The sequence below is a fragment of the Artemia sp. Qi Xiang Cuo genome, chromosome 7 (assembly GCF_049724085.1).
Source record: "Artemia sp. Qi Xiang Cuo chromosome 7, ASM4972408v1, whole genome shotgun sequence".
NCBI lineage: Eukaryota > Metazoa > Arthropoda > Branchiopoda > Anostraca > Artemiidae > Artemia > Artemia sp. Qi Xiang Cuo.
Window position 1 is genome coordinate 56583170 of NC_142800.1, and position 144179 is coordinate 56727348.

General features: G+C 36.7%; 2 protein-coding genes and 1 pseudogene across 2 annotated transcripts; 1 reads left to right on the forward strand and 2 right to left on the reverse strand.

Annotated features, from left to right (window-relative positions):
- Nucleotides 1-9742: 9742 nt before the first annotated feature.
- On the reverse strand, nt 9743-50137 carry LOC148950474 (fatty-acid amide hydrolase 1-like). The gene is made up of 6 exons (XM_089091875.1): nt 50006-50137; nt 44673-44903; nt 43329-43459; nt 33887-34196; nt 24777-24954; nt 9743-11457 (listed from the first exon to the last, which is right to left on the reverse strand). The coding sequence occupies exons 1-6, from the start codon at nt 50135-50137 to the stop codon at nt 9743-9745; spliced, it is 2697 nt and encodes an 898-aa protein (XP_088948001.1).
- Nucleotides 50138-51510: 1373 nt separating this feature from the next.
- LOC148950475 (uncharacterized) lies at nt 51511-68053 on the reverse strand. The gene is made up of 5 exons (XM_089092433.1): nt 68000-68053; nt 65084-65185; nt 60798-61599; nt 58650-59419; nt 51511-52195 (listed from the first exon to the last, which is right to left on the reverse strand). Exons 1-5 carry the CDS (start codon nt 68015-68017, stop codon nt 51620-51622), a joined length of 2268 nt encoding a protein of 755 aa, XP_088948559.1. The 5' UTR covers nt 68018-68053; the 3' UTR covers nt 51511-51619.
- Nucleotides 68054-129081: 61028 nt separating this feature from the next.
- On the forward strand, nt 129082-130255 carry LOC148950476 (uncharacterized; annotated as a pseudogene).
- The last annotated feature ends 13924 nt before the right edge of the window (nt 130256-144179 follow it).

Genomic DNA, 144179 nt, shown 5'->3' on the forward strand with positions numbered 1-144179 from the left:
TATATATATATATATATATATATATATATATATATATATATATATATATATATATTTAATATGCTTTATTTCGAAGCAAATAAGCACGTTTTCTAGAAGCATTATTTTACAAACGATATATTTTGATGAAAAGAGTATTATTCTCAAGGAATAATATTGTGAGACCGACTGCTCAAGCACAAGCATAATTGAATGGGATAACAAGTTTCAGAATTGGTTCGGAATTAAATTCTGGGTATTGTAGTGGGATAAAAAATGGGGCAATCGGTAAACAAAGACACTTACATTTTTCCGTTAGCTTTATTTTTTTTTACTCATTTATGCTTCCAGTACTGCACTATAAAACTTAAGGGTAAAGAGTGGGAGATTAGGAGGGAATAGTCCCCCTCAGTTATTCATGTACGTAATAAATTTTATTATTTTTAAGTTTTAGTGTCACTCTTTAATTTTATTTCTAAACTCGTTTTTTCATTAAGCCAGTGAAGCAGTCAAACAGTAAATATGCTGAAATTAGAGAGGTTATAACCGGTAAAATAGAAAAAAGAGATTGGGTGCACTGTAAATAAATAATCAAACGAACTGTATGAGCGACCCGGCTCAATAGTAACCGAAACTCTAAGAAACGGAAATTTGATACCAATAGATACATCAAGAGAATCAGATTTTTATGCTGATTTCAAATATATAAGTTTCATCAAGTTTAGTCAAAATTTACGCGCCTGAGAAAATTTGTCTTATTTTCAAAAAAAGGGGGAAGCACCCCCTAAAAGTCATAGAACGTTATTGAAAATCGCACTATGAGATTCAAGCTCCTCTCTGTAAAAATGTAGAATTTTGTATTTCTTGCCAGAAGAAAGATCACGGATGCGTGTTTATTTGCTTTTTTGTTGTTTTTTTCCCCAGGGGTCATCGTATCGAACCAATGGTCCTAGAATATCGCGGGAGGACTCATTCAAATGGAAAATAAAAGTTCTAGTGCCCTTTTTAAGTGACAAAAAGATGGAGGGCAACTAGACCCCTCCAGCGCTCATTTTTTCCCAAAGTCACCCAATAAAACTTTTGAGATAGACATTTTGACCAACATAGTCGAAAATCTAGTAAATTTGTCTTTGAGGATAACTCAATCCCCCACAGTTCCCGAACTTTGTCGACTGTTTACATTTAGTATTGGTTAATGGGGAGTATACAGAAGTTTTCAGGAGGGATTTTTTCTGGTGGGGGGGGATGTGGCTTGGAGGAGGGGTTTAAGGGGGAGGATCTTTCCGTGGAGGATGTTTCCTTGGGGAAAGGACATTTCTATGATGGGGGTGCCGGATTTCTAAGCATTATTTAGAAAATGATCAGAAATTAAATAAAAAAAACCAGTTTTTTCAACTGAATGTAAGGAGCAATATTAAAACTTAAAATGAACAGAAATTATTACGTATATGAGAGGGTTCTCCGCCTAGTCAATACCTCGCTCTTTATGCTACAGTTTCTTAGTACTTTCAAAAGAGCTATCTATTCTAATAAAGTGAACTTTGTGATTTAGGGGGTTTGTGATTTGAACAAAATTCGAATTTTAGCGTAAAGAGCGAGGTATTGACTAGGGGGCAAACTCCCTAATATACGTAATAAAAACATACGAATATAGAAGTTCGTTACGTAAGTTAATTCGTAAGTTACGTCAAAACAAAATTTCGAGAAAGCCATTTAGCCAAAAAAAAGTAAAATTAATATGCAAATTTCGTTTTAACTATTCATGTACGGTGATCCAAAATCAAAACTGTTTTAATTCAAAAATGTTCAGAAATTTAAAAAAAAACATAAAAAAAAATGAAAGTACGGAGCGACATTAAAACTTAAAACTAACAGATATTATTCCGTATATGAAAGGGACTGACCCCTCTTCAACGCCTCGCTCTTTACTTTAAATTTTGACTCTATCTCACAACTTTATTTTTAAAAACAATAAAAAAAACTTTGGCGTAGAGAGCGAGGCATTGAAGAGGGGAGAGCCCCTTTCATATGCGGATAATATCTGTTCGTTTTAAGTTTTAATGTCGCTCCTTACTTTCAGTTAAATTTTTTTTTTATTTAATCCAAATAAAGCGGGAAGAACTTCCCGTACTAATGGGAATGGTATTGATTAACGTACACTTAATCCAAAAGTGAGTCACATACAGTTTCATAATTCAATTTCATGACCTCTGGAAAATAACAGGGGAATGGAGACGACTGCCATAAACCAGCAATCAGCATCAGCGCTAACTTAAAGCTGGCAGGTATAAGAATTACTAAACTCATGTAAGGTCAATAAAAGGAATAGGAAGTGCAATGATCAACATATAATGTTCAAGGACAGAACTAATAGTCCTCTCGTTGCATAATAATTATCTTTGCGATTATAACGGGCATCCATCTAATAACACCTGTAAATAACTTTGAAAAAAAAAAAACTTTCAACAGCTCCACCCAAATTTGAATTACACCGACTGATATATTGCATCCATCATGACCTGCAACCTCTGTCTTGAGTATTTGCACAGATACATTTCTTGCATTTCTTTCTTAGCCTAATTAACACATTTTTAGAGTCTAATCGTGGTAAGAAGCTAGCTGTAGCTAGTTTACACTTTTGGGTTTTGGGAGTATGAGAATAAATGTTAAAAATGGAGTTTCCAAGCAAAACGTAAGGATGTACGAAGACAACCATTTTTTTCAAAGTACATTTGGAAAAAAAAACGTTTTACCTAATTAAACAGTTCGTGGTAATGAACTGTAAGTAAGGAGCGACACGGCTGAATAGTAACCGAAACTCTAAAAAAGGGAAGTTTAATCAATAAATATATTCTAAGAATTGGCTTATTATGCTGATTCCAAATAAACAAAATTCATTAAGATTAGTGCTACCTATGAGAGGCTAAGAGCCTGTGCAAATTTGTGTGATTTCTGAAAAAGGGGATAAAACCCCCTAAAAGACAAGGAATCTTAATGAAAATCAGACCATTAGATTTAACGTATAAGAAACCCCGATTGTAAAAGTTTCAAGCTCCTATCTGCAAAAATGTGGAAATTTGTATTTTTGTCAGAAGGAAGATCACGGATGCGCGTTATTTTATTATTTTTTTATTTTCCCCAGGGGTAATTGTATTGAACCAATAGTCCTAGAGTATCGGGGTCATTTGAACGGAAAATAAAAGTTCTAGTGCCCTTTTTTAGTGACCACCAAGATTGAAGAGGACTAGCCCCCCTCCCACGCCCCCTTTTCCCCAAATACGTCCGACCAAAATTTTGAGATAGCCATTTGGTTTAGTAGAGTTGAAAAGTCCGAAAAATTGTGCTTTTAGAGGTCACATGACCTCCCCTGCTCCTGGAGATAAGTCTTTAAGTTACCAAAGTTACCCATTCTTTACGTATAGTATTTGTTATTGGGCAGTATGCAGACATTTTTCAGGGGGAGTGGGGATTTTGTGCTTGGGATGGTTTTCCATGGTGATAATTTTCCACGTGGAGGGAAATTTCTGGGAGTGAACTTTTCAGGAGAAATTCCAGGGCCATATTCAGGATTTTTGTTTGGAGGGTGGGGGGGGGTGGGGGGGTTACCTGTTTTTTATTCGTAGACTTTGTCTAACAGCCTCGAGCAACATTAAGTTACCTCGAGACCGTTAGTTTACCCCTTGCGAGCGGGTACGCGTCCACTAGGCATACTTTCTTATCGTTGAGGGGCATTTTTTTTTTTTTTTTTTTTTTTTTTTTTTTTTTTTTTTAGTAACGCGAAAACAAGACAAGTATTTACATACAGTTGAAACTACAAACTATTTTTTTTTTTTGAGACAGCAAAAACAGTTAACGCAAAAAGCAGCCAAAGTATATAGAAGTAGTCTATATATTTTTTTTTTTTTTTTTTTTTAGCTAAAAGTAACGGTGAAGTGAACCAATAGTACAGCCAATATCTATAAAACCGACTCCATGCGACGATTTTTCTTCCCTGCAAAAATGCCGATGACCTTGTCAGGGCAGATGTCAACGTCCCTATGGACTGCAAGGTGGGCTAAGCCACTCAGTTGTTCTTCTCCTGCTGAATCTCTGAACCAGGTTTTGAGCCTTCTGAGCGTTGAGAAACTTCTTTCCGGAGTGGCAGTGCTAACAGGTAACGTCGCAAGAACAGCCAGAAGAAGAAAAACATTTGGAAAAAGGTGGCGTCGCATGTCTGAAGCGAAGACACAGCACAAGTAGGCCTCTCTGATACCGGAACATTCTCCCACTTGATGCGCCATAGCTCAATCTCTTGCTGCGGACAGTCTGGTTCGGGAAGAATATCGCCATACAATTCAACCAATGACTCCATGTTTAATGCCTTCAGATCGACAGAAACAATTTTGGCAGGAGAAAGGACGCTGAGATTTGACAGCAGTTTCTGGTGAAGCTCAAATCGTTGTTTCAACTTGGAAGTGAAAGGGTCCAGGGAAGGAATACAGAGCAAGGCTCTATAGTGGTTGAGAAGGTAAGGATCGTCTGCATGCATACTCCGGCCACCTCTCGTTCTTGTACGAGTCATCTCCAGTCCTAAGTTGTTGGCAAAACGCTAAGCTTCGTCGAAAATATACGGGAATGCAGTAACAGCAATTCCTCTTATTTCCTTTGTTTTTGAAAGGACAGTTTCCACGTGCCTGCATGCAGCTGCCAAGTCGAAGTGAACAGACTGAAGAGTCTTGCGCAGTGGAAGCGTAGGACAGAAAAGCTCTTTGACCACATGGAGACACACAACAAATTGCGACTGGTTCATCGTATCCAGCAACTGCACCGCTTTTGCAGACGTTTCTGCATTTTGTTCTCTTCAAGAGCTTCCAGGGATCGCAGGATCGGTCGGTACAGCTCAAGAAAACGCACGACTGAATTGTGGTACTCCAACCATCTTGTTTCGCAGAGTCCGGTTAAAGTGTGTTTCCTCGAATCCGGTAGTATATCGTTGATCTTCTCTTTTAAATTCTGTGGGTTAAGTGGGGAAGTATGGTAAAAACTGCAGACTTGTGACAAGACACCGAAGAAATGCTTAAACGCCGGAATACAGCATACAGAAGAGTTGAACAAGTTGAGACTCTGCGCACTACAATGAACGTAAAGCGCCTTCGGATGCTTTTCACGTATAACGGTCTGGAAAGCCATAAGATGCCCACTCATCGCTGCTTCACCATCATATCCCTGACCAACCATCTTGTTGAGATTAAGACCAAGGCAAGGTATGGCCAGTCTGATTTGACTGGCCATACCTTGCCCAGTCAAATCAGAAACTGGGGTAAAACCAAGGAAGCCCTCATGCAGGCTCCCTTTGAAAGTGTAGCGGACGCAAACAGACAGCTGCTCGGTATTCGAAACGTCTGTCGTTTCATCGGCAAGCACCGAAAAGCATGGACTTGCGTTTACTCTTTCCACAATAGACTGCTGAAGAAGCTCCCCGGATGCGGCAAAAATACCATTCTGGATGATGGAAGTAAATAAAGTGAATAAAGAGAGGACATCAGTGCTACAGGTGCAAAAAGTACTTTCATTTAAAAAAGACTTTATTCTCTATCCGTTTTTCCAATCACTGCATAAATCCCCTCTTCCGTGGGAATTAGTTTCTAAAAATCCAAACACGTAGAAAATTTCCCTGAAACAACTTCCGCGGATCATCTCCGCATGCAAAAGTGAATAGGAAAAGACAAAGTAAGACAAATAAAAAAATTTCGTAGATGAATTTTGTCAAATCTTCCCAGTGTAAAATTTCCCAGGGCCGTGCAGTTCAGTTCAATTTCGGACTTGGATAAGAGAAGAGCGATTTTCAACATGAAGAGGAAGTTTGATATTATGTCATTTTTAGCGCCCAAGTGGACCAGGGATGTTTCTGACAGTGGCGTTAGTGGGACATCTTCTTGATGCAGAGTTGTTACACTTTTTGGCTGGTCTTACTTCTTGTTGAAACCAATCCATACCACAACTCTCTATCAAGAAGATGCTATACCGGATGCTTCCATTGGGCTGTCTTCTGTGTGTGGTCAAACAAACTTCAGCCCCACCTTGTCCCAGTTTTGACCATGCTTCTGGAAACCCAACAGTATTTCCCCCAATTTGTTTGACTAGTTGAGAGTAAGTGTAAATATCAGGGCCTTTATTTTGTCTGGGGGGGGGGGGTGAAAACTGGTCACCCCCTTCGCTATTGATACGGCCTTACCTGTTGGTGTAACAGAAATATGTAAATGTCCAAAGTGAAACACATAAATTAAGTATTTAATAAATAGGGTTTAATTCTCACTAAAGATGGTATTGAATGGTTGAGGAGGTGGTTGATTACACATCCGAGGTTAATGTTGCAATACACAGGTCTAGTATAAAAACACGTTAGGTAGACAACTTATTTCACAAACAATGTTCAATTTTCGGCTAAGCTGAAGTTCAAAGATTTTTTTAGGCCGTTCGCGACAAATCTGAGGCTTCCGTTGTATTATAGAAGACCAAATTGAAAAAAACAACAAAAAACAACTGCATTTGTATATCTTTTCCAAGTTGGTGTTTCAGCATTTATGAGATTTTTGATAAAAAATTGAAGTAAGATCAAAACAAATTGACAATTCTTAATATTCTGCAAAGAGCGTTTGATTTTTGCCGTTTGATTTCAGCTTAGTATGCAAGGACCTCGGTGTTGGTAAGTTACACATTTGATAATGGGAAAATACTAAGTAGCCTACAAGTTTCAAATCCATTTTTTTTAGCAAGTGGCTATTTAAGGATTTCTGGACGTGTTGATTTTAAATCTGATGTCAATACTGCCATATTGAAGTTCTAAGCCAAAACAGGGCAATCATACTTCCAAGAATGATGGTAATTTTAGACGTGCAAAAATCCCCACAACTGTTCCTACCGTTTCTACCACTGTTGCTCCTGCCAAGATTACTTACACCATCTTTGCTCTCAATCCAACCCCTTACGATTCCACTGCTCTCAGCAACAGTTGTTCTAACCAGGAATATTCTTATCGCGACTGCACCTGGTATGAATGCTATTACAAAGTTTTCACCATTAACTAGTATTAAATGCCGTGCTAATAAAAGTTTTTGCCAAAATATATTAACATTATGTAAATTTAAAAACAAACATGAATTAAATTACAAGAATGAAATGTTCCACAAGTCTAGAATATAACTAAAATTTAATTAGAAAGAAATCAGTTTCAACAATAAGGTAAATAGAACAGAAATTAATCATGTAGGGAACATTTAACCAAACAAGAACTTTTCTTTGCATCTAAACTTACGCTAGTAATTACTATTTTCGGGACCCAAAGGCAACTAAAGTCAGGATAGAAGCTTGCTGATTCTGATCCATTTAAAAACCAATAAATAAACAGAATGACATTAAATCATATCATTGCGGAGCATTCACCGATAGTCTCAAGCTAAAAATATCATTTTTTCTTATGGCTTTATTTTTGTTTTTTGGGAAGGATTGCATAAAATTGATCACCGGATATTATCCCCTGTCTTCTCCTATCTTTATTATTGTTTATGTATGGTTATTATCATCTTTATTATTGATTTCTGTTTCCCTAGCGTAATTTCTTCAGCATGAACCCTGAAACAATCAATCAGCATCCGTGTTATCCGATGCCATTTTTAGGGATTTCAGGCTATATATTTCTTATATCTTTATATATTTCTATATATTTCTATATTTCTATCTTTATATATATCTTATATATTTCTTATATATTTCTATATATCCCTTAGATTTATTTTCAAAATAACTTTCTATTAGTATGACTAGCTGAGATAATAATTACGATTCCTGAATATGTTACACATGACAATTTTTAACATTGGGCAGTTTTAATTTAAACCATTTTTTTCACTTTTGTTTACTACGTGCCGTTGTTCATCCTTTACTGTGTTGCAGCTACCGTTGCAACCGCGATCCAGGTATTAAAATCTGGACCACAAGATAGCTTAGCAACCATTCTTATGCATGATCGAGCACTGTTCCTTTTTATGACCTTTTTCTATCAGTTTTGAATCTGGTTCAAACTCGGTACCCCCCCCCCTCGATGCAACTTTGATTATATTTATAATAATTTTCACCAATTTAAAACGGGCTACCCCCGGCCCCTTTGATACGACCATACTGAGTGGTCATATTTGGCCATTACCAAATGCAATTGGTTTTCACCAATTGCAACAAGTCAAATGTTAATTTGACTTGTACAGTTAACCTTTCATATTAGTACTGACGTCATTTTAAGCGAGGTCATCATATAGTCTTATTACAACATTGTTTAATGTTATAACATACGATTATGACGTCGTTGATAATCTTGTATGCGACGATGCAGTTTTTTTTTAAGAAAATGGACTTCATTTTTAAAATTATCTTTTGTAAATTACAAAACCATGTAGATGTAGCAATTTCCTTTAAAATGAGCCTTTAAACTCTGCGATGTTTCAGTGCCCCGCTAGTGGGGAAAAAAGTTAATAAAGAGAGGATATCAGCGCTATACTTGGAAAAAAGGGATTTTCCTTGTTTTTCAATTCAGGGGACTATAATTTTTTGGAATATGGTCTTAGGTCATGACGACTTGACGATTTTTGTTTCGATCCGAGGCCATTTTTGGGGGCTTCAAGCTATTTTTCTAATTTCCCTTAAATTTGATTTAAAATAACATTTTACTATTGAGACCAATTTAAATAATAGTTACCACTTCTGGATCAGCTACAAAAGACAAATTTTTTCACTATCCATAATTTATTAAGGCGTATTTTTTTAATTCTGGTTATTACGGGCCATGATTAGTCCTTTACTAGGTTGCAGCTACCGCTGCAAGTGCAATTAGTTCTGACTTACATTGCCTATTTACATTTACCCTTTACATGTGCCTATAATAGGGACATAACCACAAAAGGCGTAGTTTGCTTATGAATTTATACTTAGAGAGCAAAAGACCTAGTAACACCCTGGCCCCTGTCACAACCTCTAATAGATGCATATATTGCCTTTTGATATAGATCATCATCCTCTTTCACCGTGCCCTAAGAGTTTCAGCTTAATGTAATCAGCGCTTGGTGATATATTGTAGATACGCCGTTTAAACAACAAATAATACACTTAACGTCTTTTAATCTAGTTCAACATCCTTCTCAATATGTCCCAAAATTTTCAACTGAATACACACAACAGATTTTGAACTATTACATATACGCCTTTTGGACGTCCTTGAGAATACCCTAAGAGTTTCAACTTAATGCACTTAGAAGTTCCTGAGAAACTGCAGGTACGCCCTTTTGACAACTTGGAAGTGCGTAATATCTTCTGATTTAGGTCAGTATTCCCTAATGAACCCATGTTTATGGAATGACCCAAGTCATTCGTAGCAATAAAACCCGTATCTAACTAATCGACAAATTGCATAATTTCGAGCCCTGGCCTCAGGGGCTACTCGGGTCATTTCATTCTGGAGGTATAGTGATTAGGCTTTTTGACTATTGTGAAAAAATACCTATCTCAAAATTTAGATTAGATGTGCTTAGGGAGATGGGGCTGGGGGAGATAGTTAAAATGGAGTGGGAGGGGTATTGGATGCTGTTCGATCACTTTTGACTCTTAAAAAGGGCATCAGGACTTTCAATTTCAAAACATACAGCCTTTTTCGAGGTTTCTACGACTACTCTTTCCATATAAAGTGGCCCGGGCAAAAGAAAAAGAAATAATAATACGTTAAAGTTTTGGTATTTTGTTAGAGTTTTGGATTTTTAATATGATTTTCAATGTCTTTCATTCCTCGGAGCACTAGCTCTTCTTGCCAAGGTAGTCCAACTACCTGAACACACAACGGGAGTCCAAGGGCACTTTCTGTTGTGTTTGCGATGTCTTTTAGAAGCTTATCATCCCTGGGGTATTTTTTTAACTCCTCCTGATCTTCTAAAGATTCTTTGGAAACTGGCAAAATACCACTTGGGAAATTCAATATATTGTATATAACAGTGTAGCTAATGCATGGAGTAAAGCGACCTTCCAGTCCAATTTCCGGAGCTGGACAAGCAAAAGCTGGACAAATGAGAAGATCTAATTTTTCCTTTTTCCAAGCTTTTATGACTTTACTAAGATAGTCGTCCTTAAGTTGGACTGCAGCCCAGCGCTCTCTTGAAGTTCCTCCGGAAGCTTTAAACATTTTAGCAATGCGAGGGGAAATAAATGAAGTTATAAAACTAAAGATTGTTTTTAAACAATTTGGAATATGAACTGCAAGCTTAGTGAGTATCAAAATACTAGAAACTCTTTCACCAAACATAATTTCCTTGAAAGATTGTCCACCATCCCCCTGAAGCAGTTTAATGGCTAAGGCTGTCATTCTTTCGAAATCAAATTGCCTAAAAGGAACCAGTTCATGGCCAGCTTTTTGAAGAGCATCCATCGCTTCTTTGACGGCTCGCTTCATTCCAGGTGTTGCTGGAACAAAATCATCTTCCAGATAATACCCAACCTTCAGTTTTCTATGACCTGAGAACACTTTTTCATTCCAATCAATCAAGGGTATTTTTGGATCAAGTTCTGATTGAAGCAAGTTTCCAAACAGATGACGGGAAACGCCGACTAGTGCATTAACATTTTTTGCCATAATACCTGGAACTGAATCAACTCCTAAGATCCCTCTAATTGACTTTTTGAAACCAAGATAGCTTAATCTTTCGGCAGTAGGTTTAATTGATGTGATACCACAGAAGGCAGCAGGGATTCTTGAACTACCCCCAATATCACTGCCAATACCAATAATCGATCCCCCGGCTCCAATTAACGATCCTTCACCGCCTGATGAGCCACCTGGTGAGCGAGAAGTGTTATGGGGATTTCGTGTTTGACCCCATACAGGGTTATCACACCCAAAGCTTAGCATAGTTTGAGGTATATTTGTCTTGCAAAATGGCACAGCACCCAGAGACTTCAAAACTGAAACAATTACAGCATCAGCAAGGCAAGGACTGTCCAAAAATTTGGCAATCCCGATAGTTGCGTCATAGCCTTTGACACAAACGTTGTCTTTAAGACTAACAGGCAGCCCATGTAGTGGTTTACGATCCTCTTTTGGAACTGAATCGAGTTTATTGGCTAATTCATCTGCTTCTTCTATAAATTCAGTTACACAGTTCAGTTCGGTAGTTACTTCTAAAGCCTTGCTCCTATAAGCATTCAGTACTTGTATAGCTTTTAGTTCACCAATTTTCAGTTTGTATAGTAAATCCTCGAAAGATAATGATAGAATAACGGTATATTCCTCAGATTGGTCTGACAATTCAGATTTCAGATTTTTCTGAATTTTTTCTAACAATTTACGTTTCTGTTCACTGCCTCTGAAACGCTTTTTCTCAATCTTTCCATCATTTGCTGGGTTTCCAGTCCAATTGTTGATTATCCAATATCTGAAATAAATGAAAAGCAATGAGAGTGAGAGAACTACTAGATAAAATTGCAACATTTAATAAATAATATTGTAGAACAGACGTAAAGCGAAAACAAAGTTGTGTGACCGTTTGGAATCACAACTAGAATTTAATATTGGTTTGTATATAGGTCTCAGAACCCTGTAATATAAAAGTAACAAAAACTCGATAATCTTTTGCACTTTTCAAAATTGCATTACAAAGTTAAGTTTTTTTTTCGAACTGGATTGGTTTTGGGGAGTCATCTATAAGACATCATATTCCTGTGACGCTTCTTTGTTGAAGTTTAAAGAGAATATAATTTCCAGAATTGTGAAAATTATCTTTTAGGCAACTTAGCAACGAAAAATACTACCTTAAGGTTAGGATATTGCGACACTTGGAACACTGGAGACTATGCGTCATTAGCAATCTGAGGAAAGCAGTATTTTTTTCGAAATTTGGGTTCATGTTTGTTCATATACAGTAGACATACATTAAATATGATCCAAAACAATCCGGTTGAAATGTCTTCCGTTTTCTGGTATGCAAGTGTAAAGACTTGTAGTCTTCTGAACACCGGAGACTAGTGTTGAAAAACACAACGTGGAATAAGCTTTCAAAATTTTTTTAGCTGCTATTGTTTCTGTTTTCATTAAAGCAGTTTTAATCAATAGTATGCTTTAAGTCAGGTGAGACAAACCTTTGGTCCATAAGCTGCATTGAACATTTTTTCATTCCACCAGATTCATCATGTTTTTACGAAGTAGCACCAAACTAAGATTTTGTAACAAAGAGGACCGGGTCATCATTTAGGGGGGGGGGCTGGCTGGGGCTATAGCTCCACCCTTATTTTAAGAGGGGCCCCAAATTAGCTTTCACAATTTCTGTCAATTTGATTTGAACTGTGAAAAAACTAATTGTGTAAAAAAGTGTTCTCAATTAAAACAAATCCGTTTCTGATACAGCTGTACTTCACAACAATATACAGTGGGTGTCATTCCCAAACATATTTGTTCATTATTCCTATTTCGTATATTGCAACACATTTTTATTGCCTTGTTGCTACAGCCACGGAGACCAACTTTCATTTCAATCGAGTAATTCACCCAGGCTCCGTAATAAAATACTACATGTTGGTTACGTGACTCTGAAATAGTGGTCCCCTCTACAAGGCCGTATCCAGGGAGGGCAGGTGTTTTGAACTCCCCCCCCCCCCGAAATGTTTGTATAACTCGTAAAAACGTAACAAAAATGAATAAAAAAATTTTTTATGTTTTTTTTTAAGTATTTTTTTGTGTGTAGTCCCCCCCCCCCCCACCGAAAATAAATCCCTGTTTAAAACACCCTCCGAAAAAAGTCCTGGATACAACCCTGTCCCTCTATATATACATATTGTGTACTCTATATTTCTTTGAGTCTGTTTGGGAATCTGTTCGGACTCATTTCTGAGTCGTGTGTGAGTCAGGTCTTCTTTGTTCCTGGACTTTGTAAATAAAACACCATTTTGTACAATGGCAGACTTTTTGCGCTCCTAGCAGCCATAGACGTATTATTGTTAATAGACGCCAGACCATATGAGATTTTGCAAGTTATTAGTGCTTTTCTTCTTTGTCACCAGTCAACACGTTAAATATGAAATTTGATTTCATTCAAAATGGTTATTTTCGAAATTTTGTTTCTGCAATTGTCTGGAAATTTAGCATCTTGAATTTTGAAAAAAAAAATCAAAGTGGGAATTTCCAACCATTAATTTTTTTTAGATTTCAGGAAAGATAAGAAAGACAAAAAAAACATATTATAAAAAAGGGCAATTCAAAGAATCATTGCAAATCTTGAAAGACGGTACTTAATCTCACACACCACTTGAAAGTGGGTACTTAATATCACACACCAAAGATCATAACAAAACGAGAATATGAAAATGGGCAGGATTTGGTAATAAGAGAGTTAAAAAGAAATTTTACCAACAGTCAAATACCAAATATTTCGATTCCACAAACAAAAGGCTTTATCAAAAGGAGGGGGTTTAGCTTGAACCAACTTATAAAAATGGTTAAAAAACATAACAAATGAGAGCTATACAAGAAAAACCTGAGCAATGAAAGAAAACTCAGACCTATCAATTGATGTTAATTCAAAAAAATCTATGATGGGGGGAGGAGAATTTACTGTTCAACGTCCAGAAGGAGGTGAAAATTTGTTGATTTTCAATTTTTATGTGAAAATACTAGACCAGTGCCGTTAGCGGCCACTTTTCAGGCGGTTACGCCTGTACTATAGAAATTGCACCACATGCAATTTACATTAACTGCCATGCTCATACACTCAACCGTGCGTTGGGTGATTCCATCCAGAACTTAAGATGAATGGCATCTTTCTTCTCTACTTTTCAAGAGCAGAACTGTTTTATTGTGAATAGCAATACACGCTACCAACTGTTTGTTTATGCTTAAAAAGCCACCGGCATAACTGTTCTTCAGCTGGAGAAATCATCTACTACAGATGGGCATACCAAAATTGATTAATGAGCAAAGTACTGAATAGATACAACTGTATTTTGGCCGTTTTATCAATTACGAGAACATCTAGTGACGGGGAATTGGCAGCTCAGACCCACGAACTTGCAACCAGACTTCATACATTTGAATCTTTATTTATACCCCATCTAGCGGAAAAAAAAAATTTGACACAAACTTTGTCTGAGCAGCTGCGGAAGGTAGACCTAGTTTTGTCTAGAGCTACTGGTCTTATTGCAGGTATGCGGGATAAAAGTATAGACATGCGAACTGATCATGGTTTTAATGAAATCTTTCATAAAGCAAAATAATTTTCTTGTGAGTGCAGTCTTAATGAAGAATTGTAGCACAATTCTCAGAATTATGACTCGTCACCTAAAAGACCAAAGCATGCCCAGCTAAGAGCTTCCTGCTTATGCGATTTTGCAACAATGTGGACTTAGGGAAAAAGCAATTTTGCTGAAGTGAAAGAATCAACTAAAAATATTCTAAGAAGGGATCATTTTCTCGTGACAGATAGATTGTGCTCCAAGTTTGAAAGCTGCTTCATGAATGCTGTTCCACCGTTAGAGTCAACTTCTACGATAGATGTTGACTCACCGCACTTTATCAATACTAGCCGACTAGCTAGTGTAGCAGCATATTAAAAACAGTCTTTCATTGACACAACTCTGCTTGCCTTGAAAATGGATCTCGTTAGAAGATATATACTCATTAGCCAATAAGCCAAAAGATTTCTTTGAACTTCACGATTGTCTGAAAACAATATGCAAATCTTCATTAGTCTATCTATCACGACGACTAGTAATGAAATATTCTTTTCTGCGCTAAGTCTGATTAAAATCTATTTAAGATCAACAGCGACAGAAGGCTCAGTGGTCTGAAGTTGATATTTAGTAAGAATGCTTTCTTAAACATACTAAACTTTAATACTATGACTGGTATTTTTGGAAAAATGAGACATTGACCGCTCACAGTGTTGCAACAGAATTGTAAATTACTTTCCAACTTAAATTCTATCTTTATTTATTAGGCCCTTTTAAATTACTTCCTACTGTTATTATTCGATTTTGGGAGAGACCTGTGCTAACCACTGTGAAGAAATATTGATCTTCAACAACTGTGAGCTAGACAGTTTAGGGGCCCAGAGAGGTTGCTTAGCCCCCCTCCCTTAGCTCAGAATGAAATGATGCCACTGAAAGATGACCAACTTGCTATGAATCAAAAATTTTGATTAGCCAATCGACTGAAAATTATCAAGAAACTATGTTTTGAGATTCAAAGTTGCAGAGTAAATAATGCCACATGGTAGCTCATTTGTACTTGAAAAGTCACAAGACCGATGAAAGATAAATGTTTAGTGTAGACATTTATATTAATGCTTCATTTAACTAAGTTGATGCACTTTTTTTTTTTGCATGAAATTATATTAAGTAATATATAAAAGTGCATCAGCTAATATGATGGAGGGGTGGTGGGTAATTGTTTTGGTGGGGGGAGGGATGCCAAATACCAAAGAGAGCACATTTCAACGCCCAAATTAGTAGTAAGGCCATATAAGATTGAAAATATACATGCACTTTCACAAGCCTGAGGCATGGATGTGTGTGTATTTTCAAGTAATTGGGTTACCAGGGGCATTTACCTATTACTATGAACGATACATGGCTTGGCAGACAGGTTTTCTATTGTGACATCCATTTTTTGGAGGTCAAACTCATGGATACATGTTTATTTATCTTTTTTTTTCAAACTGGTATTTTTTGGATGAAGCCCATAACACTTTGCAGAAACCCGTGAATGTAGGACTGAAAGTCCATTCGTAGTATATCTGAATCCAATTACTAATCAAGTTAGTGTGACCGCCATTTTTTGATCTGGTTAGGTGGGTATAATCTGGTTTGGTTTGTTATTGCGAGAGGATTACTCAATTTACATCTTAGTGTTAACTGGGCAATGACTAAAGGAACATTTGAAGGTGGAGAAAAAAAAGGGGTAATTAGTAATTGGATAATTTTAACAAGAAATGACTGAAAAGTGTCTTGGAGGAGATGGAATGATTGTGAACTGTATAATACACAAGTGATGACTTGCACAGTGTTGTCAATTTTAAATAGTTTAGAAATAAAAAAAATTAACAAGAAATGGCTGAAAAGTGTTTTGAGGGAGTTGAGTTGCACAAGGGTTGACTTGCACGATGGGTTCAGTTACATGCGGATTCAGTTACACGGGGATTAGTTAAATGGGGTCGAGTTGCACGAGGATTCAGTAGCACGAAGGTTCAGTTGTACGGGGTTTCGGTTATACAGGGGTTCAGTTACATGGGGGGTTCAGTTGCACGTGGGGGGGGGGGGTATCTGCTATAAAAAACACTTCATTCTATTCAAATTGTAGGTACAAAAAGATTTATAGGCCCTTAATTTAGGTATCTGACTATAAGGCTTTATTATGTCTTTTCAGAACAAATTATTATTTTAGGGAATTATTTCGGTGAAACAGTTAGAGACATTTTAAAAGATGATTTTAGAAGAGGACTTGAGGGTGAAACTCTGTGGTCGTTATAGTACACAAGTTCCATTTGAACAGTGTTGTGAGGCCCCTTACCACAACCCCAAAGTGCTCCGATCCCCCCACCCCAGCCCCGAAGGAAGCCCCCATTCCTCAAAGGTTCTCTGGGCTCCCAAAGGGGCACCCGGCGCCCCAACGGCTCCTGAGTCCCCCATTATAATACTTTTTAAGGCTTTATTATATCTTTTGGTTTAGGGAATTATTTCGGTGAAACAGTTAGAGACATTTTAAGAGAAAATTTAAAAGATGATTTTAGAAGAGGACTTCAGGGTGAAACTCTGTGGTCGTTATAGTACACAAATTCCATTTGAACAGTGTTGTGAGGTCCCTTACCACAACCCCAAAGGGCTCCGATCCCCCCACCCCAACCCCGAAGGAAACCCCTGGTCCTCAAATGTTGTCTGGGCTCCCAAAGGGCCCCCGGCGCCCCAATGGCTCCTGAGTCCCCCATTATCATACCATTTAAGGCTTTATTATATCTTTTCAGAACAAATTATTATTTTAGGGAATTATTTTGTTGAAACAGTTAGAGACATTTTAAAAGATGATTTTAGAAGAGGATTTGAGGGTGAAACTCGGTGGTCGTTATAATACACAAGTTCCATTTGAACAGTGTTGTGAGGTCCCCTACCACAACCCCAAAGGGCTCCGATCCCCCACCCCAACCCAGAAGGAAGCCCCCCGTCCTCAAAGGTTCTCTGGGCTCCCAAAAGACCCCCGGCACCCCAATGGCTCCTGAGCCCCCATTATAATACTTTTTAAGGCTTTATTATATCTTTTCAGAACAAATTATTATTTTGGGGAATTATTTCGGTTAAACAGTTAGAGACTTTTTAAAAGATGATTTAAAAGATGATTTTAGAAGAGGACTTGAGGGTGAAACTCTGTGCTCGTTATAATACACAAGTCCCATTTGAACAGTGTTGTGAGGTCCCTTACCACAACCCCAAAGGGCTCCGATCCCCCCACCCCACCCCCCAAGGAAACCCCCCGTCCTCAAAGGTTCTCTGGGCTCCCAAAGGGCCCCCGGCCCCCCAATGGCTCCTGAGTCCCCCATTATAATACCTTTTAAGGCTTTATTATATCTTTTCAGAACAAATTATTATTTTAGGGAATTATTTCGGTGAAACAGTTAGAGACATTTTAAAAGAGGACTTGAGGGTGAAACTCTGTGGTCGTTATAATACACAATAGCACTTTTTCTGTTCGAACTAGCAAGTTTTCTATCAAATATAACCAATTTTTTTCTTAAAAGTAACATCTTTGTATTGTGATAACAGCTTAACTGTCAGTACTAGCAAGTTTTTCTTGACACTAACAAACCTTCTCATCAAAGTAAAAACATTTTACCCTAATACTAACATACTTTTACTGAACAAACAAAAATTTCTCTTAGAAATAATATTTTCCATCAATGATAACACTTTTTCTGTTTGAACTAGCAAGTTTTCTAGCAAAGATACCAAATTTTTTCATAGAAGTAAGATTTTTTGATTGTGATAACAACCTTTCTGTCAGAAGTAGCAAGTTTTGCTTAACACTAACAAACATTCTCATCAAAGTAACGATATTTTACTTTAATACTAACATACTTTTACTGAACACACACAACTTTTTCTTAGAAATAATATTTTTCGTCAATGATAACACTTTTTCTGTTCGAACTAGCAAGTTTTCTAGCAAAGATACCAAATTTTTTCTTAGAAGTAACATTTTTTGATTGTAATAACAACTTTTCTGTCAGAAGTAGCAAGTTTTGCTTAACACAAACAAACCATCTCATCAAAGTAATGATATTTTACCTTAATACTGACATACTTTTACTGAACAAACAAAAATTTCTCTAACTTGCTTAACACTAACAAACCTTCTCATCAAAGTAACAACATTTTCCCCTAATACTAACATACTTTTACTGAACAAACAAAACTTTCTCTTAGAAATAATATTTTTCATCACTGATAACACTTTTTGTTCGAACGAGCAAGTTTTCTAGCAAAGATACCAAATTTTTTCATAGAAGTAACATTTTTTTGATTGTGATAACAACTTTTCTGTCAGAAGTAGCAAGTTTTGCTTAACACTAACAAACATTCTCATCAAAGTAACGATATTTTAATTTAATACTAACATACTTTTACTAAAAACACACAAATTTCTCTTAGAAATAATATTTTTTTTTCAGTGATAACACTTTTTCTGTTCGAACTAGCAAGTTTTCTACCAAAGATACCAAATTTTTTCGTAGAAGTAACATTTTTTGATTGTGATAGCAACTTTTCTGTCAGAAGAAGCCAGTTTTGCTTAACCCTAACAATCCTTCTCATCAAAGTAACGACATTTTACCTTAATACTAACATACTTTTACTGAACAAACAAACATTTCTCTTAGAAATAATATGTTTCGTCAGTGATAACACTTTTTCTATTCGAACTAGCAAGTTTTCTACCAAAGATATCAAATTTGTTCTTAGAAGTAACATTTTTGATTGTAATAGCAACTTTTCTTTCAGAAGTAGCAATTTTTTCTTAACACTAACAAACATTCTCATTAAAGTAATGATATTTTACCTTAATACTAACATATTTTTACTGAACACACACAAATTTCTCTTAGAAATAATATTTTTCGTCAGTGATAACACTTTTTCTTTTCGAACTAGCAAATTTACTACCAAAGATACCAAACTTTTTCGTAGAAGTAGCATTTTTTTATTGTGATAACAACTTTTCTGTCAGAAGTAGAAAGTTTTGCTTAACACTAACAAACCTTCTCATCAAAGTAACGACATTTTACCTTAATACTAACATACTTTTACTGAACACGCTCACAAAGTTCTCTTAGAAATAATATTTTTCATTTCTATGTCTGAATCTATTTGCTTACATGTCTGGGTTGGTGTTTGGTTAGGTTAGGTTAGCTAAGTTAGGTTAGGTAAGTTAGGTTAGCTAGTAAAGTTAGGTTAGGTTAGGTTAGCTAAGTTAGGTTAGCTAGTTAGCCTACGTACGCGCGCGTACGTAGGCTAACCTAATCTAACCTAACTTAACCTAACCTAACTTGATCTAACCTAACCTAACCATACTCGCCGGAAAATCCACCCATGTCGACTGGGTATCATGCTTTATTGAGGCTAGGTTAGCTTATCATAAGCGCTCAAGATAAGTTAACCTAAACTAACTTAAACTTGGAGAAATGTTTACTAGCTAACCTAACCTAACTTAGCTAACCTAACCTAACTTAGCTAACCTAACCTAACCTAACCAATCACCAACCCAGACATGTAAGCAAATAGATTCAGACATAGAAATGAAAAAAATTATTTCTAAGAGAACTTTGTTTGCGTTTTCAGTAAAAGTATGTTAGTATTAAGGTAAAATTTTTTTAATTTGATGAGACTCTTTGTTAGTGTTAAGAAAAACTTGCTTCTTCTGACAGAAAATTTGATATCACAATAAAAAAATTTTACTTCTACAAAAAAATTTGGTATCTTTGGTAGAAAATTTGATAGTTCGAACAGAAAAAGTGTTATCACTGACGAAAAATATTATTTCTAAGAGAAATTTGTGTGTGTTCAGTAAAAGTATCTTAGTATTAAGGTAAAATATCATTACTTTGATGAGAATGTTTGTTAGTGTTAAGAAAAACTTGCTACTTCTGAAAGAAAAGTTGCTATTACAATCAAAAATGTTACTTCTAAGAAAAAATTTGATATCTTTGGTAGAAAACTTGCTAGTTCGAATAGTAAAAGTCTTATCACTGACGAAAAATATTATTTCTAAGAGAAATTTTTGTTTGTTCAGTAAAAGTCTGTTAGTATTAGTGTAGAATATCCTTACTTTGATGAGAAGGATTGTTAGTGTTAAGCAAAACTAGCTACTTCTGATAGAAAAGTTGTTATCACAATCAAAAAATGTTACTTCTACGAAAAAATTTGGTATCTTTGGTAGAAAACTTGCTAGTTCGAACAGATAAAGTGTTATCACTTACGAAAAATATTATTTCTAAGAAAAATTTGTGTGTTTTTAGTAAAAGTATGTTAGTATTAAAGTAAAATATCGCTACTTTGATGAGAATGTTTGTTAGTATTAAGCAAAACTTGCTACTTCTGACAGAAAAGTTGTTATCACAATAAAAAAAATTTTACTTCTATGAAAAAATTTGGTATCTTTGCTAGAAAACTTGCTAGTTTGAACAGAAAAAGTTTTATCAGTGATGAAAAATATTATTTCTAAGAGAAAGTTTTGTTTGTTCAGTAAAAGTATGTTAGTATTAGGGGAAAATGTTGTTACTTTGATGAGAAGGTTTGTTAGTGTTCAGCAAGTTAGAGAAATTTTTCTTTGTTCAGTAAAAGTATGTCAGTATTAAGGTAAAATATCATTACTTTGATGAGATGGTTTGTTTTTGTTAAGCAAAACTTGCTACTTCTGACAGAAAAGTTGTTATTACAATCAAAAAATGTTACTTCTAAGAAAAAATTTGGTATCTTTGCTAGAAAACTTGCAAGTTCAAACAGAAAAAGTGTTATCATTGTTGAAAAATATTATTTCTAAGAAAAATTTTCGTGTGTTCAGTAAAAGTATGTTAGTATTAAAGTAAAATATCGTTACTTTGATGAGAATGTTTGTTAGTGTTAGGCAAAACTTGCTACATCTGACAGAAAGGTTGTTATCACAATCAAAAAATGTTACTTCTATGAAAAAATTTGGTATCTTTGCTAGCAAACTTGCTAGTTCGAACAGAAAAAGTGTTATCATTGACGAAAAATATTATTTCTAAGAGAAATTTTTGTTTGTTCAGTAAAAGTATGTTAGTATTAGGGTAAAATGTTGTTACTTTGATGAAAAGGTTTGTTAGTGTTAAGCAAAACTTGCTACTTCTGACAGATAACTTGTTATCACAATCAAAAAATGTTACTTCTAAGAAAAAAATTTGGTATCTTTGCTAGAAAACTTGCTAGTTCGAACAGAAAAAGTGCTATTGTGTATTATAACGACCACAGAGTTTCACCCTCAAGTCCTCTTTTAAAATGTCTCTAACTGTTTCACCGAAATAATTCCCTAAAATAATAATTTGTTCTGAAAAGATATAATAAAGCCTTAAAAGTTATTATAATGGGGGACTCAGGAGCCATTGGGGGGCCGGGGGCCGTTTGGGAGCCCAGAGACCCTTTGCGGACGGGGGGGTGCGTGGGGGGTGGGGGGGGGGGGATGGAACCCCTTTGGAGCTGGGGTAGGGGACCTCACAACACCGTTCAAATGGAACTTGTGTATTATAACGACCACAGAGTTTCACCCTCAAGTCCTCTTCTAAAATCATCTTTTAAAATGTCTCTAACTGTTTCACCGAAATAATTCCCTAAAATAATAATTTGTTCTGAAAAGATATAATAAAGCCTTAAAAAGTATTATAATGGGGGACTCAGGAGCCATTGGGGCGCCGGGGGGCCCTTTGGGAGCCCAGAGAACCTTTGAGGACCGGGGGCTTCCTTCGGGGTTGGGGTGGGGGATCGGAGCCCTTTGGGGTTGTGGTAGGGGACCTCACAACACTGTTCAAATGGAATTTGTGTATTATAACGACCACAGAGTTTCACCCTCAAATCCTCTTCTAGAATCACCTTTTAAAATGTCTCTAGCTGTTTCACCAAAATAATTCCCTAAAATAATAATTTTTTCTGAAGATATAATAAAGCCTTAAAAGCTATTATAACGGGGGATTCAGGAGCCATGGGGGCGCTGGGGGCCCCTTTGGGAGTCCTGATACCCGTTGAGTACTAGGGGCTTCGTTTGGGGTTGGGGTGGGAGGATCAGAGTCCTTTGGGGTTGTGGTAGGGGACCTCACAAAACTGTTCAAATGAAACTTGTGTACTATAGCGACCACAGAGTTTCACCCTCAAGTCCTCATCTAAAATCATCTTTTGAATCATCTCTTAAAATGTCTCTAACTGTTTCACCGAAATAATTCCCTAAACGAAAATATATAATAAAGCCTTAAAATGTATTATTATGGGGGACTCAGGAGGCATTGGGGCGCCGGGGGCCCCTTTGGAAGTCCAGAGACCGATTGAGGACCGGGGGCGGCGTGCGGGGTTGGGGGGATCGGAGCCCTGTGGGATTTTGGCAGGGTACCTCACAACACTCTTTAAATTGAACTTGCGTATTATAACGACCATCGAGTTTCACCCTCAAGTCCTCTTCTAAAATCATCTTTTAAATCATCTCTTCAAATATCTCTAACTGTTTCACCGAAATAATTCCCTAAAATAATAATTTGTTCTGAAAAGATATAATAAAGCCTTAAAAAGTATTATAATGGGGGACTCAGGAGCCATTGGGGTGCCTGGGGTCCTTTGGGGGTCCAGAGAACCTTTGAGGACCGGGGACTTCCTTCGGGGTTGGGTGGGGGATCGGAGCCCTTTGGGGTTGTGGTAAGGGACCTCACAACACTGTTCAAATGGAACTTGTGTATTATAACGACCACAGACTTTCACCCTCAAGTCCTCTTCTAAAATCATCTTTTAAAATGTCTCTAACTGTTTCACTGAAATAATTCCCTAAAATAATAATTTGTTCTGAAAAGATATAATAAAGCCTTATAGTCAGATACCTAAATTAAGGGCCTATAAATCTTTTTGTACCTACAATTTGTATAGAATGAAGTGTTTTTTATAGCAGATACCCCCCCCCCCCCCGTGCAACTGAACCCGCCATGTAACTGAACCCCTGTATAACCGAAACCCCGTACAACTGAACCTCCGTGCTACTGAATCCTCGTGCAACTCGACCCCATTTAACTAATCCCCGTGTAACTGAATCCGCATGTAACTGAACCCATCGTGCAAGTCAACCCTCGTGCAACTCAACTCCCTCAAAACACTTTTCAGCCATTTCTTGTTAATTTTTTTTATTTCTAAACTATGTAAAATTGACAACACTGTGCAAATCATCACTTGTGTATTATACAGTACACATTCATTCCATCTCCTCCAAAACACTTTTCGGTCATTTCTTGTTAAAATTATCCAATCACTAATTACCCCTTTTTTTTCTCCACCTTCAAATGCTCCTTTAGTCATTGCCCAGTTAACACTAAGATGTAAATTGAGTAATCCTCTCGCAATAACAAACTAAACCAGATTATACCCACCTAACCAGATCAAAAAATGGCGGTCACACTAACTTGATTAGTAATTGGATTCAGATATACTACGAACGGACTTTCACTCCTACATTCACGGGTTTCTGCAAAGTGTTATGGGCTTCATTGAAAAAATACCAGTTTAAAAAAAAAACAAAAAAAAACATGTATCCATGAGTTTGACCTCCAAAAAATGGATGTCACAATAGAAAACCTGTCTGCCAAGCCATGTATCGTTCATAGTAATAGGTAAATGCCCCTGGTAACCCAATTACTTGAAAATACACACACATATCCATGCCTCAGGCTTGTGAAAGTGCATGTATATTTTCAATCTTATATGGCCTTACTACTCAAATTGTCTAATTTTGCACGAGCTTTCAGATAAATGCAATAAGGGCACAGGAGGAAGAGGGAGTGTAGGAAGTAGCACTCTGCTCTTCACTTAGACAAAGCCTGAATAAGGGTGCTGCGGGATCATATCTATCCCCTTATTGCAGAAAAATGATTCTGATATTTGTTTTAAAACTTTAATTAACTGAACTGAATTATTCCTTACTTAACAAAATTATATACAATGAAAAGTAAATGGGCATCAGCAATCATGAAGTAGGGGGGGGGGATATTTTTTTAGGCCGGGGGGAATGTAGGAATTAGGAAGGGACTGGAAGGCAACTAACACCCCTTCCACGCCCACCATTTCCCCCAACACATCCAATCAACAGTTTGAGATATCAATTTTGTTCAGCTTAGATATTAGTTATGTTTTTGAGGAGGACACTCCCCCACAGCCCTCAGGGCAAGGGTTGTAAGTTATGCCCTGGGGACATATAAGGTTTTTATAGAAAGCTTTTTCGTAGTAAAGTTATTTATACTTTGATCTACTTCTTCGTAAGTGGTTAAAAATATCAGAAAGACGCCTGGGGAACGGCCCAGGCAGAGATATTATTTCGCTTAATACTTTTTCTATTATCATTTCATCGAAGAGTGCGAAAAAGAGTGCAAAGAGCAGATGATGGGCAAAAAGAGTGCAAATCTGGTCCGTGGAGTGAAAGAGTGTAATGAAAAAGAAAGAGTGCATTTCACACGAAAAGTGTGCAAGTTGTAAACCCTGTTCGTGTTATTCAATACCTTTAAATTTCTTGGGTAGCGAAATGTCAAGCTGCCACCCCGAAATTAGATCCAAAGAGGCCCATTGATACCCGGTATCAATGAGGTGAATCATATTAGCACTGTGCCTGCCAATGGAAAAACCAGATGTTCCCCAAATTGCCAGCTCTGTCCGAGTGGATAAAATCACTGCTTTTCCCTAATAACCATAAAGAATAAATTAAACTTTTTTAACATCGTCTTTTAGCTTAATTTTGTTTTCAGAATCCTCTCTTTTATTCTCTATTATTTCAGCTCATAAAAAATAAAAAAAACTATCATTTCTGGTTAAACTATAGACTTAGTTTGGTGTGAAGCAAAAACTTGAATGTTGCGTCTGCTGTGCAAGAAATTAACTTAAAACTTCAACGCCTGAGAAATACTTTAGTGCCTTTTCTAAGATTATTAAATAAAAAAAAACAAGTTTTTAAAACTGATTTAAGGAGCGACATTAAAACTTAAAACGAACAGAAATTATTCCGTATATGAAAGGCCCTTTCATATACGGAATAATTAGAAAGGGGAGGTGACAGCCCCTTTCATATACGGAATAATTTCTGTTCGTTTTGAGTTTTAATGTCGCTCCTTACTTTCAGTTTAAAAAACTTGTTTTTTTTATTTAATTTCTGATCGTTTTTTAGTTAATGCAGCTTTTATTTTGGCTCAACGTCATTGAATAAGTAAACAAAATTTGCATAAAAATTTTACTTTTCTTTTGCTAAATGGATGTCTCTAAATATGGTTGTGACGTAATTTACAAATTAACTTTCGTAACGAACTTTTATATTCGTATATTTTTCTTCTGGCAAGAAATACAGAGTTGCAGATTTTTTCAGATAAGAGCTTGAAACCTATGTAATAGGGTTTCCTGATACGCTGAATTCTGACGGTGTGATTTCCATTAAAATTCTTTCACTTGTAGGGGATGTTTCCCCCCTCTTTAAAAAATCAGGTAAATATTCTCAGGCTCGTAGCCTTTGATGAGTAATACTAAACTTAATAAAATTTATATATTTAGAATCAGCATTATAAACCCATTCTTTTGATACATTTATTGACATCAAAATTCAGTTTTTAAAAGTTTCGATTACTATTGAGCCGTATCGCTTGTTTTTTTTATTGTTTTTTTTATTACGTATATGTTATCACGTATATGAGGGGGTTCTCCCCTTAGTCAATATCACGGTCTTTACGTTAAAAGTTAAAAAAAAAAAAAATTTAATTCACAAACCCCTGAATCACAAAGGCCGTTTAATTAGAATAGATAGCTCTTTTGAAAGCACTAAAAAAAACTGTAGCGTAAAGAGCGAGGTTTTGACTTGGGGGAGAACCCCCTCACATACGTTATAATTTCTGTTCGTTTTAAGTTCTAATATTGCTTCTTACTTTCAGTTGAAAAAAACTCTTTTTTTTTTATTTAATTTCTGATCGTTTTTTAAATAATGCTTGGAAATCCAGCGCCCCCTTCATGGCAATTTTCCTTCCCCCATGAAAACTTCCTTCATGGACAGATCCTCCAATATAACCCCCGACCCCCCCCCCCCCCACTACCAGAAAAAACTCTCCTGAAAACTTCTGTATACTTCCCAATAACCAATACTATATGTTAACATTGGGTAAAATTCATAACTTTTAGCCCTCCCCCTGGGGACTTCGGGGGATGAAGTCGTCCTAAAAGACATATTTATCATATTTTCGACCATGCTGAACAAAATGACTATCTCAAAATTTTGATCGGGTGACTTTTGGAAAAAAATAGGCGTGGGAGGGGGCCTAGTTGCCCTCCATTTTTTGGTCACTGAAAAAGGGCACTAGAACTTTTAATTCCTGATTCAGTGAGTCCTCCCACGATATTCTAGGCCTACTGGGTCAATACGATCACCCCTTGGGAAAAAAAACAAACAAAAAAAAGAACAAAAAACAAATAAACACGCATCCTTGATCTTTCTTCTAGCAAAAAGTGCAAAATTCCACATTTTTGCAGATAGGAGCTTGAAACCTCTACAGTAGGGTTCTCTGATACGCTGAATATGATGGTGTGATTTTCATCAAGGTTCTATAATTTTTAGGGGGTATTTCCCCCTTTTTTTGAAAATCAGCCAAATTTTCTCAGGCGCGTAACTTTAGATGGGTAGGACTAAACTTGATGAAAGATATATATTTGAAATCAGCATTGAAATCTGATTCTTTTGATGTAATTTTGATTCTTTCTGGTTCTTTAGATGTATCTATTGGTATCAAAAACCCGTTTTCTAGAGTTTCGGTTACCATTGAGCCGGGTCGCTCCTTACTTACATTTCGTTACCACGAACTGTTTTAAAGATTCTTCAACAAGTTTTGAACCACTCTTTGCTTTTTTGATTTGGGTCTTTCTTGGTTTCGGGATGGTTTTTTTTTTCAATTCGTTTCTAATTAATCGCAAATGCACAAACAATATATTGCACTCTCAAACATGTGATTGCTTTGTGTTGTATCCATCCACCGTGATTTTTCACCAGCTTCTCGGATTTCTTTTTTTTTTTTTGCACACACACACACACACACACACACACACACACACACACACACACACACACACACACACACACACACACACACACACACACACACACACACACACACACACACACACACACACACACACACACACACACACACACACACACACACACACACACACACACACACACACACACACACACACACACACACACACACACACACACACACACACACACACACACACACACACACACACACACACACACACACACACACACACACACACACACACACACACACACACACACACACACACACACACACACACACACACACACACACACACACACACACACACACACACACACACACACACACACACACACACACACACACACACACACACACACACACACACACACACACACACACACACACACACACACACACACACACACACACACACACACACACACACACACACACACACACACACACACACACACACACACACACACACACACACACACACACACACACACACACACACACACACACACACACACACACACACACACACACACACACACACACACACACACACACACACACACACACACACACACACACACACACACACACACACACACACACACACACACACACACACACACACACACACACACACACACACACACACACACACACACACACACACACACACACACACACACACACACACACACACACACACACACACACACACACACACACACACACACACACACACACACACACACACACACACACACACACACACACACACACACACACACACACACACACACACACACACACACACACACACACACACACACACACACACACACACACACACACACACACACACACACACACACACACACACACACACACACACACACACACACACACACACACACACACACACACACACACACACACACACACACACACACACACACACACACACACACACACACACACACACACACACACACACACACACACACACACACACACACACACACACACACACACACACACACACACACACACACACACACACACACACACACACACACACACACACACACACACACACACACACACACACACACACACACACACACACACACACACACACACACACACACACACACACACACACACACACACACACACACACACACACACACACACACACACACACACACACACACACACACACACACACACACACACACACACACACACACACACACACACACACACACACACACACACACACACACACACACACACACACACACACACACACACACACACACACACACACACACACACACACACACACACACACACACACACACACACACACACACACACACACACACACACACACACACACACACACACACACACACACACACACACACACACACACACACACACACACACACACACACACACACACACACACACACACACACACACACACACACACACACACACACACACACACACACACACACACACACACACACACACACACACACACACACACACACACACACACACACACACACACACACACACACACACACACACACACACACACACACACACACACACACACACACACACACACACACACACACACACACACACACACACACACACACACACACACACACACACACACACACACACACACACACACACACACACACACACACACACACACACACACACACACACACACACACACACACACACACACACACACACACACACACACACACACACACACACACACACACACACACACACACACACACACACACACACACACACACACACACACACACACACACACACACACACACACACACACACACACACACACACACACACACACACACACACACACACACACACACACACACACACACACACACACACACACACACACACACACACACACACACACACACACACACACACACACACACACACACACACACACACACACACACACACACACACACACACACACACACACACACACACACACACACACACACACACACACACACACACACACACACACACACACACACACACACACACACACACACACACACACACACACACACACACACACACACACACACACACACACACACACACACACACACACACACACACACACACACACACACACACACACACACACACACACACACACACACACACACACACACACACACACACACACACACACACACACACACACACACACACACACACACACACACACACACACACACACACACACACACACACACACACACACACACACACACACACACACACACACACACACACACACACACACACACACACACACACACACACACACACACACACACACACACACACACACACACACACACACACACACACACACACACACACACACACACACACACACACACACACACACACACACACACACACACACACACACACACACACACACACACACACACACACACACACACACACACACACACACACACACACACACACACACACACACACACACACACACACACACACACACACACACACACACACACACACACACACACACACACACACACACACACACACACACACACACACACACACACACACACACACACACACACACACACACACACACACACACACACACACACACACACACACACACACACACACACACACACACACACACACACACACACACACACACACACACACACACACACACACACACACACACACACACACACACACACACACACACACACACACACACACACACACACACACACACACACACACACACACACACACACACACACACACACACACACACACACACACACACACACACACACACACACACACACACACACACACACACACACACACACACACACACACACACACACACACACACATACACACACTAACAGATACACACACACACATATATATATATATATATATATATATATATATATATATATATATATATATATATATATATATATATATATATATATATATATATATATATATATATATATATATATATATATATATATATATATATATATATATATATATATATATATATATATATATATATATATATATATATATATATATATATGTATATATATATATAGTTTGGTTAATGCTAATGAAACAAAATAAAATAGGATAAACAAATAATAGTTTAGAAACAAATTGGGCTATATATTTGCACATTAGGGGGGGGGGGTCGTGGTGGCGAAGCATACCGTATATTAAATCATAACCTAACCTAGGTACCTCCCCCCCTAAACACCCCAAAACAGCAATTCCCAGAAGGCATTGTAAACCTGTTTTCATCAGGCGTCAGTAGTAAGTTATGTAAAGGTTTCACGAGCACAAGAATATACAGTGTAGTTTGACGAGCACTTTGCAAAAAGCGACCAAAACCTCCCATATTATAGACCTATAAAGTGATCAAACATGTTTTGAAAAAGGAACGAGATTGCAAAAAGCGAGCAATCCCTTTATATTATAGACCTATAAAGTGATCAAACACGTTTTGGAACTAGGAGTGAGATTGTATAATGCAACCAGACTGGTTTTAGAGGCAACAGCCATTCTTAGGGCCAATCAGAGAGAGCGGAGGCTACTCCATATACGGTAGCTTAATAAGTAATTGGATTCAAATAAAAGGAGTAATTTTCATTGTAGTTCATATTAGTAAGAGAATTGAATTCAGAGAATACTTTATTTGAGACGATATTAGTACAGAAAATAAGTAGAACATTTACACTATTGGAGCTTGATGGTGGAGCAGGTAGCAGCAGCAATGATACAAGAGTACCAAACGCGGCTGTGGAAATAACACGAGGATGTAGACTAAGCCTTGAATGGGACGATATGTATGGTAGATACATGATATCATTGAGCAAATTTAAAATGGAGGAGCAGTTATGTTTTGCCACGAAACTGAACATTGTGCATATAAATAGACTTCAGGCAGCAATAGATGCACTAGTGAAATATATTGATGAAAACAAATTGAATCAGTGATTATTATTGTTGTAATTATGCTCAATAAAACTGTTTCTAAATCGAAGATATTTTTCTTTCTATAGTAGGCTAGTGTCTATTTTTTTTTAGAGTACAAAAAAAGAATCCTGGTTAGTCTGAAGTTGGTTGTGAGAGTGTAAGGACTCTAAAAAATGGATAGATTTGAGAAAGAGCGAATCAGGGGGAATCTTGTGTTTATGGAAAAACGTTTGATTCTAGATGATGATTTTCTAGAGTTATCTATTAAAAGGAAGATATTTTCTCAGGGAATGCTTGTTGATATAATGAAAACTGATTCTCCATCATTAGACTATTGCATGAAGCTTTTACGTCGTGGACCAACGGCATTTACACAATTTATTGATATAATAATGACGACACAGCAAAATGATATTGTTGATATGCTTTTAAACACTAGTTTAGAAATTTAGGACTTTTTTCATGAGAAAGATGATGTTCAAGGATGATTTACTCCTCTCTCTCTCTCTATCCCACTCAATTTTTTTTTGGTAGCTAAGTTTAATTTTGGCGGTGAGAGTGTCAACACATGAAAAAATTTTCCATACATGTCCACTATGCATGTACACACTGGGCAGTTGGTCATCATGTGAGAATTGTACAATGATTGATGAGTATGATGAAAAGTGCAGATTATACAACCCGTGTGAATTGCATAGAGGATATGCTGTACAAATTAAAGGTTGTAATTCCTGTCTTGAAGTGGTGTGTGACTCTCATCCTAGAGGACACCTATGCTCGAATTGCCACTATGATAAATGTAATCAGTGGGAGAATACATATCCTGGTATGATTGGAAAGAATCCTAAGCGTTATTTTAGTTTATTGCTAAGAGATTGGTATCTTCGTGGTTTTAGATTGTTCTGGGAGGAGGAGGCGGGTCAGCGATTCAACTGTTGGAGCAACAAAAGAATTTGGTTTCGACGTCATCGTTGTGAAGACAATGATTACTATGATTATAAGCCCATTGATTTTTATTTGGCCGTGACGGAATGTGATTCGCCATTTGAGGACACTGTTTGTGACATTGCTTCAAATAAGCAAATTGAAAAATGCCAATTCTATAAAATGAATGAGAATAGTATCATTGATTATAAAAAGAGATATGACAAGAGTGAAGTTACACTCTACTGTAGAAAATGTGACCCCGACACTGCATGACATCAGGATCAGTATACGGAGAATTCAGATAATCTACCTGCATTAGTTGTTCTCGACAAATACCTATACGTAGTAGAAGATGAAATCTAAAGAGTAGAAAAGATGTTTTTATCATGTATATACATTATTTTTATTAATAAGCCATTTCACATACATTTTTAGAACATTCTATTCGTAGGGCACTAAAATCAATATTAAACACGCTTTTAAGTATATTTTCTACTAGAAAGTCGTTCAATGTAGGAACATTAACGTAGATGTTGAGAAAATGCTCGTAGGTATAGCCACGACATCTGAACATGAAAAAGAGTGAGCATGAAAGCCACATGTCTTAGTCGTTAAATCCTGTACTCTCCTTTGATTTTGAATAATAGTTTTCCCACAGCTCTCAATAAAGTTGCTGATGTGTGGAGTGTAGAATTTATATGATAGGCCAAGAGGATCAAAAAATTCAATATTCTTCGCTGTTTGAAAGATGCATAGCCAATGGCCTGTCTTCAAAGTCGATTGACTGCTATAAACAACGAGTAGGGTATCGTTAACACTTGGAATTTTTTCATTGAAGTCCGACGGTATGCAATAGGACTTGTACTGGGACATGTATGGATCCATACTAAATACGCTGATTATTTGGTTTGTGTTCATTGTGCTAGGTCTAGTAGAACACTGCCGTCGGGTGTGATTTCCCAATAGGTTAGAAATTGACTCAATGATATTAGCGTGATACTCTCAGTCAAAGCATCGGCAAATGTGCACTCTAAGCGTACATTCCCGGTTCATACTATGCTCATATCCTGGGTCCCCGACAGGTCCAAAACAGTTACACCATGATTTTTTGAAAACATCTAATCGGTTATTCCATTTTCAAATAGTTGGGAATCATGATCTAGGGATTGCATGGTCAACTCATATAGAGTTCTATAGGATTTTTTTTTCAAATGATAGAGTGTACAGTGGAATACCATTCACTTTGCACACAAGGCTAGATATACTGAAAAAATTAAAATCATGTGGGATGCAGTCCAGGATCCAACGGCACTGCCACTCTTCACAAGGGCCAAAGCGAGTTTTGATGGGATTTCTCCAATGATAAATAATGAATCGGTATAACTGCCAGAGCCAGTGGCAATCTGACGTTGATTGGTGATTGTATGGGGTACAAGAAGTTTTATGTTATTACAATTGGCTCTTAGCTTTTCCACTACCAATGCAACAGAGCTCATAACCTGTTGTTTTCGGACATGAAGAATGGCCGATGTGATAACGACATTTGCATCGGGTGCTGCAGGTAGTGTTTTTCTCAAGATGAAATTCGATGGGGCTAGTTGCAATTTTATGTCAATCATGACATTGGGGGGTAACCGTTGGGATATACTGAATATCTCATGATTTAATTTTCCAACTAAATGGCACTCCTGCGTCACTGTAGAAGCCAACTCAACTCCAGGATCAAATTCTGCTTGATAATCATAATCCCATGACGGTCCTTTCAACTCCTTGTAAGCTTTTGGTTTCATTATCATAAATAGTATGTAACTAGTATAGTTGAGTTAATTATTGCTAATGCTCATCCATTTTCTAATAATGAAAACATTATTTTTTCTGAACGTGTCATGTAGAATAGAATTTTCATAGGATAGGCCATTAACAACTGTAGGAATTTTATTGTCTGACTTTTTGTTCTCTGCAATATTTAAATCAATAAATGTTGATGACAAATCAATGAAATAGTCTTCATTGGAAAATATCTGAAAGTGTATTTTTTCCGAGAGGGGTTTCTGGGGGTGAAATTGTTCATAGTAGCCATACTTGACACTGACATCAACATTTTCAGCATTGAACAGATTCAATGAGGAACTGATTGATGGATGTGATTCCTTGTGGGGGAGATAAGTCATCTTAAGAGAAAAAATCCTTCTTTGATCTAACAATATTTTTCTTTTTCTTCTTATTGGTCTTCTTCGTTTTATTCTTCAAAGTCCTTGTTGATGTCCTTCGCTTCCCGCCTGGCTAGAGACTGATGAGTGAATGACGCGCACGCATCCTTTGGAATCCCTTCCCATTTTGCTGAGATTTTAATTGCTCACCAACGGCTCTTGCTGAAGATCTAATATTGTCCTTAACACTCTCCTTGAAATTTTTACCTGACCCCCAGTCCTGTAGTGCTCAGGCAGCAAAATTTGATGCAGCAGGTACAAGATATTTTCTGGCAAGGGGTGGTGCAGAACGAAATAGCCGAGTAAACAAGCTGCCAAGACCATAGCCAGACATTTTAGTAAGCCCCTTGTAGTAGTCCAATCCATGACCTATTTGACGTGGACTCAGAGCACCAACATAGCAATTGATATCAGGACAGACAAATGGAATTCTTCTATTGTTCATTTTAGGTGGTTCTGGTGGTATCGCCGATGATGAGTCGAAAAAGACATGTAATCACTGCTAAACCTTTTGTTATTACTAGAGGATCACCCAATTCACTTCTTAGTGTTAACTAACAGAGTTCCAAATATGAAGTGTTTACAGGAACATACTGAAGATGGTTAATATTATAGTGATGAACAAGTTCATGAGATGTTTTTCGTTCAAGAACACGTAGGAGAGGGACGTTTGAATTACCAACTCTCGATGTTTCCACAAGGGATGCGTTCAGAAATATGCAAGATTCCGAGGTGAAACCGGGTAAATAATCAGCAAAAATAACTTGATCCATCCCGTTAACAGTGCCTGCGTTTTCCCCATTGATCATATTCTGTTTAAAGCCAAGAACGTCTCTCAGATTATCATCTAGATGAATTATTTCAGTGTCAACAGGTGAGATAATGTAAATCCTATCGTGTTCCATTGAATAATTAAAATGGAATGTACTATTCCTACGATATGAGATTTTTCTATTGATTGTACGACACAAATCTGTCATACTATCATATTCTATATATTTCAATTTAACATGCGGATATTTACTAGATTTAAGTGCTTCAACCCATTGATACTCGACAAAGAGTGACCAATCGAATGGTATAACTTTTATATCATACACATGATCCTTTCTCAGGATATCGTAGGTATTTTTGAGAATACAGTCGATAAAGGCCACTTCATACTTTCCGTCATCGAATTTAATTGCAGGGGAGATTTTAGTCCAAAAATCACTAGTTTTATTCAAGTCATTGTAGAGAGGATCGGAAACGATGGACACCACTGTTACAGAGAAATCATTGGGCATTATCAATATCTTTAACACTGATCCAAGAATCAAAATCAGGGTTGTATCCTAGCCACCGAACAAGTAAGTGATTCTTGCCCCTGCGAGTACAAGTCTTTAATATATTTTCAATTTGACAGATCTAACTATTATTTTTAACTTATTGTAGTTTATGCTCATAAAAGCCGCCGAGAATCTCTTCATCTTTGGTATCACGCAAACGATAAGTTATGGGCTTAGTGTCTAGGATTTTTGCCAATTTAAAAAGTTCTGTGGACCACAAGTAATTACCCTTTTCAAAAACATTAGTTGCTCTATTAATTCGAACAGTATCACCAACATTGAATTTTTTCTTGACATTTGTTAAAATTGTAATATTGTTTAAGTAAATTATCAATTGTATTATGATCAGAATGATGAACTTCCGTTGGGGTTGAGTTGGACAATGATCGATGAGGTCCTTGACTATAAATCAACATGATTTTATCTAAATCATGAATAAAGGCAGATGTATTTCTCAATGAACAATATCTTGAAATTAAAATTCGAATATTTCTTATCAATCGTTCAGCCAATACCGCGTTTATAGGACTATGACCATGATAGAGCAGTGTATTATATTTCGCTAGTACTTTTACAACCTGGGGATTAACAAATTCACTACCCCGATCCGTTTGAATTTTTTTTATACGAATCCTGTCCGAGAATACTTTCTACGGCCAGAGTAACTTCAACACCTCTCTTTGACCGCAATGGATGGGCATATGCATAACGACTATAAACACTGATTGCAAGTAGAATGTACTTGTACGGTGTATGGTGACGTCTTTGAATCTTATCTAGGGTTAGGAGATCTGCTTGCATTATATGCAGGGGAAAAAGTCTTTAGTTTTTCGATAATGGTTAGCACGACCCCTATGATTTCTATGCAGAGTGTAACTTGTTTCATTTTGTAGATAGCCTTATACATTTTTAGTGTGAACACCAGTGACTTTGGAAAGAGTGGTGGGGGAACTTAAACTTCCCGCTTCACCAATATTTTCATAAACACGTTTCAGAACTTCCATCATTTTGAACGTTAACACGCAGTGTAACGTCCACTACCCTTTTGTATACTAGTGGTTGGTGGTGGTGGTGACGTTGACTTGTTTCACTTTTGTCTAGCTATCAGTGGTGTGCTCCTCCTCATTGTCAAATCAATGTTCCGACTAGGTGTGCTAGTATTTTCCAAGATTGATTTAAAATCTTCTTCTTCTTCTTCATGTTCATATTTTAATGATACTGAAGACGAGGGTGCATGTTCATTTAATTTTTTTTAGAATTTGCCTATAGGTAATAAGGCTTTTAGGGAAGTTTAATGTATTTAGAAGGGTGTATAGATGAGCGTCAAATGATAATAGTCCTTTACGATTTGTAACCATATCGTATATTAAATCAAGTATATTATAGCTTTTGCCTTGAATTATAATCCATTTCCCATTGCTATCAACTTGAATATGATCTTGACCACTTTCCAGGAGATATGTTATATGTCGTTTACTTTGTTCACGATATGAGTACGGCATTAGATTTCCAATGCTCGATACTATTAAATCCAACACCTCCTTCTTTAGTTGTGTTCCAGGAGCAGCGATAGCAGAAGAAGAATACTGAGGAGATGATTCTTTTTTGTGATCAATACCACTGGCCTTCGCACGATAGGGCTTATGCTTGTCCACTCGGCGAAGTGCATCTTGAAGTAAAAGCAGTTTTTTATCAGCCTCAATATTCTCGTTGTCAATGAATTTACTCAGATTGTTCTCAAATTTTTCCATGGGTGAGAGAGCGAATTCTATTGGAGTCGATTTATAGGGTTTAGCCATCTAGAGAAAACTGTTTACAAGTCCTGCAATTATTGGCAGTAAAAGTGTAAAAAAGCTACCGCCCGCCTGAAGAAGACGTTTCCTTTTAAAATTCTTTCCTTTCTTTTTAGAGGCCAATGTACGTACAATGGAACGATGTTGCTTTGCCTGTTACTTAACTACTTCTGGCAGTTGAACAATGCCCTCGGTTAAATTTAAGCCAAATTTATATATGCGATCGATAATATCGTTTTTATCACCATGTTTATATATTGCTTTTCTAATCTAAGGTATGGATAAGTTTGCAACCATTTATGAGGTCCTACCGACATGCGTCCTTCTTACGGCTTTCACTGTCTGTTATTGCCTTTTTTAATGCTAACGGGGAAAGCCGCTGCACTTATATTATCAAAAATATCTCTGACTACACGTAAATCCTCAGGCGTGATTTGATTAAGAACCAATCGGATATAGACGTAGGGTTTATTTGTTGCCTGATTGTGTGCTGAGAGGAGAAATTTACGTGCCCCGGGGTATATTTGTTTATTGAGAGTTATTAACGAGCTAGAATCACGAACAATTCTGTAGATGATATAGTTAATGCAGTTCAATGCAAGTGTTCATATACATATGCTCTGATGAAGGAGATTGTGTACAACTAGAGTAATGGAAATCTGTTCATGATGAGAGTAAAGGGTGAACAGTTGTAGCATTTCCTGGGAGCAGTGTTCAATAGATTCAACTAAATCGTCTATAATCAGCCAAGAGTTTGGTTCAATAATGCTGAAAACACGAAGTCCGTGTATGAATTGTATCTGCATCAACCCCGATATACCAATTGCTTTTATTTTATCGTATGACTCCTGGCAAATACTGTAACAATAGTATATTTTTTTGGCTTTTCCACAAACATTTTATCGCAATTTTTAATTATTTTAGTTAAGAGTGTTGTTTTGCCTGACATTGATGGCCCACACAGAAACTATCTAAATGGTGTTTTAAATTGATACATGTTCCCTTCAACAGTTCACCTACAACTAACTGTAGACTACAGATGTCTAATGACTAAATAATTTCCCTATTAGTACTAGTCCGTTCAAGAATAATGAGAAGAAGAACAAAATCAATAAAGAATCATATTTTATTTTATTATGCATAAAAGTAATAGCACTTTATAAATAATGCATTGAACATGAAAAAAAACATTAAACAAGAAAAATACACTTTATTTATTTATAATAAAAAATACTACATTTATTTTACATAAGCACTAGAAAAAACACTTTAATAAATACACTTTTTTTTCAATTTTCTTATAAAAAATACCACATTTATTAAAATATTCACACACACACTTAAAATAATATCACATTTTTATTTACAACATTTTAAATTTGAAATGGATTCCCCCCGGGGGGGGGGGGCGGTCGCTGCGGCGGCCAAAGGCCGATGGTGGCCGCTGCAGCAGCCGGGAAGAGCCGCGGGGTGGGAAGCACCGCGGGGCCCAATGCGGTGGGCCGGGGCGGAGGGGGGAATTAAATCATTTTATATAGTGGAATTTATGTGGAAGAAGAAATTGCTCTTCCTTGCACACACACATTGAAAATTGTTTGTGATAAAAAGAGAAAAACAATTTAAAACACCAACCACCCACCCACCCACCTTGTACTATTAACTCGGTCTGAGATTAGATAGTGACCGTGTGGTAGTACCTTTGCACCATCCTCAAGTACATAGACTTTGTCCGATATGGCCGACATGGCGTTTTTCTCAACTCTAACTGTGTAATTTTTAAATTTTAAACAATAAATTGACAAGACTTTTGCTCTTGGGAATAATTTATCTTCCACATAGTTTCTATACATTTTAATTTCGAAAATATTTTTTAAAAAAGACGTAGGTATCCCAAAGCAAACTTGTTTATATTCTTGTTGTGTGTTTCCTCCTAGTATGCTTTCGGCTCTGGAAACACACCACTGGATATCAGATTGCTACCCATTTCATATTTTAACATTAACAATTGATTTGGGGCCTGGCGTTTCACTAGCTCTGGGTAGAGGGATTCATCCTTGTTGGTGTAGTCCATTCGTGAGCTAATGTACTTGCCATTTTCCAAATCATTCAGTTTTTCAGTTTCAATTTTCAGTTTTCAGTTTTCAAGTTTTATTCAGTTTTAAATTTTCAGTTTTAACTTTTAACAGGAGTGAATCAGTGTCCCCGTAATACACTTGAACCTGTCCTTCAATCGGCCATTGTACCTTGCATACATTATAATAAAATGACAACTTGGGTTTTTTAGATATTTCAGTTATTGCACTCCCACCTGCAATATTTTTATTTAAAACAACGATTCTTTTTTTACGATGTAGGAGCACCATATCAGAGTCTATGATTGTAAACGATGTGAAGTTTGGATCAACAAAGATTCGAGCACAATCTTGGGAATTGATTACAATGTCACATCGAGTTCTGTTTCGTACGCTTTCGCACATTTTACCGAAAGCTGAGTTCAAAATGAGTTTATAGACTTCTTTTTCAACCTTCGTTTTCGCTTGTGAACGCTTTTTGACAAAGGTGTCAATAAATGTTTTCATGTAAGGCTTTTGATCAAATTGGAGGGCTCTATGAATCTTTGTGACCTTGAAACCATTGGACACCATCCATTTCAATAGCACGTGATGAACAACGATATTCTGTTTCGGGTTGAGGTCGGCAATTAGTTTTTGTTTTGAAGGTACCCAGTGCATACTCTCATCCTCTACTAAAGATAAATTGTTTAATTGCCACACGGCAAACAGTAGTGAGACATTGCCGATAGGTAAAGGGAATTCATATCCAAAAAACTGCGTCTGACTTTTCATCGGTGTGCTGTCCGGTTGGATCAGTTTTCATGATATAGTCCCCGTGAAAAACATACCCACCCTTCATTGATCTCTCTACAAACAGATGCTGATCCACATCGGCGATCAGACCTATTTCTTCTTTGCTGATTTTAAGTATCAAGTCCATCACCAGATGAGTAGTGGAAAAATAATACCCTAAACCCAACCCAAATTCCCCATAGATTTTAGCCGTATTTTTGCACACAATGTCCAGAAGAGTGAGTACGTCACTGGTCAAGTAAAGTTTACAATAATCCCACCCATTTTTACATCCCCCCTTTGCCGAAACCCTCTTAGCAAATTCATAGTCGTTAGTGGTGCAGTCACTCTCAATAAGAGAATTGTAAAAAGCTGCAATGGGCGGTAATGACACCTCATCTAGCCTCGAGGCAGAGTTGTAATAATCATATGCATATATGTCTTTACACGTTGATAAATCATACATTTCATCATTGGGGAAGCGCTGTTTAAGGAGGGGGAAGCTATCAAAATTGTCACTTTTCTCTATCTGAATCAATTGACTTAGGGTTTTCGGGAAGAAGCTGAAAGAGTCTTAAAATGGATTTTTTTTCAGGCACGTGTTACCCTTGTCAACTGTTTTCCACATGAATTCTAGCAGCAGTACCTTCTCCGATGATTCGGGTATGATATTATATGAAAAAAAAACCATCTATCCACGCGTTATCTACAACTCCACCCTTGGCAATGCAGGCGAACGCAGATAAAACAAACTTTAAGTCGTAATTGGAATTGTGTATAAAAACCGGTACGAAATATTGCTGTCTAACGTTTAAATTGCACGACTGATGTGCAACCCCTCTAAAGTTACTCTCTTCCGATGTAATTTCCTGCCACAAATGATCATTGTTGATCACCTTCCTCCTCCCTCTTTCCCTACACCATCATCAAATTCCCCCTTGCAAACCCAACATATTTTACGATTTTTAATGGCCCATCTGTCATCTGGTGATAGGAGCATAGGATAGTTTGTGTAACGAAGGCGCGAAATTGCACTGTTCGCTGTTTTGACTAGACTGACCAATACCGAGCACATGAAGTCTTTGCCACCCAACGACTCAACTACATCCAGCACTTGCATAGTATTATTGGAATCTCGTTGCGCATGAGTGTAAGAGACCCCTATGGCTTCATGTATTTTAACACGATTTGGATTTGACGAATTGTACACGTCTGTGAGTCTCGTCTTGCAGTCTAAAGCGATCTTATTGCTCTTCAGGAGCGTGTTTTGGAAATTCTTAAAACTTAAGATCGCTCTATCTCCGCTTACCGTTTCCACAGCCTGGTATCCATGACATTTACAGTGTTTCAAGTGATGCTTTAACTTTAAATCAGTCCAAAATCGGTAGAGGCATGTTGGACAGTAATAACGTACATTCCAATTTTTACCCTCCCCCAAAACCCTAATATTATCTGTAATTGGATTAAAATGTCCAATTGTATCAGGCTCTGTGGGTGGCGTGTATAGAAGCCATACCCAATGCTCCACTGATTCAATTGACAGAGCCCTCACTGGAAATAATACACCCTTCTTGTCGGAACGCTGACCCTACTCAAGTTCTGTTTAATACGGCAACACCGTGACACCAATCTTTAGCTCTGCATTAGCCCGCTCAAAAATATCAATTCCTTTTAATGTCACGGGAAATTGACCATTTAAACAATTAAAATCTACTATTGGAAACTTTGACCCCTCCCAACCATTAACTGCTAATTCATCCAACTTTTTCTTAGAGGCATTATCGTGCAGGGGTATATATGCGGCAATCAAAAATACATACTTGAAACATTGTAGCCTCGAATCGAAACAGATTCGTTGTATCCCCCTAAAACCCTCTAAATCTGTATGATATTTTCAAACTATAGCCTTCTCCCCACCACCTTTTAAAATAAAATCCTTTTTAAATCTACAAATATTAACTTTTAAACTCTCAATAAATAAAATCACCGACCCACTACCCCCCTAGTTATAACTATCCAGTTTAGTTTGAATGCTATTAACCCAATCTAAAAAAAACTCCTCATAATTTGATAAATGCGGGCGAATTGCCAACATCTCTGTGTGCAAGTATTTTGAATACAGCTCGCTCGCATTTTCATTAAAAAAAATATTTTTAGTGCTCTTTATGCTTTTAAAGTGACCCACCCCCCACACTCCCATCAGCTGTTAAATAAGGACTAGAATCATATTTAAATGTAAATTGGTAATGTCCAGGGGATCTGTTATTATATCCCCTGACACTAAAGAGTTAAATGGGCCTACGAATTTGGCGCTGTAGACTTTTATATGGTGCAAGGTAGAGTTGGATAGAAAAAAATCTGGAAGTGGGGATACTTGTGGTGATGTTCTATCATTACTACTACTGCCACTGGTGTCATTAACCAGAATGGAGGGGGGTAGAATAGAATCATCAATAGCACCACCCCCAGTATATTGTTTTGCATTAGTAGGACGTTGTCTGAAATTGCCAAAGTTACTTTATATATCTTCAAGAGTGTTTGGGGATAGTTGTTCAAGCCAGCCTGTATTGTCTTGTGACGAAATTTCTTTAAAGAACCTGGTTTAGATGCACTAGTACTACTAATACTACTAATACTAACATCACCTAAATTCTCTCGCATAAATTTATCTGTCCATTCCGGATCCTCCACCATATCTATGTCACAAGTTAGATCATCTAGGCTGGCCATGTCCCCAAAACAATCATTTAGAAAACCCCTATGCCACTCCATATTATCAACAACTAGTGTGGCCTCATTCCTAAACTCCATTGGTGGTGGTACAATGATTGGTTCAGGTCCACTAAAAATGGATGCTTCATGACTTGATGGTGATGGTGGAGCTAATTCATTAATCTATAGAAAAAAACGTTTATTTTCCATGTGAAATAACCATTATTTTATAAAGTTAAAAGACTATGTCAATTTTTCACCCCACCCTCAAAACTTAATCCCCAATCCTAACATTATATTGAGTAAATACTCGCCCCCCACCCCTCACCCATATAAAGTACCCAAAATATAGCTTGATCAATTTTATATTTCACCATTTTTTATGATATTATTTTAAATGAAAATATTTTAGCAGAAAAAAAGTCCGATACATATTCACTATTTGCTATGACAGACACACAACACAACACAACGTTTGGCTAATAGCAATAAAATACAATAAAAAAATATCGTTCAAGGGGTTAGCATTAGCTCAGTAAGAAGTGGTAACCTATTTTTCCAATGAACCATTTCGATATAGTACCACTCGTGTGTTTACCGGGTACTAAATAAGTACCATAAGTAATGTAGCAAAGTTATGGTTTTCTTCCCCACCCCCTTTTCTACAACAGCCCTTTGCAAAGTTAAAAGACTACCAATTTTTCACCCAACCATCAAAACTTAATTCCCCCTCCTAGCGTTATATTGAGTAAATACTCGCCCCCCCCCACACCCCTCACCCATATGAAGTACCCAAATTATAGCTTGATCAATTTTATATTTCACCATTTCTTATGATATTATTTTAACTGAAAATATTTGAGCAGAAAAGTCCGATACATATTCACTAGTTGCTATGACAGACACACAACACAACACAACGTTTGGCTAATAGCAATAAAATACAATAAAAAAATATCTGTCGAGGGGTTAGCATTAGCTCAGTAAGAAGTGGCAACCTATTTTTCCAATGAACCATTTCGTTATAGTACCACTCGTGTGTTTACCGGGTACTAAATAAGTACCATAAGTAATGTAGCAAAGTTATGGTTTTCTTCCCCCCCCTTTTCTATAACACCCCTTTATAAAGTTAAAAGACCACCAATTTTTCACCCCACCATCAAAACCTAATTCCCCCTCTTAGCTTTATATTGAGTAAATACTCGCCCCCTCCCCACCCCTCACCCACATAAAGTACCCAAAATAGAGCTTGATCAATTTTAACTTTGCTACATGGATGCCATCTCTGAGCCGAATATCAAAGTTAAGCGATAAGCAACTTGTTTAAAAACGGAATTTGCTATCGAAATTGTGAGTGCGCTATAAAGTTGAAAGCTATCTGATAAATGGTGCTTACCGTGGAAGCTATAGGTAACTCGGTATAAACAGTTCGAGGTGCGAAGTGAATCACACTATCTCTCCTCAAGTTCATGCTTCTGATTGTGTCAGTAGTGCAAGTCTCACCATTGAGCTTTGGGCCCCCTTCCTCTAAAATAGATTCAAAATTGAACTCTTCCGTGTCATTGGTGCCAGACTCGCCATCGAGCTTTGGTCGCTTTTGTTCAGGAAGACTTTGATCATCAATCCCCTTGAATAAAAATCATTTTCAGTTTTTTCTAGTCACATGTTTTACCAGCTACTAAATAAGTACATTTTTACCCCCCCCCCCCCCCCTCAAAACTTAATTTCCCCCCTAGCATAACCCTACATACGATAAAAGAAAAAATAACACAATTTTTTATTATTTAGTCCGTTTTTTTGTTATTTATTCAGAATATTAACATTTGATTCTAATAGGCTTAATATTAGTTCTATTAATCAACTGATCCAGAAAGATCAATTGCATCTTAATTTATACCGGAAAAACACGAGTATAAGCCCTCCAGCTGTAAACCAGTATTTCTAGAATGAGACCATCCTTTGAATACGCAATATAAGGAATTTTGAATATAAGAACCAGGAAAGAAAAAAAACATGTTATGATGACGGATGAACGAAGTTGCTAAAGCATATATCATGTAAACCAGTCTGGTTGCATTATACAATCTCGTCCATTGTTTCAAAACATGTTTGATCACTTTATAGGTCTATAATATGGGAGGTTTTGGTCGCTTTTTGCAAAGTGCTCGTCAAACTACACTGTATATTCTTGTGCTCGTGAAACCTTTACATAACTTTCTACTGGCGTCTCGATCTATTTCATGACTGGTAGGCTAGGCTTTGCCGTATCTAGAAGAGCCCGGTTAATAGAACAGTACCTATTAATATTATTAAATACACAAAAACAAGTTTTTAACTAAAAGTAAAGAGATAAATTACAACTTCAAAGTCAAAAGAAATTATTCCTATACATGACAAGGGATGCCGTTTATGCAAACATCCTCCTGCTCATTACGCTAAATTTGATCTAACTATTTGAGAACGACTGCTCAAACACAAGGGCTGTTGAGTTTGAATAAGAAGTATTTCTAAACTACAATAAGACTTTAGCATAAAGAGTGGGTGATCAAGGAGATAGCATTGCTCATTATATACGGTTAATTACTGTTTATTTTAAGTTCTAATGTCAGTCTTTGCATTCATACGGAAAAACTAGCTGTTTTAATTTAATTTTATTTGTTTTTAATGCCATACCCAGGTTTGGCTCAAAATCAGGGCTACCATTTCTTCAAGCATTACTCTTTAAATAAAAATGAACTTTTGCACTGCAATGCTTGTAGATAAAAGATCTCCTTTAGCGTATTTACTTTTTGAACAAAGTAGGCTATAATTATCCAACATATACAATTACCTCTATAATATTGAGGGAACGTGTGCCCGCCCAGCACTCCCACTGAGAGTTTCGTCCTATATAACAGTAATAACAAAAAATAAAATAAATAGAAATAAAACTTTTAACATCGTTTTTAAAATTAATTGGGCTTTGAAGATCCTCTCTTTTAACTCTCCATAATGTACCCGTTTAACTGGTAAAAAAACTAGCATTTCTGTTTAAAACCCTGGACTCAGTGTGATGTGAAGCTAAAACTTAAATATTACGTCTGTTGTGCAATAAATTATCTTAAAACTTCATTCGACAGTGATTTTACACTTTCAAGTTCAAATCTATATCATAAGAAATCGAGGAATACAGTGGAGCAGAGGGATACATTAGGATTGCCACTGGCTTAATAAAAAGAATCCTTTGGCCCACTGTTCAAAAATCACTGAACTAGAAAATACAACTGGCAAAAACACTCCTCAGGCGTATTAGAATGAATAAATGATCTTTTAAGACTGTGAATGTAGCATTTACTTCCTACTGTTGCCTTTATCTTCCTGGTGCTAGATATGGCTCCATTCATGTAACATTTTAACATTGAAATTCACAATACTTGTTGCAACAGCAGTTCATGGGTCAGTTACATTGTAACAATTAGATAGAAACAAGATTCAGGTCCAGGGAAGGAGGTGAAGGAGATATTTTGAAAGCGAAAACAGCAAGTCATGAAAAATTTCAGTTCTGAATACAGTCCGGCTTAGAAAAAGAAAAGAAGAAAGAACTATATTGAACAGTTTTTTTTGCACCTCTCTTGCGAAATAAACCTAATAAAAGTAAAAAAAAGAAGAATTTTAGTCTGGAATATTATTTGAAATGATGCCTCTCTATAAAACAAAGAACATTTAACTTCCTAAATAATTTGTATTTTGGTTCATCTTTAATCTTACCCTTCCCCCTAGGAAAATACTTGATTTTTCACGACCCCCCCCCCTAAGAAGAAATGAGATGATGTATGTCTGACTTGCCTACTTTAGAAGTTGCTAAATTTAATATTATTCTTTAATTATTTGCATAGCTTGTTCTTAAATGTCACGAAAAGGTAAAAGGTTATTATCCTCGGAGCTTGCTCAATGGACCTTATATCCGTTATCACCATTTGATGAGTACTGATCAGCCTCGTAGTTTTCCTGGCCAGTTGTACAAAACCGCAAAACAATGGAAAAATGCCTATCATTTCAGCGTAATTATAGATGACCTTTTTCTGAAATCAAAGATGCTTTGTTACAAATATTGCTGAATATTTAGGATCTAACGAAACTTGTTATAATAAGAGAGATGAAAAATGACCTCAAGTATGTTGTCCAGGATAATTTAACACATGTATTGTATCAGTACCTGAGGATTTGGGTTGCTCAATAGAAGGCGCAAGAGATAGGCACATTTATAGAGGGTAGAACTTTTTTCAGCCCCCTCCCGAGGTCTAAATATTTTTTTGATTCGGCCATTTTTTGTTTTGTATAACATGCCCCCTCCGAAATGCCATCCCCCTTGGAAAGTAGAACCAAATTTTTTTTTTTGTGCTGAATACTCTGACCTAAATATTGAATCTTTAATTGATGATGAAAACTAACGTAAGACTTATAGTTAAAATTTTTAGATTGAAGATTACAAACGTCATTTTTGGAATAAGATTCATTTAGACTAGGGGTCTCCAAACTACGGCACGCGGGCCAGTTGCGGCCTACAATGCCCTCTTTCCGGCCTCTGGAGACCTTTTAATCGCCAGAAAAAGATGGCATTATTTCATTCCATTGACTTTTGATAGTCAATGAAATGATAAAGCACCATCTAATGGAAGAGTTGGCTTCACCATTTTGCATGTATGGCACAGCTACTGGAAAGGATATATGTAATGAACTGAAAATTGCTGATTATAACTTGGACTAGAGTAACTTTAGTTACCGATGGAGTTACTGAGTTACAGCTGCTGATGGAGGCAAGAACACGAGTGGCATGAGGGAAGGCTTTGTTGGAAAAATGAAGCAGTCATTTCAAAAGCATACATATTATATACGTCATATTTGACTCAGTAGTGGTTGTATCGTGCTTATTGTCTATGATGTTGGTAAAATTACACAAGACACATATTATTGACAAGAAAAATCAGATGATTTATTTCATATTTTGAGTACATTTTAGAGAATAAATTGCATCATCCCCCCCCCTGGAGTGAAGATATCATTTTTTTCTTGTCTATGACGCACACAACATTACAGAAGGGACATATGTAAGTATAAAATACCAAGTGTAATTAGTCTATTCACAAAAGGCGTTTTAAGCATTTTCATAATGCCTAGAGAGCAAATGAACAACCTAGACCATCAAATGTGAAAAGACCAATCCGAGCAGCTAAAGTAAAGAGTATTGAAAATGGTCTAAAGTAATCAAAACGAAAATGAAGATGAAAGAAATATATAGTCAGAATACTTGCGTCAGCGACAATTACAAACGGTCAAAAAAAAGGGAAGAACAAAAAAATATGTGACTATGAGGAGTAGAACAAAATAAAAATGAATATGTAGAACAAAGAAGTAAGTGGCTAAATGATATGCCACAGTGAGAACAAAGAAATATGCAGTCAGAAGATAAGCGGCCGCGAGAATTACAAACGATAGCGAGAAAGTGGGTATCAGAACATTTCAAAAATGAAGTGAAGAACAAAGAATGGTCCTGTTCGAATACAAGCAACATCGACAATCAGAACGAGTCAATTTGAAAGGGAAGAAAAAAGAAATATTACGTTAGAAAAACAACATTCGATACCAACAAAATATGGCGTAAAACCCAGCACGAACCTACAAAGATACCATAGCATATACAAACGTTGATTACAAGTCATTGCGACCCTTCAACGTTTCAAACTTCATGCAAATTTTCTCAACCTCGTTGATGGGTTACATTAAACTTAATAAATTTTATGATTTTAGAAACAGTACAAAAAGCTAATTCTTTTGATGTATTAAATATTGCCAAAATTCCTCTTCAGAGTTTCGGTTACTATTGGGCCAAGTCGCTCCTTACTTACAGATCGTTACCACGAACTGTTTGATTAATTGGAAGTGAAGTTCCTTTTTTTACAGTTCCGGTTACTATTAACACGAGTAGCTCTTTCTTTACAGTATGTTACCACGAACTGTTTGAAATGTATATTTAAGTGTTTGAAGAACAAACTGCTCAGAATCAGGATTTTCATTGAAATATGTGCAAAAAATAGATTTTCTCCCAGAAAATAGACAATTAAACAATAAAATTTTTAGCCTGACATCATTGCTGAAAACAAATGACCCAAGTAAAATCGGACATTCTGAAAGTTTTGCCAATTAGCATTCTTGGGGGTAAAATTGTCTTTCAGTGCCACTAAAAGGAGAGAAACAGCACTTCGCTATTACGAAATATCTGGTATTGCTTAAAAACACCTATTCGAAAGACGCCTTTCTATATTTTCCTTAGCTTTATGTTTTCAACCATTAACTCGACTCCATATCAATTTAGAGTTTCTTATCGCCTTAAAAAAAAGACTGAAACCATCAGATGTGGGTTTCCAGATCTACTGAAATTGAGGACATAATTTTTACCAAGACCAAGTCTTCTTAAGGGAGTACATTCCCTTTTTTTAAAGATCATTTACATAATGCCACTGAATTTAGCACAGATATACAGAATTAATATAAATCTGAAAAAGTAGGTTAAATTCATCAAAAGAGTCTTATTTAATGCTGAATCCATGTATATAAAATCCATGTATTTTGAATATACCTACAAGAAGATTTTGGAAAATTTGTATGGTTTTAGAAAAAGAGGAAAAAGAGCTCATTAAAATAGAGATTCAAATTTTGAATGCACCATGTGGATGATGGAGAATATTGTACCGCTAAGTGCCGGTTCATAACACTTTGTGCCACGATAAGATTGCCAATCTGCTTAGACGTTAAAAAGCTATATGTGTAACCTACCACTTCAGAAGGTGTATTGCCACAAGCGGTGCATTTGTCACTAAACATATAGGCGCATGCAGTCCGTACAAAATGAACGGCTATTATAGACCGTTTTTACAGAGACATTGCTAGTTATTAAGTATCGCCTAGTTACGCATTGACCATTAGAAGGGATGCTAACGGGTCCTTTTGTGAAGGAGAGGATGGTAAATACAGCAAAAGAAGAGTTCTTCGTCATTAGGTTTCAAACCAACCGTGTGAGCTCCTAAATCAACGTGGAAGATGATGAAATTTACCCCTAACTTCCCTTCATCTGAGGAAAATTTTTAAACTAAGTGTAAAATATGGGTGCTGAAAGGCTGATAGTTCCTATTTTACTATGAAAATATCAAATACTAACGGCAAGTAGTAGTTTTAAATATAATGAGAAAAATTGCCATAAAAAGTTGAACTTTTATGTCAAGAACATTTGATGGAGACAAGATCCTCCATCATGCTAAGAAAAATAAGATTTTCTCATGTAAAGCAATCTTCTTGTGTCAAACACAAAAATTGGCCTACATGTTCGATGTATTTTAATGAAAAAGCTAAGCTCTACCGGAGAGAGACTAACCCAATACCTAAGACAATTTCGGATGTAAAATTAAAAACAGAGATATTTAACCAATAAAAAGTATTTTTCAAATTCAAGTAAGGAAAACACTAAAACTTAAACTAGCAGAAATTCCCCCCCCCATACGAGGGGGTTTCTACCCCCATCAGCTCCCCCCTCAAGTCCTTGTGCTAAAGTTTGGCTTCTATTTCAGTGGTTTAAGAATAGCACAAGAAGAATGTTAAAAAATTTTTGTCTTTTTGATCAAAACACTACCAGAATGAAAGGGCTATTTAGTTACACCAACAACAAAATTATTTGTTCGAGTGTTTTGAAACGGAAACGGCAATAATATGTTTTATTTATTTATTAGTTTACCTTATTTTATTTATTAGTTAATAAAATTAGTTTACCCGTTGGCTGAATTAATTAAACTCTAAAATGCCTCAATGAAAGCACTTGCCGAAATGAAATTTAATAATATCTGTTCTTTTTATGTTCTAACGTCTTTTATCAAGAGAAACTCATCTTTTTTTTTGACAATATACGAACTGGACGAAGCCACTAGGGTTTCCATTTAAGTATTATTCGTTTCATTGCAATGAGCAACCTGATCATTTTATTCAATTTGAAATAAAAATGGTCGCTTTATCAAGTGTAATACTCATGTAAAATTTAATTTCTTTTGACTTTATAATATTGTTACCTATTTCGCAAATAGCCCTGTGATTACAAAAGATGTTCCCCAATTAAATTTGTAGCCCCTTTGTTTGGTTTAAACGACTGATTTGTTGGTCTTTAAAGTTGTTATTGCCAGCAGTAAGACTCCTAAGTTTACAGTACAAAATACTTATAGAAACATTTATTATAAAAATAAAGCGTAAAAAAATAAACTATGGCATCACCCCTTCTTTAATCTCTTGCTACAATGTCAAATCTACTGACAGCATGAGACACTAAAATCGAGGTCTATATGAAGAGTAATGTTGAGGAGCATGGGAATACGGTGCTGGTGTGTAAGGTCTTGGTGCGTAACTCTTTGAAGAATAAGGTTTTGAAGGATAAGATGCTGGTGGGTAAGGCCTTGGCTCATATTTGCTGGGAGGAGAATCTTTTGAAGTGTAAGGTACTGGATTATAAGAGCGTTGTCCATACGAAGGTGCTGGATAGTGTGGGCGGGGCTTGTATGGGTAGGGCTTGTATTGTGGCTGGTATGGTCTAGGATATGATTGTGATGGGTATGGTGGTCTGTAGGGTCTATAGGGCTTATAGCTATTCTGTGGTTCTGAATTAGATTTTTCTCCTGGAGCTTGCTGATTTTCTGTATTTGTTGCTGTAATCAGTGGTACTTCAGCAGTTTGTGCGTCTGCAACAGGCAATGCAGATCGTGCTTCTGCTTCTTCAGCGGCTCGCTCTGCTTCTTCGGCCTCAACAGCATCTACAGGTACCACTGCTAGTGTTTGTACTTCTTCCTGTAGAACTGGAATTTCTTCAATAGGAGGATTATTTCCTATTTCTTCTGCAAGAACGTCCTAGAAGAGGTAGATTGGTAAATTTTAAATTGGGATTTCTATCTGTGAGCATAATAAGACACTAATCAGAATTTTTCTTAATGGACCTAATTCCAAGCCAGGTATACTTGTGCAAGATCTATAAAATAAATTTTACCTTTTTATATTTTTTTTTTCATTTATTTGCTCTCTAGGGGCGGGAAGATGTAGATTCTTGAAAACGGCTTTTGTTTTCTTAAAGACGTGACAGTGTCGACGTAATATGGAAAATCGGCATATTTTGTGGGATTTTTACTTGCCTAAGATTCTGTTTGGAGATCTGTTTGGAGGTTTTAGAGCTTTTTTTTTCTGCCGCAAATATAATAGAGGGCATGACTTTTTTTCCAAAGCCACACAGCCATATCATCACTAGATAAGTAGAATGCAAAATATTTCATGTTGTAACCCAAATAAAGTGAGTAAGTTCTTTAAATGGGATATTCTATAATTAGATGATAGAAAACATCAATTCATTGACTATATGAAAATCTAAGTGCTAAAGCATTCATTTAGTAGAGGGATCACTTTCTCAAAAAAAGTTAGAAAAAAGTGTATAGCTTAATTTACCAGTCATAGTGCAACAGCAATATCATAAGACGAAACCAAAGAATAGATTTGTAGATAGATGCCCTTATAATTTAGAAAGTTGTATATTACATTTTTTCTCCATGATATAGAACCGTTGGTCGTAGAAAGTTAAAGAAGGGCACATTAAATTGCAGACTATTTAATCCCCTTTTACTAGCGTCAAAACCAATTTAAGGGTACAAGGGGCGCCGCTTCATTGTCCCATCTGCCCCTGAGAACCCCATCCCCATAACTGGTTCAAATTTTTCAAGATAGCAATTTCATTCAGAATTATCGAAACATAAAAGAATGTGTCACTGAGTGTGACAGTTTAAACTGATCCCAAGCACAATGCATACAAATAGACCGTAAAACAAAGGATTCATCGATATATTTTCATAGAAAAAAGTGAATTTTGCACCCTATTGAAGTCGGGATCCCACAATCATTTTCGTTCTCTAATGATGAAAGGCCCAGATTAAGATCCTTTGGCCGGATCTCCTTCATTCACAACCCCGTCCCCAATTGTGTTAATGGTTTTCAATTTGTATGATGTTCAAAAGCGAGACCCTTGTATCCCTGCCTTTAAAATTGTCTAAGAAGTAGCATGATTTTGTTAAATAAATAAAAATTAAATATTTTGTATAAATGATGGCTTTCCAACATCCCCCTTCTCAAACATAGTACAGATAGCCGGTTAAAGAATTTTTAATTCATGATGAATTAGATATTATTTTTGGAGCGGTCCCATGATTAAATGTTAATTATTAAAAATAATCTTTGATTGCGGCATGAGTGTCCGCAATGAAAAATTTCGAAGTGTATATTTCTCAAACAATTTTTTCTCCACCAAATGAGATTTTCAATAGTTTCTGAGCAATCGAATTAAAAACACGAGGCTATTACTATACAAAATAGAAGTTCAAAATCACAACATATTGAGTACATTTTTCCAGATGACGTTCAATATCCAATCAATTTTACTTTTAAGTATTGCTCAGCTCGTTAATTTCAAACCTGAGGTTATTATCATAATCTGAAAAGCCTGACTGAAAATCTCTTTGAGTACATATTTAAAAAATGTTGGAAATATTATATCTCCTTTAAAATCAGACTCGAGTTAAAAATTTCTAATATTATTATCAGACGGCTCAATTACTCGCGTTTTTGCTCCAGGACCCCCTTTCTAACTCCCAAGCTGGTACCTCTTTAGAAGTACACGATGTACTTGATTCGACTACACATCGTTTAAGGGCTATTTAGAGAATTTTCCCCAAATTTTCGATGTTGATGACTAAAAATACTTAAGACAAAACACACTAAGTGCACAACTCCCAACTTAAGTTTTGTTTCTATCAAAGTTGGTAAAAAGAGTCTTCTGGGATTCTTCATTTGAACGTTGAAGCTAAGAGTGATGTATAATATAATGTATATATACATATATATATATATACATATATATATATATATATATATATATATATATATATATATATATATATATATATATATATATATATATATATATATATATATATATATATATATATATATATATATATATATATATATATATATATATATATATATATATATATATATATATATATATATATATATATATATATATATATATATATATATATTGTGGGTTCTTACGTGCCTTTAAAACTTGCTCTATAAAACTGTCCGCCACAATAATTAGGTCCCCAGAAGAAGTCTCCAAGATACCTGGGAGCCGTGGTGCACCCCCACAAAAAAAAGATTAAATTATATATATATATATAGGTGTATCAACATTAAAATAAATGAAGTACGTATTCTACGCACAATACTTGGTATTCACCAAAGTTGCTATTTAAACATTTTTAAGGCCGTTGATTACAAAACTAAGGCTAATTTTGTAATTTAAAATTCAACAGTCCTTGTCTGGCTACTCCTACCACGACCACTTTTCTATTATTAATTATGGTTAACTGCTTTTATTATTCATGTAACTTTATAGTTAATATTGCCAACAATTATCATATACGCAAACTGCACCAATTAAAATACAAACTTAGTGAATTAAAATACAAATGATTGGTGAATCATTAATATAAGCAGATACTATATCGATGAAAAAATGAACTGCAAAACAAAAAACGCAGGGTTTTTCAATAAAAACTAAAAAGCAAATATAAAGCTTAAAACATTAAAATAGGGATAATGTTCCCACTTTTTAGTTCCCTTGTTATCCCAAAAGTGGCTAGATTTTTATTGACCTTAGCTGAAAGCAAAACCCCCTTTTTTGTAGTTGTTTTTTTATTATACATTCAAATTGTAAAAGTCAATTTAAGTATATCGGGTTAATATATAATAAGTTAATGGCTCATTAATGGTTTTTAATTAATGGTTCATTTTTCTGTTTTTGTTAATCGGCTAATTTATTTAAATTAAACTTTCAATCTAAGCCATTCAAACTGTTTTCGGTAAAGCCCGAATGACATATTAGCCTTTCCAGGGACGTGGAGGTCGGCAATAACAAACTTTTGTTTTGCAAAATATTTTTGAATAGCCACTGACCTTCGTACCTAATCATAAACTCAGCAAGACAAATCTTTAATTATTTGCCATTAGGCTGTAAAATAGAGATAAATTCTCTTGCATTCTGTTCTTTAATCACACAACATTGCGTAGATGATGAAGCTACTTCTGCCGTTTCAGATGTTTTGTCATTTAATTTAGTGGTGACCACACCCTGTTTTTTTTTTTTTTTTTTTTTTTTTTTTTTTAGATGATATTCTAGTCTAACCTGTTCAGAATATTCAGGTGCATGGTATTAAACAAATAAGTACAAGGTCGTTCTAATAATTCCATTTTTACAATATTACAGAGTCAAGGCTGTTTTTTGAACTTTTACTTATTTAGATTTTTGAAAAAAATCTGAGTTTAGGGTTTAGACAAAAATAAGCATATCACCCGTAATATAGCTTTAAACAAAGTTACTAACCTATTTGTTGCACTTATAAATTCAGACTTTGTTGAGTATGTACTTGGGAAAAAATGTTTCCTAGGAATTTATTTTGGGTAGGGCTTGAAAGGAAGGGATAGGGAAACAAAAGAGAAAACAGCCTGTGGTAAAGACAAAACGATCTTTAAAATTTTATGTGGAACAAGAGACCATGTGCCCTTCCCCTCTACAAAAATCTGGGATCGGTGATCTATTCCGATTTGTTTCTAGTACACTAAAACCTGAGTAAATTAGTCGATCATTCCGACATATTAACACGTCATCCTTTATTTTCCTCCCAAAGAAAGAGGTCAGTTGAATTCAACTACTTCCATAGAGATTTACCATTGTGTTTCTTCAAGTGCTGTGTGATATACCAGCGGCGTCAATTCACGAAATTTACGAGGGGTTGGGGTTTGTATTATTCAGTACCCATGTACAAACTTTTTCTTGAAAACGGCTCCTTTTTTTCTTTTAAAAATTGGCTTTTAAAAATTTTTTTCTTTTAAAAATCTGGAATTTTATGTTCTTTAAAAACAGTCTAGATAGGTCACAAATTTAGAGCCGAAAAATTCGTTCAGAGCCTTAATTTTGGAAACACACTTTTCATTTAAATGACGTTACATTTTTCATGTTCATTACGTCACATGCATATTATGCATTTAAAGAAACTCAACAAGTAGATACATGACAGTGCTGTAATGACACCATGTACAAATATAAAAGCCTGCAGCATGTAATGAAGTATACGCTGTTCTTACTTTTAATGCTGACCATAGTTTTCCGTCAACTGAAATAGTTGTAAAAAAACGCGGCAAAAATGCTGTCAGTTTAAAAAATACCGACCATCGTGTGGAGCTTTTTACCTAACCATTGTTTGAACCAGCTGGAACGTCAAGATGGACCGTGTATATGCCATTTCAAACACCTTATGCAATTCGTCCACGTCTAACACGATCTGAATTAGCGCAGTTCGCATCACTTTTCAACCTTAACACGCCAAAGACTTTCTCTGCAAGCTGTAACACCCATCCTGCGTCAGATAGGTTCTAATGCTTGACATTTTGGTGGACGGCTTTACCAACAATATCTTGTCGATACATGCATTCCTGTTGAACGTGATTGCATCCAATGGATGGAATTGAATAAAGAAACTACGAGTATTATGGCTGAAAACTACGTAGGTGTTAAACGACCTAGCTTCGATACAGAATACAGTCGTTCGCAAAAATTAATGCAACAGTCATCATTCACCGGGTCAACACGGCACTATGCTGAACATTTCGAAGATGCCATGGTTATTGATCGAAACCATAACCCAGTCAAAATTGATTTTATTTTGGCTGAGACTCCAAATACCGACGATCCTTTATTAAGAGAGTTAGTGTTAAAGTGAATCATCCATAATCCATGTGAGGGATTAAATCAAAATGCCAACTGTATAATTAATAACAATGGAAAATTTCAATGCCGCTTCAGTTTATGATTGTGCTTCAATAAAGATTGTCGAAAATCAACGGCGCTTTGCTTAGAATGAAGCAGAAACTTATCTGGAAGGACGCTGTATTACATGAAAACAAACCAGGAATTCCCCTATTATTGGTTACGCCCGAAAAATTTAAATGGAATGGAAAAACGAGTACATTGGAACCATAAATCCTTCGATTGCGTGTTATTGGTTGAATTCACAACACAAATTATGTAGATCGTCCAGAGCGCTTCTATTTGCGATTACTTCTGTGTCATGTGAAGGATACAACCAGTGTTCAAGATCTTTTTACTATAGTCACTTTCGTTATGCAATATACCAACAAGCATGCCTAGCTCATGGCCTCGCATTCAACGATAAACAGTGGATAGATGGCCTAGAAGAATCACCACTGTCCAAAATGCCTTCTGTTATGGAACCCGCCGTGCTTTTACTGAATTATGTAACAACAAAATTGACAAATATTATTACTAGGGAAAAAATCTGGTAAAGACGTTCACATTTCTCAAGTTACGCTCGACTCTGGTAAAAACCAACTTGGATGTACACTTCAATAATATCAGTTTCCACTTCGGCCTGCATTTGCAGTGACAATAAGCTAATGGCCGTTGTTGCTTAAGTAGAACAAAAGGCCAAAAAGGGAGGCCACGATTTCATTTTGAGGAAGGATATCGAATAATCGCTTTTGATAAGCCAATACTTTTCCAGGCTTCCTTGAAAAAATAATGTGGCCTTAATAAGTTTCTTCTAAACACCAACGTTTGGTTCAAGGGGTTAGGGGCATCATAGCTTTAAATATATTTAGTTGGGGAATAGCCAGCAATGGTTAGAAAACACTCTTCATAAGAGTACAATACTAGAGATTAAATTAATTAATATCTAGAAAATTTCATGGATTCGTTACAACCAGTAGAAGACTTCACTTTTCAATCGAAGAAAATGAAAGAGTCATACTAGGAAAAATTTGTTGGGCGTACAAAAAAAAAAAAAACTGTAAGAGATTGAGAGACTAGAATCACAATGACAGAGTTGAATGTCGAAAAACTATTTTCACTCATGTTGAATTATTAATCAGAGTTTTTTTTGTGATCGCTAAACATTGGGAAAAATTAAGTAATTGAAAAAACCTCTATATACACCTTTCTTCTATTTGTTTATTTCAATAATTCACTTCTCTTTTTACAGCTAATTCAAAATTTATCCTTTTCAGATTCATTTTTTTCATGTCGATCAATTAAGTGGAGGTGTTCAGACTGAACTGAGCTATTGCGAAAATACATGTGTATCAACGCTGCTTTGTGGAACATATTTGAAGTTGGAATTATATGTTTTAGCTTTGAAAAATTTATACCATTTCAGTGTTGTCCTAAATAGCCAAAATAATATACCTGAGGCTCTGCTGTTTCGTCAGATGGTACGACTTCTTCTAGAGATGCTACCTCAGAAAAACCACTGTCAGCAAATCCTTCATTATCATTTGTTAGTTCCACAGATGGAGTTTCAGGAGCAATTTCTGCTGTAGCACTATCAGGAATTAATTCCTCAGCTTGATCGGAAACAGACCCATCGGGCACTTGTGCATCATCAGATACTTCAACTATTTCAGATAGCTCAACAGGTACCAATTCTGACTCAATCGGCCCAAGAATTACACCTTCTTGCTCAACAGGCTCGAGAATTGCGTCTTCTATCAAGACAGGCTCAAGAAGTGTACCTTCTGGCTCGACAGGCTCAAGGAGTGAACCTTCTGACTGAATAGGCTCAAGGAGTGCAACCTCTGGCTCAAAAACTTGAGTAAGTGTGGATTCTGATTCAGCAGCATCTGAAGGTGCAGTCTCTACATTTTTGATTGACAATACAGGTTCGACTTCGAGTGAAGCAGTATCCTCAAAAATGGTCTCGTCAACTGGACCTTCGTTAGTTGCGATTTCCTCTTTTACTTGTTGTACAAGTTCGACTGTTTGATCTTGTAGGTCAGCAGCAAGAATTTCTTGTTCCGCAATATCAATTGTTGGAACTTCTTCAATGGTAGAAATTTGGACATTATCTTGCTCAGCATTATCAGTTGGCATGAGCGAACGTAAATCTAGTTGATCAATGTTTTCTGGTTGTTGCTCATCGCTGTTGGATATAATCTGCTCCGCCCTTAATTCAGGCACTAAAATATTAAAAGTAAATTAAAAAAGTAGACAAATAATAAAGTAAAAATATTTAAAGCCAATTCAAGCCACATACTAATCTTAGGGAGCAGTCACTCATAATTAGGACAATTTCTGTTCGTTTTAAGTTTTAGTTTTGCTCGAAATTTTCATGTTAAATTAATTTGATCATTATCATATACGGTTTAATTTTATGTTCCTTCAGTCTAATGAGGCTAAAGCTGCTGAGTCTAAGCTCAGCAGCAGCATATTCTAAAATAGAATTTACACAAATTCTAAGGAAAATTTAGGAGTATTTTATCGCAAGTCAATTGTCATGCTTTTTTGGGTCAATCACAAAGTGAAAGTTTAGCAAGGTAGTACTTTGTTAATTTGCTCTGTAGGATAAGGCGAGGATATGTATCTTAAGTAAGAATATATAATGAAGTATATAATTCAGGGTATAAGATAGACAGATATAGTAAGGATACAAAAAATAATCAAACATTGCATAAAATTGTTAAGCTTTTTTGCTCAAATGGAGATCTGGTGTTAGCTTTTAGTCTTAGCTAAATTTAGAAGTTTTAGTCATATTTTCTTACCAGTTCTTCCGAATACGTTCTTCTTATATAATAAAAAAAAACAAGTTTCTTCAACTGAAAGTAAGGAGCAACATTAAACAAACAGAAATTATTCTGTATGTGAGGGGGCTGCTCTTTCTTCTACCCTCGCTCTCAAAGCTAAAGTTTTAAAAGTTCTTTAAAATATTTTTCATTTAAAATCTCATTTTAAATACGAATACTATATGTGTACAATATTGGCAAATTCCATAGCTTAAAGCCCTTTCTCCATGGACTATGGAGGGTCATGTCATCACCAAAAGCATAACTATTGGATCTTTTAACTATGCCGAATCATATGGCAATCTTAACAGTTTTATCAAGCGTGTTCGGAGAAAAAAGGGTATGGGAAGAGGCTAATTGCCATTCAATTTTTTTGGTCACTTAAAAAGTGCACTAGTCAGCACTAGGACTTTTGATTTTTGTCGGAATTGGCTATCTTTCAATTTTCTAGGATCATCCGTTCGATACAATCACCCCTGGAAAAAAAACAAATAAACACCCATCCGTGATCTTTGTTCTGCCAAAAAAATTCCACATTTTTGTGGCTATTACAATTTCTGATTACCGGCTCTGGGGAAGGACAAACTGAAAACTGGGGGAGTCATTGTTTCATGTCAACATGACAAAGAGACAGTTCTTCAAGTTTCTCGTGAAACTTGTGCTTTATTAACTTAAAATCTTGGGATGTCTTTTTGTGTCTTAGTTCAAATCCTGGCATAGTTCGAATGGTGTTACAATGCTAATGAATTACACTGCAGAAAATTGCATTACTTACCGTCTTCGTTAAAAATTGGTTCAAGTGGAGTTTGGGCAACTTCAACTACCTTGGTCTGGATTTCAGCTTCAATTTTGTCTTCTCGGGGCAGTAACTCTTCAACATTAAGTTCAGGATTTGACGTTACTAATGGACTGGCAGTTGTATAAACATCTGATGGCCTATATCCATAAAATACTGGTGGATAGTTGCCGTATGGTTGCCTGTGGGGTGGATATGGAGGTGAAGGATAAGAGGAAGGTCTGTATTCAGGATAGGGGGGCTTATTGTATTGCGGCTTTGGATATACTGGCTCAGGATGATTTGGTTTGGGGTAGCGACGCTCTTCATACCTAGAGGTGGTGTAGGTTGGTCTCTCATATTTTGGCTCAGGGTAACTTGGTCTTTCATATTTTGGCCCAGGATAACTAGGCTTTGGATAGTTTGGCTGTGGCTTATATGGTTTAGAAGGCTCCTTGTAACTTGGCCTCTCGTATTTTTGTTGTGGGTGACTACTAGCTGGGTATGATGGAGGTTTCGGGTACAAAGGTTGCTTTGGGTAGGAAGGTTTTTGATCAGAGGAATGATGCAAGTATCCTGAAGGATGTTTTATGTACTGCTCGCTCTTTGATTCACCTTTGTACTGAACATCTGCAAAATACCCGTTCTCATCAGCAACATACGATACCACCTGAATACGACCATCAGGGAGTGCAACTTCATAATTACCCTTAGTATTTTCACCCTCTCTGGATTCTTCTTGCTTAAAATCTGTGCCGTAGCCGTCCTTCACGTTATAATTGTAATTGTAGTTCGGAGTTTTCTGAAAAAGAAAACATGCTGTGAACATCCGTTTGAAATATTAGGGTTCAGGTTAATCATCTTATCGTACTTATTTTTTATAAATTCACTATTAAATTATTCATTTTAGCGTAAGAATTTTTTCTTAAAGATAATGATCATCAGAACTGTCATTAACAGCTTAATCCAGGTTAAACCTGTACTTGGGATTTCATGCCTTCGACATTTGGAAGCTATTATGCTCTAAAATAATTGATAGTATGCAGGTTTCTTTTTCACACCCATTCATTACTGCGTATAAAAATAATATTATATTATGATTACAATGATTTTTATTAGTATTAATTAAAAAAACTTTTTCCTCAAATAAATAACCAAGTCAAACGCAGAAATTACCCCAAACAGGAGTAAGGACTAACGCCCCATATGCCTTCTAAAGCCAAGAATATCATTTGTGTTTTTTTGAAAATAATTTTGATTTTGAGCTCCTTTTTTTATTTCTCATGACACCAAGAGAAAAGAAAATCACAATATTAGCTAAGATTACTGGACATAAGGAACAAATGAACATGGATTGACAGTTTGATATATATCAATACTCATTCCTCAAAGTCTCACCAATGCTGGATTTGTTAATGTTATAAAAGTTTAAAATATATTTTGCTTTTCAGCAAAGCCCAAATGACGTTCTAGTCCTTAGAAGGCATAAAGGGCGTTAGCCTGTAGCTTTGTATGAGTAAACATACTTTTTCTAGTTGAATCCACTACAAATATTTCAAGGTTATGGGCGTGGTGGTTTTTTTCAAGACGATATACTTTTGTCAAGAAACGATTAGAATATCAAATTGAAACTACTGTGGTAAAATTTCAATTGAATTAAGCGAATCCATGAACATGAAAAAGCAGCTTGAATCTAGGGCCCTTACTTTAGACCGATTGATTTACGAGACATTAGAGGCGTGGATTCAAAGTTGAAAAAAAAAAATCATCTGAATGCACGAGTTTCCAATATTTAAAGTAAGAAATATATGGGCGTTTTTGACGACCGTCCCAGCTTTCCCAAAATAGCAAGGTAGGCGTGAAAAAGAACTAATTTGCATAAGAATAGAATACATTAATGCCATGCACAAGCACTTGTACATAATTTTTTTTTCTTAGGGGTGGTAGACTTCGGACAGAAGAGTTTTTAGTCCGAATGACAGATAAAAGGCATACCTTGTAAAAACTTAAAGCGTAAGCGGGACTGATTTCAAAATCCAATCTATAGTGAAAAGCCCAGTGAAATGGAGTAGAAATGGAATATATGTTCCATAACATATAGAACATTTCTTATGCGTTTTCTGCTGGAACAAGGATAATTAAGGATATATTCTAAAATAAAATGGTAAAATTGTTTACATATTATTTGGAATATGAGCATTAGCTTAGGATAAGAATAACACAGCTGGCAGATATTAAGGCTATGCAATAAAAGAAGAAAAAACAGAGCGCAAAAGCGAGATAGCCAAAGCTAAAAATAGAATTATGGGCAAGACGACATGAATGTAACTTGTTTTGTACCCTTTATCTTAAAACTCTTTTCACACGTTTATCCTGACGCTACTTTAAACATTAAGTACCGGTTTTTGATATTTTGAAGGATTTTCCCAAAATAGTTAGTTAAAATTTGCTGTCACCAAATTGCAATTGATTGTGCAATGTTTTCGCACAACCAACCCAAATCTGATCGATTAAAAATTTCACAAATTATGTTTATTATCTAGTTACAGCTATTACAGTCCACGTGAAGTAATCTGTCTTTCGGTTTTATAACGTGCAATTTTCCTATGAGAGTATTCACAGCAATACAAATGATCGACCAAGGCCAAAAGCAGCGGCTATTTATTTTTCCGGTTTGGATGGGGTTTACCTATTCCATGGCCGTCACGTATGGGGGGGGGTACACCCCCAAGAGTTTTGGTCACTCGATAAAAGAATAAAGTCGGTAAAATCATGAAGCGAAGCGCCATTATTTTTCTGGCGCTGCAAAAAATTCTTTGCTCGGTCAAATAAAGACCACGAAAATACTGACATGTCATCTACAGAAATTTTGAACTAGGGTTGGTAAACGCAGCAGTTTTACTGACTGCTGCACTGAGTTTGCAGATGGTGCCACAATTTTCCAGTTGGTTAAATAAAGAGCATTAAAATAGTGAAATGATATGTACCGAGTCTGGGTCGGGAAATGCGGCGGTTTTAACGACTCATGCAGTGATTTTACTTATTGTATTCGAAATGGACATATGCTAATTTTTTACAAAGAACAGTCGGTTAATTTGACCAGCCAGTCGATAAAATCCATTGCCCCCCCCCCCAACATGTTGAATAGTAACGACCCTGTATAAATCATGTATAAGGAAGAAAATCTGAGCATTTAATTACCCAATCCCGTACTAGTATTTTCCTCGTTTTACCAAAAATTCTGCAAGAGATAGCCGATGCGCGGTTGCATTCTTGTTCTGGCTCTTTAGGACTGCATATTTGAGGGGGCGTTTTATTATTCCACTATTTTGATTATAATTTACTAAATTATTCCGAACTTCAAAATTTCTAAGCACTTTGATTCGATCTCATTTATTATTTTCGTTACAAGCTTGGGTCTATTGTTGAGCGTGCAAGCGAAAGGAGTAGTTACATGAGTGATATTCCTAACAAACTGATTTTAAATGCCCTACTAAAGAAAATAATCAAACGTGATTACACTATGAATGAAGACAATGGTTTCAAAGCCTTAGCAGCACGTACCCACCTCTCCCAGCTAGATAAGTATTCCAAGGAAGTTCTTACCCTTCCACCTCTTTTTCTCGAAATTGTCAGCATTTAAACGATGTGGAATTAATATCAAACTTTGGGGTTTATGCAACAGTAAGAAACGGTGCCACTGGTTTCGCAAAACTTTCCTTTCCCCTTTGTCTCAGTGATTCATTCTCCTTTGTCTGTCCCCTCAGGAGGCACCTCTCTCAGTTTGGAAATAACGGAATTTAGGTATACCAAAGTAACATAGGAGATTCTTGAAACAGAAAACCTATCATTTTTAATTATATGAACCCTGATGTCAAACAAGGGGTAGGTTTTTTTGTAACTTTTACCCTATGCTTCTCGCAAACAAAGGAAACAATATGAATGAAACCATATCAATATATAAATAGCATTGTGTCATAGCTAGTCACTATTCACAACTTCTTCGTTCGAATTCCCAGACAAATTACATTTCGCGTTAGATTCCTTTGGTATATTGTCGAAGGTATCATCTCAATTTTTCGGTTAACGGGGAAGGGGCTAAGGATTATATTCGGAATGGCCAAGACCGGATGAAAACACTTTACCTATATCCTAACGGAATATTTTCCCATCTTGAAATTTTTAAACGATTTGACCCTTAACAGGAGGGGGGATTCCCACAAGTCCTGCTCCAAATTATGTCCTCGTACAAAATTGAAGTTGACAAACAGACATAATGAACTTACCTCATAGTCTCCATATCCTCTATACTCCTTATTCTTGTAGTTTGATCTTTTGGTGACTTCTTTTGCCGCTAAGCAAATGGAGATGACTGATAGACTTATAATCTAAAAAAGAAGCAAAAAAAAACTACTTAAACGGTGGAACTTACTTTCTTTGAACGCAACAAATCCAAAAGGCTAACAAGACCTAAAAGCCCTCCGGAAGGCCTGTTTACCGTACACCGCCCTATATATTTTCTTTTTAATGTATTTGTGTTTTTCTTGTTGGTTTATGTTTCGTTTCATTTTCCTATGGCCCGACGGCTTTTTTTGGAAATACATACATACATATTGTATACATTCCAAAACTGTGTTAGGTATGCATAATGAGTTTTGACAGCCAGTCGGTAAAAAAAAAAACAAAAAAAAAACGGGCCGGTAAAACCGTTGCACAAAGCACCACTATTTTACTGGCTCAATTTTTTTTAACATGGTAAATAAGATTAAGGCCGTATCCAGGGAGGGTAGAGGGTTTTAACCCTTCCCCCCCCCGAAAAAGAATGTTTGTGTGTCTCGTAAAATCGTAAAAAAATGGATATAAACAAATTTTTTATGCGTTTTTGAGGTTATTTTTGTGTAAAATCCTCCCGAAAAAAATCCTTGTGTAACCCCCCTCCCCCCGAAAAAAATTGTATTGTAGATACGCCCTGAATAAGATAATGAAAATATTTGACGAAAAGTGAAAGTTTCAGTCGGTAAAAAAAAAAAAAAAAAATGAAGTAATTTTAATAAAAGCTAAGAATTTTCCTTGAGAGAGAGAGCAGGACAGCAAAAGAAACAAGAAAGTGCCGTATCTTATAACCATTTCAAGAAAATACTGTCCATTTGAAAAGTATTTGGAAGCCTTGAGACTTAGGAGAAATGAACGGCCTCACTAGCTATCTTTTACACTATCTTCGCAGCCACTTGTAATCTTCCACAGCAGCATCACCAATATAAATATCTCATCTGTGTCCATACCTTCTAATAGTTCATATTATAAAACAATAATCTTGTTTGATCATTTCCATATTTGATATAATTTTGTGTACAACTAGTGTTGCCTCATATTTGGCGCAGGATCTAAAATATTGATGACGGATGATTTTTTATCAGTCTACGAATACGTTCGAATGGTATCGATATTTTTGATAAAAATTATTTTTTCTGAATCTCAGAACTTTTTTAAGTGATAAAGTTGACAGCCTGTAACATCTGCTTCATATACAAATAGCCAGCCATGGAGCTCAATTGAATCGAAAAACAAAGCGGTACTATCAGGGCCTAATGTATTAAACTGATAGACATAATTGGAAGTAATAAGCCGGAAGGGCCCAATTATTGTCCTCAGCATGCAATAATTTCTAGAATACAGCTGCTGACAGCTATTCTTTGTCCAAGTTTGTTCATCCCACTTGCTGCAAAAGGCACTCCAGTCATTTATTTTAGTTCTAGTATTTCCACGCATGAATTTTCCGGGTTCCTACTTTAATATTTATTTTTTTATTCAACTTCCATGTCTTTGTCTTGCCCGCCAGTTTACAGCGTGACAGGTGAGACAAAATGGAATTAGATATCCATCATTTCATTTATCGACTCGAACAGTTAATAACGTCACAAGCGTGCATCTCAGATCCTCCGTTCCACCACTATTATGATTACTATGTTTTAATCAAACTATTTCTTACTAATGTAAGTAGGCCGAATCTTAAAATAAAAAGTTACTACTTTACAGAATGCGCAAGATGTATACAGAAAACTAGCTTAAATGAACTGACCTATGATATTTCGCTATAGTTTTTAGAGTTCTTAAAACTAGTAATTTACTGAAAACACAAAATCAATACAAAAAACAAGACATTCCCTTAGAGACAGAAAATTCTAATAGTAGCCTGGAGAAAATCAAAGACTAATTTATAAGGTTTTCAACTGTCTTCCCTGGCCATGATATCTGTAACTTACAGAACAAATGCAATTCTCTAAACAACTCAAGCGAGCTCAGTTTCGAGTAAAACGCTAGTTTTTTAGAATTCTACGAATGTTAGGAAATTTTACAGGTAAGTTTATTTGAGCTAGTTCGTAGATATATCTTGTTGCTCGTTTTCATTTTTTAGTTCGTTGAAACCCTCTACTTCGTTGGCTTCAATGCATTAATATGATTTGTCACCATGTAGCCGCCATATCACAGGATTAGTCCAAACAGAAACACCACGAGAAGGTGGTGTCGTTCCATATTATCTTGGACATCCTCTCTGAAAGCGTTAGAAAATTTTTGCATAGAAATAGACTTTGAGCCTTCAGGTACCCCCTTCCGCCCATCTGTTGACCTTCTTTTATAATAGTCTCACCAAAACTACACTTATACATCTCGGTAAAAAAATTTATGAAGCCCTAAAATGAATTAACTCAGTTAAATGGAGCTTAAAATCTAACTCTATTAACTATTTATTTTGTTTCCGCTCCATGTATCTTCAGGAGCGAATACGCCATCACATGGTGTAAATGGGAGGCTGAATAAATATCTTTTTGATGTTCCTAAATTGATTGGATGTCTTTAAATTGTCACTCGAAATCATTTTAGACCTATGGCATAAAGTAGTATTTTATATCACAAAATGGGACAAAAACGTCTTTTATCTGCGGTAGGATCTCTTTGGCTAGTGCAAAAGAACACCAGAACCAACAACTACCTTCCGAATCTAAACCACCTGAAGATGTTCTAAGATCACTGCTTCGATACAGTGACACCCGAGAAAAAACAAACAAAACCCATCCGTGACCATTCTTCTCCCCCAGAAAATAATTACTGTAGACATGGAAACCCAGGAATCTCATACAGAGCAACTGAAATTGAAACATAACTACACATAACGCTGCGTTTTATCCAGAGTATAAACTTACCAATATCCTCATTTCCATCTACTATACAACTCAATCTATTTCAAACTACAACTGATATATGTGTCAAAATATGATCTATATATATTCTTGCTCTCAAACCCGGGGCGTGGATGGTATCCGTAATCTATAACGATAAATTATTCACCTTGCTGTGCCATTAATTGAGCTGTTTAAAGAATGGCAATTTCTTCTAGTAATTGAAATAGCTGGTCGGATAGCACAGCCCGGCCTTTAATTCTCTATTCATGGTACCTGTGTTATTCGCTTCCGGCAAAACCAAGCATGTAAATATTTTCTTTCAATTTGAAAAAAGGATTTGGATATATGTCTGAATTTATATAGATTTTAACTGGAGCATTGTCCAAGCAACAAAAGCTCAAACGTTGGCTCTTTATTCTGTCTAGAAAAAAAATTTAAGTTTTTTCAACTCAAAGTAAGAACCAACATTAAAATTTAAAACGAACAGAAATATTCCGGTACTTGTATTATATACCACTTGCAGCTCAAGAAGGGAAGTTAGATTAATCATAATGAAATATACCCAAGTATGATAAAATATAATACTTGGGAAACAAATTTGGGCACATTGGAAACAAATATATTTGCACATTAGGGGGGGGGGGTAAAGTAAACTGGGTCAACATGCAAAATCTGTTAGATACAATTTTTCTGATATTATGAAGTAAGAATTGTTTTCTGGCTTCACACTGTCCAAATACTTTACCTCCACCCCCTGAACAGCTTGAGCTGCAGGGGGTATATCATACAAGTGCCATTATCTGTATATGGAAGGGGCTGCGCCCTCCTCAATACCCCTGTTTTTACGCTGTAGTTTTTTAGTACTTTTAAAAAAACTTCTGATTCTAATTAAATGGCCCTTGTGTTTCAGGAATTGTTCTTAAAGAATTGGGACAAAAGGTCAAACTTTAGCGTAAATACCAGGGTACTGAGGAGGGGGTACCCCTTTCATATGTGGAAGAATTTCTTTTTGTTTTAAGGTTTAGCATTGCTCCTTACTTTTAGTTGAAAAAATCTGTTTATGTATTCAATTTTCTGATCGTTTTTCAATCAATATCGTGAAATCTGTCTTCCTCTCCATGGAAAGTTTCCCCCTCATCCCACAAAAAATTCCTCCATGGATAGTTACTCCCGGGTAAAATGATCACCCCCGAAGAATTACTCCCGGACAATTCCATCCTCGCTGCAAATTCCCCCATAAAATTTCTTGCGGACGATTCCGCCTGAAAACTTCTCCCTAGCGTACTTTTATTTGGAAAAAAACGGTTATATATTTTATTTCTGATCTTTTTTTATGTCATGCCAGAAATCCCTTCTATGTGGAACATTTTCTCCGTACACCCCCCTCCCTCCCCAATGGAAAGCTTCTCCCATGGAAAGTTTCCCCACGGAGAATTTCTGCACTGGAATACCCCCCCCCCCTCTTCCATAGAAAGTTTTTTAAGAGGATTCCAACCTCACTGAAAATATCCCCAGCACTGGTATTCCCCCAGAGCATCTTCACATGTAACATTAAATCACCAAAGATAAAGTAAGACAAATAAAACGAATTTCGTATATGAGTTCTAGAAAATTCCCCTTGTGTAAAACTTCTCCTGAAAACCTCCCCCCGGAAACTCCCCCCCCCTCACAATAACTTTTCCCCGTGGAAAATACTCCCACAAAACTCCTCTCCTAAAATATGTCGGTACACTTTCTAACAACAAATAAGCTACTATATGTAAACAATGGGTGAATGTAAAAGACCTGTGGGGAGTCGTTTTATCCCCAACGTCATATTGATTGGAACTTTAAACTATTCTGAAAAAAACAGTTATCTCAAATTTTTTATCAGACTTGGGGAAAAGGAGGTGTAGGAGAGAGCTGGTTGCCGTCCAATCTTTTTGTTCACTTAAAAAGGACTCTAGAACTTTTAATTTTCATTCAAATGAGCCCTCTCCTGATCTGGTTCGATACTATCACCGTTGAGAGGAAAAAAAAAAAAAAAAAAAAACCATAAACGCATCTGTGATCTTTCTTCTGGAAAAAAAAACAAACTAAATTCCACATTTTTGAAGATGGGAGCTTGAAACTGCTACAGTAGGGTTCTTTTATGCTCTGAATCTGATGGTGCGATTTTCAATGTGAGTTCTTGACTTTTAGGCGATGGCTTCACCCTATTTCAAAAATCAGGCAAATTTTATCAGGCTCGTAGCTTTTGAAATTTAACATTAAATATAATGAGCCTCATATATTTGGAATCAGCATTAAAAGCGACTTTTTCTGATTTATGTCTTGTTATCAAGATCCCTTTTATTAGAGTTTGAGTTACTACTGTGCCGAGTCGCTCCATACTTACAGTTTGTTACCACAAACTGTTTGATACAGGAAGAAAATGTAGATCAGAGGTGCACGTGTAAATCGAAAAGGATTAGTTTCCAGCAATCAAAGAGGAATTGGTGTTCCAGAAGAAGAGACAAGAATGGGTGCTTTTAATATTACTTGTTGTCTGTGAGTTTGTGTTTGTGATTTTATTATATTATTAATGTTATTATATTTGAATGCTTTTCTCAGAAGACTGAACAGTCAGAAGACTCAATCTAGACTCAGTCAAACTCAGAAGACTGAATAGTATTATATTTTAATTTCAAGCTTGATGAACATAAACATACAAACATAATTCTAAAAAGACAAAAAATCAAATCATTTCCCGACGCATTATTTAAAGCAACACCAAATAAATTATCTTTTATAAAACACAGTAGCATGTGAAAATTAGGATACTTAGATCTTCAAACGCAACGACAAGAACCCCCCCCCCCGTCCAGAGACTACTCTTCTGACTCCTTCTATCACAGCACATATGCTTGAACATATTCGGATAGATTAACAATACTTCAATCAGGTTCGGATAAGTTACATTAAAAACAGTTCAATTAACAGCCAAACTATGTGACAAGAAGTATGAATGATTTCGATACATCTTTTGTAATCCTTACGCTCTTTTTATTCACTCATTTTGATTGGCTATATTTATGCTACCTCAATTCAACCTACTCTTGAACTCTATAATCATCCGTGGAAAATCATCGTGTAACCACTTATGGTAATTTCAATCTGATTGACTTTTAATAGTATAATATGTATTTTAGGGTTTTAAACGACGCCGAGCCATTATGTAAATTGAGCAATATTTCACTTAGAAGTTCAGTCACTGATTTTACTTTACTCTATTTTGAGCTCTGAAAGTATCTCCACGATGAACCACAAAAGAATTGTTTCAAATGTAAAATAAAACAAACCGATTTAGTTGCAAATGCTGTGAGTATTTCTTTCAAAAACGGGCCTTTGGAGACAAATGTAAATGTTTACTGTTGTTTTTTTTTAGGTCGACATATTCCTGTTTTAGAGTATGCAACGGAGTTCTCTTCTAAAAAGTAAATTTCGAGGAAGAAAAGATAACTCATAATAAAATCCCTTCCAAAAGTAATGGTAGGATTTGTAACTTGAATAAATGTGAATAAAATAAAAGTTTTGCTCCTAGACCAGACAAATAGTTAACTAGTTGTGGCTTAGATTTTCTAGGATAATAAATGAGATAAATGGATTTTCAATTGAATGATACTGAAAGCTGATTTTCTTGAAGATTGACCTGCATGAATATGTTTCAAACATTTTGACAGAAGAACAGCAAGGGAAAGTAATCTAGCTTTTACGATTAGTGTTTTTTCACCTAGATAACTGACGAATCTGACGAATTAACTTCTTTGCATATTACCGTGTTCTAATTGCAATCGCTACATGCAGTTGCCAAAGAAAGTGTGCGTGGTTTTACATTGAAACTACAGCGCACGCAAAGATGAAAGGGAATTCAGGTTCTTGTCCCAAAAATATCAAGACTTTTATCAGTTTTCGTGTGGTTTCTCATATTTTCCGCGCAATTCACCCACTTTCACGCGTTTTTTCAAAGTTCTGCCCCCCACCCCCACAATGGTTAAACTCAGAAACAAATTCATGCTTGTGTCCATGGTTATAGCCATGTAATGAAACGGACAGGATTAAATATGAAACATATGTAGGACATAATACCAGCAATTGACCAGTACGATTGTGGGATCACCAATTTTAAACTAAACTATTAATAAAAAGAAAAAAAAATGAAGATTTGGCGTTTTAAACGACGCTGAGCCATTATGTAATTGATTAAAAAGTATGGCTGCCCAAGACTGTCACAAAATGTCTGTTACACCCATATTAGTGCTGCCTAAGTAAAGGGCTATATGTCTGCAACAAACTGTTTTTATTTATTTTTTTCTATTACCACTTCGAATTGAAGGTGTAATTGTCTAAACTTTGAAGGGGGCTAATTAGACTGGAAATCGAAACCTCTAGTGTAACTATCTTAATTATATAAATTATACATTGTACCCTGATAGGTTAGCCACTGATACCATAAGGATGGCAATGTTTGGTTACTGCTGTCTAATCAACTAGGAGCTTTTAGGGATGGTAAAAAACCCGTCCGACACCATTGCTAAATGCTGAATCCCCCTGTAGCCCTCTAAGACAGCCAATAAAAATTTTCGTGATAGCATGACCCCACAGACCCAGGGGCAAGTGAGGTGGAAATGCAATCTGCCCAATGTAAATGATATCAAACACATTGGTTTTATACAAGAAATTAAATAACCAAAACAAGATTTTTCAAATGAAAGTAAGGACCAACATTAAAACTCAAAACGAACAGAAATTAATCCATGTAACAAGGAGGCTGCCTCTTCCTCAACCCTTGCTCTTTACGCTAGAGTTTGACTTTTTGCCAAAATTCTTTAAGAAAGACCGCTCAATCACAAGGGCCGTTGAATATGAATGAACAGTATTTCTTAAGAACTTCAATATATAGCGTAAGAAGCGAGGGTTGAGTTAGAGGCAGCCTTCCTTATACACGGAATAATTTCTGTTCGTTTTATATTTTAATGTTACTCCTTATTTTCAGATTAGAAAACTTGTTTTATTTAATTTCCCATCCTTTTCCAAATACTGCCCAGAAATCGGCCTCATCTCTCCATGGAAATCCCACCACCAAAAATTCCTCCATGGAAAGTTCCTGCCGTGTAAAATCCCCCCAGGGAAAGTTCTCCCGAACAATTCAATTCTCGCTGATCATATACACTGGCAAATTATCGGCAGCCAATTATGCCTGGAAAATTCCTCTTCATCTACTTTCTTTTGAAGAAAGAATTGATTTATATTTAATTCCTGACCGTCTAGCGAATCTTGCTTGAAATACCCCCCCCCCGTGAATTTTTTTTCCAAAAATTTCTCCACCTAGTGGAAAGTTTCTTTTGTGTAAAATACCCCCCTCCATTGGAAAACTCACCCCGACAATTCTAACCCCGCTGAAAATTTCCCCTGATCAATTCCCTTGGAACATCTCCATATGTGAACTTGAGTCGCCAAAGAGAAAGCAAGACAAATAAAGAGAATGACGTTTAGGGATTCTGAAAAATTTCCCCTGGAAAATTTACCTCGGATTTTTCAACTATGCTGAACAACAATAGCTATATAAAATTTTTGATTAGATGACTTTGGGGGGAAACGGGGCGTGATATTTGGGGTTGTTGCCCTCTATTCTTTTAGACACTTAAAAAGAGCACTAGAACTTTTGATTTCCGTTTGATAGAGCCCTCTGATTTGAGGACTTTTCCGTTTGATTTGATTGGGTTTGTAATCCTCGTATACATAATTTCCAGAACTTTCAGCTACGTTGAACAGAATGGCTATCTCAAAATTTTGATTGAATGCGTTTGGGGAGATGGTGGGCGTGAGAAGGGGGTTAGTTGCTTTCCATTCACTTTCAACTATTAAAAAGGTCACTAGCCCTTTCAATTTCCAGTCAAATGAGCCATTTTTGAAGTTACTACGACAAAACTTTCTATAGAAACCTTACATGCCCCCAGGGCATAACTTACAACCCTTTCCCTCAGGGCTTTGGGGGATTTGTCATCTTCAAACACCTAATTTCCAGAATTTTCAACTAAATTGAACAAAATGGCTATCTCAAAATTTTAAATGGATATGTTTGGGGAAGAGGTGGGCGTGAAAGAGGGTTAGTTGCCCCCAATCACTTTCGACTATTAAAAAGGGCGCTAACACTTTGAATTTACAATCGAATGAGCCCTTTTCAAGTTTTTATGACAAAGCTTTCAATAAAAGCTAATATGCCCCTAGGGCATAACTTACAACCTTAGCCCTAAGGGCTCTGGGGGAGGGTCATCCTTAAAGACCTAATTTTCAGAACTTTCAACTACGTTGTACAAAATGGCTATCTGAAAATTTCGATTGGATGTGTTTGGGGAAATAATGGGCGTGAGAGGGAAGATAGTTACCCTCCAATAACTTTCGACTATTAAAAAGGGCACTAGCCCTCCCAACTTCCAATTGAATGAGCCCCTTTTGAAGTTTCTACGACAAAGCTATCTATAAAAACCTTATATGCCCCCAGGGCATAACTTACAGCCTTTGCCCTGGGGGCTCCGGGGGGTTGGTCATCCTCAAATACATAATTTCCAAAACTTTCAACTACGTTGAACAAAATGGCTATCTCTAAACTTTGATTGAATGTGTTTGAGGAAATTGTGGGGGTGAAACGGGGGTTAATTGCTCTCCATTCACTTTCAACTATTAAAAAGGGCACTAGCCCTTTTAATTTCGATTCAAATGAGCCCTTTTTGAAGTTACTACGACAACACTTTCTATAAAAACCTTATATGCCCCCAGGGTATGACTTACAACCCTTGCCCTAAGGGCTCTTAGAGGGTTATCATCCTCAAAGACCCAGATTCCAGAACTTTCAACTGTCTTGAACGAAATGGATATCTCAAAATATTGATTGGATGTGTTTGGGGAAATGATGGGCGTGACAGAGGGGTTAGTTGCCCTTCAATAACTTTCGATTGTTAAAAAGGGCACTATCCTTTCAATTTTCAATCGAATGAGCCCTTTTCGAAGTTTCTACAACATTTCTTTCTATAAAAACCTTATATGCCCTGAATTCTGTGGGGGGGGAGTGTCCTTCTCAAAGAATATAATTTCCAGAACTTTCAACTGCGTTGAACAAAACAACTATCTCAAAATTTTGATTGGATGTGTTTGGACAAATTGTGGGCGTGGAAGTGGTGTTAGTTGCCTTCCAATCACTTTCGACTATTAAAAAGCGCACTAGCCATTTCAGTTTCCAATCGAATGAACCCTTTTTGAAGTTTCTACGACAACACTTTCTATAAAACCTTTTATGTCCCCGGGGCATAACTTACAACCCTTGTCCTGAGTGCTTTGGCAGGGGGGGGGGGTGATTTCATCCTCAAAGATCTAAAACTTTCAACGACGTTGAACAAAATGGCTATCTCAAATTTTGATTGCATGTGTTTGGGGAAATGGTGGGCGTGGAAGGGGTGGTTAGTGGCCTTCAAATCACTTTTGACTATTAAAAAAGGCACTAGCCATTCCAATTTCCATTCGAATGAGCCCTTTTCAAAGTTTCTACGACAACTTCTTCAATACGAAGTGCCCTGGTCCAAGCCAAAAAATAAATAATACATTGTGCCAACATCGTTCTTTACTTAGGCAGCGCTATTGCGTTGCCTAAGACACTAAATAAACAAATTAAAGTGATTAGTGCTGTGCATGAGAATGGACAGTTAATGCAGTTAATGTAGGAAATGGGGTTAGTGGCTAGTTTCGTTTCAAACAGTTCGTGTGACAAACTGTAAGTAAGGAGCGACCCGGTTCAATAGTAACCGAAACTCTAAAAACCGAAACTCAATAGTAACTGAAATAGATACATTAAAAGAATCAGATTTTTATGCTGATTTCAAATATATAAGTTTCGTGAAGTTTAGTTAAAAAAGTAACGTCTTTTTAATTTACCAAAAAATAGAGGGCAACTAGGCCCCCTCCCACACACAAATTTTAGATAGCCACTTTGTTCAGCAGGGTCGAAAATATAGTAAATATGTCTTTGAGGATGATTTAATCCACACAGTACCCAGAGGAAGGGCTGCAAGTTATGAACTTTGCCCAATGTTTACATATAGTATTGGATATTGGGAAGTATACATACGTTTTCAGAAGGGATATTTTTGCTGGTAGTGGGGGGGGGGGATGGGTCAGGGGTTCCGAGGGAGGATCTTTCCATGGAGGATGTTTTCATGGGGGAAGGGACACTGCTATGAATGGGGCACTAAATTTCCCAGCATTATTTAAACAATCGATCAGAAATTAAATAAAAAAAACAAGTTTTTCAACTGAAAATAAGGAGCAACATCAAAACTTAAAACGACAGAAATAATTACTTATATGATTACGTTCGCCCCCTAGTCAATAGCTTACTCTTTATGCTAAAGTTTTTTTAGTCATTTCATAAGGGCTATTTATTCTAATTAACGGCCTTTGTGATTAAGGGGTCATTCTTAAAGAATCGGAAAAAAATTCGCACTTTAGCTTAAAGAGCAAGGTATTGACTAGGGGGCGAACCCCTTAATATACGTAATAAAAACATACGAATATAGAAGTTCGTTACGTAAGTTAATTAGTAAGTTACGTATATTTATTACTAATAAAAAGTTCGTAAATAAAATTAAAAAAACTTTCGAGAAAGCCATTTAACCAAAAAAAAGTGAAATTAATATGCAAAATTAGTTTTAATTATTCATGTACGGAGAGCCGAAATCAAAAACCTGCATTAATTCAGAATCATTCAGAAATTGAATAAAAAAGCAAGTTTTTTAATTGAAAGTAAGGAGCGACATTAAAAATTAAAGCGAACAGAAAATATCCCTTATTTGAAAGGGACTGTCTCCTTTTCAACGCCTCGCTCTTTACGCTAAAGTTTGTTATTGTTTAAAAAATAAATATTGTGAGACAGAGTCAAACTTTAGCGTAAACATCGAGGCGTTGAAGAGGGGACAGTCCCTTTCAAATAAGAAATATTTTCTGTTGGCTTTAAGTTTTAATGTCGCTCCTTACTTTCAGTTAAAAAACTTTTTTTTTATTTAATTGAATCAGAGGTCAAGCAGGGTTGCAAGCAAACAAACCTCCTTTTGGTTCACTTTTTCAAAGATTTTTTCCCCTTTAAAAAATTGAAGCACGCAAACCCCGGCCCTCGGATAATGCTATATCTAGCACAAATCTTACGATAAAAAAAAAAACTATTAACATTGGCAGTGGGTTCCTAATCTTGGATATGATATAGTAGCTGATGATGGATGCTTGGCTGGTTAGGACTAGATGACTACAATCTAGGAAACCTAATTTTCTTAACATCTAAATGAAGACTAAGTTCACCCTTACATTTACCCTAAATTTACTATTCAGACACAGTTTTTCTGCTTAACAGCACTTATTGTATATTGTATATGTTTCAAATACTGAAGCTAATCACGTACTTACTAATAAAAATTGGACACATCCAATAGTGAATAGATCCACTTTCTTGGTGGTATATTAGAGACTTATTTAACTTAGGTGGTGATTAGCTGCCCGACTAATGGTACTGGGTGTTTTACTCCTATACTGTGTATCAGCATGACTGTCTCATGGCAAACAGGAGAAAATCATCAGAAGAGAGCTATTGGGTCTCTTGTAAGATATTTACCCGAAGATGAAAGATATTTATTTTTACAAGACCTACACAATTATTCGCCCAGGACGCACCATCAAACTCTCCTTTTAATGTTTGCAGTTTATCTTTGGTAGTTTTAAAACGTTGGATTTTGTCCCTAAGCTGAATCTTCTGGAGTATTGAGAGGTGAATTTTGTGAGAGCCAGCATATAGTGGGCAGCAACACTCTGCAACAACTATTATGCACGGCTTATGGAAAGTGTTCCGAAATTTCTGATCCAATCTGATGCGATTGAGATAGGCACTTTAATAAGAAATTCATTAAAGGAGACAAAATTCATGAGCTATTTTCATGGCTCCATTCTTAAGGATAAAGTCAAAAGGACGACATAGGGAAATTTGATCAGGAAATAGGAAGTTCCTTTGTTTTTGTAGGTCACCAGTAGAGATGACCCTAAAGCTCCGATCAGTACACCAAATATGGGCATAGAACCACGTGGTTTATGTTTTTTGTCAGTGAGAATGAAAAAACAGGAATTTTGTCACATTTATGTCTGTTTTCATGGATGGTTATGTGTGTTGGTTGATTTATTTGATGTTTTTCATGGATGTTTTATGGTTTCTGTCAGTGAGAATTTGAAAAAACAGGAACTTTGTCACATTTATGTCTGTTTTTATGGATTTTGTCAGTGAGAATTTGAAAAAACAGGAGTTTTGTCACATTTATGTCTGTTTTTATGGACTTTGTCAGTGAGAATTTGAAAAAACAAGAACTTTGTCACATTCATGGATTATTGAGTCATTAACCGAATCATTTCCGGGCAAAGTTAATTAATGTCTGACAGATGACGTAAAGTTAATTAATGTCTTTGGAGTTCGAACAGAAATGTCTCCGGGCAAAGTTTAGATCACACATGACAGATGATATCATGATTGATTGATTGACATGAAAGGGAAATTAATTTGTTGTTCTAAAGAGAATTGATTCACGAAATGAAATTAATTTGGATTTTGAACAGAAATGTCTCCGGGCAAAGTTTAGATCACACATGACAGATGATGTCATGATTGATTGATTGACATGAAAGGGGAATTAATTTGTTGTTCTAAAGAGAATTGATTCACGATAAGGAATTAATTTGGAGTTCGAACAGAAATGTCTCCGGGCAAAGTTTCGATCACACATGACAGATGATTTCATGATTGATTGATTGACATGAAAGGGGAATTAATTTGTTGTTCTAAAGAGAATTGATTCACGAGAGGGAATTAATTTGGAGTTCTAACAAGAGAATCGTTTCCAAGCGAATGTTTTGATTTTAGCGCGCGAAAAGGTTTCTTTGTAATTTCAAATGTGAAAGCACAGGGATGCCAAACAAAAGGAACCCGCTGAAATTACGTTTAGGGATTATTTGGGCGAAACCGTTTCAGTCATTTTATGGAATTATTTCGGCGAAACAGTTAGAGACATTTTAAAATATGATTTTTGAAGAGATTTTAGGAGAGAATTTGAGGGTAAAACTTTGTGGTCGTTATAATACACAAGTTCTATTTGAACAGTGTTGTGAGGTCCTCTACCACAACCTAAAGGGTTCCGATCCCCCTACCCCAACCCCCAATGGTTCCCATCCCTCTACCCCAACCCCACAGGTCCACCGGGCTCCCCAAGGGCCCCCCCGCCCTCAAGGGACGCACAAACCCCCCCAGGCCCTCCCACGACTCCTAAGGGCCCACCCCCGCTCCCCAAAGTTCCACCGGGCCCCACACAACCATACAATGCTCAAGGGCCCCCTCGGACTCCCCCAAGCCCTCCCTGGACCCCCCAAGGCCCACTCCCGGGCCCCAAAGGTCCCCCGGGCAACCACACGACTACTCAATCCTCACGGGCCCCTGGATCCCCAAACGCCCGCCCCGGGCCCCCCAAAGAGTCCTCTCTCCATTTTTTTAATACTTTTCTTATGGCTTTATTATATCTTAACAACTTAACAAGGAACTAAACAAGTTCCTTTCATAATGTCATTCCTAAACCCATTTTCCAACCTCAAAGAGTCCCCTCCCCATTTCGTAAATACTTTCTTGAATTTTTTAACATGGTATTTTTTTTAACTTTTTTACGTATCTTAAAATGACATGAACACAAAAAAAACTCACACACACACACACACACAAAAAAAAACTTACACACACACACACACACAAAAAAAACATACACACACACACAAAAACTAACACACACACGCAAAAACTTACACACACAAAAACTTACACCCACACACACAAAAACTTACACACACACACACACAAAACTTACACCCACATACAAAAGCTTACACACACAAAAACTTACACACACACACACAAAAACTTACACACACACACAAAAACTTACATTCACAAAAAAAATTACATGCACACAAAAACTTACAAAAACAAAAAAACTAAAAAACACGCACAAAAACATAAACAAACACACACAAAAACATACACACACGCACAAAAACTAACACACACACACAAAAAATTACACACACACACAAAAATTACACACACACACTAAAACTTACACACACACTCAAAAACTTACACACACACAAAAACTTACACACACACACACAAAAACTTATACATGCACACGAAAACTTACATGCACACAAAAACTTACACACACACACAATTAGACAAAAAAATTACGATATTTATGCACAGTTATGTTTAAGCAATAAATATCTTAAGCCTCAACCATTTTTATTCTTTAGAATAGTCCATCGCCATGAAAATTATACTTTCAGATTCAACATGTCAGGGAACAAACTTTCAGGTTCAGCATGTAAGAGAACCCTAAATGCTCATCCCAAAAAAAAGGTAAGTTAACCCTAAACGCTCAAAGAATTTCTCTGAAATTACACTTTCATGTTCAGCATGTAAGAGAACCATAAATGCTCGTCCCAAAAAAGTTAAGTTAACCCTAAACGCTTAATGAATTTCTCTGAAATTACACTTTCAGGTTCAGCATGTAGGAGAACCCAAAATGCTCATCCCAAAAAAGGCAAGTTAACCCTAAACGCTTAAAGAATTCCGTCACAAAACTTACACACATACACTAAAACTCACAGACACACGCCAAAACTTACACACACAAAAACTTACACACACACACACACAAACTAACACATACACACACAAAAAAACTAACACCCACACACAAAAGTTTACACACACAAAAACTTGCACACACACACACATAAAAACTTACACCCACACGCAAAAACTTACATGCACACAAAAACTTACATCCGAACAAAAACTTACACAAACACAAAAACTTAAACACACACAAACAAAAAATTACACACACACACACAAAAAACTTACACACACACAGAAATATACTTACACACACACACACAAAAACTAACACACACACACACACGAAAATTTAGACACACACACAAACACACCAAAACTTACACACACAATCCAAAACTTACACACACACAAAAACTTACACACACACACACACAAAAACTTACACATGCACACGAAAACTTACATGCACAAAAAAACTTACATGCACACAAAAACTTACACACACACACAATTAGACAAAAAAATAACGATATTTATGCACAGTTTCAACTAACTACGGCTAAGCATGTTAAAGGCGAGCCATTTTCTTGCGAGAAAACAAAAATCAGAACACACACACACACCTTAGAAAATATAGCCTCCTTTGAAGTTGCAATCGTCTTTAAGAATCGACAGATTGTTAATGCTTAAACTTTTTCGTTTCTTATAAAGTAATAAACAGGATTACTTAATATTTTTCAATATAACAATAATTTTCTTGTATAAAATTCATCAATTAGCCGGATATGGTTTTTTTTTACATACGGGGAGAGATTTAATGTCCATGGTAGAAGTCTATACAAGATTTAATGTCCTTGGTGAAGGCTTACATGAGATTTAATGTTGTTGGTAAAAGCCTGCACTTAATTTAATGTTCAGTTTTTATAAAGGGGGAGGGGGGACGGAGGGGTTAATAATGAAAATGACGTCACATCAACCGACAACCGTCAACATGAACTCCGATTAACCATCACCAAAGTGTCACAAGACCATCAGTGCACCAACACCTCTCGGAAAATAGGGGGTTAAAGGTCAACTGCGAAGATATTTAGCCTACAGAAAAAATTGCTCATTGTTCCTATAGTAGCCACACAATTAGACTAAAAATTACGATATTTATGCACAGTTTCAACTAACTACGGCTAAGCATGTTAAAGGCGAGCCATTTTCTTGCGAGAACACAAAAATCAGAACACACACACACACAAAAACTTACACACACTCAAAAAATTACACACACACAAAAACTTACACACACACAAAAATTTGCACACACACAAAAACTTACACACACACACACAAACTCACACACACACACAAAAAAAATTACACACACAAACACTAAAACACAGACAAAAACTTACACACACAAAAAAAAATTACACACACAAAAAAAAAAATTACACACACACAAAAATTCACACACACACGCACAATTAGACAAAAAATTACGATATTTATGTACAGTTTCAACTAACTACGGCTAAGTATCTTAAAAGGCGAGGTATTTTTCTTGCGAGAACGCAAAAAATCAGTAAGTGGTATTAATGAAAATGATCATAATCAACCTACAACCGTCAACGAGAACACCGATTAACTATCACCAAAGCATCACAATGCTGTCAGTGTGTCAACACCCCTCGGAAAATAGGGGGTAAAGGTCAACTGCGAAGATATTTAGCCTACAGAAAAAATTGCTCATTGTTCCTTTAGTAGCCACACAATTAGACTAAAAATTACGATATTTATGCACAGTTTCAACTAACTACGGCTAAGCATGTTAAAGGCGAACCATTTTCTTGCGAGAACACAAAAATCAGGACACAAACACACAAAAACTTACACACACACAAAAACTTACACACACACAAAAACTTACAAACGCACAAAAATTTACACACACAAAAACTTACACACACAAAAAAAAAATTGCACACACACAAAAATTCACACACACACACACAATTAGACAAAAAATTACGATATTTATGCACAGTTTCAACTAACTACGGCTAAGTATCTGAAAAGGCGAGGTATTTTTCTTGCGAGAACACAAAAAATCATTAAGTGGTATTAATGAAAATGATGATAATCAACCGAAAACCGTCAACGAGAACACCGATTAACCATCACCAAAGCGTCACAATGCTGTCAGTGTGTCAACACCCCTTGGAAAATAGGGGGTAAAGGTCAACTGCGAAGATATTTAGCCTACAGAAAAAATTGCTCATTGTTCCTTTAGTAGCCACACAATTAGACTCAAAATTACGATATTTATGCACAGTTTCAACTAACTACGGCTAAGCATGTTAAAGGCGAACCATTTTCTTGCGAGAACACAAAAATCAGGACACACACACACAAAAACTTACACACACACAAAAACTTACACACACACAAAAACTTACACACGCACAAAAATTTACACACACGCAAAAAATTACCCAAACAAAAAAAAACTCACACACACACAAAAAAAAATTACACAAAAAAAAAAACTTACACACACACAAAAACTTACACACACAAAAAATTAAACACACACAAAAATTTACACACACACACACAATTAGACAAAAAATTACGATATTTATGCACATTTTCAACTAACTACGGCTAAGTATCTTAAAAGACGAGGTATTTTTCTTGCGAGAACACATAAAATCATTAAGTGCTATTAATGAAAATGATAAAAAGTGCGCGCAGAAAAAAGCAAATATAATAGTCGTTTAAAATTTCCCCCCCCCAAACTCAAATTTCTGGGGGGGGAGGCATATTTTCATTGTATTTTGAATATTTTCCTTTGGAAAACACACCGAAAAGCCATATTAAGGGCTAAATTTGTAAGTTTTTCACTGACAATTCCTTTTTAGCCAAACCTTGAACTCCCTAATTAAAGGATATGAATTAGAACCATGGGAACGTAATTTCGTCGTATTTTCGGTATTTTCGTTGGAAAAAACACTAAAAAGCCATATTAAGAGCTATATTTTTGAGTTTTTCACTGAAAATTCCTTTTTTTTTGCCAAGCCTTGACCTCCCTAATTAAAGGATACGAATTAGAACCATGGGAACGTACTTTCATCGTATTTTGCATTTTTTCTAACTTTTGTGTGTTTTCGCAATAGAATGGCTCAATTGTGAGTTTTTCACTGACAATTCCCTTTTAGCCACGCCTTTATAATCAATGGAACATATCTCATTGTATTTTACATATTTTTGATTGGAAAACACACCGAAAGGTCATATTATTTGAACTTACATCAAACGTTGGAGGGCTTACATTTGAAGAACTATCCATTATTTGTATATATTGTTCTATATTTCAGACTATACTGATTTCAAAAACTACAAAACCCCGAAATATACTCGCTTAACGGTTACCTATTTGCGAAAATCGTACTAGGTCACGCTATTAGAACAATAATTACCTCACTATCTATCACTCACGGGGAACAGATTCAAAACAATACTTCATACATCATATAATCAGCTCATTTAATTGGAAATTAAAGTGGATAATGCCCAATTCACGGGAGGGGGCATGAAAACTATGGTTTTTAACTACGATATGCAAGACTAGAAAGAAAGGTCTTTAGTAGTGGAGCTGCCCAGCAACTCAGCCCTCGCTCTTTAAATACCCCCACCCCCGGCCCCAACAAATCAATTTTTACCGTGTATTTTAAATCCCCCCTCCCCAATAAAAAATTCGAGGAACGCATATTCATCAAATTTAATTATTTTCATTGGAAAACCTGCTTATCGAATCGCTAGTGCTACCTGAGTAAAGAACTATGTGGATAAAATATTTTGTTTTTGGTTTTTTTCATCATAGCCAGGGCACTTCGTATAGAAGGAGTCATCGCAAAAACTTTGAAAAGGGCTCATTGATTGGAAATTAAACTGGATAGTGACCAATTCACAGGAGAGGGGCGTGAAAACTATGGTTTTTTAACCATGATATGCAAGAATATAAAGAAAAGTCTTTAGGTGTTGGGCTGCCCATCACCTCAACCCTCCCTATTTAAATCCCCCCCCCCCTAAAGTTGAAGTCTAGTCTAAACTAGCATAACCACAAAATTACACAATATTGCATAGAAAGACCAAAACCATAGGTTAGGCTATGTCAGGTTAGGTTAGAAGTTAGGTTTCTCCACGTTTAAGTTAGGTTAGATTAGGCTAGCTTATCATGCGTGCTCATTATAAGCTAGCCTAATCTAACCTAACTTAAACGTGGAGAAACCTTACATGGTTAATCGGAGTTCGCGTTGACGGTTTTCGGTTGATGTGGTGTCATTTTCATTAATAGCACATAATTCCCCCCTCCCCCCTGAATAATAACTTAATCTTAAATTATTTACCAGCTTTTACCAACTATATTAAAAATCATTTATGTCTTCAACAATGACAATAAATATTGTATGTACTTCTACCAAGGACAATAAATATCACCCCGTATGTAAAAAAAAACCATATCCGGCTAATTGATGAATTTTATACAAGAAAATTATGGTTATATTGAAAAATATTAAGTAATCCTGTTTATTACTTTGTAAGAAACGTAAAAGTTTAAGCATTAACAATCTGTCGATTCTTAAAGAGGATTGCAACTTCAAAGGAGGCTATATTTTCTAAGGTGTGTGTGTGTTCTGATTTTTGTTTTCTCGCAAGAAAATGGTTCGCCTTTAACATGCTTAGCCGTAGTTAGTTGAAACTGTGCATAAATATCGTAATTTTTTTTGTCTAATTGTGTGTGCGTGTGTAAGTTTTTGTGTGCATGTAAGTTTTTGTGTGCATGTAAGTTTTCGTGTGCATGTGTAAGTTTTTGTGTGTGTGTGTGTGTAAGTTTTTGTGTGTGTGTAAGTTCTGGCGTGTGTGTGTAAGTTTTCGTGTGTGTGTGTGTGTGTGTGTGTAATTTTTTGTGTGTGTGTTTTATTTTTTTTGTGTGTGTTAATTTTTTGTGAGTGTGTGTTAGTTTTTTGTGTGTGTGTGTGTAAGTTTTTGTGTGTGTGTGTGTAAGTTTTTGTGTGTGTGTAAGTTTTTGTGTGCATGTAAGTTTTTGTGTGCATGTAAGTTTTTACGTGTGGGTGTAAGTTTTTATGTGTGTGTGTGAGTAAGTTTTTGTGTGTGTAAGCTTTTGTGTGTGGGTGTTAGTTTTTGTGTGTGTGTGTGTGTGTAAGTTTGTATGTGTGTGTGTGCGTGTGTAAATTTTTGTGTGTGTATGTTTTGGCGTGTGTGTGTAAGTTTTCGTGTGTGTGAGTAAGTTTTGTGACGGAATTCTTTAAGCGTTTAGGGTTAACTTACCTTTTTTTTGGGATGAGCATTTAGGGTTCTCTTACATGCTGAACCTGAAAGTGTGATTTCAGAGAAATTCTTTAAGCGTTTAGGGTTAACTTAACTTCTTTTGGGGATGAGCATTTATGGTTCTCTTACATGCTGAACATGAAAGTGTAATTTCAGAGAAATTCTTTGAGCGTTTAGGGTTAACTTACCTTTTTTTGGGATGAGCATTTAGGGTTCTCTTACATGCTGAACCTGAAAGTTTGTTCCCTGACATGTTGAATCTGAAAGTATAATTTTCATGGCGATGGACTATTCTAAAGAATAAAAACGGTTGAGGCTTAAGATATTTATTGCTTAGACATAACTGTGCATAAATATCGTAATTTTTTTTCTAATTGTGTGTGTGTGTAAGTTTTTGTGTGCATGTAAGTTTTTGTGTGCATGTAAGTTTTCGTGTGCATGTGTAAGTTTTTTTGTGTGTGTGTGTGTAAGTTTTTGTGTGTGTGTAAGTTTTTGAGTGTGTGTGTTAGTTTTCGCGTGTGTGTGTATGTTTTCGTGTGTGTGTTTAAGTTTTTGTGTGTGAGTGTTAGTTTTTTAGCGTGTGTGTTAGTTTTTTTTTGTGTTTGTGTTAGTTTTTTTTTGTGTGTGTGTAAGTTTTTGTGTGTGTGTAAGTTTTTGTGTGGTTGTTAGTTTTTGTGTGCTTGTAAGTTTTTGCGTGTGGGTGTAAGTTTTTGTGTGTGTGTGTAAGTTTTTGTGTGTGTAAGCTTTTGTATGTGGGTGTAAGTCTTGTGTGTGTGTGTGTGTAAGTTTGTGTGTGTGTGTGTAAGTTTTTGTGTGTGTAAGTTTTGGCGTGTGTTTGTAAGTTTTATTGTGTGTGTGTATGTTTTGTGTGTGTGTGTGTGTGTGTAAGTTTTTGTGTGTGTGTGTGAGTTTTTTTTGTGTTCATGTCATTTTAAGATACAAAAAGGTAAAAAAAATACCATGTTAAAAAATTCAAGAAAGTATTTACGAAATGGGGAGGGGACTCTTTGAGGTTGGAAAATGGGTTTAGGAATGACATTATGAAAGGAACTTGTTACGTTCCTTGTTAAGTTGTTAATATATAATAAAGCCATAAAAAAAGTATTTAAAAAAGGGCGCGCGGACTCTTTGGGGGGCCGGGGGCGTGCGTTTGGGGATCCGGGGGCCCTTGAGGTTGGAGTGGTCGGTTGGTAGCCCGGGGGACCTTTTGGGACCGGGAGAGGGCCTTTGGGGGCCCAGGGAGGGCCTTTGGGGGTCCGTGGGGACCCTTGAGCATTGATTGGTCGTTTGGGAGCCCGGTGGAACTTTGGGGATCGGGGGAGGGCCTTTGGGAGTCTGGGCGGCACTTGAGGGCCGGGTGGCCCTTTGGGAGCCGGGTGGACCTTTGGGGTTGGGGTAGGGGGATTGGAACCATTTGGGGTTGGGGTAGGGGGATCGGAACCCTTTGGGTTGTGGTAGAGGACCTCACAACACTGTTCAAATAGAACTTGTGTATTATAACGACCACAAAGTTTTACCCTCAAATTCTCTCCTAAAATCTCTTCAAAAATCATATTTTAAAATGTCTTTAACTGTTTCGCCGAAATAATTCCATAAAATGACTAAAACGGTTTCACCCAAATAATCCCTAAACGTAATTTCATCGTGTTCCTTTTGTTTGGCATCCCTGTGCTTTCACATTCGAAATTACAAAGAAACCTTTTCGCGCGCTAAGATCAAAACATTTGCTTGGAAACGATTCTCTTGTTAGAACTCCAAATTAATTCCCCTTTCGTGACTCAATTCTCTTTAGAACAACAAATTAATTCCCCTTTCATGTCAATCAATCAATCATGACATCATCTGTCATGTGTGACCGAAACTTTGCCCGGAGACATTTCTGTTCGAACTCCAAATTAATTCCTTTTCGTGAATCAATTATCTTTAGAACAACAAATTAATTCCCCTTTCATGTCAATCAATCAATCATGACATCATCTGTCATGTGTGATCTAAACTTTGCCCGGAGACATTTCTGTTCGAAATCCAAATTAATTTCCTTTCGTGAATCAATTCTCTTTAGAAAAACAAATTAATTCCCCTTTCATGTCAATCAATCAATCATGATATCATCTGTCATTTGTGATCTAAACTTTGCCCGGATACATTTCTGTTCGAACTCCAAAGACATTAATTAACTTTAAGTCATCTGTCAGACATTAATTAACTTTGCCCGGAAACGATTCGGTTAATGACTCAATAATCCGTGAAAGTGACAAAGTTCCTGTTTTTCAAATTCTCACTGATAAAGTCCATAAAAACAGACATAAATGTGACAAAGTTCCTGTTTTTTATTCTCACTGACAAAATCCATATAATCAGACATAAATGTGAGAAAGTTCCTGTTTTTTCAAACTCTCACTGACAAAAACCATGAAAAACATCAAATAAATCGACCAACACACATAACCATCCATGAAAACAGACATAAATGTGAGAAAATTCCTGTTTTTTCATTCTCACTGACAAAAACCATAAACCACGTGGTTCTATGCCCATATTAGGTGTACTGATCGGAGCTTTAGGGTCATCTCTACTGTCACCATGTGTGAATCAAACTGATTCTTCAATCTCCGGGAGATCTAATTGTAGGGATAAGAGGGTCTATACGGGGTCTTCAATCTTTGGGACGGTTGCAAGCGTGTTTTCGTTGTCAAAGAGGTCTAGAGGGATCATTAGATCGACTCCTCTGTCATTGCCACACACAAAAAAGTAAGTAGAGTCATGGCTTTCACCTTCACACCTGAAAAGGGTGTTTGACACGGATATGGACAAAGCATAGGCTACTCAAGACATTACTAAAGTTGGGAACTGCAGTTTGTGGAAAAGATACATTACGGATGACAAGGGAAAGCAAAAACTATCCTCTTTGAATACTCTTTGAACTTGGTTGATTTAACAAATGAATTTGCAGGTTTGTAATTATCAGCAGAAATTTCCCAGAATATAACAAGTGGCAGTATCTGGAAAATAACAGGTCTGGATAAATGCCAAATCAAATTATCAAATGAATTCGGTTATCATGGTTAATAGCTGAAAAGTCATGCAACTCATGAAAAAGGCATAACTTTGCTATACCTTAGTCTTGCTAATGGCCTAGACCAGCTTTTCTTGAATTCCGCACTTATGCTGGTCCTCATAAATCATTTGGGTCATGGAATAAAGCAAGACCTAACTAAAGTAGCGTCATTCTATGAAAAAACGATCATAGAGGCTGTTGAGGAGCTAGTAGAAAGGCCTCATGAGGTCCCGTACACACACCATATATGGGCATAGCCTCCCTAGGGAGAACACGTGGTTAATGGGGTCAATGACCTAATTTTCCAAAGGTGTCGATGTTGTTGATGTTGTAAGTGCACGCTCTCAGCGAATGTCAAGGTTGATGTTGTTGTTGTTGTAAGTGCACGCTCTCAGAGAATGTCCAGGTTAATGTTGTTGTTGTTGTAAGTGCACGCTCTCAGCGAATTTTATGAGTTTCCAAAAATAGAAAACATCATTTGTTGTTGTTGTTGTTGTTTTGCTCTCAACGAATGTCATGAGTTTTCAGAAATAGAAAACAGTTAGATCACGTGTTTCCTTCTCAGTCAATCAGAGGGCTCGCAAACATATTAGCGACGCAGAGAATATGAGGAGAGGATTTTTGCTATAGTTTTATTAGTCTGTGAATAGAATTCAACGGAGTGAGAACAGTTTTGACCTTACTCATTTGGATATATATTTGTGCTGACGAGTGGAATGTTTACACTATTGGAAGTTGATAGTGGAAATGGTGGTAATAATACAAGAGCATCTAACATTACGGTAGAAATCAAGAAAGGATCACGACTTTGTCCGGAAAGGGCTGCAGTATATGCAAGATATGCGATATCCTTGAGCAAATTTAAAATGGAGGATCAATTATGTTTCGCTGTAAAAGTTGATATTGCACATGTGAATAGACTTCAATGTGCTTTAAGCGCATTAGTGAAACTTATCGAAGACAATAAACTCTATTACTAATAAATTGTAAATGCTCTGTATTATTAATGTTGTTGTAATTATTCAATAAAATTGTTTCGAAATCGAAAATGTTCTCTTTCTTTTCTGGTTAGGTTAGGTTAGGGGCTAACGAATCAGGATCAGTCTAGAGTCAGCAGTCGGAGTGAAAGGATTGAAAAATGAATAAATTTGAGAAAGAGAGAATTAGATCAAATCTAGTCTTTATGGAAAAACATTTGATTTTGGATGACGATTTTCTCGAGCTATCTCTTAAACGCAGGATATTCTCTTGTCAGGGAACACTTGACAATATAATGAGGAGTGATTATCCCCCATTGGACTATTGTATGAAACTTTTAAAATGTGACTCAAATGCTTATGGTCAATTTATTGATATATTAATTGAAACAAGGCAGAATCATATCTTGGATATACTTTTGAAAACATTGCCAATGGATTCAGTGTAGATGGCTCCTCCGTCATTCGAAAGAGGTAACGTTACAGAGCTACTCCTCTCCCCACATTTCCTCACACTGAATTTATGGAGCGAGGACGATCAGTTTCGTTTTAGCTGTGAGAGAGTTGACATTGGAAACCGAAAAATGTTCTATATATGTCCATTGTATTCGCACACTCTTGGCAGTTGGACTCAATGTGAGAATTGTACAATTATTGATGACTATAGTGAAAAGCGTAAATTATGTAATCCTTGTAAATTACATAAAGGCTATGCAGTACAAATTAAAGGATATAATTCATGTCTTGAAAAGGTGTGTGACTCTCATCCTAGAGGGCACCTGTGCTCCAATTGTCACCATGATAAATGTGATCAGTGGGAGAATACTTACCCCGCTATGATTGGAAAGAAATCCCAAACGTTATTTCAGTTTATTTCTACGAGATTGGTATCGTCGCGGATTTAAATTATTCTGGGAAGAGGAATCTGGTCTACGATTCAACTGTTGGGGTAACAAGACAATTTGGTTTCTACGTCATCGCTGTGACGACACTGCCTACTATGACTATAAACCAAGTGATATTTATTTGGAAGCTACCGAATGTTATTCACCATTTGAAAACACAGTACGTGATATTTCTTCAAATAGACAGGTTGAAACTCGTGAATTTCATAATATGAATGCAAATAGTATCATTGACTGTACAAAGAGATATGACAAGAGTGAAGCTACATTGTACTGTAGAAAATGTGACCCTGACTTTGCAGTCAATCAAGATCAATATACAGTGAATCCAAATGATTTACCAGCATTAGTGGTTCATGACAGTTGCCTATACATTGAAGAAGAAGAAATCTAAAAGAAAGGATTTAAAGACATTGTTGTATATATATGCATTTTATTAATAAACAAATTCACAAACATTTTTTAAGCACTTTACTCTTAGGACACTGAAATCAATGCTGTATAGGTCTGAGAGGATATTTTCCTCTAGAAAGTTGTTCCGACGTGGATTGTCACCATAAATGTGTAGAAACTGCTTGTAAGTATAGCCACGACATCGGAACACAAAATATAGTAGTGCATGGAAGCCGCAGCTTTTAGTCGTCAGATCCTATACCCTCTTCCGATTTTGAATAACAATTTTCCCACTGCTCTGTATAAAGTTGCTGATGTGAGGCGTGTAGAATTTATAGGGTAGGCCAAGAGGAGAAAAAAATTCAATCGTTTTCATTATTTGAAAGATGCACAGCCAATGAACCGTCAGCACAGTCGACGGAGTGCTATTAAGAATAATCAAGGTATTGTTGTCACGTTGAATTTTTCCAAGAAAGTCCGAGGGCAGACAATAGGATTTGTACTGGGTCATGTAGGGGTCCATATTAAATACATTGATTATTTGACTGGTGTTCTTGGCGCCAAGTCTAGTAGAACACTGCCTTCGGGAGTGATTTCCCAATAGGTTTCATATTGATTTAGTGAGATTAGTGCAATACTCTCAGCCAATGGGTCGGCAAATGTACACTCTAAACGCCCACTCCCCGTACGTACTATACTCATACCCTGCGAGCCAGACAAATTCAGAACAATGATATCATGTGTTATAGAAAACATTTCTTGGGTTATACCATTTTCAAATAGCTATAAGTCATGATCTATGGTTTGCATGGTAAACTCATACAATGTTCAATAGGATTTATCAAAATATGGATTGTGGAGTGGGATACCGTTTACTTTGCAAAAAAGAGATGAAAGTCCAAACATTTCAAACTTATGTGGGCATCCAGTCCACGATCCTATTGCACTAGCGCTTTTTACAAATGCCAATGTGAGTTTTGACGGAATTTCACCATTGATAAAGGATAAATCGGTGAAGGTGCGTGACCCCATGGCAATATGACGTTGATTGGTGATTGTATGAGGAACAAGTACTTTAATATTAGTTCCATCGGCTCTCAGTTTGTCCACTGCCAAAGCAACAGAACTCATAACCTGTTGTTTGCGTACATGAAGTATTGCTGAGGTGAGGGAGAGACTTACATCGGGATTGCCAGCAAGTTCTTTTCTCAATATGAAATTGGAGGGTGCAAGCGTCAATTTTATATCCACTTAACATTGGGTGGCAGCCATTGGGGTATATTAAATATTTCATGATATATTTTTCCAACTAGATGTAATTCACTAGTTGTAGCATTTTTTAGTGCATCTGTACTATCAGTATTAGTAATATATTCATATCCATTGGAGGTGCTTCTCAATTCCTTGTATAATTCAAATAATTGTTCCAAATAATGTCTAATATTGCTCAAACTTAAATTTTCTGTAAACTTTAATCAAATTATATATTTAGTAGAGTAACAAACAATTTTTTCCACAAAAGGCTATTTTTCAACAAAAAGTAACGAACTGCTAAGGTAAATCAAATATGAAGATAAATAATATCGAATAATTGTTCAAGCGTAAATTTTCTGTAAACTGATATCCAATGATATATTTAATAGAGTGACAAAACCTTTTTTCACCAGAGGTTATTTTTCAACTAAAAGTAAAGAGCTGCTACACTAAATCAAAGATGAACAGAAATAATGTCGGATAATTGTTCAAACCTAAATTTTCTGTAAACTTATATCCAATGATATATTTAATAGAGTGACAAAAACTTTTTTCCACAAGAGAACATTTTTCAATTAAAAGTAAAGAGCTGCTACACTAAATCAAACATGTGCTGAAATAATAACGAATAATTGTTCAAACCTAATTTTCTGTAAACTTATGTCTAGCGATAAACTTATTAGAGTGACAAAAAAAATTTTCCATAAGAGAACATTTTTCAACTAAAAGTAAAGAGCTACTAGAATGAATCAAACATGTGCTGAAATAATAACGAATAATTGTTCAAACCTAATTTTCTGTAAAGTTATGTATAGCGATAAACTTATTAGAGTGACAAAAATTTTCTGTGTCAATCACACCAAACATTATTATATCTGAAAAAAAGTGCTTAAATTAAATAAATATGTAATGTTTCTGAAACTCTAACAAATACAGCTCACTTTCATAGAATAAACTGAGAAGGAGGGAGTGTGTTCGAAGTTCCCAACTTGAAAACTGTGAAAATGATGGGGCAAATAAGTAACGTTTTACATTTCAGCACCCCGCCCCTCTGAGTAAATATTTGGAGGTGTCAATTTTCTGAGGAATAACTCAAAGCATTGTTATACGAACATTCAGCTTGAATACGTAAAAAGAGATTGAAGCAGGGTGTAGTAGCTTCTATCACATTTAGAAGGGCCATGGATCAATCACCTTGTGAAAATTTGCCATAAGTAAAGAGAAATCTTTGGCGAAAGCAACCTAAACTCTGAAAATCATAGTTTTATTATAATAAATTCAACTTTTCTCAGAAATAACTCAAAGCATTATTATACGAACGTTCAGTTTGAATAATATTAGCACTTGTAAAAATGGTACAATTTGGGAAATTGGATATAGGTTTAATAGTGATGGAAATTATGTATTGAAATTCAATGTCTGAAATTCAGACTAAAGTCACAATCTACAAAATACGAATATTCTAATTTTTCCTACGAATTTCGAAGCACTTATACAGTTGCTTATTCTGTACATAAGTAACTTTAATATTTAAAGTCAGATTTGATGGGTGGTAGCTCCCCCAAGCAAAAGGTAAAATTTGCGAGAAATATACTAAACTCAGAAATCAAATGCTATTCAATTTACACATAACTTTTATTAAGTACCCCCTTCTACAGCCTAAAAGTAACGAGCTGCTACACTAAATCAAAGATGAACAGAAATAATAACGAATAATTGTTCAAACGTAAATTTTCTGTAAAATTATATCCAATGATATATTTAATAGAGTAACAAAAACTTTTTTTTACAAGAGGCTATTTTTCAATTAAAAGTAACGAGCTGCTACAGTAAATAAAAGATGAACAGAAATAATAACGAATAATTGTTCAAACTTAAATTTTCTGCAAACTTATATCCAATGATATATATAGTAGAGTGACAAAGAAACTTTTCCACAAAATGCTATATCTAAACAGACTGTATCCTGCTGCTGCGGTTCACCGGGAATTAACCGAAAAGTGGAAGAACAATGGCTCAAGCTTTAATTTTCTGTAAACTTATATCCAAGTTCGTAGTTAGTAGAGTGACGATAAATTGCTTCCACGAGTTGCTAAATCCAAACTGCCTGTAAAGAGCTTCTAAGCTAAAATACGAAATGCCGGAACTAAGATTGTGTATTTGCTCAAACTTACATTTTCTGTAAACTTATGTCAAATGATATATTTATTAGAGTGACAAAAATTTTTTTTTCACAAGAGGTTATTTTTCAACTAAAAGTCAAGAGCTGCTACGCTAAATCAAAGATGAACAGAAATAATAACGAATAATTGTTCAAACGTAAATTTTCTGTAAACTTATATCCAATGATATATTTAATAGAGTGACAAAAACTTTTTACAGGGGGCAGCCCCATTCATATACAGAATAATTTTTGTTCGTCTTAAGTTTTAGCGTTGCTTCTTACTTCCAACTGAAAACTTATTTTTTGATTTAATGTTTTACCTTTTTTTTCAAATAATGCCATTAATGTCTCTTTGAATAGACCCTCTCTCATAAGTTTAATTCGATTTGAGTACTGGTTCAATTCGAACAGCAAACATTCTTTCTAGTCTTCAGACTTTTCAAACACAGTAAACACGATTACGGTATGTAATTTGTAGGGTTGGTTCTGTGGGAGTGTACTAGCTACCACAGACCAAATGGGCTGAATTCACATTTTAGAGTTAAAAAGTGCACACAGAAAAAAAAAACTAATATAATAGTCGTTTAAAATCTCCCTCCCCCCCTCACTAAAAAATTTCTGGGGGAACGTATTTCCAAGGTTTTATTATAAGTGAATGGTCGTACCTTTCAGGAGTGAGGAGTCGTTAACAAAAGAGTGAGAATAAAATTAAAACATATTCGCAAAGAGCGATAAGTTTTATTGCTTCGTCTTAAATACAAAAGAAAAAATATTTTTTTATTTGATTTTTTACCATTTTTTTCAAATAATGCCATACATATCCGTTTGAATAGACCCTCTCTTATCAGTAAAATTCGATTCGAGTATCGGTTCGATTCGAACAGCAAACATTCTTTCTAGTCTTTAGACTTTTCAAGCATAATAAACTTGATTACGGTATGTAATTTGTAGGACCGATGGTGTTTTCCTTCAAAACTTTCTCGTACAGCTAACCGTTGATGTAAAACTATAAAACTAATTCATTTTAAATATTTGCAATTGGAATAAAAAGCAAATTCTGTGTGGACGTACTAGCTACCACATACCCAGAAGGGCTGAATTCACATTTTAGAGACAAAAAGTGCACACAAAAAAAAGCAAATATAATAGCAATTTAAAATCTCACTGTAATTGAATTGAAGTTATCAAGTATTTTGGGCAATAGGTTGCATCAAGACTGGGCTGGGTAATTGTAGACAGAGAAAAGCCAAGACCAGATAGTCCAAGTAATTGAGAGGCAAATGTTTCAATGGCTGAGGCACGGGTAAATGGCAGGAGTATGAATGACTCTCTTATTGGACACATACTTGTCAGGTTAGTTTTTGGAATTAGTTTTGAATTGGTTAGTTTTGAATTGAAGTTATCAAGTATTTTGGGCAATAGGTTGCATCAAGACTGGGCTGGGTAATTGTAGACAGAGAAAAGACAAGACCAGATAGTCTAAGTAATTGAGAGGCAAATGTTTCAATGGCTGAGGCACGGGTAAATGGCAGGAGTATGAATGACTCTCTTATTGGACACATGCTTGTCAGGTTAGTTTTTGGTAAGGCATACCTGCCTAGAGTCTTAGGTAAGCTGATCAAGAATTTAAAAAAAAGGCAAACAAGGTAGACCCGCCTTTGGTCTTAAGAAGGTTGACCAAAAATTTAAAATTAACATAGGACCATAAATTTGCTTGAAATAACAGGCAAAACAATCGTTTAAAGCCATTTTTATCTTTCAAGTAGTACCTATTCGTTGCCTAAGCTTAGCCCCACATTCTGAAAAAAATGTGAATTTTTCACACATTTTTTAAATTTTTGGGTCACTTGCCCGAGACTCTGGGCGGGTGAGCGCCCCCGAATATTGTCCCAAATTCCTCTCTCAAATTAGCACTTGTTCACGGATGCCCAGCGTCTCCAGTCACTTTCCCAATAGTTAGGTTTCTCCACGTTTAAGTTAGGTTAGATTAGTTTAGCTTATCTTGAGCACTTATGATAAGCTAATCTAATCTAACCTAAATAAAACGTGGAGAAACATAACTTATACACTAACCTGACCTAGCCTAACCAATGGTTTTGGTATTTCTATGCATTATTGTTTAATTTTGTGGTTATGCTAGTTTAGACTCAACTTCAACTTTAGGGGGAGCTCATGATAAGCTAACCTAATCTAACCTAACCTAACGGTGGAGAAACCTAACTTCTAACATAACCTGACCTAGCCTAACCTATGGTTTTGCTATTTCTATGCAATATAGTGTAATGTTGTGGTTATGCTAGTTTCGAATAAACTTCAACTTTAGGGGGGGGGATTTCAAGCGTGAGGGTGGAGGTAGTGGGAAGTCCCACTCCTAAAGACTTTTCTTTCTAGTCTTGCTCATCAATGTTAAAATCCATAGTTTTCATGCCTCCTCCTGTGAATTGGTCCCTATCCACTTTAATTTCCAATAAAATGAGCCTTTTTCAAAGTTTCTGTGATGACTCCTTCTAGATGAAGTGTCCTGACTATGAAGAAAAACAAAAAACAACCTATTGTGCCCACATCCTTCTTTACTTAGGCAGCACTAGTATTTCGGCATGCAGGGTTTCAAACGAAAATATTTATATATGATGAAAATACGTTCCTAGAAATTTTGTGTTTGGGGGGGGGATTTTAAAATCTTCTGGAAAATTTGAGTTTGGGGGCAGGGGTGTGTGGGGATTTCACGCGCGCGGGTGGAGGCGGAAGGGGAGGGGGCAACTCCTAAGGACTTTTCTTTCTAGTCTTGCATATCAAAGTTAAAAAACCATAGTTTTCATGTCCCCTCCTGTTTATCAGGCTTTAACAAATTTAATTTCCAATCAAATGAGCCGTTTTCAAATTACTGTGATGAATTATTCTATATGAAGTGCCCGGCTATGTAGAAAAAACCAAAACAACATGTTGTGTCCCACATCATTCTTTACTTAGACAGCACTAGCGCTCTGCATATGATTGGTTGCAATTCCCTTTTTTTCTTATTTTTGTGTGTTTCTGTTCTTTTCTGGTTTTAATCTGCATTGAACATGCTGCGTTTGTCGCAATTAGACTGTATGATGTAAGAAGTATTGTTTTGAATCCTTTCCCCGTGAGTGATATGTGGTAATTCCCGCGAGTGTTAAGTGATAGATAGAAAGGTAATTATTGTTCTAAGAGCGTCACCTAGTACGATTTTCGCAAATAGATAACCGTTAGGTCAGTATATTTCAGGGTTCCGAAGTTTTAGAAATCAGTATAAGCTGAAATATTGAACAATATATAAAAATAATGGATAGTTCTTCAAATGTATGCTCTCCAACGTTTGCTGTAAGTTCAAATAATATGACCTTTCAGTGTGTTTTCAAACCAAAAATATGTAAAATACGATGAACTATGTTCCCTTGATTATAAAGGCTTGGCTAAAAAGGAATTGTCAGTGAAAAACTCACAAATTTAGCTATTAATATGGCTTTTCGGTGTGTTTTCCAAAGGAAAATATTCAAAATACAATGAAAATATGTCCCCCCAGAAATTTTGAGTTTGGGGGGCGGGGGGTTGGGAGATTTTAAATTGTTATTATATTTGCTTTTTTTTTGTGCACTTTTTGTCTCTAAAATGTGAATTCAGCCCTTCTGGGTATGTGGTAGCTAGTACGTCCACACAGAATTTGCTTTTTATTCCAATTGCAAATATTTAAAATGAATTAGTTTTATAGTTTTACATCAACGGTTAGCTGTACGAGAAAGTTTTGAAGGAAAACACCATCGGTCCTACAAATTACATACCGTAATCAAGTTTATTAAGCTTGAAAAGTCTAAAGACTAGAAAGAATGTTTGCTGTTCGAATCGAACCGGTACTCGAATCGAATTATACTGATAAGAGAGGGTCTATTCAAACGGATATGTATGGCATGATTTGAAAAAAAGGTAAAACATCAAATTAAAAAATAAGTTTTCAGTTGGAAGTAAGAAGCAACACTAAAACTTCTTGCTCTTTGCGCATAAGTTTGACTTTTATTCCCAATCGGTTGTGAACGACTCCTCACTCCTGAAAGGTAAGACCATTCACTTAGAATAAAACCTTGAAAATACGTTCCCCCAGAAATTTTTTAGTTTGAGGGGGAAGGGAGATTTTAAACGACTATTATATTTGCTTTTTTATCTGTGTGCACTTTTTAACTCTAAAATGTGAATTATCCCCATTTGGTCTGTGGTAGCTAGTACACTCCCACAGAACCAACCCTACAATTTACATACCGTAATCATGTTTACTGTGTTTGAAAAGTCTAAAGACTAGAAAGAATGTTTGCTGTTAGAATTGAACCAGTACTCAAATCGAATTAAAGTGATGAGACAATTTATTTTCAAATATACATTAATGGCATTAATTGAAAAAAAAGGTAAAACATCAAATTAAAAATAAGTTTTCAGTTGGAAGTAAGAAGCAAAGCTAAAACTTAAGACGAACAAAAATTATTCTGTATGTAAATAGGGCTGCCCCCTGTAAAAAGTTTTCTTCACTATTATATGTACCATAGGATATCAAATTACAGAAAATTTACGTTTGAACAATTATTCGTTATTATTTCTATTCATCTTTGATTTAGTGTAGCAGCTCGTTACTTTTATTTGAAAAATAGAATCTTGTGGAAAAAAGTTTTTGTCACTCTAATAAATATATCATTGGACATATGTTTACGGAAAATTTACGTTTTAGCAAACATTTGACAATAGCTTTGTTCATATTAAATTTAGTGTGTTAGCAAAAGACTTTAGCTTAACATTAACCTCTTGTGGAAAAAAGTTTTTTTAACTCTAGTAAATATATAATTTCACTTGACTTTGAAGAAAATTAACGTTGAAAAAATATTCTTTTTTATTTAAGTTCATTTTTGATTTATTTTTGCAGCTCTTTAATGTCAGTTTAGAAATAGCCTCTTGTGGAAAAAAAGTTTTTTGTCACTCTACTAAATATGTCATTGGATATAAGTTTACAGAAAATTTAAATTTGAACAATTATTTGTTATTATTCCTGTTCATCTTTGATTTAGTGTTGCAGCTCTTTACTTTTAATTGAAAAATAACCTTTTGTGAAACAAAGTTTTTGTCACTCTATTAAATATATCATTGGATGTAAGTTTACAGAAAATTTACGCTTGAACAATTATTCGTTATTATTTCTGTTCATTTTTGATTTAGTGTAGCAGCTCTTTACTTTTAGGCTGTAGAAGCGGGTACTTAATAAAAGTTATGTGTAAATTGAATAGCATTTGATTTCTGAGTTTAGAATATTTCTCGCAAATTTTACCTTTTGCTTGGGGGAGCTACCACCCATCAAACATGACTTTAAATATTAAAGTTACTTATGTACAGAATAAGCAACTGTATAAGTGCTTCGAAATTCGTAGGAAAAATCAGAATATTCGTATTTTGTAGATTGTGACTTTAGTCTGAATTTCACACATTGAATTTCAATACATAATTTCCATCACTATTACACCTATATTTCCAATTTCCCAAATTGTACCATTTTTACAAGTGCTAATATTATTCAAACTGAACGTTCGTATAATAATGCTTTGAGTTATTTCTGAGAAAAGTTGAATTTATTATAATCAAACTATGATTTTCAGAGTTTAGGTTGCTTTCGGCCAAAGATTTCTCTTTACTTATGGCAAATTTTCACAGAGTGATTGATCTACGTCCCTTCTAAATGTGATAGAAGCTACTACACCCTGCTTCAATCTCTTTTTACGTATTCAAACTGAATGTTCGTATAACAATGCTTTGAGTTATTGCTCAGAAAATTAACCCCTCCAAATATTTACTCAGAGGGGCGGGGTGCTGAAATGTAAAACGTTACTTATTTGCCCCATCATTTTCACAGTTTTCAAGTTGGGAACTTCGAACACACTCCTTCCTTCTCAGTTTATTCTATGAAAGTGAGTTGTATTTGTTAGAGTTTCAGAAACATTACATATTTATTTAATTTAAGCACTTTTTTCAGATATAATAACGTTTGGTGTGATTGACACAGAATATTTTTGTCACTCTAATAAGTTTATCGCTATACATAACTTTACAGAAAATTAGGTTTGAACTATTTTTCGTTATTATTTCAGCACATGTTTGATTTTGTCTAGTAGCTCTTTACTTTTAGTTGAAAAATGTTCTCTTATGGAAAAATTTTTTTGTCACTCTAATAAGTTTATCGCTAGACATAAGTTTACAGAAAATTAGATTTGAACATTTATTCGTTATTATTTCAGCACATGTTTGATTTAGTGTAGCAGCTCTTTACTTTTAATTGAAAAATGTTCTCTTGTGGAAAAAAGTTTTTGTCACTCTATTAAATATATCATTGGATATAAGTTTACAGAAAATTTACGTTTGAACAATTATTCGATATTATTTCTGTTCATCTTTTTTTTTGTGTAGCAGCTGTTTACTTTCAGTTGAAAAATAACCTCTTGTGAAAAAAGGTTTTATCACTCTATTAAATATATCATTGGATATAAGTTTACATAAAATTTACGCTTGAAAAATTATTCTACATTATTTCTGTTCATCTTTGATTTAGTGTAGCAGCTCTTTACTTTTAGTTGAAAAATAACTTCTTGTGAAAAAAAGTTTTTGTCACTCTATTAAATATATCATTGGACATAAGTTTACAGAAAATTTAAGTTTGAACAATTATTCGACATTATATGGAACAATTATTTGAATTATACAAGGAATTGAGAGGCACCTCCAATGGATATGAATATATTACTAATAGTGATAGTACAGATGCACTTAAAAATGCTACAACTAGTGAATTACATCTAGTTGGAAAAATATATCATGAAATATTTAATATACCCCATTGGCTACCCAATATTAAATTGGATATAAAATTGACGCTTGCTCCATCCAATTTCATAATGAGAAAAGAAATTGCTGTCAATCCTGATGTAAGTCTCTCCCTCACCTCGGCAATACTTCATGTACGCAAACAACAGTTTATGAGTTCTGTTGCTTTGGCAGTGGAAAAACTGAGAGCCGATGGAAATAATATTAAAGTACTTGGTCCTCATACAATCACCAATCAACGTCATATTGCCATGGGGTCATGCACCTTCACCGATTCATCTTTTATCAATGGTGAAATTCTGTCAAAACTCGCTTTGTCATTTGTAAAGAGTGCCAGTGCAATATTATCATGGACTGAATGCCCACATAAATTCGAAATGTATGGATTTTCATCTCTTGTGTGCAAAGTAAACGGTATCCCACTCCACAATCTATCTTTTGATGAATCCTATATAACATTGTATGAGTTGACCATGCAAACCCTAGATCCTGATTCGCAACTATTTGAAAATGGTATAACCGAAGATATGTTTGCTAAAACACATGGTATCATTGTTCTGGATTTGTCTGGCACACAGGATATGAGTATGTACGTACGGGGAGTGTGCGTTTAGACTGTACATTTGCCGATCCATTAGCTGAGAGTATTGCACTAATCTCACTAAATCAATATGAAACCTATTGGGAAATCACTCCCGAAGGCAGTGTTCTACTAGACTTGGCACCATGAACACCAGTCAAATAATCAATGTATTTAATATGGACCCCTACATGACCCAGTACAAATCCTATTGTCTGCCCTCAGACTATCTTGGAAAAATTCAAAGTGACAACAATACCTTGATTATTGTTAATAGCAGTCCATCGACTGTGCTGACAGATCATTGGCTGTGCATCTTTCAAACAATGATGACGATTGAATTTTTTTCCACTCTTGGCCTACCCTACACATTCTACACGCCTCAAATCAGCAAATTTATAGAGAGCAGTGGGAAAACTATTATTCAAAATCGGAAGAGGGTGCAGGATCTGACGACTAAAAGCTGCGGCTTCCATGCACTACTATATTTTGTGTTCCGATGTCGTGGCTATACTTACAAGCAGTTTCTCCACATTTATAGTGACAATCCATGTCTGAACGACTTTCTAGTGGAAAATATCCTCTCGGACCTATACAGTATTGATTTCAGTGCCCTAAGAGTAAAGTGATTAAAAAATATTTGTGAATTTATTTATTAATAAAATGAATATATATACAACAATGTCTTTAAATCCTCACTTTTAGATTTCTTCTTCTTCGATGTATAGGCAACTGTCATGAACCACTAATGCTGGTAAATCATATGGATTCGCTGTATACTGATCTTGATTGACTGCAAAGTCAGGGTCACATTTTCTACAGTACAATGTAACTTCACTCTTGTCATATCTCTTTGTATAGTCAATGATACAATTTGCATTCATATTATGAAATTCACGAGTTTCAATTTGTCTATTAGAAGCAATATCACATACAGTGTTTTCAAGTGGTGAATCACATTCGGTGACCACCAAATAAAAATCACTTTGTTTATAGTCATAGTAGCCAGTCTCGTCACAGCGATGACGTAGAAACCAAATTGTCTTGTTACCCCAACAGTTGAATCGTTGACCAGATTCCTCTTCCCAGAATAATTTAAATCCACGACGATACCAATCTCGTAGAAATAAACTAAAATCACGTTTAGGATTTTTTCCAATCATAGCGGGGTAAGTATTCTCCCACTGATCACATTTATCATTGTGACAATTGGAGCACAGGTGCCCTCTAGGATGAGAGTCACAAATCTCTTCAAGACATGAATTACATCCTTTAATTTGTATTGCGTAGCCTCTATGTAATTTACAAGGATTACATAATTTGCGCTTTTCACTATAGTCATCAATAATTGTACAATTCTCACATTGAGTCCAACTGCCAACAGTTTACAAGCACAATGGACATATATAGAACATTTTTCGGTTTCCAATGTCAACTCTCTCACAGCTAAAACGAAACTGATCGTCCTTGCTCCATAAATTCAGTGTGAGGAAATGTGGGGAGAGGAGTAGCTCTGTAACGTTACCTCTTTCAAATGACGGAGGAGCTATCTACACTGAATCCATTGGCAATGTTTTCAAAAGTATATCCACGATATGATTCTGCCTTGTTTCAATTAATATATCAATAAATTGACTATAAGCATTTGAGTCACATTTTAAAAGTTTCATACAATAGTCCAATTGGGGAGAATCACTCCTCATTATATTGTCAAGTGTTCCCTGACAAGAGAATATCCTGCGTTTAAGAGATAGCTCGAGAAAATCGTCATCCAAAATCAAATGTTTTTCCATAAACACTAGATTTGATCTAATTCTCTCTTTCTCAAATTTATTCATTTTTCATTCCTTTCACTCCGACTGCTGATTCTAGACTGACCCTGATTCGTTAGCCCTAACCTAACCTAACCAGAAAAGAAAGAGAACATTTTCGATTTCAAAACAATTTTATTGAATAATTACAACAACATTAATAATACAGAGCATGTACAATTAGCGATAGAGTTTATTGTCTTCGATATGCTTCACTAATGCACTTAAAGCACATTGAAGTCTATTCACATGTGCTATATCAACTTTTACAGCGAAACATAATTGATCCTCCATTTTAAATTTGCTCAATGATATCACATATCTTGCATATACTGCATCCCATTCCAGACAAAGACGTGATCCTTTCGTGATTTCCACCGCAATGTTAGGTGCTCTTGTATTATTACCATCAACCCCACTATCAACTTCTAAGAGGGTAAACATTCCACTCGTCAGCACAAATATATGTCCAGATGAGTAAAGTCAAAACTGTTCTCACTCCTTTGAATTCTATACACAGACTAATAAAACTATAGCAAAAATCCTCTCCTCATATTCTCTGCGTCGCTAATATGTTTGCGAGCCCTCTGATTGGCTGAGAAGGAAACACGTGATCTAACTGTTTTCTATTTCTGGAAACTCATGACATTCGTTGAGAGCAAAACAACAACAACAACAACAAATGCTGTTTTCTATTTCTGGAAACTCATAACATTCGCTGAGAGCGTGCACTTACAACAACAACAACATTGACCTTGACATTCGCTGAGAGCGTGCACTGACAACAACAACAACATCGACCTTGACATTCGCTGAGAGCGTGCACTTACAACATCAACAACATCGACACCTTTGGAAATTTAGGTCGTTGACCCCATTAACCACGTGCTCTCCCTAGGGAGGCTATGCCCATATATGGTGTGGGTACGGGACCTCATGAGGCCTTTCTACTGGAGCTTATCCAATCAAAAACAATACAAGCTGTTTTTCGAGACAAACCTTGGTTTAATCCTGGTTGTAGACAGGCAACTAAAGATAGAAAGAAAAGTCACAAGACACGACTTTCAATTTATTCAGAGAGAACTGCGGTAATTTTAGTAGAGCTTGGAACGAAACATTAAAAATCATGTGTCAAGCTAGAGTTACTAGAAACGCAAATTTGAAATAAAACTAAAAAGTGCCCCAAAAAGCGGTGGGTGAGGCTTTTCAAAAAACTCCGGCTGTCATCTAAAGCTTCTTCACTTTTACCGTTACCTTTCGAAGAGGTGATATTGTATTATGAAATGGACAAAGCACATTGTCTCTCAAAAGAATTTGCAAAGGTTCTTTAACTTGATGATGCTGGGGCCTCCCCTCCTGTTTTTCCCCACGAGCAGAAACGAAAATTACTGGTGTAAATTCAACTACTATCAAGGTATTTAGAACCCTATGTCATCATTGCATATGCTTTGTCTGTAACTCGTTTGAGCAAGAGTGAGTACGCCCCAGTTCTGATCCTCTTTGCCAATCAGTACAAAAGCTCAGAGGTTATTTATTGTTTTTTTTAATTAAATGGAAGTGCTAGTAACTTGAGAGGAAATCTTCATTTCGCATCTTCCATATTGGAAAAATTTGCACATTTATATATGTTGTCGCTACCACTCTAGAACACAGATAAAAAATTAACAACAAACACACAAAGTTAGCATACTATAGCCACACAACACAGCTGTCTGGTTATCAACCAGTTCGTGGTAACGAACTGTAAGTAAAGAGCGACCCGGATCAATGGTAACCAAAACTCTAGAAAACGGGTTTTTGATATCACAAGATACATCAAAAGAATCAGATTTTAATGCTGAATTCAAATATATAATTTTAATCAAGTTTAGTCCTACCCATCAAAAGTTACGCGCCTGAGAAAATTTGGCTGATTTTCGAAAAAAGGGGAAAAGACCCCTAAATGTTATAGAACCTTAATAAAAATCACACCATCATATTCAGCGTAACAGAAAACCCTACTGTAGAGGTTTCAAGCTCCTATCTGCAAAAATGTGGAATTTTGTATTTTTTGCCAGAAGAAAGATCACAGATGCTTGTTTATTTGTTTTTTTTTTCCAGGGGTGATCGTATTGACACAGTGGTCCTATAATATTGAGGGAGGACTCATTGGAAGGAAATTAAAAGTTCTAGGGCCCTTTTTAAGTGACCAAAAAAATGGAGGGCAACTAGGCCCCCTCCCACGCTCATTTTTTTCCCAAAGTCACCTGATCAAAATTTTGAAATAGCCATTTTGTTCAGCATGGTTGAAAATATGATAAATATGTCCTTCAGGATGACTTAATCCCCCGATGTCCCCAGGGGAAGGGCTGGAAGTTATGAACTTTACCAAATGTTAACATATAGTATTAGTTATTAGGAACAATACAGACGTTTTCAGGGGGGATTTTTTCTGGTAGTAGGGGGGTGGGTGGGTCGGGGGTTATGTGGGCAGATATTTCCATGAAGGAAGTTTACATGGGGGAAGGGACATTGCTATGAAGGGGTGCCAGATTTCCCAGCATTATTAAAATAAAAGATCAAATATTAAATGTAAAAAAAAACAAGTTTTCCAACTGAAAATAAGGAGGAACATCAAAACTTAAAACGAACAGAGAACATAACATGTATGACTGGGTTCACCATCAAGTCAATACCTAGGTCTTTAACCCAAATATTTTTTAGTAATCTCATAAGAGCTTTTTTTCTAACTAAAGGCCTTTGTGATTAAATGGTCATTTTTAAAGAATTGGACCAAAACTCAGACTTTAGCTTGACTAGGCGCGAGCCCCCTAATATACATATTAAAAATATATGAATATAGAAGTTCGTTACGTAAGTTAATTCGTAAGTTACGTATATTTATTACTAATAAAAACGTTCGTAAATAAAATTAAACGAGTTTGGAAAAAGCCATTTAACCAAATAAAAGTAAAATTAATATGCAAATTTTGTTTTAATTATTCATGTACGGTGAGCCAAAATCAAAACCTGCATTAAATCAAAAACGTTCAAAAATTAAATAAAAAAACAAGTTTTTTTTTAACTGAAAGTAAGGAACGACGTTAAGACTTAAAACGAACAGAAATTATTCCGTATATGAAAGGGACTGTCCCCTCCTCAATGCCTCGCTCTTTACGCTAAAGTTTCACTTTCTCACAACTCTAATTTTTCTTAAACAATAAAAAACTTTCGCGTAAAGAGCGAGGCGTTGCGGAGGGGACAGCCCCTTTCATATACGAAATAATTTCTGTTCGTTTTAAGTTTTAACGTCTTTCCTTACTTTCAGTTGAAAAAACATGTTTTTTTTATTTAATTTTATATATAGTCCGGGAGCCAGACCACTATAATGTGACAACTAGGTGGTCAGAAAGACACAGTTAGTTTGACAACAGTTTCCGACTATATCGACCACGTTGAATCCGAATATGGGTGGGGGCAAAGTTGGAGATCATGGCTTGACCTTCTAAAAGCAAAAAACACCCTTTTTAGGCCCATAAAACTTGTACAGACTCTTTATTTTTTTTCTAGGTTTTTACTACTCTGATTTAGTGGCGCGACGTCTCAATTTGGTCCTAATATAGTCTTCTCATGGAATATGTTAAATTTTTTCCAATATCTTGCATAGCCCAGGACATGGGCGCCCATAAGCTGAATTCCAGGGGGGGGGCAAACTTCGTCTAATTGCTACTTTTAATGCTATATAATAGAAATCTCAGAACAAAAATATAAAAATAAGGCAGCATCATCCAGCCAGGGGGGGGGGGGGCAAGAGCCCCCCTGCCCCCCCCCCCCATATGGGCGGCCATGGCCCAGGAGCTATAGGCTAATATTTATTAATTGACCCCGAAAATCTCAAAATTCAAAGGTTCATTTTCAACTAAATCACGTATCTCCGACCTTTCCAATAATTTTTTGTTCTTCATTCTTTTCCAGAATTTACCTTTCGTATTTAGCTTCACAATGCCGTAAAGTTCAAAGCTCAAACTGTTCGGTGAAGCCGTCTAGAATTTTTTGAAAAAGTGTAGGCCTAAAAATATATGCAAAAATACATTTGTCCAAAATGATGATGTGAGACATTTTTTATGCTAGAATTTAACGCCAAATCCGAATATAAACTTTACTTCGCAGCCCAGTCTTAACTTCGTTTGTTATAGGCTAATTACTTATTTGTAGGTCTAAATTTTTTTTTTGATTAATGGTATGGCAGGACATGTTTTTATGCCAAATTTTTACGCCAAGTCCAACGGTAGTGTTAACTTGGTCTTCGTGTTTCAACTTTAGTTGCTATATGCTATTTAGTTTGCTATAAACTCCGATTTTCTTACAAATATAGTTGTAAATCTAGATTATAATGAACCTACGAAGCTTTGCAAAGCAGTAAACGGACACGAAAAAACCAGGATCGACCAAAGCTGAAAGCTTAAACCTGTAAAATTATTAAAGAGTGTTTATTCTTTTAACCATTGTAAGTAAATCTACAGGTAAAGCCTGTCAAAACGCGACTTCCGCATATCCCAGCGGTTTTCCGCAAACATACAAAAAAAATCCCATTAATACTTTTCCAAATCGTCATTGTCGGCACCACATCGCCCATCACATGCGCAAAGAATGTCGCATGGCTTTATCCTCAAACAAGGGCACTTTTTACCACACACATTTTTACAGTAACAAAAGGTTGAAGCCTTCTTGACAGATAGAGGCAAGGGGGTCAGCGCTGAAGTCGCTGGACTGACTCTTAAAATGTCGGTGAAGGGTCCAGCCAAACTCAAGTGGGTTGAAGATATAGGGCTTAGGAATCACAGCCTGAAGAATAATGCTCCACTGAAGTATAGCTCTCTTGACGTGATATACGAAAGAACCATCTGTTGGGGCTAAGCTGTTCAACTTCTTTTTTTCTGGGAAATAAATGAATTCGGAGGTCATTGAGAGAATCAAATTCGGACTGTTTTTTGCTATATACCGATACAGTCAATTTCGTACAGATACGCAAGATTTCGGGCTCGTACATAATGATATTTTTGGTATCATTCCTCATTTTCTGTGTAAGGTCAGCAATTTCTTGAATGAGCTGTGATTTAACAGCAGATGTAGCAAATTTTTTTTTGCCCTTCGAGAAGAAAAAACTGACCGTATCACATCCCCTAATGCAATGTAGCAGCCCTATTGACTCTACAACAGCCCATGATGTTCTATTCGTAATTTTATGGATCGGAAAGACTTTGTCACGGAACTGAACGTTCAGCTCGGGTTCATAGCCTGGGTCACACCTGCAAAGGAATATTTCGCGATAGTTCTGCAATAAAATGACAACAATGTCTGTGTCATTTTTTTCAACAGTTGCTTTGGAAGATCTATTTATGTAGCATTTGGCACCATGAAGAGCAAGACGCGTGTCTGTTTCTTTACATGTGCTGCACAAGTTACCTTCTCAGTCCCAGTTCGGATCTATAGTCATTTTGGATGGGACTAGTTTTAGCCCCTTCATTCTATCACTGAATCCACCAGAGAGGTAAATGGTAAATCTTAATTCAGAAAGACAGACATGGCTTCACAATTCAAAAATACATTCAATAAGTCTTGCCTTACTCTCTGACTGCATAAGCAAAATATCCCAGTTTTCTAGCACCTTTCTCTTCGTAACGATAAAACTCTTCGTCACTGTAATTCCTCTCCGCTCATGACATCCACTACTGTCTTTTAGAACAATAGGATTCCTGGAAATGTTTACAAGGCCGAACACTCCGTCATACCGAACAGCTACAATATGCAGCTCGGTTGTAGATTTTGGGAGTCGATCTAAGAGCCTTGCAAGGATTCGTATCGAAAATGCCTCAGCGGTTTCGTTTTTGTCTGGCACTTGCGACCGGATTAACGGCATGAAATCTGCCACCACACCAGTTCCCGTGACCGTGTTAATCGGAACTTCGCTATGCCAACTTTCCAAACTTGCAGAGGTGCAAATGAAGTCGAGAAAACTTGACTTGGTAACTGATCAAAGTTTAATATGTTCACTAGCTACTGCTTCAAATATTGCTGGGGTGTAGGGCAAAAGTTCGTGTGGCATGATCTTACTTAGCATCTCAAGCGTAGATCCTTTGCTAGTGCAAAAAGTAACCAAAATTCTTTTAACAGCTTACAACTCAGCATAAACGCTGCTACCGGTCTTGGTCGTTGAACGTTTGGCCTGTTTTGTTTCGCAATCTATAGTCTTTACTTTAACCTTGGAAAAGGGGTTGGGTTTTCCATCGAAGTATACTTCCAATGCTTTTAAACCACTAGCACGTGCACTCAGGAGGCTCTTTACCAGTGCTTCATCAGCAACTTGATTTGAAATGATATTCACCAATGATTCCTCATCAGAGGCAACGCTGTAGCGTTGCCTACTGTAAAGGCCATGCGGCTCCAATGTTTTATTATTATTATTGTTTATTTATTTTTTTCCCAGAGGCACTTCATATGGAAGTGGTCGTCGTAGGAGCTTCAAAGGAGGCTCATTCGACTGGAAATCGAGAGTTCTAGTGCCCTTTTTAATAGTCGAAAATGATTGGAGGGCAACTAGCCCCCCCCCCACGCCCAACCATCCCCCAAGCACAACCAATCACAATTTTTATAAGGCCATTTTGTTCAGCGTAATTGATTTGAGGAGGATACTCCCCCCAAAGCCCTCAGGGCAAGGGTTGTAAGTTAGGCCCTGGGGGCATGTAATGCTTTTATAAAAAGTGTTGTCGTAGAAACTTCAAAACAGGCTCATTCGATTGGAAATTGAAGAGCCTAGTGCCCTTTTTAATAGTCGAAAGTGTTTGGAGTATAACTAGCCCCCCTCCCCCCCCCCCCCCGCCCATCATTTCCCTAAACATTTCTCTAAAATCTTTGAAAGTTTTATTTACCATTTCCTTTTTGACGATATTCATGATAAAATCAACCCAAATCAGTTTGGCTTTAGGCCGAATCATAGCACCACGCATCGCTTAATTTATATACTTGATACTATTTTCAAAAATCTTGAGTTGAATAGTTCCTACGTTGAGGCTGTTTTTGCTGATATTAGCAAAGCCTTTGACAATTTGGATCATCAGACATTTACACGTAATGCAAGGGCCTTAGTGTTAAGAGATTTTGTGTGACGCGTGTTAGCTACCTTAGTGTCACACCGTGAACAATGTATAGTCAGTTCTAATGGGGATTTCCCGAGATTATTAACAATGTTCGCGGGTAAGAATCAATGGGATCGATTAGGTCCCTTAGCATTTTTAATTTTTTTTAATAGTGCTTTACCAAGTTTTGACAACTCTTTTAAATTTGCGGATGGTTTGACATTACTGAACCTTTGTCAAACATCTAATACTTTGAATGTTAGACTTGATTCACTAATTAACAATTTAAAGAATGATCTTGACAATGTTAAACTCAACTTAAGCATACCCAAAGGCAGTTTCATGTTATTCTCTTTTTTTAAAAATATACCCCCTATCAATAATTACCTTTGCATACCAAATTTAAATACTGTTAAACTGCTTGGTGTGCAGTTGGACAATGAACTTAAATGGAATTCCCACATTTCCCACTTATTTAAGTCAGGTTGTTTTCTCCTTAAATCTTTCTCTTTTCTCAAACGTTTCTCCATATCAATCCAAAACCTTAAAATAATTTACTGTTCCTATTTAAGACCCTGTCTGGAATATGCTTGCCCTGTCTGGCACCCTGGGTTGACCAAAGACCAATGTTCTAAAATTGAAAGTATTCAAAAAAGAGCAGTAAAAATTATTCTGGGGACGGCCGATTCTACATACAATGAAGGTTTTGCTAGACTTGAACTTATTACATTGGAATCACGACGTCACATCCTTACCATGAACTTTGGTATCAAGTGCCTTAATTCTGACTATCATCGACGCTTTCTCCCTCCCTTTAAAGAAAATCCCCCAACCCTTCCTAATACAAGGCGCAATGCTCTTAGAGCTCCAAATACCCAACTGGACCTGCATCCCCAAATGTTGACCATGAGATGCAAAAACTCTTTTGTCCCCTATTTTGTTTCCTATTTTAATAATTGATATAACTTTTCCCCTGACATCTGTTTTATTATTGATTCAATTTTTTGCTTTATGTTTATCACATAACATTTGTTTTGTTATGGTAATTCTGACGTGCTTATGCTAGCTTTTGTGCTATTTTAGCCAATAGATCATATTCTATTCTATTCTATCCAATCAAAATTTTGAGATAGCCATTTTGTTCAGCGTAGTTGAATTCCAGATATAAAATATATTTTTGAGGAGGATACCCCCCCTCCATAATCCTCAGGGTAAGGGTTTTAAGTTATGTCCTAGGGACATATAAGGTTTATATAGAAGGCATTGTCGTAGAAACTTCAAAACAGGCTCATTCAATTAGAAATTAAAGAGCTAGTGCCCTTTTTAATAGTCGGAAGTGATTGGAGTGTAACTAGCCCCCCTCCCCCCCACGCCCCTCATTTCCCCAAACACATCCAATCAAAATTTTCAGATAGCCATTTTCTTCAGCGTAGTTGATTTCCAGATAGAAAAAATATTTTTGAGGTGGACACTCCCCCAAAACCCTCAGGGCAAGGGTTTTAAGTTATGCCCTGGGGGCATATAAGGTTTTTATAGAAAGCGTTGTCGTAGAAACTTCAAAACAGGCTCATTCGATTGGAAATTAAAAGGCTATTGCCCTTTTTAATAGTTCAAAATGATTTGAGGGCAACTAGCCCCCCCCCCCACACCCATCATTCCCCCAAACACATCCAATCAAAATTTTGAGATAGCCATGTTGTTCAGTGTAGTTGATTCCAAGATAGAAAATATATTTTTGAGGAGGATACTCCCCCCCAACCCTCAGGGCAAGGGTTTTAAGTTATTCCCTGGGGATATATAAGGTCCTTATAGAAGGCGTTGTCGAAGAAACTTCAAAACATGCTCATTCGACTGGAAATTAAAGGGCTAGTGCCCTTTTTAATAGTCGAAAGTGATTGGAGTGTAACTAGCCCCCCTTCTTCCCCACCCCCACGCCCATAATTCCTCCAAACACATCCAATCAAAGTTTTTAGATAGCCATTTTATTCAGCGTAGTTGATTTCCAGATAGAAAATATATTTTTGAGAAGGACACTCCCCCACAACCCTCAGGGCAAGGGTTTTATGTTGTGCCCTAGGTGCATATCAGGCTGTTATAGAAGGCATTTTCATAGAAACTTCAAAACAGGCTCATTCGATTGGAAATTAAAGGGCTAGTGCCCTTTTTAATGGTCGAAAGTGATTGGAGTGCAACTCGGCCCCCCCCCCCCCGCCCATTATTTCCCCAAACACATCCACTCAAAATTTTGAGATATCCATTTTGTTCAGCGTAGTTGATTGCCAGATAGAAAATATGTTTTTGAGGAGGACACTCCCCCAGAACCATCAGGGCAAGGGTTTTAAGATATGCCCTGGGGGCATATAAGGTTTTTATAGAAGGTGTCGTCGTAGAACCTTCAAAAGAGGTTCATTCGATTGGAAATTCAAAGCGATAGTGCCCTTTCTAATAGTCTAAAGAGATTGGAGGGCAACTAGCCCCCCCCCTACGCCCCTCATTTCCCCAAACACATCCAATCAAACTTTTGAGATAGCCATTTTGTTCAGTGTAGCTGATTTCCAGATAGAAAATATTTTTTTTTTAGGAGGACACTCCCCCACAGCCCTCAGCAAGAGTTAATGTCTTCACTGGGGGCATATAAGATTTTTATAGAAGGTGTTATCGTGGAAACTTCAAAACAGGCACATTCCATTTGAAATTCAAAGGTCTGGTGCCCTTTTTAATTGTCGAAAGGGATTTGAGGGCACCTAGCCCCCCCCCCCGCCCTTCCCTCCCCCAAACACATCAAAGCAAAATTTTGAGATAGCCATTTTGTTTAGCGTAGTTGATTTCCAGATAGAAAACATGTTTTTGAGGAGGACAATCCCCCACAACCCTCAGGGCAAGGCTTTTAAGTTATGCCCTAGGGGCATATAAGGTTTTTATTGAAGGCGGTGTCATAGAAACTTCAAAAAAGGCTCATTCGATTGGAAATTCCGAGGGCTAGTGCCCTTTGTAATAGTCGAAAGTGATTTGAGGGCAGCTAACCCCCCTCTCACGCCCACCTTTCCTCCAAACACATCCAATCAAAATTTTAAGACAGCTATTTTATTAAACGTAGTTTTAAGTTCTGGAAATTAGGTCTTTTAGGATTACAACTCCCCCAAAGCCCTCAGGGCAAGGGTTGTAATTTAAGGATTCTCCGAATCCTTCATATTATTTTTTATGGAAGGATGCTGGTATAAAATTTAGAGAGGGCTCGTTTGATTGGAAATTGAAAGTTCCTGTTCACCTTTTAAGAGTCAAAAGAAATTGAAGGGCAACTAGCCCCTCTCCCTCCTCCACGCCCTCAATGCATCAGATAAAAAATTTTAGATAGACATTTTTTTAAAATACTTTAAAGTTCTGATAACAAAAACTCCGGTGTCGACACAGCCCACCAGGGTCCAGGGGTAGGATTTGTAAGTTATGCCGTGGGGCATAACTTATTAAGGGGGGTTTATAACTTATGGGAAGGAGTTTTGTATGGGAAGAACACATAGGAAATATATTATAATTATCCAATTAAAAGGGTAAAATACATACTGTGTGATAGATGCAAAATTGCTTTGGCACACAAATTCCTATTAAGGTCAATTCCAAACAGCCGTGATCCCTTTGTGTCAGCAAGTAAAATGGTCTAAACCCCCTTATTGGAGCTATTTTTTCAATCCATTCATTGTTTTCAATCACTCTCCGCAAGTTATGCAAGCTGTATATTGTTCATATATATGGTTTTGATCAAAGAGGTAATCGTATAAACTTTGATAAGAGCCTCATTCAATTTAAATTGAAAGTTCTAGATCCGTTTTTTAAAGTCGAGAATAATCGGACAGTAAGCGCCCCCCCCCGACCAAAAAAACCTTGAAACTTTTTGCAATTAAAAACGAACAAAAATTAATTAAAAAAAACTTTCCGAAAAATAAGTTTTAAAACAAAAGTAAAGGCCATTTTAAACTTAAGCTCAGTAGATACAAATACCTGTTAAAATTCAAACTTAAAACGACCAGAAATTACTATTAAAGAATAAATGAAACCCAAAACGACCAGAAATTAAATAAACAATCATAGCAAAAAACATACAACAAGTAATAATATAAATGAATAAATAGATTTGGCATCTGACCTGTAAACATCTGTTTTGTTTTTAAGCCGGATTAAATTTAGAATAAATTACAGTGGACAGTTTCGCAATAAGTGAATTAATTCGTTTCGCTGTATTCACACTTTGTGAAAAGAAAAAGGACTTGCTGTGGCTTAGTTATTTTGTTAATAATTGGATGCTATGCTGTTTTGGATGTAAGAAAAGGGTGTAAAAAAAAAAAGTCACAGGCCTCCACGGTCCACTGGGCCACCCTGCAAGAGCGGTGATTGCCAACGCCATCCGTGGGCCTGCCCACTACAAGATAAGTCTCATTTTGGTTTTTCATTTTTAATTTTGGTTTTTCTTTCTCACACTAATCATTACGTCTTTCAAGCAATTTGATCTTGCACTGGCGAAATTTGCGGGCTATCCATTGTGGCCTGTACGAATTCTGATGATTACGAAAAATGATGGAAAGCGAACTAACTATTTGATCTTTTGTTACGGGGATCATAACGAGCAAATTGTTTCTGAGAATAATCTTGTATCGTACAAGGATAATATTCAAGAGGCTTCTACTAAAACTGCGAAGAATGTGAAACACGCTTTTGAGGAACTTGAGCGTTTTCCTGAGATTTACAGGTCTATTTCAAAAGCGTTTGCGGCACTAAAAGTACCGGATCAAGCTGCCGTACTGCCTGGTTCACAGTCTGCTTTATTTGCACGAATTTCCGCTACAGAACAGGAGCTAGAGAAAACAAGGGAATCTATAGTTACAAAAATAACTCGTCAGGTTTCTGCCAAGTGTGGCTCGAATGCGAAATCTGGACTTAAAGATACAGCTGAGACTATAATTAGCGAGTTATATAAGTCTGTGTCACTAGAGTTCAACCCCATATTAGACCGTATCGAGCGTGAGTTGAAAATGTATAGAATGCAAACCCGCAATCTGGATAATCTAATTTAAAAAATCTAATTCAAGCTATACTATATTTATAAACAAAATATTTTGGACTGTCTTTTTTTCAACGGTATGAAGCAAAAGCCTGGAGTTGACCTTAAAACGACTATGCTCAGTGTCCTTTCGACACGGATGGGTGTTACTGGTATATCTTCTGGTGAATTATCAAGTGTTTTCCGGTTTAGAATGAATGGGCCTCATACCACCAGTGACAAAGGTGCCCCAGTTTTAGTGCGATTTGTTAGTAAAGAATTTGCTCGAAAAGTGTTCTTGCAGAAGTCTAAACTAGCTGGGTCTGGAATCTTTTTGTCGAAATCCCTTACAAAGCGACGTCGCGACCTGCTAAATGCCGCAAGGGATCGCTTTGGTGTTAAAAATGTATGGACCGACCGGGGCAACATACTAGTGAAGCTACCTGGTGAACCGTCTGCCCGGAAAATAAGATCCCTTGCTGAATGCGTTTAATTCGTATTTGTGTTGTTTTCTGTCGTTTTTTCTTCTCTCTACAGCTTTGTTGGATTTTTTGTTTCTCTTTCTTTTTCGCGATTTTTTCATTCTTATTATTATTCGCATAAACTGTTTTGGTTTCCCGTTTATTTTATTCTTGCTTTTCCTTTTCTTTTGAGGGATCCGTTTTGTTTCGTTTTGGTTTTAGTCTTTTTATTACTATTTCCAAAAAAAATGTATTGGTCTCCTATTTTTTATTTCTTACTTTTTTTTTCTTTTTTTTATTTATATAGATATTTTATATGTTTATTTATTTACTTTCGGTGGTTCTTCACTTGATGATTTAATGAGCCGACCTTTTCGTCTAGAAGAGGTTTTATCGGCACCAATAGCAAGAGATGTTGAACCGTGTATGAACCAAGTTAGATTTCAACCGTTAAAAAATAGTGCTTATGTCCAAAGATCGAAGTTAGACCCAGGGGAAGCCGATTCATTATGTTTATGTGCCTGGAATTGTCACCTCACTACTGGTTATGAAGATGTGTTGCAATTTCTTTCTGATTCTCAAGGAAAAATTAGTTTTATTGGTATATCTGAAAATTTTTTAGTCAGGAACACTCTTTCTCGCTGTATTCTTTTCCAGATTATAATTTGGAGGCTAAAAACCGGACGTCACTTCACAGAGGGGGAATTGCGTGTTTGATTTCAAAGTCATTGACATACCAAGTAAGAAATGATATTGATGTTTGGATAGAGGGTAAGTTTGAAAGTTTTAGTATAGATTTAAATTTGGGTAGTAGTAAATTTTTGATTAGTATTGTGTATGAGCCACCGAGCGCAGGCTAGGAAGATTTTGAGCGTGGATTTGATCAACTTACGCGTGCGGTGTCTTAAACAGGCTTAGATTTTATTTGTATGGATAATTTAAACTTTGATCTGATATCGCTGAACGGAGTGAATCTTGATTTTTTACTTTGATGGTTGCTACTGATGTTTTTCCCCTAGCTAATATTCCAACACGGGTTAAAAGTCATTCAGCTACTCTCAATGACAATATTTTTGTTGGTTCGAAGCATCTGGATCGTAGTTATGCTGATGTGGTTCTGTACCCTTTTTCTGACCATTTTCTAGTTCTCGGAACGGTACTTTGTGTCCGCATAAAAAGAAATGAACGAAAAAAAGTGAAGACTCGATCGTTAAAAAAAGAGAACTTACAGAGGTTTGGTGATGAGTTAAGCAGCACTGATCTTAGCGAGATTTTGGAGATAAAAGATGACGCTTCTGGGGCATTTGATTGCATGATGGGGATCATACAGCCAATTTATGACAAGACTTTCCCAGTTAAATTTGTGAAACCTCATAAGGATCAATCCAGGAAGCCTTGGATAGCTACAGAAATTCTTGAAGCGTCACATTTAGGAAATCACGTGTATGTACATTATTTAAATAGTAGGTGTGTCAAGAAATTGTAAGAGTTTAAAATAATACGCAATAAAGTGAACTCAATGAGAAGGAAAGCTAAAAAAGAATATTTTGCTAACCAACTGAGTTTAAATAAGGATAATGCGAGAGGAACTTGGAAGGTTATAAATGACCTATTGGGAAACAAGAAAGAAGCTCCACCCAATTCGCTGCTGATTCAAGGAGAAGCAGTGAGTGATGAAACGATTATTACTAATAAATTTGCTGAGTTCTTCTCAAGTATTGGTCAAAATGTGCAGGCGGAAGGGTTAGTGAATTTTAATAATGATTCCTTGGGGGACGAAATTTTGGATGAAAGAGGAATTAGAAATGAAATTGAATTTCAACCGTGTACTGGAGATGAAATTCTAAAAGTTTTGAAAACAATCAAATCTTATTCAGCAGGGACAGATGGCAATAATCTTAAGACTTTTAAATCAGTGATGTGTTATTTACTACCATGCCTTGTCCACATAATCAATCTTTCCCTGGAAACTGGGGTATTCCCCGATGCGCTTAAAAGGGCAAAAGGTATCCCTCTCCATAAAGGTGGGTCTAAACTAGATATCGAAAATTATAGACCTATATCAATCCTTCCCCTGTTTTCAAAAATATTTGAAAAAATTGTACATAAAAGGCTGTATGATTACCTTACGAAAACAGAGATGTTAAGTGAAACTCAGTTCGGCTTTAGGAAAGGTCACTCGACGTCGGACGCCATGCATTCTCTCTGTGATATTGTAAATAGATGCTTTGAACGTGGTGAAATCCCTTTGACTGTTTTTATTGATTTTAGAAAGGCGTTTGATACAGTGGATTTTAAAATTTTACTCAAACGTCTACAGTCCCTTGGAGTTCGTGGTAATTATCTGAAATGGTTTGATAGTTTTTTAAGTGGAAGATATATTAAAGTTGTTTTAAATGATGAATTTTCTTCTCCCTATCAAGTTAAGTGTGGTGTACCTCAGGGATCTGTCTTGGGACCACTTCTGTACCTTGTGTATGTTGATTCAATGCGTTTTTACGTACCGGAGTGTTTTATCACGACTTTCGCGGATGATACTGCTTTAACTATGTCTAGTCGAATGATTGATGATCTATTGTTGAAAGTAAATAGGGTTTTAAAGTCATTTTTTTTACAAGTTTAAGCCTTTTGTCTGTGAATGCTAAAAAAACTAATTTTATGATTTTTAGGAGAGTTGGTAAGCCTCCGAGTGTTGATGGAGAGATATTTTTTAATGGTAAGCCTTTGTCACAAGTGCATGAAGTGCGTTATTTGGGCTTCCAGCTTGATTGTAATTTATCTTGAAAGCCCCATAGTGATCTTGTTGCAGCTAAAGTTGCTAAAGGTCTGGGAATTTTGCGTCGTTTGAAGCATTTTTTACCATTGTCGGTTGTTTTATTATTGTATCATAGTATTGTTTCGCCTTATATGTCTTATGGTTGTGTCATTTGGTCTAGCAATTTTTATGCAAATTTCAAAAGAGTGCAGATTTTACAAAACAAAACAGTACGTCTTCTTGGGAATTATACAGAAAATGTGAATGATACCGCGTCATGTTTTACAAAATTAAGAGTGCTTAACATTGGTCAGATTCGCGATTACCAAGCTATTTATACCTATAGATGTTGGAATGATGTATGTCCTCCAGTTTTTACAAATTTTTTTCGCGTAAATAGTTCACTCCACAGGTATGCGACTAGAGAGGCGGAAAATTTTACGGTTGAGTATTGAGACACCACACGTGCAGGTTTCGGGATTCGGTATTTGGCTCCGGCTATTTGGAATGATATCCCAGTTGGCATTCGGGAAGCTGAACACATTGGGTCGTTTAAAGTAAAAATAAAAAAACATTTATTGGGAGAGGGGAGGTAATTTATTATTATTGTCATCATTAATGATTTTTTTTTTTTTTTGTTCATAGTTTTTGGTATTATTGTTTAATTTGAGAGAGAGTGTTCAAGTTTTTTTTCATGTCTTTTTTTTTTTTTTTTTTGAGAATTAGAATTTTGAGTGGTTGAGAATTAGAGGATTGCAGCCGTCTTTAATCAGGCTTTTTGAGCCTTCTCCGGGCGGTTGCTTGTATATAGTTTATTTTGTAATTATTAGTAAATAAAGCAAGTCAAGTCAAGTCAAGATCTTAAAGCGAGTAATGCTTAGATTGAATATGAAAATCTAGCTTAAAACGAAAACAAATATTTCGCTATTAAAGTATAAATGAAACTTAAAACGAACAGAAATTAAATAAAAATCAATTCGAACAAAACATACAATATATATTAATGTAAATGAATAAATAAATCTTAAACCGAGTGAAACTTAAATTGAATATGCAAATCAAGTTTGAATCGAATAAAAATAACTACAAACAAGAGTTTAGGTGTCGTCTCACTGCAGAAGCCTAAAACCTACTGCGTCATTGGCGCTTTACTGAAAACGAAATATATTACAAATCTTTTCTTTTGAACTTAATTTTGAAAAAAAATATTAAAATTACTGTAAAATTTTGATCTGATGAGCAGTCAGCAATGAATATCATTATACACCCAATATTCAGTTTAATTTATTAGTTCTTTTTAAGATTGGTCAAGACAAATATAGTTTCACTACAAGCTAAATTTGTATATTGCCCCCTTGTTTAACTGTAAAAAACCTAAAGCCTTCTGCGTCATTGGTGCTTCATTGAAAATGAATTACTCGTATATAACAAATTTATTTTTTTCTAGTTCTTTTGAAAATGAAAATAAAAATTACAGTGAAAAAAAACTTGAACTGATTGATCTTTCAACAATTAATATCATTATATATCTAATATTCAATTTGATTTTGTTTATACTTTCCAAGACTGTTCAAGACTCATAATGTTTTGCCATTTTTTTTTCACTGTGCCATTTTTTTTAACTAATCGTGGTAGTTTGTTATGAAAACATTCTATGGCTTCTAGGCATTTCTTTTTGAGTGGAAAACTGCACCTCAAACTTTGTGGAACATGCATTTTCTTGCATGAAACACCAAAATATAATAAAATGTCAAGTTTCGGAGTGTTCCACCACTCGCAAGCAGGTGCCATTGGCATTTTTGAATCCGTATGGTTAATTTAGGGGGTGGAGGGTAGGCTAATTCTCGCAGCAGCCCAATTCCGTCGTGGTATGGTTCACATTTTCAACACCTGGCGTCCGGACTATCATATAATCTACCAAGCATACAACTACCCCAAATCAGTATCAATAAATAAATGAAACCCACAAAGAACAAAAATTAAAATAAATATTAGAGTAACGAGTATAAATTAATGTTAGTAGGGTTCAAAAACCCTATGCTTTGTAAAAGCCAGAATATAATTTATACTTTACTGAAAAAAATTCAGACGATTTTATTGAAAAAAATGTGCATTGTCAGTTTAATATACATATGCTGATGTTTATTCCTTAAAATCTTAATTAATTTTTGATTTCTTAGAGTTAAAAAAGTGAAAATATTTCAAAGAATTGTTTTCAGTAAAGCGCCAATGACGCAGTAGGTTTTAGGCTTCTGCAGTGAGACGATACCCAAACTCTTGTTTGTATTTATTTTTATTCTAATCAAACTTGATTCGCATATTCAATTTAAGTTTCACTCGTTTTAAGATCTATTTATTCATTTACATTAATATATATTGTATGTTTTGTTCGCACTGATTGTTTATTTAATTTCTGTTCGTTTGAAGTTTCATTTATACTTTAATAGCAAAATATTTGGTTTCTTTTTAAGCTAGATTTTCATATTCAATCTAAGCATTACTCGCTTTAAGATCTATTTATTCATTTATATTATTATTTATTGTATGTGTTTTGCTATGATTGTTTATTTAATTTCTGTTCGTTTTGGGTTTCATTTATTCTTTAATAGTAATTTCTGGTCGTTTTGAGTTTTAATTTTAACAGGTATTTATATCTCCTGAGCTTAAGTTTAAAATGGCCTTTACTTTTCTTTGAAAAACATATTTTTAGGAAAGTTTTTTTTTAATTAATCACATGTAAAGGGATCAATATGGTCTTCAACAACAGAGACCACATTACTGACAAGGTTTTCTCGGCGCTTATCAAAGGTTCCATTTTTGCTTCCGTCGTTGGTATGGTGGTACTTTTATTGCTGACCATGCCAGTAGTCTTCATATTTACCAAATCGAGCAGAAAAATCATTGCAGTATAAATAAGCTAAATACAAGAGACTTGCTTTAGTGCCCCAGTTCACTTTCAAGCCATGCTTGGCATAGACATTGGCTAGCAGTCAGGGATATTAATTATTTTATGTATAACCATCAGCATACTGTACAACTTCAACAGTGTAGTAGTACACCACAGGATTTGTGCCTAAAAATTTGAGACATATGTCTAACCAAGTGTACTACTCCATGTATAGCATAGTAGGAACTAAGCCATGTCTAATGTAGTACTGATGGTTGGGCGTAGTACTCAAATTATGAGGTACAAATCCCATTGTGTACTACTGCAGGGGTGAAGTAGTACATTATGTTGATGGTAGTACATAAAACAAGTAATATCCCTAACTGTAGGCTAGGGTAGGCTATGCCAAATGTTAGATATACCCAGCATTTGGCATGGGGCATCCAAAATAACAGATTTGTAGTAGATTGGCTTAAGGTGGTCTCAGTAACATCAAGACTAACATACCCTAAAAAATCCCTGATCTAACTAAATGTAATTACAGTATAGGCCAAGTCTACATAGAAATGTCGCAATATGTTCATCAGACAGTTTGAGATAAAAACTGATTCTAAATTCCAACCTGGTCTTGAGTTTTCATCTTGAAGCCTGTTAATCATTTCCAGCAGTCTGAAAGTTATTTAGGCTACCTGTCCATGACATTGCATAGTTACATAAGGCAGGCATTACGCGTCGTTCAGTTCCTATTCTTATCTCTAACCACTAACATTACAGCTTCTCAATCACACTACCAACCCCAAGTTTAATCAGCAACAGAGTTCACAAAATTGTTGTTGTTGTTGATAGTGCTTCTGGGCTGTTGCCCACTGCACACGTGACATAAACAATGTTTTCAAACACTCACAATCACTTAATCTTTCGCAACTATATTGAAAGGTTGGCTTAATAGAAGGCAATCTTTGAAGATGACCAGGGCAGGTTCTTGGCTTAGGATTTGTAGGGAGACAGTCACTGTCCCATTCTTCAGTAGATAAACTGAAGATCAGTCAGCATTGTAAATACATTTAGAATTAAGACAAAAAAAGTTGATATTTGGTTGAAAAGTAAGGTTCATATTCGGATTTGGTGTTAAATTCTTGCATAAAAGATGTGTCACATCATCATTTTGGAAAAATGAATTTTTGCATATATTTTTTGGCCTGTAATTTTTCAAAAAATTCTACACGGCTTCACCAAATAATTTAAGCTTTGAACTTTACGGCAATGTGAAGCTAAATATGAAAGGTAAATTCTGGAAAAGAATGAAAAATACAATAATTATAGAAAGGTCTGAGATACGTAGTTTAGTTGAAAATAAACCTTTGAATTTTGAGATTTTCGGAGGATATTAATAAATATTAGCCTATAGCTCCTGGGCTATACAAGATATCGGAAAAAATTTAACAAATTCTATGAGAAGACCATATTAGGACCAAATTGAGATGTCGCACCACTGAATCAGAGTGGTATAATCTTAGAAAAAAATAAACAGTCTGTACACGTTTTATGGGCCTAAAAAGGGTGTTTTTTGCTTTTAAAAGGTCAAGCCGTGATCTCCAACTTTGCCCCCACCCATATTCGAATTCAGTGTGGTCGATATAGTTGGAAACTAATGTCAAACTGACCTTGTCTTTCTGACCACCTCAACTCAGAAATAAACGAGATGCGCTTTAGTAGTTCCCGGACTAATATGTATTTCAAAAAGCATGCTAACCTAGATTGCACTCCAGGACCTTGTTTTATCGTTTGGTGTTGCTAAAGATGAACCTGGGGGGTTCTAACTCCTTCCTTTTGAACTGTAGTTAGGTTGTAAGAAGGACAAAAAATGCACATTCTGTTATATAATTTGTACGAAAAAATTGTATTTTTCACCTGGGTGCGAAAAAGGAACCAAAAAGTTGTGCTCACACTGTTTCCATCCCAAAACAAATTATTAATCGTTAAATTATCCAAAAAAATACCATAAAATGTGTTAATTATTTAATAGTTTAACATTTGAAACACGCCCACAGATCTCCAAAGCTCGTTCGATAGTTGTTGAGACCTAGGAAGGGAAGTTCTGAGACCTTCCATTTCTGCTTCTAAACTCAACACAACGCTGCGTCTTCCGGTTGAATTTAAATTAAATCTGCCGAAACTCTAGTCATTTACAAAAGAAAAAACAAAACGAAGTCGTTTTATATATTTTATTATTTCGCCGTTTGCCTTAGATATTGCCATCAATATACTTCGAAGAAGAATTTTAAAAACATCTTGAAGCAAAACTTGCGCGAAGTCCACTACATTTTAAGGATGTTACGAAACACTATAGGCCGCTCAATGGGAAAACCCCGTGCCACACCCTTCGCTTGGCCTTGACGATGAACCCATGAAAATGGTGCAAATTCTGTTACTCAAAGAATCTTTTAAAACATTAATTATCCCCTTTTAAGGTGTCATTATTGTCGTGACTGTCAAATCAAAAGAATCTTCAACCAAAATTCTTTATTAGCGCCAAAACGAAGAATATCAACCGCAATTTCAACTGAAGTATAAGTGGTAACCATGTCAAAGACTTGTTCTTGGTTATATTATTAACGTTCTATTTATGTTTATAGGTTTTATGTATCACCCTATCATGCTATAGGTTATCATGCTTTTATATTTGATAGGATGATTGGTAGCTGAGGGATGTTATCAGTCAAATAATAAAAACATACATCTTTTGCCTACGAAAGTAACAGCATTATACTTAAAACCAGAAGAAAATATCGTAATTATCAGGGAGGCTCTACCTTGCTGCCACTCTTTACACTAAAGTGATACTAGTGCGTTACTGCAAGCATCCTAAGGTGCAAAACACACTGTCGGTTGGTAATTCAAAGCGTTCTGTTTACCGATTACCTTTCAAAACATCTGAACATTTTATTTTTTAAATAAACACACACAAAAAAAAACAAAACACTTTAATTCTCAGTTCATTATGGTAAAAAAATGGCTTCCGTGTTAGAGCATTCGAGGTTGAAGCAATGAGGTGGGAAGGGGGTCAGACTTTATCGTAAAGAACAGGGTTGACGAAAGGGGATCTCTTAATCATATATGGAGTAATTTTAGTTGGTCTGAAGTTTTAATGCCGCTCTTTAAATTCGTTCGAAAAAAACTTATTTATTTAATTTCGTTCGTTTGAATATCTATGAATACTTCAAATAGGGGCTTATTTTTATTCGACGTTGAATCAATGAGGTGGGGAGGGGGTTAACTTTATCGTAAAGAACAGGGTTGACGAAAGGGGATCCCTTAATCATATGTGGGGTAATTCCAGTTGGTCTGAAGTTTTGATGCTGCTCTTTACGTTCGTTCGAAAAAAAACATTATTTATTTAATTTCGTTCGTTTGAATATCTATGAATACTTCAAATAGGGGCTTATTTTTATTATTTGTCTCCTTTCAAAATTAAATATGATATTCCTAAATGAGAGGGGTCAAATCAAACCCCCATCCTTACCATTAAGTTTAACTTGTTACAACAATGCATCGATATTATTTGAAAACAGACAATCCCCATCCAAAGCTACCACTTCAGCGACAAGTACAGTCTTTTCAGCATTGAAATTGCACGCCTTGTCAAAATAAATTCTTTTCAATAAAGAGAAGGCCGGGGTGAAATTTTCCATCCACATCAACCTGATTAACCTACTGTGAACACCTCAAAAATATGAGCTAGAAAATGCCCTTATGAGCCCTTAGGTATTCCCTCTTCTTTGAATGCTTTTGCGTTCTCAGAGGCCATACCGACGAGCTACCCTAAACATGTGCTACAGATAATAAATGTTAAGTTAATTCAGAAAATTAATCCTGCACAACTAAAACCTATAAAATGTTGCATAGATTAAAACACTCAATTAAGATTGAAGCAATTAGATTGGTTTTAAATAACTTGGCAAAAATTCTAGATACAATTTTTCCCCGATAACCATTTGGTCCCATTCGGGTGAACTTTGCTGTGGCATGCACATTTCTGGTGCTTGAAAGTGGTATTAGAACTTTGAATTTCAGTTAAAATGGATCCTTTCCTGATAATTGACTATCAAGAAATGACCGTTTTGTGGATGGTCAATAGGCATGGGGAATATCGCCCTTTACTTAAAGCCATGAAAAACTAAAGCCTTATCACAATAATCCAATTGTTAAGGGAGATGCCTGCTCCTTTCCTTACAATTAAAGAAAAAAAAATTGTCAACTGAAAGTAAGCAACTTCAAAAATTACAAAAATTGTTCCGTACATTAGGGTAGCCATTCCTCAACTTTCGCTCTTTATTCTAAAGTCTTAAAGTTCTTCAAAATTACTTCTTTTTTCAAATTGAACATTCCTTGACAGGGCAATTTCAGTCTGTTTATGTTTTAATGTTGCTCCTTACTGTCAGTTGAAATAATCTATTCATATAAAAATTTTAAGTTTAATTTCTGACCTTTTTAAAATCATGCTAGGGAATTTCCTTCCCTCCCCCTTCCCGTGTTTAGTTTTCCATGGAAAATTTCTTCTTGGAATCTTCGTCCCCGCAGAAAATTCTCTTTGCGAAAAATCCCCCCCATGCAGATAACTACCACCAGAAAAAATCTCCGTATATTTTCGAATAACGAACACATTAAGTGAACAATTTGCGAATTGCGTAACTTACAGCCCCTTGCCGAGGGGATATGAGGGGAGATCATACCATTCCCAAAGGCATACTAATTGAACCTTTCCATTATGCTGCATGCAATGGTCATCTCAAAAATTTATCGGATGTCTTTTGGGGAAAAAGGGACATGGGAGGGGGGCTAGTTGCCACTCCAATTGTTTTTGTGACTTAAGAAGAGCAATAGAAGTTTTAGTTCCCGCTCGATTGAACTCTCTCCCCATTTTCCTGGACAGTTGGTTCGATACGATCACCCCTGAAAAAAAAAGACAAATAAACACGCATACGTAATCATTCTTCTGGCAAAAATACAAAATTTCACATTTTCGTAGATAGGAGCTTGAAACTGTGCAGTAATGTTTTCTGATATACTGAATCTGATTGTGTGATTTTATTAAAGATTACTTGACTTCTTAGGGATATTTCCCCCTTTTTTTGAAAATCAAGCAAATTCTCTCAGGCTCGTAGCTTTTGATGGATTTCATGGATTTTCATGGATTTTATTTATATGGAATCAACACAAAAAGCCAATTCTTTTGGTGTGTCATTTTATTAGAGCTCTTTCCGTTCCTTCTTGGCTAGAGTCCTCTTCAGGCTCATTTTATCTCAACTCAATTTTGTGGGAAGAAATCATACAATCAAATATTTAAGGAAGTATCTTCAATTCCTTTTCCTGCTTGAGCCTGGAGAGAACCCTTGCAAAGAAGTGCTAGAATACAGTTCTAGTAATAGTAGTAAAATGTAGCTGACGTATCAGTTTTGGATGGTCCAATAATTCATGCTTTACGTACTTTATCTTTTATCCACTCTTTTATTTTACAGCCTGCGAAATCGTGAGAGAATATCCCACAAAGTATGCAGCGGCTGCCATTTGAGCTGACACCAAGTAAAAATCCAGATTATCAGTCAACTACAGCAAGTGTGTGATATGCCAGGATATGACAGAAGATTCCCTCTGCAGAGTGAAGAATGTTGCAATCCTCGAAAAATGTGCATCACGGCTGCGCAGTGATCACTCTGCCGACCTTGCAACTGAGTTAGAAGACGTTAATAGTTTTTTTGTAAAACAATCCTAAATGGCATCAATCATGTCGGAAGGATCTGTACAGATTGTACCCAATCAGCCAGTGAACGAACCCAATACAAGCAGATCCTCAAGGCACATTTTTGCACCAGAATTTGAATACCGACAAAAATGTGTAATTTATGGAAAAACACAGTAGAAAGTTAGCGGACAGAAAGTACCGCTGATAAAAGTTGCTAAAAATGCTAGGGAAGACAACGTTTATGCAGCCGCTACACAGCACAGAGAAGAGTTCCCGGATGTGCTCTACCGTTTGGACAATGGCTTCGGTTGTAGCATTGACATGGTAGCAAGTGATGTTCAGTACCACAACGTGTGCTTACTATAGTTTATGGAAAACTGAACGTCTGTTTTATCAGCCGGTGAAACAGACGTACGAGAAATGTTTTTTGGAACTTGTTAAGGAATACGAACAAGTTTTACTGAAAGGAAAGACGGCGAGACTCTGTCAAATGCGCGCTTCATTTGTTTCAACCTTGTCTAGAACAGACCCAAAAACATTTTCGCTACATGTCACTACACATTTTCACTACATGTGGCAATCCGTTCAGCAGATTGGACTTCGACCTAGTGAATATTGTGACGTCAGAAGTTGTGGACAATGAGAAGATTATTTCTGATATTATTTGCGTAGCCACAAACGGAAAAGAGGTGGTCGAGGAGTTTCTGTGCAACAGAAAAGAAGATGTGAAAAATTTTGCACTCCAAAATTTCCCTTCAGAGAGAAAAACTCAGAAAGTGAAGGGTGTCCCTAGAACCGATCTCCTGAGCTTTGAAGTAACAGCCTTGAAGAGAATCATTACTGCTCAGTTGAGCTATGGCGAAGAAAAGGAGAAAGCAGTTGCATAGATAGTCACAAAAGAGATTCTTCCTTTCCCTCCATCTATTTTTGAACATCTTCCGCAACAATCAATCAAGGCATCCTCTGGCCGGAAAATGAGGACGGGGAACAAAGCTGTGCTGCTGAACTGGCTAAGAAAAAAAGGAGGACTTGCAGCTTGGCTGGTGACTTTGAAATCCAAAGAAAAAACATAAGCTACAGAACACATTATTGACCTAATGTCCAAGATAAGGTCATATCGGCCTGCCAGGATTGAAACAGTCAAATCCTTCGCGGAAAGATTGCTTCTATCGTTGCTGAATGATCTTCCAGTGGGTATTCCTGAAGTCCACATTGTCGCAGATTGGTACGACGGGCTGTTTGGGAAGCTTACGGACACCGGAGAGTCGATCTCCTTGAAATCAACATGCAGACTCCGAAGAGGGAAAGGGAAAAACCTCCAGATTTCCACTCTTAGCACAATTGAATAATGAGATGCCGTACTCGCAAGCTCAGTGTCTAACAGCCGGCTCCTCAGCGTCTAAGAGTAGGCTCCTCGAAATTTTATATGAAACCTTGGAGCAGCTGGGTGATCAGCTTCCAAACGCACTCAACCTTTTTCTCTCAGGTGGGTTCAAGGAGAGATTCAAAGTGTCTCTGGTCAAGCGTGGCTGCACTCCAACTTTACCAGAACACTGAAGGGGCTGGCCACGAAGGGCTGACCAACGCCTTATGACAAATGCCAAGTACGTTAGCCGTTACGCTTGTAGCATCTTTGTGCATGCCAATGACACAGACATGGCAGTAGCCTGTGTTCATTTTTTTGAAAAGCTTCAAGCTGAGGGACTGAGTGAACTTTTCTTGAAGTCCCCGACTTACATTATCCCAGTACACGAGCTGGCGGATGGAGTCCACTTGTCCAAAGAGGCGCTTATTATGTTACCGTTCGTGCACTGTCTGTCAGGGTGTGACACAACAAACTTTGTGTTCGGCTTCGGGAAAGGTTCTTTGTTAAACGCCGCTGCGTCTCCAACTTTTGCCTCAAAAATGGTGTCTGTGACGGAGCGGAGCAAGGATACAGAAGGAAAGCTTTCAGTCGACGCGTTTAGAGAAGTTTACAACCTATCGAAATCCCTGGTCATTGAAATGTACGGTAAACAGGCCAGATTCAATTCACTGGCCAGAGTAAGGGCTTACATTTGGTGCCAGAAACAAGATTTGAGAAGACTGCTACCTTCTGACGACACCTTTGAGCCATGCATACGAAGAGCCATATTCGCTGCATGGATAATCTTGTCGTCAGTACAGGCTCGGCCGATTATTCCAGATCCACTCCTCCATTGATGGAAGATGGCTGAAAGGGGAATAGATGCGGTCGTCTCAAGCTGTAAAGAAGCATCAAGCCTGGAAGCTTACTGCAGATGCAAAAGTAGAAGATGTAGGAAAGACTGTAGCTGATCAAAAATGAAAGGATGCTGCAGCTTATGCTCCTGCCGTGGAACGAGAAGGGCATGCTGGGAGTCTGACCTTGCCCCATCTGAATTCTTGGAAGAATAAAATGAGGAAAATTTTTGAAAGTTTTATTTGATACCTTTTACTTTTAATTACAACAGGTCCCTAATCAGTTACTATTACCCAATTTTACGGCCAGGCCGAGTAAGACAACTCCAGTACGCCGACTGAATCCATCTGTGAAGCAGAATTCTTTCATGTAGTAAATAGCTCAGTTGTATCAGTGGCAAATCATGTCCCAAAAACCTAATTGCAGACCCCTTATTACATCAGAAAACATATTCATCCATTGTAAAAAAACACTTTTTTTAGTCAACATTTTTTTGAACCTATTTTTAGTTTTAAGAAAAAGTTAAAAATTTTAAACAGTTAGAAAGTTTGAAGTATTCCTACCCTTTGAAAAAAAATAAATAAACTGTGTCCATTTTCACAATAAGGCTAGTGGTCATTTCAGTGACACTACAAAAAAAGTTCGCAGACCTTTTAAAAATAATAATAGTTTATAATATTTTTTTAGCTCAAATTGTACGGAATTGAATGACATTTCTCTTCTAATATGAAACGAAATTTGTTACTTTGAAGAGATATCGAGCTTTTAGCCTTTCTTTGAGATATTAGTCGAACTTTACAGTACTTATTTTGAAACTACAGTAAATAGAGAAAAAAATTGTTTTTTTTTCAATTTGAAAATCATACTCTTGTAGATCTAGATCTCTTCTTTAGATTGATATAATATTACGCCGGATTCCTCAACCCAATAAATCGCAAAAAAATCCTGAATCATCACACTTAGTTATAGGCTAAATTTGGTGTATTTGGCCTATATCTCAGAAACGCCCCAACGGGGGACATGCGCCCTACGATATTCGTTTTCAGCATGGTCGACTACCTTAGGATCCGTCCTCGGTATTTTTGTACCTTCCGGCATGGGTGGGTGCATGATACAGAATCTGGCGCCCTGACTAAGATACTGGTTGAGACTAAGAGGAACGAATAATCACTGCCTATGAACTGGGTCTTGGACCGATATTAATAGTATATGATTCCAGTACCCTTTGTGTGCACATGAGAAAGTTTTCCCTCCTGAAGTACCTTGGAGTTTTTCTTTTTTAAATTTATTGTATATAAATTAGAATCAAATTCCGAGTGAGAACCAAGCAAATTTACAATTTTACACGACTCTTTATCTCAAATAAATTAAAAAAACTTTTTCCACAAAATGAGTTTTTCAAAGAAAAGTAAAGAACTCCATTAAACCAAAACTGAGTAAAAATCAAATCAAATAATCTACCAAGCGTGAAACAACCACAAATCAGCATCGATAAATAAATGAAACCCAAAACGAACAGAAATCAAACAGTTCGTGGTAACGAACTGTAAGTAAGGAGCGACTTGGCTCAATGGTAACCGAAACTCTAAAAAACGGTATTTTGATACAAATAGATACATCAAAAGAATCGGATTTTAATGCTGATTTCAAATATATAAGTTTCATCAAGTTTAATTCTACAGATCAAAAGTCACGCACCTGAGAAAATTTGGCTGATTTTCGAAGAAAGGCGGAAAGGCATTCTAAAAGTTATAGCGCCTTAATGAAAATCACACCATCATATTCCGCGTATCACAGAACCCTACTGTTGAGGTTTGAATCTCCTATCTACAAAGATATGGAATTTTGCATTTTTTGCCAGAAGAAAGGTCGCGGTTGCGTGTTTAATTTTTTTTTTCCAGGGGTGATCGTATCGACCCAGTGGTCCTAGAATATCGTGGGACGGCTCATTGGAATGGAAATTAAAAGTTCTAGTGCCCTTTTTAAGTGACCAAAAAAATGGAGGGCAACTAGGCCCCCTCCCACGCTCATTTTTTCCCAAAGTCACCTGATCAAAATTTTGAGATAGCCATTTTGTTCAGCATATTCCAAAATATTATAAGTATGTCTTTTAGGATGACTTAATCCCCCGAACTTCCCGGCAGGAGGGCTGAAAGTTATGAACTTTACCCAATGTTAACATATAGTATTGGTTATTGGGAAGTATACAGTACAGACGTTTTCAGGGGAGATTTTTCCTGGTAGTGGGGGGGGGGGTCGGGGGTTATGTGGGAGGATCTTTCCATGAAGGAAGTTTTCATGGGGGAAGGGACATTGCTATGAAGGGGACGCCGGATTTCCCAGCATTATTTAAAAAAAGATCAGAAATTAAATATAAAAAAACAAGTTTTTCAACTGAAACAGCAGCAACATCAAAACTTCAAACAAACAGAAAATATTACATATATGATTGGGTTCACCCCCTAGTTAATACCTCTCTCTTTAAGCCAGAGATTTTTTAGTACTTTCATAAGAGCTGTTTATTCTAATTAACGGCCTTTGTGATTAAGTGGTCATTTTTAAAGAATTGGAACAAAATTCGAACTTTCTCTTCAAGAGCAAGGTATTGACTAGGGGGCGAACCCCCTAATATACGTATTAAAAATATATGGATATAGAATTTCGTTACGTAAATTAATTCGTAAGTTACGTGTATTTATTACTAATAAAAACGTTCGTTAATAAAATGAAACAAGTTTCGAGAAAGCCATTTAACCAAATAAAAGTAAATTAATATGAAAATTTTGTTTTAATTATTCATTAACTGAGAGCCAAGATCAAAACCTGCATTTATTCAAAAACATTCAAAAATTAAATAAAAAAACAAGTTTTTTTTAACTGAAAGTAAGGAGCGACATTAAAACTTAAAACGAACAGAAATTATTCCGTATATTAAAGGGGCTGTCCTCTCCTCAACGCCTTGCTCTTTACGCTAAATTTTGACTTTCTCACAACTCTATTTTTTTTAAACAATAAAAAACTTTAGCGTAAAGAGCAAGGCGTTGAGGAGGGGACATCCCCTTTAATGTACGGAATAATTTCTGTTCGTTTTAAGTTTTAATGTCGCTCCTTACTTTCAGTTAAAAAAAACTTTTTTTATTTAATTTAAAATAAATAACCGAGTCAAACTCAAAACGAGCAAAAATTAACATAAGTAGGGCGCAAAACCCCTATGCCTTCCCAAGGCCAGAACAAAATTTGTACTGTACTGAAAAAATACAAATGAATGTGAATTGTTAGTTTAATATACATATACTGATATTTAGTAATCAAAATGTTAATATTATTTGATTTATTAAAGTTATAAAAGTAAAACCATTTATGTTTTTTCAGGGCTCTGAGGGGTTTTTCATCCTAAAGCACCTTATTTCAAGAATTTTCAACTACATTGAACAAAATGGATATCTCGAAATTTTAATTGTATGTGTTAGGGAAAATGGTGGGCATGAGAGGGGCGTTCGTCACTCTCCAATCACTTTCAACTATTAAAAAGGGCACTAGCCCTTTCAATTTCCAATTGAATGAGCCCTTTTGAAGTTTCTACGCTTTCAATAAAAACCTCATACACCCCCCGGGCATAACTTACAACCCTTGCCATAAGGGCTGGGGGGAGGGGTTGTCATCCTTAAAGACCTAATTTCCAAAACTTTCAACTACGTTGAATAAAATGGCTATCTAAGATATTGATTGGATGCGTTTGGAGAAAAGATGAGCGTGAGAGGGGGTTAGTTGCCTTCATATCACTTTCGACTATTAAAAAGGGCACGAGCCCTTTAAATTTCCAATCGAATGAGCCCTTCTTCAAGTTTCTACGACAAAGATTTCACTTTCGACTTTCGACCGCAAAGATCACTTTCGACTATTAAAAAGGGCACGAGCCCTTTAAATTTCCAATCGAATGAGCCCTTCTTCAAGTTTCTACGACAAAGATTTCAATAAAAACATTATATGCCCCCAGGGCATAACTTAAAACCCTTTCCCTGAAGACTGTGGGGGGAGTGTCCTCCTTAAAGATATAATTTCCTGAACTTTGAACTGCGTGGAACAAAATGGCTATCTCAAAATTTTGATTGGATGTGTTTGGGAAAATGTTGGGCTTGAGAGGGGCGTTAGCCACTCTCTAATCACTTTCAACTATTAAAAAAGAAACTAGCCCTTTCAATTTCCATTTGAATGAGCCCTTTTGAAGTTTCTACGCTTTCAATGAAAACCTTATACGTCCCCAGGGCATAATTTACAACCCTTGCCCTGAGGGCTATGGGGGGGGGGTTGTAATCCTCAAAGACCTAATTTCTAGAACTTAAGACTATGTTAAAGAAAATGGCTATCTCAAAGTTTTGATTAGATAGGTTTGGGGAAAAGGTGGGCGTGAGAGGTGGGTTAGTTGCCCTCTAATCGCTTTTGACTATTAAAAATGGCACTAGCCCTTTGAATTTGCAATCATGAGCCTTTTTTAAAGTTTCTACGACAACACATTCTATAAAAAACCTTATATGCCCCCAAGGCATAACTTACAGCCCTTTCCCTAAGGGTTGTGGGGACTGTCCTCAAGAACATAATTTCTATCTGGAAGTCAACTACGCTGAACAAAATGGCTATCTCAAAATTTTGAGTGGATGTGTTTCGGAAATTGGTGGGCGTGGAATGGGTTTTAGTCACCTTCCAATCACTTTCGTATATTAAAAAGAGCACAAGCCACTCCAATGTCCAATTGAATTAGCGCTTTTCGAAGTTTCTACGACAACTTCTTCGATACGAAGTGCCCTGCTCTAAAGGAAAAAATTTAATAAATTTTACATTGTTCCACCATCGTTCTTATATGCCCCCAGGGCATAACTTAAAACCCTGGCCCTGGTTGTGGGGGAGTGTCCTCCTCTTTACTTAGTCCCCGCTTCTTGTCTCGTTCTCGAGTGTCCCTGTTCTTTACTTAGACAGTGCGATCGCGGTGCCTATGATTTATGCAACAACTTTCTATATAAAACTTATATGCCCCCAGGGCATAACTTATAACCTTTGCACTGAGGGCTCTGAGGGGTTTATCTTCCTAAAAGAACTAATTTCCAGAACGTTCAACTACGTTGAACAAAATGGATATCTCAAAATTTTAATTCGATGTGTTTGGGAAAAAGATGGTCATGAGAGGGGCGTTAGTCGCTATCCAATAACTTTCAACTATTAAAAAAGGCACTAGCCCTTTCAATTTCCAATTGAATGAACCCTTTGGAAGTTTCTACGACAGAGTTTTCAATAAAAACTTTATATGCCCCAGGGGCATAACTTACAACTCTTGCCCGGAGGGCTGTGGGGGGAGGGGTTGTCATCCTTAAAGACCTAATTTTCCAAAACTTTTAACTACGTTGAATAAAATGGCTATCTAAAATATTGATTGGATGTGTTTGGAGAAAAGATGGGCGTGAGAGGGGGGTTAGTTGCCTTCATATCACTTTCTACTATTAAAAAGGGCACGAGCCTTTTAAATTTCCAATTGAATGAGCCCCTTTTCAAGTATTTACGACAAAGATTTCAATTAAAACCTTATATGCCCCCAGGGCATAACTTATAACCCTTTCCCTGAAGACTGTGGGGGGAGTGTCCTCCTCAAAGCTATAATTTCCTGAACTTTGAACTGCGTGGAACCAAATGGCTATCTCAAAATCTTTATTGGATGTGTTTGGGAAAATGATGGGCTTGAGAGGGGCGTTAGTCGCTCTCCAGTCACTTTCAACTATTAAAAATGGCACGAGCCCTTTCAATTTCCAATTGAATGAGCCCTTTTGAAGTTTCTACGCTTTCAATGAAAACCTTATCCGTCCCAAGGGCATAATTTACACCCCTTGCCCTGAGCGCTGTGGGGGGGGGGGCTTGTCATCCTCACAGACCTTAGTTCTAGAACTGAAGACTATTTTAAATAAAATTGCTATATCAAATTTTTGATTATATTTTTTTTGGGAAATTGTGGGCGTGAAAGGTGGGTTAGTTGCCCTCTAATCACTGTTGACTATTAAAAAGGGCACTAGCCCTTTGAATTTGCAGTCATGAGCCTTTTTTAAAGTTTCTACGACAACGCCTTCTATAAGAAACCTTATATGCCCCAGGGCATAACTTACAACCCTTACCCTAAGGGCTGTGGGGGACTGTCCTCAAGAACATAATTTCTATCTGGAAGTCAACTACGCTGAACAAAATGGCTATCTCAAAATTTTGAGTGGATGTGTTTCGGAAAATGGTGGCGTGGAATGGGTTTTAGTCACCTTCCAATCACTTTCGAATATTAAAAAGAGCACAAGCCACTCCAATGTCCAATTGAATTAGCGCTTTTCGAAGTTTCTACGACAACTTCTTTGATACGAAGTGCCCTGCTCTAAAGGAAAAAATTAATAAATTATACATTGTGCCACCATCGTTCTTATTTGCCCCCAGGGCATAACTTAAAACCCTTGCCCTGGTTGTGGGCGAGTGTCCTCCTCTTTACTTAGTCCCCGTTTCTTGTCTCGTTCTCGAGTGTCCCTGTTCTTTACTTAGACAATGCGATCGCGGTGCCTATGATTTATGCAACAACTTTGTATATAAAACTTATATGCCCCCAGGGTATAACTTACAACCTTTGCACTGAGGGCTCTGAGGGGTTTATCTTCCTAAAAGAACTAATTTCCAGAACGTTCAACTACGTTGAACAAAGTGGATATCTCAAAATTTTAATTCGATGTGTATGGGAAAATGATGGTCATGAGAGGGGCGTTAGTCGCTATCCAATAACTTTCAACTATTAAAAAAGGCACTAGCCCTTTCAATTTCCAATTGAATGAACCCTTTGGAAGTTTCTACGACAGAGTTTTCAATAAAAACTTTATATGCCCCAGGGGCATTACTTACAACTCTTGCCCTGAGGGCTGTGGGGGGAGGGGTTGTCATCCTTAACGACCTAATTTCCAAAACTTTCAACTACGTTGAATAAAATGGCTATCTAAAATTTTGATTGGATGTGTTTGGGGGAATGAGGGGTGTGGGGGAGCTAGTTGCCCTCCAATCACTTTTGACTATTAAAAAGGGCACTAGGCCTTTGAATGTCCAATCGAATGAGCCCCTTTTGAAGTTTCTACAACAACGCCTTCTATAAAAACCTAATATGCCCTGGGGGCATAACATAAAACCCTTGCCTTGAAGGTTGTGGGGGAGTGTCCTCCTCAAAAATATATTTTATTTCTTGAAATCCACTACGCTGAACAAAATCGCTATCTCAAAATTTCTATTGGACGTGTTTGTGGGAATGAATGGCGTGGAGGGAGAGGGGGGCTAGTTGCCATCCAATCACTTTCGACTATTAAAAAGAGCACTAGCCACTCCAATTTCCAATCGAATGAGCCTATTTTTAAGTTTCTACGACAACGCTTTCTATAAAAACCTTATATACCCCCAGGGCATAATTTAAAACCCTTGCCCTGAGGGCTCTGGGGAGTGTCCTCCTCAAAAATATATTTTCTATCTGTAAATCAACTACGCTGAGCAAAATGGCTATCTCAAAATTTAGATTGGATGTGTTTGGGGAAATGATGATCGTGGGGGGGGGGCTAGTTGCCCTCCAATCACTTTCGACTATCCAAAAGGGCACTAGCCCTTTGAATTTCCAATAGAATGAGCCTTTTTTGAAGTTTCTACGGCAGCACCTTCTATAAAAACCTTATATGCCCCCATGGCATAACTTAAAACGATTGCCCTGAGTGTTGTGGAGGAGTGTCCTCCTCAAAAAAATATTTTCTATCTGGAAATCAACAACGCTGAACCAAATGGCTATCTAAAAATTTTGATTGGATGTGTTTGGGGGAATGATGGGCGTGGGGGGAGGGCGTTGCCCTTCAATCACTTTAGACTATTAAAAAGGACACTAGAACTCTCAATTTCCAATCGAATTAGCCCCTTTTGAAGTTTCTTCGACGACCCCTTGCATATGAAGTGCCCCGCTCTAAAGGAAAAAATAATGAATAGTATATGCCCTCAGGGCATAGCTCAAAACCCTTGCCCCGAGGGTTGTGGGGGAGTGTCCTCCTCAAGAAATATTTTCCATGTGGAAATCAACTACGCTGAACAAAATGCCTATCTCAAAATTTTGATTGGACGGGTTTGGGGGAATGATGGGCGTGAGGGGGGGGGGGGGGTTAGTTGCCCTCCAATCACTTTCGACTATTAAAAAGGGCACTAGCCACTTCAATTTCCAATTGAATGAGCCCTTTTGAAGTTTCTACGCTTTCAATAAAAACCTTATACGCCCCCAGGGCATAACTTACAACCCTTGTCCTGAGGGCTGTGGGTTTTTGAGGGGTTGTCATCCTTAAAGACCTAATGTCCAAAACTTTCAACTACGTTGAATAAAATGGCTATCTAAGATATTGATTGGATGCGTTTGGAGAAAAGATGAGCGTGAGAGGGGGTTAGTTGCCTTCATATCACTTTTGACTATTAAAAAGGGCACGAGCCCTTTAAATTTCCAATCGAATGAGCCCTTCTTCAAGTTTCTACGACAAAGATTTCACTTTCGACTTTCGACCGCAAAAATCACTTTTGACTATTAAAAAAGGCACGAACCCTTTAAATTTCCAATCGAATGAGCCCTTCTTCAAGTTTCTACGACAAAGATTTCAATAAAAACATTATATGCCCCCAGGGCATAACTTATAACCCTTTCCCTGAAGACTGTGGGGGGAGTGTCCTCCTCAAAGCTATAATTTCCTGAACTTTGAACTGCGTGGAACAAAATGGCTATCTCAAAATCTTTATTGGATGTGTTTGGGAAAATGTTGGGCGTGAGAGGGGCGTTAGTCGCTCTCCAATCACTTTCAACTATTAAAAAAGACACTAGCCCTTTCAATTTCCAATTGAATGAGCCCTTTTGAAGTTTCTACGCTTTCAATGAAAACCTTATACGCCCCACGGGCATAATTTACAACCCTTGCCCTAAGGGCTATGGGGGGGGGGGTGTCATCCTCAAAGACCTAATTTCTAGAACTTAAGACTATGTTAAAGAAAATGGCTATCTCAAAGTTTTGATTAGATAGGTTTGGGGAAAAGGTGGGCGTGAGAGGTGGGTTAGTTGCCCTCTAATCGCTTTCGACTATTAAAAATGGCACTAGCCCTTTGAATTTGCAGTCATGAGCCTTTTTTAAAGTTTCTACGACAACACATTCTATAAAAAACCTTATATGCCCCCAGGGCATAACTTACAGCCCTTTCCCTAAGGGCTGTGGGGGACTGTCCTCAAGAACATAATTTCTATCTGGAAGTCAACTACGCTGAACAAAATGGCTATCTCAAAATTTTGAGTGGATGTGTTTCGGAAATTGGTGGGCGTGGACTGGGTTTTAGTCACCTTCCAATCACTTTCGAATATTAAAAAGAGCACAAGCCACTCCAATGTCCAATTGAATTAGCGCTTTTCGAAGTTTCTACGACAACTTCTTCGATACGAAGTGCCCTGCTCTAAAGGAAAAAATTAAGTTTTTACGAAAACTCCTTCAATACGAAGTGCCCAGGTATGAAAAAAAAACACATTGTGCCCACATCGTTCTTTACTTAGGTAGCGCTAGCGTGCTGCCTATGATAAGCAAGCCTATCATTTTCTTTAGTTTTTATCTTGCCCTACTATGATAACCTAATCCCAACCCCCCAAAAATATGTAAAAGAGTTAAAAAATACAAAAAATAATACCTAGGATATTCTATATTTGCATGTTCTACCTATATTTACTCGATAATTTACCATAAGGTATTTTTCACTATGTATCATGTTAATGTGTGTTTCGTAATTTGCTCTGTTGTGATTTCTCTATTTTTCATAAATTTTTGTGTGTATATGGCTCTTGGGCTTTGAAATACACGATCTATCTATCTATATCTATGATCTATTTCTATTTTCTAATTTATGTAGAATATTCCTAAACATCCTCTTTTCTTTATCATTTGTTTATTAAGTAAAAAAAAAATTAACTGAAAGTAAGGAGAGTAGAGTGCTAACTTATACTTTGCGGCCTTTACGTTCCCTGGCAGCTTTCCAAGGCATAGTCTACAGCCAGCGGTTATTTGGCAGTGTATAATGTCCTCAAACAGGTTTTTTTCTGTTTTTGTTGTCAATTACACAATGAATGTAGGTCATGAGTTCACATACACATTCTTAAAACTACGTCTGGTCTAGTTTTTTCAAAGAGAGTGAGTATTTGACATTTTTGCAAAAAGGGATAAGGAATTCGCAAATTGGACTCTATGAACGATATTAATTAATGTTTTGAATAATAGGAGTGTGAATGATTCTAATTAGTTATTGGATTGTATGACGGTGGAGAAAAAAAGTATTAAACTGATTAACAGTTAAGGTAACCCCGAAGGGGTTGTTAACTCAGGTAATTTGTTACTTGACCTAGCTTTACCTCTCCGATGTGGTCCGTATAATACACAAGTAACGTTTGAAAAGTATTGTCAATTTAAAATAGGATCTAACGTTCCCTTCCTTCCCCCATTTCTGAGGGCAAGGGAGGGGGGGGAGGGTCAATTTTGGAGGGAAAACCAAAAATGCTCAGAATCGAAAATAAATGGGATCTGCCTCAAGGCCAAGGCTCAGAGGCCCCTCCTTCCTCCATTTCTGAGGGCAGGGGAGAGGGGAAGTCAATTTTGGAGGGAAAACCAAAAATGCTCAGAATCGAAAATAAAGGGGATCTGCCTCAAGGGCAAGGCTCAGAGGCCCCTCTTTCCTCCATTTCTGAGGGCAGGGGGAGCGGGAGTCAATTTTAGAGGGAGTCTCTTTGGGCTCTGTGTCTCTTCGGGGTGTTTGAGCCTTTTTGATCTGTTTATGTGTCTTTGGGGAGTTTGGGTCTTTTTGGTCTGTTTTTGTCTTTGTGGGGTGGTTTCTTAGTACTGATTGTGTTTGTTTGGGATGTGTTTTTCTGATTTTTACCTGTGTATTTCTATTGTATGTTTGTATATCTTATGGACCGTGTGTGTCTCTTTGGGCTATGTGTGTCTCTTTGGGCTTTTTGTGTCATTTTGATCTGTGTGTCTTTCTTTTGGATGTTTGTGTATCTTAGGGACCGTGTGTGTCTCTTTGGGATATGTGTGTCTCTTTGGGGCGTTTGTATCTGTTGGTCTGTATTTTTATGTATGGGCGTGTTTTTGTCTTTTTGGGCTGTGTGTGTGTCTCTTTGGGCTTTGTGTGTCTCTTCGGGCTCTGTGTGTCTCTTTAGCCTGTGTGTGTGTCTTGACCGTGTGTGTCTCTTTGGGCTATGTGTGTCTCTTTGGGGCATTTGAATCTGTTGGTCTGTATGTGTCTCTATGGGCGTGTTTTTTCTATTTTGGGTGTTTGTGTTTATCTTTTGGGTTTTTGTTTCTCTTAGGGCTGTGTTTGTCTCTTTATCCTGTGTGTGTGTCTCTTTGGGCTGTGTGTGTCTCTTTAGGCTGTGTGTCTCTTTGGGCAGTTTGAATCTTTTTGGTCTGTGTGTGTCTCTTTTGGCTTTTTGTGTCGTTTTGGGCTTTGTGTCTCTCTTGGATGTGTGCGTCTCTTTGGGCCGCGTGCATCTCTTTGAGCTGTATGTGTATCTTGGACTGTTTGAGTCATGTTGGTCTGTGTGTGTTTCTTTTTGCTGTTTGTGTCTCTTAGAGGCCATGTGTGTGTCTCTTTGGGCAATGTGTGTCTTTTTGGGGATGTTTTTGAATCTTTTTGTTATGTATGTGTCTGTATGGGTGTTTTTTGTCTCTTTGGGCTGTGTGTGTGTCTCTTTGGGCTTTGTGTGTCTCTTTGGACTGTGTGTATGTCTCTTTAGCCTGTGTGTGTCTCTTTGGGCTGTGGGTGTCTCTTTGTGATGTGTGTCTCTTTAGGCTGTGTGTGTCTCGTTGGACTGTGTGTCTTTTTTGGGGGTGTCTGAGCCTTTTTGGTCTGTAAGTGTCTCTTTGGGCTGTTTGAGTCTTTTAGGTCGGTGTTTGTCTCTTTGGGTTGTGTTTCTCTTTGGGCTGTCTGTGTCTCTTTGAGCTGTTTGTGTCTCTTGAGGCTGTGTGTGTCCCTTTGGGCTGTGTGTCTCTTTGGGCTGTTTGAGTCTTTTTGGTCTGTTTGTGTGTCTCTTTGGGCTGTTTGAGTCTTTTTGGTCTGTGTTTGTCTCTTTGGGCTGTTTTGTGTCTCTTTGGGCTGTGTGTGTGTTTTCTTTGGGCTTTTGTGCGTCTCTTTGGGCTTTGTGTCTCGTTGGACTTTTTGAGTCTTTTTGAACTGTTTTTGTCTCTTTGGGCTGTTTGAGTCTTTTTGGGCTGTGTTTGTCTCTTTGGGCTGTTTGTGTCTCTTTGGGCTGTTTGTGTTTCTTTGGGCTATATGTGTCTCTTTGGGCTGTTTGAGTCATTTTGGTCTGTGTGTCTTTCTTATGTCTGTATGTGTCTCTTAGGGGCCGTGTGTGTTTCTTTGGGCTATGTGTGTGTCTTTGGGGCGTTTGAATCTTTTGGTCTGTAGTCGTGTGTATGGGCGTTTTGTGTGTGTTTGGGCGATTTATGTGTGCTTTTTAGCGTTGTTTGTCTCTTCGGGCTATGTGTGTCTCTTTAGCCCGTGTGTGTGTTTCTTTTGGCTGTGTGTGTCTCTTTAGGCTGAGTGTATCTTTGGGCTGTTTGAATCTTTTTGGTCTGTGTGTGTCTCTTTTGGCTTTTTGTGTCGTTTTGGGCTTTGTTTGTCTCTGTTGGATGTTTGCTTCTCTTTTGTCCGTGTGCATCTCTTTGAGCTGTATGTGCCTCTTGGGCTGTTTGAGTCATTTTGGTCTGTGTGTGTTTCTTTTGGCTGTTTGTGTCTCTTAGAGGCCATGTGCGTCTCTTTGGGCAATGTGTGTCTCTTTGTGGTGTTTGAATATTTTTGGTATGTATGTGTCTGTATGGGAGTGTTTTTTCTCTCTTTGGGGGTTGTGTTTCTCTTTTCGCTTTTTGTTTATATTAGGACTGTGTGTATTTATATTTATCCTGTGTTTGTCTCTTTTTGCTGTGTGTGTCTCTTTATGCTGTGTGTCTCTTTGGGCAGTTTGAATCTTTATGGTCTGTCTGTGTGTCTATTTTGGCTGTTTGTGTCGTTTTGGGCTTTGTGTCTCTCTGCAGGATGTATGTTTCTCTTTTAGCCGTGTACGTCTCTTTTAGCTGTATGTGTCTCTTTGAGCTGTGGGTGTCTCTTTGTGATTTGTGTCTCTTTAGGCTGTGTGTGTCTCGTTGGTCTGTGTGTCTTTTTGGGATGTCTGAGTCTTTTTAGTCTGTATGTGTCTCTTTGGGCTGTTTGAGTCTATTAGGACTGGGTTTGTCTCTTTTGGAAGTTTTTGTATATTTGGTGTCTTTGTCTCTTAGTGCTGTTTGTGTCTCTATAGGCTTTGTGTGTCACTTTGGGCTGTGTGTCTCTATGTGCTGTTTGAGTCTTTTTGGTCTGTTTGTGTGTCTCTTTGGGCTGTTTGAGTCTTTTTGGTCTGTGTTTGTCTCTTTGGGCTGTTTGTGTCTCTTTGGGCTGTTTGTGTCTCTTTGGGCTGTGTGAGTCTCTTTGGGCTGTGTGTCTCGATGGACTGTTTGAGTCTTTTTGATCTGTTTGTGTCTCTTTGGGCTGTTTGAGTCTTTTTGAGCTGTGTTTGTCTCTTTGGGCTGTTTGTGTCTCTTTGGGCTGTTTGTGTTTATTTTGTCTTTGTGTGTCTCTTTGGGATGTTTGAGTCATTTTGTTATGTTTGTGTTTCTTTTGACTGTTTTGGTCTATTAGGAGCCATGTATGTCTCTTTTGGCTTTGTTTGTCTTTTTGGGGTGTTTGAATTTTTTTGGTCTGTATGTGTCTCTTTGGGCTTTGTGTGTCTCTTCGGGCTGTGTGTGTCTCTTTAGCCCGTGTGTGTCTCTTTGGGCTGTGTGTGTCTCTTTC

Excerpts from the sequence above, each read along its gene's own strand:
- LOC148950475 (XM_089092433.1), bottom strand. Across the intron at positions 59,420-60,797 it reads ACCAATTTTTAACGAAGACG|TGCCTGAATTAAGGGCGGAG; the intron begins GTAAGTAATGCA and ends TTAATATTTTAG. Across the intron at positions 52,196-58,649 it reads ACGAAACAGCAGAGCCTCAG|GACGTTCTTGCAGAAGAAAT; the intron begins GTATATTATTTT and ends TACCTCTTCTAG.
- LOC148950474 (XM_089091875.1), bottom strand. The coding sequence starts at position 50,137 with ATGTTTAGTGACAAATGCACCGCTTGTGGCAATACACCTTCTGAAGTG. Across the intron at positions 44,904-50,005 it reads TTATGAACCGGCACTTAGCG|GGGATTGATGATCAAAGTCT; the intron begins GTACAATATTCT and ends TTTTTATTCAAG. Across the intron at positions 24,955-33,886 it reads TTCATGTCCGAAAACAACAG|GGAAAAGCAGTGATTTTATC; the intron begins GTTATGAGCTCT and ends TATGGTTATTAG.